This window comes from Anas acuta, chromosome Z (assembly GCF_963932015.1).
Source record: "Anas acuta chromosome Z, bAnaAcu1.1, whole genome shotgun sequence".
NCBI classification, from domain to species: domain Eukaryota; kingdom Metazoa; phylum Chordata; class Aves; order Anseriformes; family Anatidae; genus Anas; species Anas acuta.
This window is the reverse complement of record NC_089017.1, coordinates 46,729,914-46,874,092: the sequence shown is the minus strand read 5'-3', so window position 1 is coordinate 46,874,092 and position 144,179 is coordinate 46,729,914. Positions and strand designations below refer to the sequence as shown.

The window sequence follows — 144,179 nt, the reverse complement described above, 5'->3', positions numbered from 1 at the left end:
TGATACATCTAATGATGCAGCTGTGAGGTAGAGAAAAATAAGATTTCAGGCCCACTCTAGAAATCATCCCTGTTCAATAAGCTGTCCTGCACCTGGGGAGGAACAGCCCCAGGCATCAGGACATGATGGGGACAGCCCAACTGGAAAGCAGCTCTGCGGAAAAGAACCTGGCGGTCCTGGTGGACACCAAGTTGAACATGAGTCAGCAGCATGACACAAAGGTGGCCAACAGGATCCTGGGCTGCATTAAGCTGCTAGAGCACATGATGTGCTATGCAAAGGCTGAAACCTAAACAGGGATGAAAAAATGGAGCACCCAGGAGTCAAGTGACCAAATCTTCTAGATATAGTGGATGACCACAAATCACAGGCAAGGTCGGATTACAGCAGACAATGGGAATGTCCATTTCTGCGTGCAGCAAAGACTGCTATTTTAACCTGACTTCATTTTGATGCGTAGACTTGAGTTTGAGAGATTGTCTAAAAAAGGCAATTTAAATCTAGCAATCCATAGAATAGGAATAGTTCGAATTCCCTTGTTTTAGGAAATAGAGTACAGGTGTATGAGTTTTGAGGCACGCTGATCGCTAAGTAATGCCTGCCCTTTTTTACCTAAGGCTCCACCTTTACATTCCAAGTCAAGGCCTGCAGAATCACAGTAATTGAGAAATAAACATATCCCACATTTACCAATAACTTCATCAGTGGGAAACCAGGCCATGTTTCTGTGCTAGGTACACATACCTTCTCTTCAAAAATTAAATTGGCATAATTGCCATAAAAATGAATGCATCAAGTGAATCAGGTATGACAGCTCCAGCTCAGGTTATCCACAGTTTTTATAAGATCTAGGGAGTAAAAGGTTACTGATGTCACCCTCTGTGGAAATAAGGATTTGAACGTGCACTCACTTTGAAACCAACTTTCTTCATTACTTCTCTCTGTTATTGCCTAATGCTCTGTGGTGGATTCAGCTTTGACTGGAATTGACTAAGAACAACTGTACATCCAAGATCAATTATGACATGCTTGAAGGCAGGCATCAAGAACAGCAGACAAACATGCTAAGATCTCAAACTTTCGCAGCTGTTTCAGAATTAAAAATGTGGCAACTTCATTAATAGCTGGAATGTTTTCTGAAGAAAATTCAGAAAATATTTGTATTAATTTATGAGTATCATGTTGGAAAGGACAATTAATCCTGCCAAAATATACTCTGGCACATCTGGAAGCTGGGAAGCTAACCAGCAAGTGTCTAGAGTGATATTTTTTGAGGTAATGCTAACATTCCTTGGGCAAGAGAATCAGGTCAGGCTTCTGTTTTGTGTCAATATTGAGCTTTACACTCAAGCAACACAGCCGAATTCTAATCAGTCCATCTTTACATTTCTTATGTGCACAGCATGCTCAGTTTTTTGTTTTTATTTATTTAATTAGCCTACCAACAAGAAATCATGGAGTCATAGAATCACAGCATGTTTTGGGATGGAAGGGACTTCAAAGGCCATCTAATTACAACCCCCCTGCCATGGGCAGAGACCTCTCCCACCAGACCAGGTTGCCCAAAGCCCCATCCAGCCTGGCCTTGAGCACCTCCAGGGATGGGGCATCCACAGCTTCTCTGGGCAACCTGTGCCAGGGCCTCACCGCCCTCTGAGTGAAGAATTTCTTCCTTATATCTAATCCAAATCTACCCTCTTTTAGCCATTACCCTTTGTGCTATCAGTACACCCCCTGACAAAGCGTCCCTCCCCAGCTTTCCCATATGCCCCCTTCAGGCACTGGAAGGCCGCTGTAAGGTCTGCCTGAAGCCTTCTCTTTTCCAGGCTGAACAACCCCACCTCCCTCAGCCTGCCTTCATAGGAGAGCTGCTCCAGACCCTTCATCTCTGTGGCCTCCTCTGGAGTCATTTGAATGCATCCCTGTCGTTCTTTTCCTGGGGGGCCCCAGAGCTGAACGCAGAGTTCCAGGTGGGGTCTCATGAGAGCAGAGCAGAGGGGGACAATCACCTCCCCAGCCCTGCTGGCCACGCTGCTTTTGGTGCATCCAGGATACGGTTGGCTTTCTGGGCTGCCAGTGCACAGTGCTGGCTTGTGTTCAGCTTCTTGTCAACCACCACCCCCAGGTCCTTCTCCTCAGGGCTGTTCCCAATCCATTCTCGGCCCAGCCTCTATTTGTGCTTGGGATTGTCCTGACTGCGATGCAGGACCTTGCACTTAGTCTTAGTCTCATGAGCTTTGCACAGCCCCACCTCTCATGCCTCTCCAGGTCCCTCTGGATGGCATCCCTTCCCTCCAGTGTGTCATCCCTTCCTACACAGCTCGGTGTCATCAGCAAACGTGCTAAGGGTGCACTCAATCCCACCGTCCATGACATCTACAAAGATGTTAAACAGCACCGGTCCCAATACTGACCCTGAGGAACACCACTTGTTTCTGGTCTCCACCTGGACATTGAACCGTTGGCCACAACTCCTTGAGTGTGACCAGCCAGCCAATTCCTTACCCACCGAATGGTCCATCCATCAAATCCACTTCTCTCCAAGAGGATCTGCTCCATGATCTTGCCAGGAACAGAGGTGAGACTGACTCACCTGTAGTTTCCTGGGTCTTGCTTTTCTCCCCTTTTCAAAATGAGGGAAGACAGATCTGTCCTTTCAGTTTAAAATCAGAAAAAAACGCAGAACAAATATATAACTAGGTAACACACACAATCACACACCAAATATAACTAGCTTGCAAACTAATACCATTCTCTCACACTGCTAGAGTGTGAGTGCATCAGCATATTTGATCCAAGGATGAAAAGGATTATTTCAGAGGTGCTTATCCTCTGTTATCTTTAAATTATTTTGAAACATCTGGGACAGCTGGAAAATCAATGACCAATTTTAAGTTTTCTTATTTCTTACTCTTTTATTACACAGACCATGTTCCTTGATCTGATTTCTCTTTGGTTGGTGCCTCTGTCCTACACACGGGTGAGACAGAGAATTGCTACCTTGAATGCATAGGAATCTCAGGAATCTCTCCCTGGTTAGCAACAAGCTCAGAAATACTTTTTATTTCCTCTTATTTCCTGCTGGTACTGGAGGTAGAAAGTACACTAGAACTCCTTTCTCATGTAGCCGTGTCAGTTAACACGTTTCCCACCTAATGGCTGCAAGGGTGTCTTCTGGTGATTCACCTTCACACTAGCTAACTCTGCCTTGGAAAGAAATGCTTCAGGTGCAGCAAAGAGCTCCCAGAAGAGGATGCAGTATGTATTTGAGGATCTGAGTAAAGATTCAGGTAGCCATTGCCAGATCTGCCACATGATAGGACTGGTAGCATTGCTGGCGTTTTAGAAAACTTGGTTTTATTTACATGAGTGGCAGGCACAGCGGTAAACGTTGCTGCAGTGTAGGCACTGCCACATGCTGATGGCCCAAACTAAGATTTTCTTTCATGTCACTTTGTTGTGGTCATTGGTATTTTATTTCCCTCCCTCTCCTTGATCACACAAAAGATACTCTGAATAGTTTTTACTTTCTAGTAATGAACCTGATGCCACTCGGTGGCCATAAAACAGTACTGCAAGGAGTAGAAACGATCACTACTGAAGCCTGTAGGCAGAATATCGTTTCATCCTATAAAACCCTATCAGAAATTCCTTTATTGCTGCAGCTGCATGGACTCTTGCCACTATTCAGTGAGAGAAAAAATAACACTGAACTGATTTCTGCCACAGGTCAGTGAACATGGCTTACTAATCTGTTACGTTTTACCATCTATTAACCGTGGCAAAGCAATATCCTACTCTAGAAAATAACCTGTGATTTCCATGTCTGCACTTAAACAGAATAGGAAGTAAGAATTATAAATGCTAATAAGACTAATAAGATCACTTTGGCTGAATCATGAGCTTTTAATGTAGATAAAATGCAAAATGAAAATGTCCAGAAAGCAGAAACTAGGTATAATCATGTGGTATTAGCATTAATGAGAAAATGAGTCACTGGAAAAACAAAGAGGAGGAGGCATTGAGAGTAATGAAAACTTGTTCTGTGTATAAGGTACTCATAAGAACAAAAACAAAGAAATGGCTTACTTTTCACACAGCAGAACAGTCATTCTAGGGATAGTTTAGGTGTTTGCTCTCTCTTCCTGCATAAACATTTCCCTAAAATGGTCCAACTGTTATTCCAGTTATTTGCTGAACTTAGTTCTTAGTAGGGAAAGAACAGGTTTGAGAGCACCGGCTGAACATACGTGTTTTCAGATTGCTTAGCATGATTAATTTCATACAGTGTGTCAATTTTAGAGCCATTAACTGTTCTCTTTAGCAGCTTGTGGAAATCAAATACAAAGACAAAAACAGTGCTTACCTGTGGTAGGAAGAACGTTAAAAGAATCATAAGCCACTAAACTTAAGTTTCATTGCGAGGGGGAAAAAAAAAAAGTTAACTCACTTAAAAAAATTAGAAGGCCGAAAATCCTTGACATAGATCTGTGAAGAACAGTGTCATCTCAATGTAATTGCTTTCTATCACCAGTCAGCCAGTCTGGTGGACAAAGAAGATGCTGTGTATCTTGAAGGCAGAAGTTTTTGAAAACATTTCACTTGGGAAGCTCATGGACAGTTTTGTTGTTGTTGTTTTTATACTGTAGTGCAAAACTGGCTAGAAATCTACTTTTAGAAAATAAAACAGGTAACAACGGGTTTCACTGTCAAAATGGGTTTACGCGTGTATTAAAAGGGTTTCTGCTGAGGTGTGACTGGGATCTGGGATATGTGAATGCTCTTGGTAATTATTAGGCAGATGATGATAGATGACATCAACCTGAGAAGGAACATGGGCTGGAGGATGGGATTGTAGTTCTAAGTACTCTTGATGAACTGAAAAACAAATAAAATAAAAAAAGGGGGAAAGGCAAGGTGTCACACTTATACCTGTTAAGCACAGTGCCCTGTACCTGTGTGGATCTGTGGTAGGGAATAGGCAGTAGCGCAGAAAACGCTTGGGGGACTAAAACCAACCACAAATTGATCAGGGAGCAGAAATACCACCACGCTGTAAAACAGGCAAAGGAGAGACTTAATGGAGACGGCGAGCATTCAAGCTGGCAGCACATGGCTACAGAAGAGCAAGGGAATCAGCTGTATACCACACTGAAGGCTGACAGCACTTTAATATGCAATGAATGAGCGGGTTTTGGGGAAACATCTTCCAGCAGAAAGCGCTGAAAAAGTGCACCCGGCCAGCGGGGAGGGGACAGCGGGGGCAGCCCGGCACGGGGGCGGGCAGCTCGCCGGGCACCGCCGCTCCTCCCCTGCCGCACGGCGCCGGCCGAGGCCCAGGCTGTGCCGCGGGCGCCATGGAGCTGGGGCAGGTGCCGCTGGCCTTCTCCCACCTGCCCATGTTCCCCTTCTTCGACATGGCGCACTACGTGGCCTCCGTCATGGCGCTGAAGGAGCAGCGGGGTGAGCGGGGAAGGGTGCCGGGGACAGGCGGGGCCAGGCGAGGCGGAGCCGGAGCCGCTGCGCGAAATGGCGGGGGGCTGCCCGCGGGGAGCGGGGTGGGCTGCGGGGGGACTGAGACGCTCCAGGGCTCTGCCCCCCACCCCCTTTTTTTTTTCCCTCTCTCTTTTTTTTTTTTTTTTTCTTCTTTCGGCGTGGAAATACGGCCTGCGGTGCTGGGGAAGCCGCTGCCTCCAGCCGAGCTCCTCCTGCTTCCTCCTCACTAGGGGCACAGGGGAAGCCAGCCCAGGCGGCTGCTGGAGATCTTATCAGAGTTAGAAGGCTTAAAACGTCCCAGAAATAAAAGGGCTGAAACCTCTGAAACCGGGTTTCTGCGTGGAGGGAAGGAGTGCAGCTGGCAGGCTGGCACCTCGCTGCCAGGCTCCGTGCAAGGAGCTGCTTGCTCTGCTCGCCCCCTTATATCCCTCTGGTGTCCTGGTTAAGCAGAAAGGTGCTCAGGCAATTCTCTCTGGTAGGAGACCTGCCACAGGATTGTCATGGGCTGGGTGTGTTCTAGTTAATGACTTCACACTGTGCTCATATCTCATACAGTTAAGCTGGGAAAGCTTTTCACTGCCAATGTTTTGGGAGCGGTATGAGTGCACACAGTGACACTTCTCTGCTTCAGTCTCTCCTTACTGTGCCCCAGAAAATCTTTTCCACTGTGATTGCTAGCCCCAAACCTAGTTCTAGTTGTCATAAGCATAGAGACCTGCCTCATTTTGATGTTTAGAGTAGCTACTTGTGGAGTGACTTCGGACAGTTGTGGTAACCTTGCATCCCAGCTGGTGACTGTGTAGGGAACTAAGCTGGCTTTTGGGATTATAGAGCAGATTTGGGAGTTTCTGCTTGCTTCAGATTTTTAAGGCTCAGCACTCTGTTTGGTGAGAGCTTACTCTTTGGTCACTTCCTAAATGTGCCAAGGTGAATTTTTACTTCCTGCTGAGTAAGTGCACTTGGCAAATTGTAAAGGCCGATATAAAATGTTTATATATGCTGGCATCTTCAGCAGATCTTGTTACTACTACTAAAATTGCTTCTGGGTGCTGACATGAGACATTGTGTAATACAACTCTTCCATTTGAGAAGAGACTTTCTGTCCAAAGGTATTTGACATTATAATGCACCACCTTTAAACTTTATTCTGAAGTGGATGCAGATTTGGGGACTGGGGTGGGAGGAATTGATCTACTTTGCTGATGTGTAACATAGCACAGTTTTAGTGAGACAGCACTTTGGGACAGTGGAAGTGCCATCAGAGGTCTTGATTTCTTTATTTTGTTCTTTCTTTTTTTCCTTCTTATCTTAATAGGTGGAAAGTTCAGAACTTTTGAGTATTCTCTAATACTCACTGTTAATAACTTAATTCAGGTGACTGCATGCTCTTCTGTTTCTTGCTTGCAAGCGGTTTGAACTGAACATTAAATCATAATTGAAATAGCAGCCATTATGAAATAGGATGGCTAATATTATCATTGATCTTTTATTTTTTAGGTAGTACCATGTATTCTTGGAAATTTGAAGTGTAGCTTTCTTTCACAAGTGGATACTTGGGTAATTGTCTGAGCATGTAGGGAGCCTGTGGTCAAGTCAGAGCCACATTTGTTTTATCCCAAAGTACTATCTCATTAAAATGCCAACCCTTAAACTCAGAGTCAGTGTGGGCATTTGTATCATGGATGAGCACCTACCAACTGGGATTTTTCCCAGATCTTTTAATTAAATTTTTTTGCTGTCTTGTGGCTGCTGACAACTACCGTGGTGACAACCAACATGTTGCTTTTCACATGTTAAACTAGAAGTTCTTCATTAGTACATTTTGGCTTGCTTAAGAATTACTCATTTGTAGCTCCAGTTGGAGTTTTCTTTTGGGTCAATTTTCTTTTTGGGGACAGAGAGGCATCAAAAGGTGTTGAGGATTGAGGATCAGCATTGTTTGGAAGGAATGTGCTGGTTTTGGTCTTGGAAGTTTTCTGTGATGTGATCCAAGTTATCTGAAGAGAGCTACTGCTTTTTGGCATAAATTAGATCTTACCCTACTTACAGAAAGAGCTAGCCACCAAGGCTTTTATTATGATTATCTAGAAATAGTATTTAAAACTGCATTCAACAGTAGTCCTTGTATTTTGGAACTGCATGTGTGCTTTCTAATGTATGCATCAGGACTAGAGGCCTTTTGGCAGATGATATCCTCTGTGGTTGCATGATGCCTCATTATTTTTTTGTGATGCATCAGAGGACAAATATAAGTGACCTCTTGTTTAAAAATGTGACCTATTGAAAATTAAATTTGTTTTCTGAAAGGCTACATCTCATTTATAATTTAGGTAGCAGCACTAAAAAGATGTGCTTTAAATTAGTATCAGCATTTTTTGACCCTTTGCTTTCTATGTTGGCTATATTCCTTGTTAGAAAGCAGCTATGGAATTAGAAAATAATGGTGTATGAGCCAAGACAATTCTGTTGACCAACAAAAAAATCCTGAGGTCCTTTAATAGCTTACTGAAGAAATTTACAAGCTTTTGTGTAGAGGGCAATCTGGTAATAATAATAGTCGTTAGTGTGCGTGGCCTAAAAACTGGAAATTGCTGTTAGTCATGGGGCAAAGCAAGAGTGGAGAAGCAGTGGTTGCTGAAAGGGAGAGGAATAAAACTGAGAAGAGAACAGTCAGCTAACTGATTTTAAAACAGCTCTAATAGTTAATTGAATTGATTTAAAAAAAAAAAAAGAAGAAGTGACCAAATCAATAATCTGACCAAATGCCTGGTGAAGTGAATTAAGCTTTCTGCTAGCTAGCTCTTGGCAATGCTGCATTTGTAGGGAGGGAGAAGGGTAGTGCAGTCTTCTCATGGAGACCACCACTAACATGTTAAGATGATTACTTCTCTGCTAATGCAAGGTGAGAAGCTTCATGCTAAAGAAAGAGGTTGGTGCAGACCCACCTGCTGACGGATGTCAGAAGTGTAAGATTTAAGAGCGGTCTGGACGCTGACAATTCTTGCACGTGGAACCTCCTGTCACAATATGGTTACCAGTCTTGGTCCAAAATCAGATTACCATACGGACTACTTCCTATACTACATCAGGCTAAGAGTTAAAGATTGTGTATAACGCAGCGGCTGATGTATTAGCAATATTCGCCTCTTGTAGCAGCACATGATCACTTGTGATTTGTGATCTACAGTGGCTGCGGCCATTACCTGTTTTTTCTTGTTACCCCATAAAGTTTGGGATGTTTCTCCTCTAAATGGCCACTTTGTGCTGTATTACTGTAGCAACACTAAACTGGAACAATCTTGCCAATATTTCTATCTAAAGTGAATTATAGTGAGAGTGCTGTATTCTCTTTGAAATATTTGAGCATCTGATCAGATGCTCAAATATTTCAAATAAGAACCTTATTTTCCCACTAAAGTTCTTGAAAATCCAAAAGCCTATCTTCTGAATTGTTAATCAAATACCATATTTCTTTTTGGTGCAGACCATAGGTTTCATCCTTGATTTGGTAACCTTCAGCCTTTAAACTATGAAAAAAGTAACTATTTCATGCAAACGGAGCTCTGCATCTTTGTAAAGGGGGAGCTGTGGCAGTGATGGACTCCTGAAGTGGAAGGAAATAAAGTTGTCAAAACAACTATTTCAAGATATTTCTGTTTTGATAAAGAGTTGTTTCCCCTTAAAGCACGTTAAGGTTTCCCTTTCCTCCAGCATAATCTTCTGATACTGAGAATTCTTCTGGCATACTTGAATTGCAATTTTAGAAGGATGATTAATTTTAAAGATTCTAAAGATAACAAAATAAATGAAACTTTTAACAAGCTTTTAGTAGAATAATAGAATCATTTAGGTTGGAAAAGACCTCTAAGATCATCAAGTCCAACCGTTAACAGAGCGTTGCCAAGTCTACCACCAAACCACGTCCCTAAGCACCACATCTACATGCCTTTTGAATACCCCCAGGGACAGTGACTTAACCACCTCCCTGGGCAGCCTGTTCCAATGCTTCACAAACCTTTCAGTGAAGGAATTTTTCCTAATACCCAACGGAAACCTCTACTGGCAACTCCATTTCCTCGTGTCCTTCTGCTTGTTGCTTGGGAGAATAGACCAACCCCTGTCTCGCTACAGCCACCTCTGAGGTAGATATAGAGAGCAGTGAGGTCTCCCCTGAGCCTCCTCTTCTCCAGACTAAACACCCCCAGTTCCCTCAGCCTCTCCTCACAGGACTTGTGTCCCAGGCCCTTCACCAGCTTCATAGCCCTGCTCTGGACACGCTCCAGGGCCTCGATGTCCTTCTGGTAGTGAGGGGCCCAAAGCTGAACACAGTACTTGAGGTGTGGCCTCACCAGGGCCGAGTACAGAGGGACTGTCACTTCAGTAGTCCTGCCAGCCACACTACTTCCAATATAAGCTGGGATGCTTGTTGGTGCTTTTAATAATGAGAATCACAGAATGGGCAGGGTTGGAAGGGACCTCTGAAGATTTTCTAGTCCAACCCCCCTGCTGAACAGAATCACCTAGAGCACGTTGCACAGGATGGCATCCAGGCAGGTCTTGAATATCTCCAGAGAAGGAGACTCCACAACCTCTCTGGGCATCCTGTCCCAGTGCTCTGCCACCCTCACAGTAAAGAAGCGCCCTCTTGTAATCAGCCGGAACATTCTGTGTTTCAGTTTGTGCCCGCTGCCTCTTGTCCTGTCACTGGGCAGAACTTAAAAAAGACCGGATCTATACTTGACACCCTTGCCTCAGATATTTATTCACATTGACAAGCTCTCCCCTCAGTTTTCTCTTTTCCAGGCTAAACAGGCCCAGCACTCTCAGCCTGTCCTCATATGGCAAGTGCTTCAGTCCTCTAATCATGTTCATAGCCCATATTATAAGACTTTGAGTAACCTTTTTTATTTGTTCAGAACTGCGGGTGAAACATTTGCCTAATTGCATTGGGTAGTTGCCCAGAGAACACTGTTAGGAGGGTGTTGGGAAAAAAAAAAAAAACAAACACAAAAAACAGTGACCTTGTATTCATAAAGATTCAAAAGCAGAATTGGAAGCTGTAGAGTAACCTTCAAAAAGTAGCTGTTGTAATACCTGTCCTTTTTAGGACAGAAAGGCCAATTGTATGTACTTAGTGCAAATTAAAAAGCAACTTTGTATCTGCAACAAATTTTTAGCAATGAACCGTCTCAGCTGTGCTCTGAAAGTTTTTGCTTCCTGGTAGCCAGGTAGCTACACTGAACCAACCCACAAAAGATACTGAGAGAACACAGGGTCAGTCTTTCTCTTTTATTTAGGTAGAACATACTGAAGTCAGTGTCATCTGAAACTTGCATTTTAGGAGGCCTTTTCTCGTGAAGACCTACAGATTTTTGCAGGATTTTTCATGATCTAAAGAAACGATGTAAGATTGCATGACTTGAAAAATGATGACTTAAGACTTGACATGATTCTCCAATGTTTGTTTCTGTTTATGCCTCTTTTCTGTTTGTTTTAGGAGCTGTGGATGTTTCAGTCCGAAGTCCGTTTGCCTGCTGGTTTAGTGCTATGCTTTGTTGCTTTGGTGGTTCTGTTTTGTCTTCCTTGATGCTTGGGGAACCTCCAGTAGCATTTTTGGCAAAAGGCACGAATATTCTACTGGCATCTTCAGTCTGGTAAGCAGCCACGATTAAGTTAGACGAGTATTATTGGTTAGAGGAAGCTATACTTTGACTGTAAATAGTAAGACTATACCAGCAAGCTTCCGTGTAAATCAGAAGCTCAACTTAAAAATGTCATGGATTTAGAAGCTGTCACTCTGTCAGAGAAGTCACTGCAGCAAAAAAATTGTATGAACCCTTTCTGTAGGAGTGAAGTGCGCTCTTTTCATAAGAGCAACTTTTATGAGCTGTTAATAATGAAATACTCAGTCACTAGACTTTTCTTAGATTTTTATAGTATTCCTGGTCAAGCAGATGAAAATGTGTTCTGGAATAAAATGGACTTGAGTTATTGCTTTTCTGAATATAAAGAATTCATAAGTGCCATCTAGTTTTGCCAGTGACAGCTTTTGAACCTGGCTGAAGTAAAATTCCTACACTTTTCTGTGATTGGGAAACTAAGACATGGATCTTTTCATCTTTTGGTCTCTGCTCTCTGACATCTTTTTTTTTTTTTTTTTTTTTATCTTTTGCCCTTTCCCAAACTGCTTTCCCAAATGGATGGGGTGGTAGTGAAAGCCAGTAGAGAGCTGAATGGGAAGTCAGGTATGTGTGTGTGGCAGCAATTTGGCCTGTTTTGGAGTTCATAAGTAATACTTTCATACAAAGGTAGCCTTGCAGTGGAGTTCATTTATTCCAGAGAGTGATCATAGAGAAAAACCCTCTACTTTAACAAAATTTGGGATCAGCTGTGGATTTTTTGAATTTAAAAATCTAAATTCCTATATTAGAAGAGCATTAGCTGCTTGAAATCCTTCAGTACCTATTCCTTGTTGCCACTTAAGATTTATAATTGTGAATTCATTAAAATGAAAGTAAATATTTATATGTGTGTATCTATTTTAGCGTTCTGGTCTTCATGTTGCAATGGAAGATGGCAGACAAATTTAATTGAAGCAAATCAGTGAAATGAGTAATATACAGTTAAACATGCAGAACAACAAAGTTTATAGAATCTGCTTCTGGTTCATAGTAGTCTGGTGTGGGCAACATGACTGCTTATTTTAACAAATGATACTTGAGTTAGGAGTACAGGTAAACAGAACATGCTTTCATTTGAACTTAATACGGGCAAATCTGACCTGCTACGGTCAAATAAAATGAGGTTTTAAGAAGAACCTGTGAATGCTGTGAAACCCTTCAAGCCCTTAGTTGTACAAAGTTCTCGCTTCGTTAGTATAATGGCTTTAATTCTTGGTCTCAAATCAAATGAAACAAAATTCCCCAAGTTACACATAAAACTGGAAAATAAAAGGGGTTGTGCTGTGCTGGAGAGATGCTCCTAAATAGTCTGTAGGACAGCGACATCTACTGTTAGCAAGTGTTGCTAGCAGAAATTGTAGACAAAAACGGTATGGTAGCATAGCCGTGCTATTCCAGACAAATCCAGCTATGTGCGCTTCAATGTCCTAAACCCACATTTTACAATTGTAAGTTGATTCTGGTTAGTGTTCTCTGAGTACATAGCTTAAATGGCTGTTAGCAGTAGCCATTAAAGTACATGCTCTGTATACGTCCTTGAATTAATACCAGCTGAAGCTTCATTGCTACAAAGGCAGTTGGATTTACAATAGGAAAAAAGGGAAGGAATGTAAGCAATTCAAAAGTAATACTAAAACTGACTGTCGAAGCAGTACGTAGCTATTAATGTAAATTCCAATAACTTCCTTGTATGTGAGAAGTAGGCTATTGCATGCTTCAGTGTGGGAGGTCTTGAAGAAAAAAAAAGCTTTATAAGTTTGCCGTGGCAAGAAACTGTATACACTGCAGCAAAAGCAAATATACAATTAGGATAGGACTTCAGTTAAATTTTGCCTTCCTGTGGAGGAAGCATCCCGACATTCTGCTGTTAAGGATAAGCATTTTTTTCTGAGGAAAACAACAAAACTACAAACCAAACAAAAACACACCGAACAAACAAACAACAAAACACCCAAGTGCTCTCATGCTTTTTAATCTCTAACCAAGAAGCATGAGTCTTCCTGGTTATGGTGTCTGCCACTAGTTTTAATAAGGTAAACTAGATAAAGGGGTGCATCTATGCCTTGCTGCCTGAGGAAAAAGATACAGCCTTAGAAGTTTTTTGTAGATAGGATTGAGCTCAGAAGCCTAAACCAAGAGGCAAGTATTTTTTTTAGAAAAGACATTACCATCTTTTAGAGGCTTTTTCTGCCTTCACCACTTACTTATTGCTGTCTTATTCCTGTGCTAATACAGATGTTTTTTTGGATGTTTTTTGTCTGTTTAAGAACTGAAATTTGAGACTGAGGAGATAAAATAAAGCACTGCATAATCTATTCACTTAAGATTTACTGTCAGCTTAGGACCTCATTGTTAGCCATCTTTGTTTTGAGAACAAGTTGGAAAAAGATATTAAATATTGAGTACACCTTTGGGTTGCTTTTAACGCTTTGAAAAAATAAATGTGCTTGTAATTGGCAAGCTGGAAAAGCTCGAATCTGTGGTTACTAAGATGTGAAATGGGTTTGAAAATAGCTGTGTGTTTCATCTGACGTGATTCTAACAAGTGGAGGCATTCTTGCTGAACTTACATAATTCCATGTACCTATCAGTAGGAAAGGATACTGTCTGCAAGTAATTTAACCAATGTGATTTAATCCTGTAAAAAAAAAGTGTGACAATAATTCAATAAGTTGTATTATGTAAATATGATATATAAAATACAGAACAATAAAAGGAGTTACAGGAGTTGGACTTGATGATCCTTGTGGGTTCTTTCTAACCTGGGATATTGTGTGAAAATGTAAATCTTTTTGATGTACTTTAATAAATTCTTAGCTGGGACAGCATTGCAGCAAGTACACTGTTAAATATCATTTCATGATTTTGGTGCAACAGCTCAAACATACTCAAAAGCATTTCATTTATTTTCTCTATGTGCAGTATAAGGCATTGAGCTATCAGTAATATATTAAATATTGCTAGTCGTATTCCAGAAATATCTTTAAATGTATTAGAAAGTGAATTCCTTAGGAAAAGCTTTTGAAAGCTCGTAACACTTTTTCTCGTTGTGATTTTCAGGTATCTTGTGTTTTACTGCCCAGAAGACATATTCTGCCGGTGCTTTGCATTTCTCCCTCTTCGGCTTCTAGTTGCAGGAATGAAAGAAGTGACTAGGACTTGGAAAATAGTGGCTGGCGTTGCACATGCAGACAGTCATTTTGAAGACGCCTGGCTTGTCATGATAGCTGTGGGCTGGGCCAGAGGTAACATATATAACATCTTCTTCTGATGAATTATGAAGTTTTGGAGTGGTATTTAAATGGCTAGCCTTTCAGCATATCTGTAGCACCATTCCTTGCTGTGGTGCGTATGATGGTCCTAAGGTCCTAATACAGTCTGTTATCCCCTCAAGGGAGAAGTCAGTGCAGCAGTTTTTCTGCCTGGATTAAGGGTGACATTGCATGACTCCAAGGGAGGTTCATCTTGTCCCTTTGGAAGGTCTTCTGAGGATTTTTAGAATGGGCAACTGATGGCAATAAGGAAGTAAATCTCCCATGTAGCTCCAGTGCTGTCACTAAACTTTCCATCATATCTCTTCAGAACTGTTTTTCTTGCATGTGGCTGAAGAAGAGAGCTTGTATTCTTAGCTTTTTGGATTGCTAACAGGAGCTGATTTTAAACACAGGAATGACCCTTCTTGCCTGCCTGCTGTTTGGAATATGTCTCTGCAAGCTCCCTCCCTAGCAGCTGTGTTTACAGTCACGAAACCAGAACCATTTCAGGATGTAGTAAAGCAGCTCCTGATTCTATCCACTTGATGCTGTTGTGCTTTGGGAAATAACATGTTAACGTGAAGATATATTGCATTAGTTTTACAGGTTATGATGCAGATCAATCTTGTTGGCCAGAGTTTCTAACACTTGCTTATGTCTTGCCTTTTTTTAACATAAAAACATATCCACCCTTTTCCTGTGGAGAAACCTCCTACTTTATAGTGACACTCTCTGTACTTAGATGCTTACAAGAATAATGGAATGATACAAGCCTCTCTGGAGATTTTCTCTGTCAATTCAAACATTTGTTTGCAGTGATCAGTGTGTCATTTCAGATATTATCACATAAAGGTGAACCTGATGTTCTTTCTAAGTAGCTAAACCTCTGAGGTTTCTTATTGGTCACTCAAGTCATGTACATATGAAAGATTCAATTAATCTCTTTAAGTGTGAGCTTTGGGTGCCACATTTGGCAGCTGGTGTAATGAGTTTTGCTGGGAGCAGTAGTAGGCTGTGCAGCAGTGGTAGCATGCCAGCAGAGGCTTACTGTTAATCTCTGGATTTTCAGGAGCTGGTGGTGGCCTAATCTCCAACTTCGAGCAGTTGGTGAGAGGAGTGTGGAAACCTGAAACCAATGAACTACTGAAGATGTCCTAGTAAGTTTTTTATAATGAAGTTCAATCTGTTAACAGCTGTTTTACTAATTCCTTATGTCGTCACTCACGTGTAATGGCTCAGATTTAAAGATTGGAAATATTAATGAAAATTCAATTGTTTATAATAGATATTTGTCGTATGAAAGATTGGTTGTTGATCTTTGATAATTTTAGCAAATGTTTTGGTCATTTTAGGTTTGCAGCACAAGAATACCAAGTTGGAAGAAGTCAATAAAAATTATGGCTAGAAAATTGTTGGAATTTATTGGTAAACATTATTGAGTCAGTTTCTCTTGTAGGGACATGGTTTTCTATCCAAAATGAAAGGCCAGTGGTACTACAAGTATATGAGTAAGGACTGTGTTTTTAGTGCATGTTCTGAACATCATCAATATGGCTTCCTTTGAGTATTGTCACTCTTGCTTCCTCTGCAAGCACTGTTTTCCTCCAAAGACATTGATTATTTGAGAAGGTACAAACTGGTTGTTCAATATAGCAAAAAAAAGTAGCAACACATCTTTTCTATACTGCAAAACAAGAAAAGTGCCTTCTCTTGCAGAAGCAAAGAATGGAAAATTACATGGCTTCTAGATTAGACAGTAAAATGAATATTGAGGCAGGCTAGAAAGCCACAAGCTATTGTAAGTTAAGATAAGCTCATTTTAGTAATTTCCCCAAATGGCTTTGATCTTTCCCATGTAACTCTCAAGTCTTTAGAAACAATAATTAAAAAAAAAATCTTTTCTGCAGCTACTCTTAGGAATAGAGAATAACGGAAGAGAAAGCTGTAAGGGAATTACTTGTCCTCAGTCAGTGCCTAGGTGTCTGCAGTCTTTTTACCAGACTTCCAGAAGAAAGTAGTCACTGTTAGTAATAGCACTGTGTTTACAGGTGCAGCATTAGAACATTGATTACTGATTAGCATATATCCTGCTTTTCTGTGGTGGATGTGAGACTCAAAATAGCTCAAAAAGTACTGTTCTTTCTAAATTCTGTTCAATATGTAAAACTTAAATAGAAGTAAGTTATGAAATTTAAAGGATAAAACATTCTGCAATCAGATAAGATAGTTTTACGCAGAATTAGTTTTTTGTTTTGTTTTGTTTTTTGTTAAGCAGGAAGTAAATGCAGAAATCTGGGAGTTACTGAAAAGACTAAAGAATTTGTCTATGAATAGATGCTTTGTGGTAACAGGAATGTTGCCCTGCTATTCTAGATACAGCTTAAGTGCAGAATTCTTCTGCCAGTATTTTAGTGCTCTCTCTTCATATTCTTTTGTTTTCTGACTGCATACATGTCAAGTGATATACCACTGTGATGAAAGTACATTGAAACTGTAAATCTCCACATGTTGCAAGTCAACAGAGCTGTTTTGGTGAAACTTGGTAACATAACAAGATTGGTATGTCATACCAATACTTGACCTGGCTCACATCAAGCATCAGCAGACCACAACCCTAAAACTGGTGGAGTATCATAGTGGAATGAGACGTGGATGGAGTTGTTCTTTGACACCTGCAGCAGCTGCTTGGAATAACTAACACCTAGAGTATAGGAGAATGTATTTTTAAGCACTGCTAGAGTAGTGCAAGCTTTGTCATTTAACTCTTCACATTGGGAGAAGAGGAAGAGCAAGCTGATATGTAGAGACTGAATAGAGACATGGAAATGCATTTTGATTTGAAGAGGATTTGTCAAATATGAGTTTGCTGGGTGTATAAATCAGTGCTGAACTTAATGCTTGTCCACAGTGCTGTAAGCATAATAATACATAAAGTGAAGGTCTTAGTTTAATAATACCTAGGGTTTGGACCTCATAACTGCAAGTATACATGTGTTCTATTCAGAAGTAATTGCTTTGCATGCTAAGAACTTTTAGTGTTTGTTAGGTCGTGGTATCTTTCACTGTGGAGTAGGGAAGAGAAATTAACATTGTTTGTTTGATTTCCAGCCCAGTGAAGGTAACTTTGATAGGAGCAGTTCTCTTCACTCTTCAGCATAGCCAATACTTGCCAATAGAAAGACACAACCTCATGTTTTTGTACACCATCTTTCTTGTAGTTTCCAAGGTAAGAATTTGAAAGTGTTGCAAATAACAGAATAACAAAAAAATATGTTTTTTCAGCATTTCAGAGCAAAACGTGTCCTCAAACATAATACTGCAATTTATAATGCTTGCTTTTGGAAGGGGAGGACAGCTGCTACTGCCTTAAACCTGTGTTTAGTCTTTTACACATAGACAGAACAGACCTATGCTGATAGGTTCAGTGTATGGAGGGGGAAGGAATCAGGAATATGGCACCCAACAGTTGATATGGTAGGTTTTAATGTCCACAATCTCAGACAGCTCATGTATGTGGAGAAGAACTGTCCTGTTCTCTGCTTTTTGCTAGCTGCTTAATGCCCGCCTTGTACCTGTGCAGTCATCTGTGGATTTGCAAAACAAACCAAATAGGTTCTTGTCTATGTATAAGTTATGTATGTTTACATTGCTGTAAAATTAATGAAGTTAATATATTAAAGGTAAATAATGGTATTTTCTTACACAGCATCACTTAATTTCTGGCTTTGACCCCTTTAGTCATGTTTGTTTCCAGGATGATGCTTGTCTTGAGATTTATTAGCTAATAAGAAGAGTGTAAAAGAAGGCTAGAATTTTTTAAAACTTGAGAGCTGCTGTTGAGCAGAGTAGAAAATATCTTAAAGTGGTGGTTGCCAGTCTCATTTCTGTGAAGTTGCTCATGAGTTTAATTCTAGAAACTTTTCTTTAGGGAGCCAAGACTTTAAACTGATGTTTCACCTAAACAAATAAAAGTTTAAAAAAAAAACTTTAAAAAGTGTTTTACTTTTTTTTTTTTTTTTTTAAGAGTGTAGGTCAGGAAGAGAAGCATTCACTGATGATTTCAACCTAAAATGAGCATATTTCCCTTCATTCCGTGGACTCTTGTTGTGATGTAGCAAGTTTGGAATGCTGTACATTGGTTCAGTATAGAACTTGTGTTCAAACTGTTGTGAAGTCATTAACAGTTTTAATGCAACTTAACCATTCCTTGTTACTTGTAGGTAAAAATGATGTTGACAAGATCTGCAGCGTCTCCATTTGCACCCATTGAGTCTGCATTAGGCTATATATTCTTCGGCTTGCCAAAAACTCCACCCAAAATGAAGAGCGAAGGTGCTACATCTTCCAATGGCTCTTCAGTCTGTGACCAGTCTTCCTCTGAACAGTCCCATGATGGTGTTAAGAAGAGACAGGCAAAGAAAACAGAATAGGTGACTTAAAATCCTCGATAACCTGCAAAGATATTTCCATGTCAGATTAGGCTGATTGAGAATTTTTTTTAAAGAATATTTTATGAGGTGAGAGTAGGGCTGTGTAATATGGTGGTGTTACTTGCCTTCCGAATGCGTTTTGTTTGCTTCTGGAATGTGTTCAGATGTTTGAAAGAACATGTTGGATTTGTAAGTGTAAAAGTACAATTTTTTTATAGTGGTTGTAAGTTTACTCAATTTTAATTTTATTTATTAGTAATTTTAAATGCTTACATGCTAAAAAGAGTTTCAAAATGTGATAATCGGCTTTGCTATTTTTTCTGGTTTATCACTTGTTTCATTTTTTTTTCTTGATTCTTGTTTCATTTGTATAACATGAACTTGAACTGCCAAGTGTTCACAGTAAAATGTCTCAAGTAAGAAAGGCTTTAGTTAGTCATCACCTGATTAAGGCTTAATCACATTGCACAGTAAAACCATGAAAATGTACCAAACTAATGCCTTTAACTAGAAAAATAATGGAATTACTGTTGTAATTCACTTTGCACTGGTCTAGATTTTCTTCACTTAAGTAAATATTTTTTGCATTTTCCTATTTTTCAAAATAAGAGTGCTTTACTAGTATTTTTAAAAATCTTTACTGTTAGCAGATAGAAACACCAATATTTTTGTCGTTGGCTCACTTTGACACTTTATTTGCAAGCATTTGATATTTATATATTTTTATGTTACATATGTGATTTTTATGTGTTTTGTAATATCTTTGACTGGGATGAGACATCTTTGCCTGCACTTCTATCCAAGCATAATTTTTTTTTTCAAAGCCAAACTATCAAACATTTTCAAAAAGAATACTGGACAGCATATTTATCTTGTCTATCATCAGTTCTGCTCTGTTGTACACGCCGTTAATAAATACCAATACTAGTTTTTAGCAGTTACCTCTGGTGCTATTGGGGAAGAACAGTTAATACCAGAAGCACTGAAACTGTTTTATTAATGCTGAAATTTGCTGCTTCTTTTTTACATGTGATGTGAAGCAGTTGCAAGTCATACACAGCTCAGAACTAGGAACTTTAACATTTCTGAGATGTTATATTTTATAAGACTCTAATCTTTTCAGAGGAATCTTTTATTTGATGTGCCATTTTTTAGAATGCATTAAACTATTTTTACAGAATTAGATTCTTTGGAAAGTACTACTTTGAAGAGTATTCTTTAGCAAAAGGAGGTTGGTTAATCTTTGCACAGGGATGCCAAGGAGAATGTGGAGGCAAGTGTGATTTGAAAAGGCAAAGTTCTAATTCCAGGTACAGATCTAAATTCAGAAGAACTGTCACCAGTACTGTACTAAAAAAAAAAAAAAAAAAAAAGCATCCAAGAAATTTCTTTTGTGCCCGTTGAGCCACAATTCCTTGGTAGTGACCAAATCCCTTGAGTTCGGTGTGGGATTCAGCTGTATAGCAAATGTGTGCTACGTTGAAAATTAAGCTGAGTATTTACTTCAGCACAGAAGAATAACAAAAATGAACCTCCAGCTCTTTAAACAAAGTAGTAATTGTGTTCCTGCCATTTTATACGCAAACTCTGTGTGTGTCCAGTTGTATATAAATGCTTGGAGTCACACTTGCAGGGTGTCTCAGGGTTTTGTAGCTTGGATAAGCTTAAAGCTGTCAACTTTCTACTTAATGATAGATTTGTTTATTCAGCAACACCAGCAAAAATTGTATGTTTACTGTTTTTAAAATTTTGGGATGTTTTTTTAATCTAATTGGATTGTGGTATGGAATTGTGTTGCACAACTGTGAAATACTGACTGATGACTGACTACTCTTATCCCAAATAAATGTGAAAATACACATTGACTAATTCTTGAACTAGTTTACAGTTTGAAGGAGAATATATGGCTTTGTATTCACTCTGGACTTAAAAACCACAATATTAAAAAAAATATAAGTGTTTTTTTTTTTCTTCTTGACTGAACGTCTCAAAACAAATACAAAGCATATTGAAGTGTGTATTGTTAGGAGATAAAACATACACTATGCAGAAAGCAATCCTGTTGTAAGCATCATGAAAAAAAAAGTCATGTTTAAAGACCTCACAGGCTTCTTTAGGATAGCTGTTCAAAAGAACTCCACATTGAGTAGCTATATGCAAGTATTCTGTCAACTATTAAGCTTTATTATTTATTTACTTATTCAATACCTCCCTCCCCCCCAAAAAAAAGAAAAAAGAAAAAAAAAGCCAGTTGCTTATGTTTTAACCTGAATTCCACAGGAGGCTTTAATGCAGCGTACCCAGGATGCCTTTAATAAACACTTCACTATTTTCTAGCTTTCATGGTGGTAGTTCTTTATCTTATCTGTGAGACTGGTAAGAAATCAGTGTAAATGTTCTGTTTTGGGTGAAGCATGTCAGATTTAGCAGAGCTGTATATGTGAACTAGTTGGCTGTATCTAATTTTAGCATTAGCCTGGTAAAAATTGAAACTGCTCATGTAAATGCAAGCTTGAAAGAGTTCTGGGGTTGAAAAGGCCTACACCTGATTAATACAAAGGCTCTTTTTGATCTTCGTTTCTCTTAAATGTGCCCAGTTTCTGTAAGAAGAAACACCAAAAGATCGAGTTCATGAACAGAACCAAAGTTTCTTTAAATTATAAATGTATTCTTCCCTCTTCTGCATCTTTTTCATTTCATTTTAGTGGAAAGAGGTGCAGACAGGAGGGCCTCATACAGATAGTGCCTTCATTCTCACCTTAATTCTTCAGTGTACTATTAGGCAAGATACAGTTGTGAAGAATTATAATTCTTAGAAACTTGTGTTTTCTGTAAGTATCAGGATCTGCACAACATAAGGGCCGTGCTACATCTCAACATCTTCCAACAAGCTAGACAGTGAATGCAAGCTTTACGCTAGGAACAATCTTCATTTATAAGGTGAATCTTCATTTATAAGGGCTAAGCAGTGTTATAAAGCACAAGAATTGAGAAGCAGCATTTGACATTAAGATGACAATCAAAAATGTTATGTAAATAGTGCTTGACGTTTATTGTGAGAAAACTGCCCCATTAAGCAGTCAAAAGCCTTTTGTGAAATGTATGAAATTGTCCATCGAGGAACGGGTAACATTTGTTAATACTTATGGAGAATATTGTAATATTCTCAGGCAAGAACAGCCTATTGCACTCTGGTCTGCAAATGGGTTTTTATCTTTGAGCGATAAGTTAGGTATGATGATGAAAATACTATACCTAAGAAAAAAATGCTTCAACCAAGTCTAAAAGGCTAATAATATATGCTTATGCCCAACAACAACAGCAGCAGCAGAACAAATTAGTTTGTTAATGTTTCTTTGAGTTGGAGCATGCTGTCAAGGTGGTTAAGACAGCCTTGTCTGGCAACCAATAGTGCCAGTGACCTGTAGTTCTTGTGAATGAACCGTAAAGGATTGAAGCATGCATCTACTATGCATATTATATTCTCTATATACTATGGGTATTCCACTCAGTGGAATTTGAGTATGCCTTTAAGGCACCTGAAAAGGAAGTTGTACTAAGCAAGCTGAAGATGTGACTTCTTATGGTTCCTGTATAGTCATGGCAGAATATCAGAAAAATCCAACGTGGAAAAATGAATTTTGTATTGAATGGAGCACAGTCTCATGGCAACTCCCCTTTTACAGGTGGGACAAGTTCAAGCCTTGCATTAGAATTTGCTATCTTACCAATCACCCATCATGCACCAAAACTTGGTTCTGACTCTCCCATAGTGAGCTGTTGTGCAAATGATTTTTTTTTTTCTTGATGTTTGCATTCTGGGTTATATGTCTAGAGCTTAGAGCTTTACTTGATATTTCAAAGTTGAGTGAAAAAAATGTATGATGCCTAGTAAAGATTCCCATCTTTCTGAGCAGCTGCTCTTGTATTAGTTGAGACATGTTCTTTGGCTTCAATCCAATTATCCCATATATTTTTAGGTCCCTTTAATTCAGTATAGCAGCTGAAAATGAAGCGAGGTAACTCCACATGATATGTTTACCTCATAGCAAACCTCAGCAATGGTGAGTTTAGTCTTCAGAGCCTGGTAATTTAGACTTTGTGTTTCCTAAGATTTGCATTCCAGTAATTAGGGTATCCTCTCCTGTAGCTAGTACGCATGTGCTTTATCCTTATACTTCACCTTTTGGATTAAAAAGTTCAGGATCATTTGGATTCATATGGATCTATCTCTTCCAAGTGTAACTGAGATGTCTTGTAGCTGGCTTTAGTTTAGAGGAGTCTTGCCAAAAGAATAATTCCTTATAAATCAAATATATCGGTCACTTTTTCATTCCCTAATCTTCACCTAAAGCTTGTACTTCTTTCAGACTGAACCTTTATGTGATTAAGTTTGGCACGAAGCAGATCGGAACTGAGTTTGGAAGAAGCTGAAAGACAAAGGCTCTTTAAAAAAATGAGACATGTCAATGCTAACATCTCTTCTTAAGATGCAGAGGCCAAATGCTAAAGAGTTTACCAAGTGGCAACAAAATAATTTAAATGTTGAAAGCCCACACTTACGAAAAGAAAAGCAGGGAGATTTCAGAAAAGAAAACTGCACTGCTGCTGAGAGAAATTGCTGTATATCAACAAAGAAAACAAGTTTCCAAATTGTGTGTTGCTATATATGTGTTTTTGTCCTCAAATGCAAACTGAACTGAGCGCAAGGCTAATCAGCTTCAGAGGAAACTGGAGCATACTGAAAGCACACAAAGAGTCAAGAGGAAGAGGAATAAGTCCTGGAAATGCTAGGCAGCATACTATTACTACAGCATACAGAGGAAACTTAGGCTGCTGTCAAAAGTGAACCAGCAATATGGTTCTTAGCACTAGTACAACTTTGCTGCTGCTGACCTAAGAGGAGATGCGAAATTTCGGAGCCTGTAGCTGGTCTATATGGATATCTATGAAATCAGAGCGTCAATGCTGTAAGGAAAAGCAGTGATTAAGAAGGTCAAGCTGGGTAAGACCCCTGGGGATATGTTTGCATCAGGAACTACAAGAACACTATCAAGCATTTCATGTTACTAATGAGATGTGCTGCTATCTTTAAACAGTGCTGATTTATTTATTTATGTATTTATGTATTTATTTATTTATTTATTTTACCCTGTGGTGTAAAGAACCTGGCTGAAATGATGTAGAGGAGAGTGGGATTATGTCTGAGTAGTTCATTAACATCAGACAGACAGAGCGCATTGAACAAGATGCTCTTAATAAAAAGTGCCCTTGCTTCTTGGTATGCAGTCAAGTAGTCATGCCAGGCTGTACAGATTTTAACCACTTCTAGCGTGGGCAATATGGAGCTTCTCCGGGGGAATCACGCTGGTGAGGCTAACAGTTAATTTAATTATTTACTTATTTTTATGGTGAAAGGAAAGAGTAAGAAAATTTTTGAAAACTATGGAATGTCGTTTGCACAGAGTGATGCATAAAGCTGTTGGAGAAGAGAGAGAAGAACATGGGCTGTCATAAAAGTCTGTAAGACAGTAACTGAAACAGATGCACATGGAAGGATTTTCTCATAATACAGCAGTGAGACAAATGTAAGTAAAAGGGGTAGGCAATGGACTTGGAGCAAACACAAAAGCTACTACATTTTTTTCCTTTTTTCTTTTCCCCACAATCTATAATTAAGCTGTTGGTCGCATGGCCAGAGGTATTTGTGCATGCCAGAAATGGAAATCAATTAGGTATCAGTTCTGACTCAGGTAGGACTTATTGTGTATTGTCAGGGAGAGCATTATGGGTAAATTATACAGTGCCTGCCTGACCTATTCTCACATATTTCTCTTGGCATCTACTCTTGGCAGCCCCTATTAGCCAGGGAAGGGTGCTGACAATTTCCTGCTAGCAAAAATTATGCAGTTGAGGCTCCTCCATTTGGGAAATTACAGGGATCTGGATGTGCTGATCTGGAGCATAAAGGATTAGCTTCGCCCTAGAAAACCCACCTTACACGGTACCTACTTAACTACCCTACCAGGTAAACAAAAGTCTACTGGGCTAGAGAGACCTTTGGGCGGATCCTGTATTGTAGTAGTAATGTTTATGCTTGCTTCTGAAAAGCGGGCCCTTGCCATGTTATTGTTTCCTCTCTTATAAAATAAAAGTCTGTCTTTTGCCCCTGTACAGTCAGTCTGTTATTTGTAGAATGCTTTCAGGAGCCAAGATGAAAGCATATTCTAGACACATGAATTATTACTTTTAGTGTTGGACATCATTGTTCTGTTGAGGCTTTATTTATTTATTTATTTATTTATTTATTTATTTATTTATTTATTTATTTTCCGCAGCAGAAAATGGGTTTGACGGAAAGGAAATTTCTTTTTGCAAGCAAGCTATATTGTGGAAATTGTTTTTAACTCTGGGTAGCGTAAAAAGCCAATGAATATCTTTCTTGTAAAAGCTGGATTTTGTTAGGAAAACTGATTTTTCCCTTTGTTTTAATTAAAGATACTAACCTTTTTTTTTTTTTTTAATTGGAAAATTGATTTTTTTTAATGGATTTTTTTTTTTTTTAATGGAAAATTGTTCATTAAGGAACAGTGGTAAAAACCTTAAGCAAAATTACGATTTTCAGGGGGTTAAAAAGTAATTTCCTCAACTTCATTCTATCCATTTGCTTAGGTAATAGGAGAAAATTTTCTTTGAGGCTGTCATTTCTTGAAAACGCACACTTTCAGAATAACTGAAACTTTCAGCAAATATCTGCTCTGTGAATAATACACATGTGTCTTTTTTTTTTTTTTTTCAGCTCAAATATGTTTTTGAAAGAATCATCAAATTTCAACTGGAAATTTGCTGTAATACTGTATTTTGAAATATTAGGTAGTGGGAAGAAAGATTATCACCTGATCAGGTTGTGGTCACTTGGTAGTATTACTTGCCTTTATTGCAAGATAGTTTGGTCAGAATGGATGTTTTGTTATTTCTTGGCGAAAGATACATTTAAATATGCATTATTCTCATGTTGGAACATCTCAAAAATCTTTAGACAAAAAAAAAGGCCCAGTCTTATTTACAGTCCCATTCTTTTTCCCATAAAATGCTAAATTGATATTAAGAGTACCTGTTTAATCACAGTGTTATAAACAGAAAGAGGGTATTGATTTTTTTTTTTTTTAATCTTGTCCAAACTCACACAATTTTACTTCTCATTTTACAAGAACAGAGCATCTTCAGCAAGTGGGAAGAGCTTTTCCTCACCTGCCTTTTGCTTGATGGCATGGAAACATAAACACTGCTGAAAGACAAAGCAAAGTGGGAGTAGTACATGGATGCTGTTCTAAGCTTCCACGTCAGTAACAAAGCTTCAGTATCCAGAAGAAATGTATATAGTGAAAGAAGGGGAGTCTTCTTATTCTTCAGACCATGGGGCCCCTCTCAAGGGTATTACCTGAAAGGATAGAGGGTAGTGTGATCTAAAACCTGGGAGCTATCTTCCAAAGGAGTCAGAGCTGGGAGCCCTTCTGCCACGTTTACTAACCATGAAGGTTGGCCTTGATGTGAACAGTGGAAAGCAGTGGGTCACCCTCCATGGCCTTTGTGCATCTAATTAGAGTACCTGACCCCTTGTTACACTGTTTAGTGAATCTAAACTACAATAGTGCTACAGACCTCTCCTTTACTTATGCTGTTTTGCCTCATATTGCTACGATTGGTTTGTGGGTGTGCAGAAGTTTTGCTGCTTAGTGTGCTCTTTTTCACACAAAAGCATGCTCTTTCATACAGCCAATAAATGCAGCATGAAATGGATGGATCAGGTGACTCCAGTGTAACCCGTGAAATAGCCTGAATACTGTTGTTGAATTGTCTGGAGAACTTGACATGAACAGTTTTGCTCTAACAACCAAAGGTCTTTGCCAAAGGAATTAGATAAGCCATGAAAAAGGTTGGGTCAGAATCTCCTATGGTGTGCCTCTCACCAACTGTGATGGCATTCCTGTAGCAAAATAGATAAATAAATAGAATCACATCAAATAAAAAAGTCCTTGTTTGCCCTCAAAACATTTAATATGTGTTACAGCTAGTAAGATTAAAAAAAATGCAGATTCTGTTTCCAGCTCTGTGTGATTAGGCATTGGCAGCAAAGTGAAGGCTCTATCTATGCTCATTTATAGATTTAGCCTGAAAACACTTAACAGGGGATGCTTGGAAAGATGCTGAAAACATTTATTTTATTCCGTCTTGGGGGTGCAAACTCTTGGCCTGGAGATTCTGCACTGAACATACCTAGTGAGGGACTGGGCATCCTTGGTTCACCATCAGGTGAGAGGGGTGCTGGGTTCTGGGTTTTCATGGGCCTCTGCTTTTAGACCTAGTCTAGGAAAGAGAAAGAAGAAGGACAGTTCTTTGGAGCCTTTATATCCTCTTCTATACATGCATGTTTGGGCACATTTTAAAGACTTTATTTCCTCAGCCATGAAATCTTCTTTGAGTGGTTGCATTCTGTCTCGTAAGCGCTCTATTTAGGGCTTTTCCAACATGTATTTACAAGCCCATATGGGTATGCTGAGGATCCAGCTGGAGAATAGGCTTTGCTGTGGCAATTTCTGGCTCTGCTTTATTGTGAACATCTTGTTTCTCATAGGGATTTGGAGAGGGAAAGAGCACAGTGGAAAATGACATCCACAATTCCCAGTGGCAGTGACTGAAGCTGAATGCCTAAGTGTCCTTTAAGTCTTCCTCTTCCTATGGAGCAAGCATTCTTAAAATTTTCTCTGCTGGTAATTAAGCCATGACACTTCCATCAACACATACATGCTGCTCTCACTTTATGCTCCCTCTCTGTTCTTGCTATCATCACCTAACAGAGCCTTTAACCAAAAATAGATTAAATTAACCTGTTCTGTTTTATATTAGTGGCTTGCTTAGTTAAATGTGTTTCAACTGATGAACTGTAGCTTGTTAAGCCATGGCAACTCTTTGTTCATACTCTGACTGGTAGATTTTTAATTACCTGCTAAGTGAAACTCTTTTTCCACCTTTCCTTATTTTCCTTGATCCCCGTTGACATGCACAATACAAGGTAACAATACGGCAATTATTTTTAAAAATAATGAAATGACTTTCCCTGTGAGACAGTCAGTCTGAGGAGCTCTAGCAACATAGAGCAGTATGTAAGGATTAGTGGCATCCTGCAAAGTATGGGAGAAAGGTTCAGAAAGAAAGTGAAAATAAAGTCATGTGAACATGCAACATGCTTGATTTAAGAAGGGAGGAGTCCTCCTGCTGTCAGCTAAGACAGACATGAACCTGAAGATCAGTGTGTGGAGCACAATAGGTGCTATAAATTCTGTGTATAAATTTTGTGTTTCATGGCTCAGATACTAATAAAAGAAACCAAATAAGTTGATTACCCTGACAGTAAGAACATGGTGTTACACTAGCACAGATACTGCTCTAGGTCTTTATTTAGGACACCACGGACCAGAATGTGGAAAGTGTTATGCATGGAGTGACAGTCCAGCTGCAATGACAAATACTTGCCTTCCACGGCTCAGCCTCCACACCAAGCAGTCCCTCCCTCCCAAAGCTCAAGTTATGGTTGTCACACTACTGGTGCTGCTGAGAGGTGTGAGAGGTGGTGCAAATCACCTTTGAACTGTGTAAACCCTGTGTAGGAGACAGCCTGAAGAGCACCATTAAACTGCTCTCTTCATTTTGGGAGGTAATTTCCCTTATTATCTTTGTGGTTCCACTATTTCCAGTCCGTACCCCCATAAGGGAGGAAGAGACTGCAACTTGGTTAATTGTCTGAGCGGTACATTTTGCCTTGCAAGCTCTGCCTCACCATGCTCTCTATGCATACAGCCTTGATTATGTTTTTTAACTTTCATATTTGAAAATAAATTGGGGAAAAAAATAGCTGGATTGTTTCCAGACTCTCATTTTTTCTGCTTTGTTACTGTGTTTCCTGCCACCATCTGGGCTTTTTCTAGAGCGTATCTGAAAATACATGCATTAATGCTGGGATTTTCAACCTTCTCTGGAAAATGGGCAGTGGTATCAATAAAGCAATGTACTCTGGGCAACACTAAGGTATTCCTGTCAGCCTGAAAGCAGGAGCAGGCTGCTCAGTTTGGATTTTTAATTTATACAGCCAGAAGCAGTCCTGGAGGATCTTGCAGACAAGTAGTTATGCATGGAGTAAAGGAACCCTCTTGCGAAACAGCGAGAGGTATTCAATATTTAGTGCAGGGAGTCTGATGCATCGAACTCGGCTTTGCCCTAATACTTCTCATATGGAGCAGTTAGGCTGCTGAGGCGCGCTCATTAAAATTTACATATGTCACATCCTGGAATTGTAACAGGGCTTGTAGCTGTTCAGTTTTCCTTTCTGTCTCGCAACACATGCTTTCAGACTGTGCTTCTGCACAGCCTGAGAGACATCTGCTGGTGGAAGGTATTGTAGCATTTTGCACGAATACAGAATTTGAAACACAGGCAGTCTGGACAGTAATGACAGAGATGGCAGTAATATCACACATGTCAAGTAATTCAGCAAGCAAAAGGTTAAGAGAAGACTGGTAAGTACAGAGATCGTTAACTAGTCAATCTTAACCAGCTGTCTAATTCTGTAAATGCACTTTTTGCCTACACAACTGCTGCCCTGGCTTGAAAGCAGATGGATGCATGCAGTCTACAGCATGTTTAGGCTCACGCTTATGCAATTAAAAGCTACTCCTTGACCAAACTGAAAGGTCCATAGGATCTATCAAAAATCATAGAATTTATTGTTTCTTTTTGGTAGAACTACAGACTGATTTTTATTTCTTTTCCAAAAGGGGGAAAACAACAACAACAGCAGTATTTGCTTTAAAGAAGCTGTGTTAGTTCATATGGGCTGATGACCTAGTCCAAAAGCTGTCATGCCTCTTCTTTTCTTTTCCAAAACTAGGAAAATCCAATGACCAAACAGTCTGGTAGTCATGCCTGGCAAAACAAAAGCCTTGAGTTCTACCTCCTGCATTTAAGTGGCTTGTTACATCAGTACAAAATAGGCAAGGTGAAAACCATCAACAGTAATGTAGGCTTAGTGGCTGATTTGCATGTCTGTGTAACTGTTACTTCCAATGAAGAGGTTTGCATTCGAACTGAGAGTGGCATATAATTGAAATTGCATGTAAATTGCATGTAATCTAAATTGCTTACATATTATAATTCATCTCTCACATAGCATTCTTGATAGTTAAATATGGTCAACCTGTCTCCAACTGTACATGCTTGCAAAAGCTCTGTTTCTTTCACTGAAATTTGATGAAGGCTAGAAAGCTGCACGACCAAAACCTGCTGAACGACAGCCAGGGATCAGAAACGGTTCTCAAGGACAAGTGCCAGGTCTTTGGAATAAACCCCACAAGCACATTTTCAAAGCAAGTCTCCTCCTGACTATGGGTGGGTATCTGGATGTCAAAATGGACTTGTGAAAACCTGTCTCTAGTAGTCCTGGTGTATCCCTGAAGCTGGCACCATACAAGTAACAGTCACCGTCTCTGTGTCTTTCTGTATGCATATAAAATTTGCCATGGTTGGAGTCTGTCTTTTGGGGAGTTCCAGAGGTAATTGTCTAGAGTTGACTTACAGGGCTTCTGTCAAAAGGAATTAGCATTTCAGCAACTCCTTGGCCAATTCCATGACAGTACTAAAATAGCTGACTGTCTTACACATCAGCTGGCCTTACTTAGGAGGAACAACTCAAAGGTTTTTAGAAACAAAATAGTTATCATTCTTCCATTGCTTCCTGCCAGAAAGTTCCTCTGGCCCAAGAGGTTTCAAGGGAATGAGCGTCTTTATTTTTCTCTCCATCTGTCTCTATTTATAGCTTATGAGTATTGGAAAATATGTGACAAGGAACTGGGAGAGGAATGGATTTTTAGACTTAAAGCTCAAATATTTTCTAGGGAAGCCTGAGCTGTTCTTGATGAAAAGGATAGCCTGACGGCAAAGCCTCGAGAGGGAGGCTTGTGCTGTGCTCAAGGTACACATTTGAAAAAGGGAAAGTGATTACTTTCAGGAATAAATCTTCGGTGGAAGCAGAGGGTTCCCCATCACTTTAAGTGTTCATCTGGACTCCAGAAGCCTCCCTTGAAACTCCCTTTTAGCTATAATGAAATTCAGCAGCCTTTGTTTGCGGCCAGATTGAGTGCTCCTTCTCCTGTTGATTAGCACTGTTCATGCCAGTAGTTGCAGTGTGAGAAAATATTACTCAGCATCAGTAAGAAACACTCATTTTAAATAAACGCAGTTAAGCTGTGTTCCATCATTTCCTTCATTTTCCCATGATCATTTTGTGCACTGATGGCTGCATTTGGTTAGTAAGATGGCTGGATCTCCACACAGAGCAGGCTGGCAAAATTCACCCAAATTGTCTTCCTTGAAGGCAAGGCAATTTTCATGGACAGAGGATTGTTTTCTAAGGTTATTAGTTTGCAGATACCTAGCACTTGTCCTTCAAACTTTGAACTTTATCATGGTGAAGTCAGCAGCAGTGTCTTCACTGACTTCAGCAGAAGAGGACCTTGTGTCATTGCTGCTCAACTACGAGCCTTTGGATCTTTTCACCCTCTATGGGAAACAGGGATGCGTCAGATGTGATTATTCCATTGCTTGTTATTCAGGTTTTCTCTCATTTCCTCTTGCTTTGCTATTGCAGATGATATTTCACCTTCACTGTTTTATATTCCACCAGAATGTAATTTGAAATGCATTGGTCTTATTTACAATTTTTAACACTACTCATTCCTCCTCCTCATATTTTTCGTTTCCACAGTCTGGGCCTCTACATAAAACCATCTGTCTTGGAAGTGTAGATGTACTTCACCTGTGAGCTTATTGGAGGCAATGTCCAGTCACAACATTTCAGTGTTGCTCAGACTTTTACTTTGAACCATCCTGCCTCTCTGAAAGGAGAAAAAAAAAAAAGAGTAAATCAAGGTAAACAAACTTAAAATATGTCTGTATCACACAGCACATTTATAATTAAGCTGACAGGGCTCGTTGATACCAGAGAAGGTGGAGAATAGTGAAAATAACTTTCTACTGCTGTCATGTCACTTTGATTTGCATGTATTTGTGAATGCATGCACTGTAGGTACTGGTTATGCCTCCTTGTTAACTTTAATTACAAAAGGCTTTGGTTCTGTGTCATTCTGTTTGTAATAGTATCCTGCAAGAGTCGAGTGTGTATGTGTAATGTATCATACATATGTATGCAAAGAGTATTTGACTTAAAAATCAAAAAGTGATACCCTGTATTCTTTTCAATACTTACAATAGAGGACTGAATGCTGTTTTCAGCTGAGATCAGCTGGGTAGATGGTGTCAGTGACAGATAAATTTGGCCTAATGCCTGTATATTGTGATACTTGATATTTTTGGCAAACTACATAAACAAATATTGCGGTATTGTTCTTGGCAAACAACATGAATACCACTCTTCCTTTATTCTCTTTGTCTCCACAAACACTTTATGGCAAGTATTCATCACCAAATAAAATATGAGACCATATATACTGCAAAACCCATTAGGTCATGTATTTTGGCACTTTGTTAGGCTGCAAGGTCTGCCACAAACTTGGCTGAGCTGTGCACAGTACTGACGGTGTTTCCCATGCAATGTAAATGAGATGCTCTTTTCCCTTCGCACACGTAGGTCTGTATGTGACTTGGTGGGTGGTGGTATTGTGCAAGTACCTAGGACATGTGTGTAAAATTTACATGCTTAAAATATATATATATATTTTTCTGCACTGCCTTCCCTCACCAGCTGATGCTTTCTGTTTACCCCAGCAGACCTCTAACACCCACGTGTCTCCAGAACCTAAGGGCTGCTGCTCCTTGAGTTATGCTAGAAGTTAAGCGTAATGACGCTTCTTCTACCAACCCTCTTTCCTGCCCCATTGCTAATAATGGCTCCAATTAGCTTAAAGTACCATCAGTGCCACGAGTGCAGTCTCTTCTTGGAAGATCTCCCTGGGAAGTCTTAGGCTTTGGCTTCTCCATCAATATTTTATTCTGCCGATGATGGCTCTGGCATACATCCTTCAGTTATCAGGGCAGAAGACAAGTTTTTTTTTTTTGTGCATGCTGAAGCTCCTTTTCAAGCAATGCCTTGGGGATATGAGTAGGAAGTTGACTGCAGGTCTCTTTTGATCCTGAAACTCCCACTGACTGATTGATAAATAGGAGGCAGTCACCTTAATATCTCTGTGGATGTGACACTTGATTCTCAGAAATTACCATGTGCTAGAATTTCAGACGGGCTACTTGCACAGCATATCTCAGCCTTCACCTTCTAAGTATCCAACTTAAGAAACCCCTAATGACCTCCGTGATTATTATAGCCGTTACATGTACTTGGTTGTTTTCCAGTGTTTCTCACCAATAATTAGATGCCAAATTTACCTGAATCAGTGAAAGGACTCCATCTAGCAGCATGCACCCTGCATCAGTGGTGAAGCCCGTAAGTGACTCCAGGCAGCCTGATGGCCAGATCAATTCTGCAGCAGGTAACACAGCCCTGTGTGTGTGTGCGTGTGCTGACAGACCATGATACTGTTCAGAAGAATAAAAAAGTTACTGCCAGAAGTGCTTTGCTATGACAGCATAAGATGTGTTTACCTGCAGTAATAGGGACTCTGTTTGATAAGTGAGGGGGATTTTTCCAGCCCTATGTTTCAAAGACACCGCCGTGTGGATGCCACGAGTTCAAAAGGTACACATCTGCGTGGACCTGCTGCACTACTTGTATGTATTTATAGCATTGCTTCAGAGCAGCAGCAAGCCTCTGACAAACTCCTGTTGTTGTAGTGGGTGCTGGCTGTACTTGGCTACACGTTTTCACCAGAAATCTCGGAGGATGCAGAAGATGGAACTGGAGCGTCTTGCCCATGCTCCTGCCATCCCCAGGTAACCACCTGGAACTGAGCAGCGAGGGAACCCATCTGTTCCGCTGTGCCTGGAGGGGAGTCAGGTACAGGTGGGCTATCAGCGCCTTCGGTGCAGGTGGCAACGTGACAGAATTGTTTACACGAGCGTTTCTGCACCGGGGTGTATTATGACAAAGCACAGAGTTTTTTTTATAAAAAAAATAAAAAATAAAAATGAAACCAAGTGTTTAAGATCTCGAAAGATGGGTACCTTCAGAAGTTGTCCCAGTATTTCGTGGTGTTAAGGCTGTGCTCTAACACGGCAGCCGATTGTCAGCAGATGCAAGTGTTGTCCTGCTTTAAGCGAGATGGGGGAGCGCTCAATTTGCTATTTCTCCAGTGGTACTGGATTACAGCTGAGAAATTAGGTTTGTTTAACCCCCCTGTAACAATTGGCAATGGTGTTGGTGGGAAATAACCTACTTGGCTGAAGATCCCCATGCTGCTCTCTTGTCTACTTTGGCTTAGTTTTGCAGAATTATTTTGAATGAATTTTGCACGCTCTCCTCCCCCCCCAAAAAAAAGAGTCATTTTGGGTGGCAGATGACCGGCCACCGACAGCATAGATGACCTCAGGGCTTGTATTTGTTGTGAAGCTCGGAGCTGCTGCTCCTGGGAGGCAAACAAAGACCAAAAAGTACCCCCGAGGCCAACCCAACCGAGGTGCTGGGACCACAAGGGCTCCAAATCTCGGCCTCCCCATCTCTTTGGGATGGCCGCGCCGGCGGAGCCGGGGAAGGGGGGAGGAAAACCGAGGTGGCCGCAACCTCGCACGGGCCGGGCGAGACAAAGGGGGCCGGGGGAGGGGCTGCCCAAACTTGGCTGGGCCGGGGGCTGCGGGCTGAGGACAACTTCGGGGGGGCTCGGGGGGGCTTGGGGAGGGGGCTGGGGACGGCGGAGAGGGGGTGGAGCGGGAGGAGGAGGAGGAGGAGGGGGAGAAAGAGGAGGAGGAGGAGGAGGAGGGAGGGGGGCGCGGGAGGGAGGGGAGGGGAGGGGGCGGGCGCGGGGAGGCGCGCCCCCGTGCTGCGCGCCCCCGGCCGGGCGGCGCCACGTGGCCGCGCCGCCGCCTGGCGCGCGCCCGCCGGCAGGTGGCGCGCGCCCGCCACCGCCCCGCTCGGTGCCCGTCCCGGGGCTGTCCCGGTCCCGGTCCCGGTCCCGGTCCCGATGTTCTCCCCCCCCCCCCCCCCCCGAGGGCTGCTCGGTGCCGGCACCGCCCGGAGCCCCCTGTCCGCGCCCGGAGCCCCCCTGCCGGCAGCGAGGCGCTGCGGGGCCCCCGACACGTGTGCGGCGGGCGGACAACCTGAGCTTTGTTCTCCGCCGTGCATTGTTTCCAACTTGGGGCTGGTGTATGTTATTTTATTATTTATTTTTAATTTATTTTATTTATTTTATTTTATTTTATTTTTATTTTATTTTATTTTATTTTTTTTGCCGTTTCCTTGCACTTCGGTTGCTCCCCGCGGGACTGCAGACGCTGGTTGGTGTTCACCACGCTTCTTGCTCCTGCTGGCAGCGAGGGGCTGGTGGTTTTTCACCACGCTTTTCTGAACGCCGCCCGTGGCAGTGACCCCGTGCCACCGTTGCCCACTCGGTCGCCAGTGAGCATAAGCATACTTACAAATCGGGGGGGAAAAAAAAAAAAAAAAAAAAAAAAAGGAAAAGTTAATTCACGCAAACGCAATTTGCCTTTCCATGTACATCAGCATGTGCACGTACGTGCTGCGTGTCCTGGAGAAGGTTTCTGCAGGGCTTCACAAAGCTCTTCTCCTCCTAACAAATGTTCAAGTGAATGGCTAGCTTTGACCTACTGAGATTTCTCCTCCGCTCTCAATAGACGAGACCAAACAGCAGGCAGCCAATGGTCTTTATGCCTCTTTTGTTTGGGGCTGTAGCATTTTTATATGTATGAATTAGCAACGTGCGTGGGCTTCGGTTTTGCCGAATGAAGTTACATGGGTAATGCCACCTGTCACTCACAGGGTAACCTTTTTCCCAGGCATTGTCTAAGAAATGCATACAGGATGGTCGCGCCTGCAAGTCAGCCAGGTTTTGTTGTGTGTTAGCGACACACGACAGGGATAGCCCTTCTCCCAAAATGCTGATTTTGTAAATAGCTGAGGTCCCACATTGAAGACTTACTGAAGAAGATGCTCACTGTTAAGTCCATGGCAGTCTTTGCTTATTTTTGATGGCAAATTATTAATATAATATAGGCAAATACATCATTTCAGCAGCTCCTTGTTTTTTTGCCATTCTCCCTGGTCTTGTCCTTGTAAATTCAATTTCACAGGCACAATCTGTAACGCAGCAGGTGCCAAGTGTAGCCTTCTTGTTTCATAGGATCCAACTAACTGTCTATGTAGGATTCATTTAAAGAGTAGCACAGGCAGCAATGAAAAAAAGAAAAAAAAAAAAAAAACACACCCTGTTTCTGTTATACAAAAAAAAAAAAAAAGAAAAAAAAAGAAAAAGATGCCTCTCAATTGGTGTGCCTTTGTTTCTTTTCTCAGGGTTGTTAAAGACCACCTACCACCATGCTTCTGTGCACGTTGGTTCTAAAATCTTTACAAACTCAATGGAGAAAATAATTGTGTGACCAGTGAATGTGGCCTTGCTTCTGCACGTGAAGTTTTACAGGCCAGGCCCAGATACTTGATGGTGCTGAAATCGAAGGAGCTTAGATGCTCTTTCGAGGGCTTGGACTTCAGATCCTTGTTTTGAAGTTTGTTATTAAGACTCTAGAGCTTTGGCTATTAATTACTGTTTTGCAGCTTCTCTGTGACTTATGTTGAATGAATCGACCCATGTGCGTGTCCTGGTCCTGCTGTAGGGAGAGGAGCTAGCTAATGCATCGCCTCCACATTTTCTCCTAATTTTTTGAGCAGATGCAAGCTCGTCATTCTATCCTGAATTATCTCATGGCGTTTTCCCTGGGGAAAGCCTTTGTGTAGATGCACATCCATGATATGTCTGCATGACAGAAACTACCCCCACAGAAAATCGACTCTAATTGACACTGCAGTAGCGATCAAGAAGGGCTGGGTGATTGGTGGGGCTGAACCATGTTTTGCCGGTGGGACAGCTGTGCAGCTGGAGTTCACATCTGCAGAGCTCAGATGCAGAGATGTGCACATGAAATCAGCAGGAGGAGGGGTGAGCACAGCTGAGGGTGCCGACGCAATTAAGGCAGAAGAGAAGTGCACGTCCAAAGAGAGAGCTGTGCGTCCCACCAGCACCCTGCACTCTGAGCAGCAGGTAGGGGAGGACCTGCTCTGAGCAGGGACTTTGTGCCATGGTGGGAACCAACAGAGGACGCAAGGGCTGCTTTGAGTTTGGAGTCAAAACTTTGGGTTTCAGTGTGTCTGGCTGCCCCGATTCAGGTCCTGAAGCCAGACCTCTGGGCTGCAGTGTGCGATGAGGCATGGGCACCATAAGGAAGATTATGGTGCTGTGTGAGGAACACCCAGAAGGCAGCCAGCTGGAAACCTGCAAACGCAAGAGGCTGGTGCAGTCCCTCCTCTCTGGAGTGCTGGCGATGGACTCAGGGCTTTGGAGAGGCACCTTCACGTTCCTCTCCCAGGAAGAAATGGTTATGGTTATTTTGAAGTGATCAAGCAGAAAGCACCCTTTGGAAGTGAGCACAGCAGCAGCAGGAGAGTGAAACTGCTGTGCCACAGCTCGGAGCCTTTTATTCAGCGGGGCAATGGCTGGTGCATTCATCTCGTAGATGGACATAGGGAATGCAAAAGGCCCTCCTGCCCTGGCAGCTAGGATATGTGCCAGCACTGCGTGTGGGTGGATGTGCTAATAGAAGTCACTGGCTGGGTTCACCCACTTTTTAATTGAATAATAGCATGCGAGATAGAGGAGACACAGTGGGACATCCCAAAACACACGTTTCCTAGGTATGGGGGTTGTCAGAATGGCTTGTCTGATGCTTGCACAATGTGTGCCCTGCCACTTCCGAGGGGCAATCAGTGCCAGGAGCACTGATGGCTGAGGGAAAAGTATTTGTCTGCTGTGCTGGCAAAGGGGGCTGCCCGCCATGTCTGCTTCTGCTATTACTTCCTTTTTTTTTTTTTTGATAAATAAAATTAGTATTATAGAGAACATTCCTAAGTGCCATAGAGAGCTCTGAGGCTTTGCACTTTATGCTTTAGAGGCTGTAGCCGTAATGTTAGGAAAATAGTGTGTTAAAAGTCTTCCTCTGCCAGCCTTTTTCAGGAGTGTGCTAGGTTCAAGCAGCAGATATTGATGAGGATGGGCTACAAGTAAGTGATAAAGCATTAATTGCTTCTTAGGTGCCTGGTTATGTGTAAGACTTGACTATTTTAGCCTAAGTGGGAGGAGAATGGTTTTATGACCTTATAATTAGCATTTGTGTGAGATTAACAGCAAGACTTATTAAGTCATTTCTGATAACACAGTTTCCTTTTTTACATTGCTTAATTAAAAAAGAACACTTCAGCATGTTTTATAACACATCTTTAAATAAACAAACAGACAAACCTAAATTACAAGGGATGGTCCAGAGGTCTCTGCTACTGAGATTCATGGTGTCTGAAATGTATCTGGGAAATTAAAGGAAGCTGATGTTCCGGCAAAGAGTGGATTGGGCAAGGAGCACAGCAATGATATTTAGGAACATCTTGGGGTGATGATTAGGGTAGCTTGGGAGATGTGAGAAGGATAAATAAATGACCAAAATGGTAGTGCTAGACTAACACACTACACTATGTCCTTGCTGTCAGCTTTTCCAGTGGCAGTGGAGCATAACTCCATTCATATCTGCAGACAGTGAGTTCATGATGCATTTACCCCTTCATCTCCCTCACACATCTCTGTCTTCTCTTTTCTCTTCCAGTGGCTTCCCACTCCTCCTATGATGTGCTTGTAAACATTTTCCCAAAGACTGGGGTCTTGGTGAAGCCTAAAGGGAGTTACCTGCCCAGCTACCAATGCATTTCAATGTGCCTGACAATCTCACCCTCAGTTCTTCAGAGCAGCTGAGCTCCCTCTCCTCAGGGTGCTACTCTTGGGTTTTCAGTTTTGTGTCCAGCACCTTTCTCCCTCTGGCTTCGGTCACTGATTGCTACAGCAGTCCAACAGCTATGGCTGGTTGACAAAGCACACAGTACTGGCATTGTGCTTGCATCTAAAGTTCCCAACAGCAGGAGAGCTCAGACAGGGCCCTGTAAAACAACTGGAGGACCCCTTGCTTGTGTTGATCTTGAGATGCAGTTGGGAAGCTGGGAGCTGAAAGTGAGTTGCTTCTGTCACTGTCTGAACATTTCAGTGTCTGACAGAAGTTGGAAGCAGTCTTCTGCCTTCCTGGGTCTGACTCTGATGATCCCTGTGCATCCCAGCAAATAGGCATACTTGCGTTTCTGAGAAGAGAGGGTTAATTCTTGCTTGGGTTGTATCAAAAGAATCATGCTCAGAAGATCACAGAATCATAGAATGATGTGGGTCAGAAGGGACCTTAAAGATCATCTAATTCCCCCCCCCTGCCATGGGCAGGGACACCTCCCACCACCCCAGATTGCCCAAAGCCCCATCCAGCCTTGAGCACCTCCAGGGATGGGGCATCCACAGCTTCTCTGGGCAGCCTGTGCCAGGGCCTCACCACCCCCAGAGTGAAAAATTTCTTCCTTCTATCTAAATCTACCCTCTTTTAATTTAAAGTCATTGCTCCTTGTCCTATCTCTACACCCCCTGACAAAAAGTCCCTCCCCAGCTTTCCTGCAGACCCCCTTTAGACACTGGAAGGCCACTGTGAGGTCTGCACGGAGCCTTCTTTTCTCCAGGCTGAACAACCCCAATTCCTTCAGCCTGTCTTCATAGGAGAGGTGCTCCAGCCCTCTGATCATCCTCATGGCCCTCCTCTGAGCTTGTTTACATCCATGTTCTTGTGCTGGGGGCACCAGAGCTGAATGTATTGCTCCAGGTGGGGTCTCATGAGAGCAAAGGAGAGGGAGGCAATCACCTCATGTTGAACTTCTCATCAACCAACACCAAGATGGCTATCAACATTTGCTCAGGACAACAGATCTATATGATAATTAATAAACAATAAGAAACGTGTGACTCTGAAACGTACATACTTTGCCCAGAAACAGGACTTTCTTCCTGCCTTCTTGTTGTGGTCGAATGACCCCTTCCCCCCAACACACCAACACCCACTGGTCAGATTAAAAACTGGCATAAACCACTGCCATTCCACTGAAGTTGAAAAGAATGATGTTTGAACCATGCTCATCTACAGTCCGGATCCTTTATTTTCTATGCAGGTCTTTCAGGAGGGGCTGCAGTCCTTCTGAGGAAAATGAGCCCGTAACATGGGGGCCCGCATGGGGACCTACAGACTGTGAGTACTTCTCCTCCTCCTCGGTCATGTTTACTCTTTACTTACAGCCATCACTTTTGTGTGGCTTGAGACTGCCCAGATGTTTCTGGGCTCAGTTGCTGGAATTTTGATTCCAGCCAACATTCTGGTGTGCTGCAGAATCAGGCAGCCTGCATCCAAAATGTGGTGAGAAGCACCACCGTGACCTGTGAGGCTGGAGGCCTCACTGTGCTGTTGGAGGGAAATCTGGAAGGTACACTCTTGTTCTCTTGGAGAAAAAGGGCCCTCTCGTCTTCCTTGTCTTCTCTGGGGACGATGGGCTTTTGAAGCAGTGTGCTTATTAGTCTATTAGGTCTTCTGGTCTTTTTCCACTTAGGAAGATGAAAGAGAGTGCATCTTTGGTAGCCCACAATGTGGCTGAGCAGTAGATTGAAAACTCATCTCTTGTGCATGCTTTGTGGAGCTGTGCTGCTGTTGTGGGGATCAGGAATGCATAAGTGCTTCTGCTGTGTGTGCTTGTCCAAAAAGCAATCCTGAGCAACTGGGCTCTGTTTCTTCTGTCTACATGGGGTAGAAGATCTCCCAGCGCAGAAGGCATGCACAGCCATGGCTCAGGACCACTGGCTTTTGCATATGCCACTTGCAGTCTCTGCCACACCTTCTTCGGTGGACATTTTTGGAAGTACTACATAAGGTCTTTATCAACACTCTCATTTTAGAGAAGTAAATGAAGGCATTGGGTTTGCTCTGGGCAACGTGGGCCTGTTCTTCCTGGAGGCTGCAGGACTCCCTGATGCAGTCCACAAAGTCTCCTTTGACATTTAAAGCTTTAAATGGCTTGGGGTCTGGCTGCCATGGAGACATGATCTCAGCCATCTGACGCACAGTGTTTGAGCTCAGACAGGGACTCGAATCAATGGCTCCAGAAAGGAGTCAGCAGGGCATTATCAATGAAATGTTTTCAGCTGTAATGCCTCCTTGTTGGCCTACAGACCGTGCTTTCTTTGCAGCTACCTGAAAGGACTCTGGTTCTTGTAGGTTTTGTCTGGATAGGGTGTCACAGCATTTCTATTTTTGCAGTAGCCTGAACAGTGACTGGAGTTTCAGTAGGATGCATTATTTATACATGGGAACACCAATACAGATCAGATGGAGGGAGGTGTGAATGTTTTCAGAAGCTGCAGATGGGGATTTTCAAACTATTACGAACACTGGGGACTCCGTTTCTACTGAGGCTGCCGTGAGATGTGGGCACCAAAGTGTGTTCATTCTTTTGGGAAGGAGTCTCACTTGCAATCCTTAAATTACCCTTGAATCAAATTCTTCTCAGACTCTAGCAGCTGTATGGGCTGAAGACACTTCCTTTTGCACTGAATAATGAGTGAAACACTGCTGGTGGTGTGACCCAGCACACAGCATGCAAAGAGTGTGGGTGGTGGCATGCTACGGGAACAGCCAACGTGCCACACAGCTCCAAGTCAGCACTGCTGTCTTGCTGAAGTCTCCAGATTTCAGGACCATCTCTCAAGTCTAAAATTTCATCATGACATTTAAAATTTTTCACTCTGCTCAGAGACAAAGAGAGATCCTAACAGGTGAAACACGTTATGCTCCCAAGCATCTCCCAGCACTTCCCAGTGCTAAGTTACAGCTACATCAGCTTTTTTGTTGTTGAGACAGGTAAGATGGAAATCGTGTTTCTATTTATTTATTTATTTATTTGACATGTGTATGCTGAGATGACATAGCTGTCTGGACTCTCGAAGTTCACTCTTATCTTAGTGGTACTCATGAGAGGTGTGTATGGGTTTTGGAAGCATTTGGGAAAAGCTGTTTGATGTAGTCCTTCATAATGGTAGTCACAACAGAAATCTTAAAACAAAGGACTCTGTGTGTTTTACCAAGAGAAACCACAGTAACAGGTTTCAGTGTAAATGAGAGTTGTATTGCCTTCCATCAGAGATGACTTGAAAATAAAGTACTTTGATGGTAATACTGCAGATGTCTGCAGGAAACCCAGCACAGCCTTGAACACTGTAGTTAGATAGCTGTGCAAAAAAGTACATGAAGGGAAGAGCTAATGTGCAATACTTCTATTTAAGATAGAGGGAGGAAATAGAAATTGTGATAGCATGCTATTTCAAGTAATAATAGAAAGTACTTGATGTTTACATGGTGAATGGATCAATACTAATTCTGTAGTCAGGGCACATACAGTAGTTTGGATTATACAAGTGATAGATGCACTTGGTATAGCTGAAATTTCCACCCTGCAACATTTATTTCTCACTGCGTGTTAGATGGAATTTTCCACCCAACTATCTGAAAGGATTTGCATAAGAATGGTGATAGAGCAGTATTCTTTAATGATGTGCTTTTCTTTGTTAAACTTCAAAAATGTCTACGATGCATGATGAGGTTCGGATGAATTGCCAAGCTAATGCTTTTATATTTTCTTTAAAGAGCTTATCTTCACTGTGTTGTGGGAGTTACTTTATATTGTTGTCATAAAGGCAGTAGCAGTAAAGCCGACTTTGTAGCAACCCTGGTAGGTGCCCCCTCCTCCTCTACCTCAGGTCTTTGGTACTGCTGAAGGAGACAGATTGCAACACCCATTACCAAGCACCTGTTTGTCCTACTGTTAGCTCATTTGTACTGCTTCTGTGGTGCTGTACATGGAGTTACTCCTGGTTGCACTGTGTCATTTTACTTTTAAAACAATGACCCTCCTTGTATTCAACCTAGATCAGCCCAGGTTTCTGTACTGTTTGTGGAAACTGGGTCAAAACCAGACTCTTTCCAGAGTGACGTCTTGATTTAAAAAAAAACCCTCAGGATTAAACCAGATGTCCAAATCTTCTGCCAGTGGAGACTTTGTACAAAATGATAGAGACTTATTTTTGTTCCTTAGCCCCTTCCAACAAAAGTATATTTTTTAAAAGCTGCTTGAAATGTGGTGAATTTTAGGAATGCAACCTGATGAGAAGCAGTATTTCCTTTCTTGGCTATTGGTCCAGTGAATCGTCTTCTAACCTGCTCTGTAGTGATGCTATTCAGAAACCTCCAACAGCAGGAAAAATAAGGAAAAAAAATGCTGCAAGGGCTTGTCATCAAATCCACTTGCATGTAGGGTGCAATGATTCCACTTTTATGAGAGGTATTAATTAGACAGAGTGGGGCTAATTCAACTCTGAGTCAAGACTTCTATTGGACAGTGTCAGTGTAACTGAGGCTCAAGATTTGGTTGGGTGTGTTTCTTCATCATCATTATTATTATTATCTTTACTGATAATAGCATTAATGTAAAGAAATTTTAACTGATTTTTTTTTTTTTTCTTCCCCTAATGACCTGAGCCTCTGTTCTGATATTGGACCTCACTGATACATTTGAAATTCATTTGCATTTTCACTTGTTTTTCTGAAAGGATAATAGGTGCCCTCCCTGTCTCCAGCCTGAAATGCTCCAGTTACAGCTGATAGCACTGTCCCTTGCCTTCCTGCCTAGCACTTCTGGAAAGAGCCCACCCCTGTTTCATCAGTACTCTCCCAGTATGCAGTGGCATGTGCTTTTAGGTGCCTCAAAGCCTTCTTTGCCCCATGATGAACCAGCTCTGACTGCACAGACCCCCCTTGCGGGGCAACTGCTGGCAAGTGCTATGAAACATTTCATAGTGGTGGCACAAGATGCTTAGACTTGGCATCCATTGCATGGATTTGAGAAGGGAGGATGTCCCAGCTATGGAGCCTCTTGTTAACAGGACTGGAATAAAGCTGGCCTAATGGGGCTGCTAGACACTTAGGAGGATACTGGCACAGTTACTGTACTGTTGATGCTAAAGATGAATGTAAAAAGGAAGTCAAAGACACACATTTTTATGCGTATATGCTATTTTATGTGTTTTTTGTTTTGTTTTGTTTTAAGCCAAAAGCATGCCAAGCTGGTTCCTGCAAAGCTCTCCTCTCCATCCTCTCCACATGCCAAAAATGCCTGTGTGGCTGGCTTCATTCATCACTGTCCGTGGCATGCATGCCCTCCCCACAGCCTTGCTCTGTATGTCAGATGAGGTGTGCAGCACTGGGGTAGTTGTGTCGTGGAGCAGGGCTTCACAGGGGTCTGTGTCTCATCAGATGTCACAGATAGTAGCAGGCTGGAGGCCCTAGTTCTGCCTGCTAGAATGGCAGCATGCTTAAAACCTACCTAACTCCAAATGGCAGCAAGAGTGAGGGTACAAGACGGAGTTGTGTGCACGCTTCTTGCTGTGTTTTACACTCTACTCTTAGTTGCTATTCTGCTACAGCCCTGTCTGACACCTCAGCATGCCAGCTGCACTCATTTTGCACAACAACCAAATCCCCAATTAGTGCAATTGATGCTATTTTGCCATTTACACCTGTTTTCTGGTGAGGAACTTCTCCCAGTGCATGTCTGGTGACTCTGTGGAGACTGGAGTGCCCTGATCACCAGAATTTTTGTTTTATACAAACGTTCTGGTCGTCACTGCAGGTGAGCAAATACCTCTTCTGCAGAGTGTGAGAGGGCAGTAGGTCCCAGGCTGAAAGGTGGTAACTTCAGGTTTAATCAAAGTCATAGGGAACAGGATTTTGACTGTGTAAGTCAATGGAGCATTGGCTATGGCAACTTCAGCTTGGTTATTCTTTGCTGTCTAGGTTTTATGTCCACTCTACATATGATTGTAACTTGGTTTTTGTCTTTAATTAACCTGTGTGGTGGGACTGAGAAGTAACTGCTGTCTTTATATTGGCAGAAGATGTGGTATTTGTAAAGCTATTACAGTGAAGATAAAGCTTTATAACAGTGCAGGAAATAAAGCCCACAAAATTATTTGAGAAGCCACAGTATCCAGGATAAATGTTACAGGAAGCATTAACCTTCCATAAAAATTCCTTTGCCAGTGAGGAATTTAATACGCAGCCTTTGTGAGGGAAGATATTATACCTCAATCATGTTCTGAAATGCTTTATTTAAGAATTAGACATGAGGAAAACCTCAGTTGTCTGCGGTTTAGGATATTTGCATTTAGATATTTAAAACTTTTTTTTTTTCTCATTGATGCCTAGTAACTCATAGATATGTCAATAAATATTGTGTGTAGTTGATATGTTCTGTATTTTATACACACATATGAATTTTTTAAACCTTCTTTCTGCGTGTACAGCAATCTCCCATGTATTTTGTTCTCTAATAGGCACCTGGAAGAGGGTATGATCATGGCTGAATTGTACAAGCCTGCTTCTAACTACATTAAAACACATTGCAGTAATTTGGAACCATGACTCTTTTTAAGCTGAAAAGAAGGAGAAAACAAACAAACAAACAAAAAACCACCAAAAAGCCCACCCTCTTTTTTTTTTTTCTTTTTTTTTCTTCCTCCTGATAAGAGATTTTAGCTGGGCATTACTGCCTGCTGGTTTGCTGAAGAAGCAGAGATGCTGCCTCTGCCTTCCCCTCACCCCATCTTGACACTTTCCAGCAGCCTGTTCAGCTGGGGCTTGGTGCTGGCACCACGGAGGCTGGCAGCTCATCTCCAGGATGGGGACTTGCTGACAGTGAGACGAAAGCAGTGAGACTGTGGCCCCCAACCTGCCTCACCAGACAACCAGTGAATAGTACAGCTTCTTCAGCAGCTGCACTGTGGTCTGGGCTGGAACCAATATTTAAGGTGTGAAGCTTTCCTGTCTCAAGTCTAACTGCCAGAGTGGTACAGTTTTAGACTCCAGTTACTTGTGTCTGGTCAAAACAAAATTGGCATGGGTTTTATTTCTTTCTTTTGGGTGGGTGGACTGTGGTATATGACTCAATGGCTTCTCTCTTCCTGTATTGGGCTTGGCTTAAAGCTGCAACAGTGTCTTGTGGAGCTCTCATAAGAGCCAAATGTGTTTTGGATTAAGGCAGTATGAAGAAAGAATTTTACTGCAAATGTTCCTTTTTTTTTTTTTTTTTTTTTTTCTTAAGTATAGAACAACTTGCTTTGTTAAACTTGCAATTTCTTGAATGTTATTTAGCTTTCCTTCATGCATAAGATTGGTCAGAGGGTATTGGCTCATGATTCCTGGCCCAGGTTTCATTCATTAATGGCTGCTGGAGAGTGTAGCTGGACAGATAGTTTCCCATAATGACACCAACTGGTGAGATACCTGTGTGGGAGATTCTGGTCTGCTTCTCCCAGAACACATTTCTACTGTGCACCAATTCTACCCTCGTACTTTTCTCAAAACAAACAAATGTACAATTATTTTTTTTTTTAATGGGCAAAAAAAAATCCTCTTGATTTCTGACCCACATTTCAGCAGAGGTTTTATCCTCAGCCACACTTTCTTCAGGTTTTTGTGACTTTCTATAGGAAGACAGGGAAGATGATTCTTTGGTTAGTAAATACTAAGAGCTGTCTGTCCTTGGTGTGTACTTAGAACAAACTGCAGATAAATGCTTGCAAATAATGATCTGGCCTAAGTATTGCATAAAGCTTTCCAAAAATAGTTGTCTATAAGTAAAAATAATCCTGAGGTTGTGTATTAATAGAAGATGCTTCAGGTCTTCTCCTTGCTTCTTGCAGGATAGAAGAACAAAAAATGAGAGGTCTAAAATATTTTCTGAAGAGACTACTGATGTGCGGGGATCTTGGTCTAAAAATACTTTAAGTCTTTTAAAAGGACCTACTTTTTGAAAGAATGCTGAGTACCTGTCTTCTGAAAACTGACTGCTTTTCTGATGGTTTAAGTTTGACAGAAGTTGATGTAGTCTTTTTAATGATCTTGGCCAGTTTCTGCATTACTGTTATCTCACAAGCTGTGCACCATAAAATGCCCCATCTAGCTGTTTTTTTTTTCCAATTCATTTTAATGTTTTTAAAGTGAAGGGAGTTAGCAGTAGATGAGTTATTAACATGAAGGACTGAATGCATATGGAGCTTGCAAAGTATTTCCTCCCCATGAGATTTCTGTGGAAATAATAATTGCTGCTTCATGTATTTATCATTTGGTACGGACTGCTTTTCTTGCTCGAACACCTAGAGGGTCTGATTGAAATTTCACTCTATTGTGCTAGGTGCTGTGCAGATGGAGACTACTGGACATCCTTTGTACCTTACAGTTTGTATTCAACAGCGACAGGACAGAAGAAGGACAGGAAACCAGCAGAGGTTTGCCTTACTCTGTTGTTTTGTGGTTTTGTTTTTTGTTTGTTTGTTTGTTTTGCTTTGTTTTTCTTTCTTTTTTTTTTCCTTTTTTTCCCCCACACTATTCTTTATTATTTTGCTATCTTCCAGAAGTACCTTAAGTGCTGTGATCAGTACTCTTTGTGTGCAGTTACCTAGCTTTCTTTTCAAAGAGAAAAATTCACATGTTGCTGGTGTAGGGTTTTAAACACGATCCCATATTGATCCCTGCACTGTGTGCACGTGGCAGTGTTGGCAAGGTCAGAGGGCAGTTTTGGGCACAGGGAGGCTGAGGGCTGAGGCAGGATTTTGCCAATCTACATGTTTGCTCTGAAGGTGGTTTTGGTGTGTGGGCAGGGAGTATCCCTGCATGTGTGGATGGCTCACCTGAGAAATAAAGTGTTGGAGAGCCAGGCACCTGGTTCCCTAGGTACCCTAGGTACCTGGGGCTGTGGAGACCAAGGGTATAGTCTACAGACTCTGCTCATAATCTTGACTCCACTCTGTGAAAAGTTTTACCAGTGAAAATAGGGGAGTGTAGGAATACTGCGTCGGTGGGAGGCTACGTGGCAGAGGAGCACAGCTCCACTAAATGCCGTGCACCTCCTCACAACAAGATTTTGTGCCAGGTATGCTGGGTTGCCAGGATCCAGCAGTTGCCATGGATAGATAGGGTGTCATTTTCAAGCCAGACTGTTTTCTCTCAGTTTGGTGGCCCTCCTGGACTCACAGCTGTTACTCACAAAATGACTGTGCTGTCTTTATGTCATACCAGCCACGTGCAGTGTGTTAGGAAGTTTCCCTCCTTTTTTCTAGGTTGTAGGTGCATTTTTTCTACTGCTGTCTTAAAATAGGCAGTCAATCTCTTCTGTGCTCAGATATAGGGCCAGGACCCCCAGCTGCCTGTGGACCACGGCTGGCATCTGGAGGCACCCATGCCGTTTAAGCATGTTCTCTTCCAGTGCTCTGCCTTTGCATGTGTTTTTCATTTAGTGTTTACCTTTCCAGGCATGTAACAAGTAGGCATTGCAAAGCCTTTTAGACACACTCTCTACTTCAGATAGTCCAAGAGGTCATGTACAGATTGAGACTGAACAGTGAAACATCTGCATATGCTTAACCTTGCTTCACTTTGGCATTGCTCTGAGTGTTCTTTGGGCTTTGATCAGACCTTTTTAATCAGCTCAGGATCTTTCCTCTTCCTCAATATTCTTGCTCAGGCATGATTCTACCGGGGTGAAGTCTCCTCACATTCCTGAAGTCAGCTTTTCTTCTGTCTTTTCACTCTTAAACTCAAATGGCCAGTGAGAACCACCTTGTTTTTATAGCTATAGGTCCTCTTTGTCAAGGAGACTCTCGGTTAGTTAACAATACAGTCTGTGTAGCCTCAGGAGGTGATCTATTTGTTAGACTTGAAAAACTGGTTCACAATAGCCATCTCTTTGTACAAGAGACTCTGAATAGCATGGGTAATTACCTCTTTAAGAGAGAGCAAATAACTTCCATCTTCATAACAGAGTTTTTGCAGTATGCAAAATCCCTGCATGGTACTTAGATTCCCAGATCATGGCACCTCAGGCTTTTGAGTTTCCAGACGTTGCCCTGCTGACTGTTTCTCAGCATCTTTATCCCATGAACTATGGACTTTTCTGTCTTCTGGGTGTTGAAGCACAGCACAAGCTTCAGGCTCCTGAGAAGTTTCTAAATTGAGCATTAGATATTTTTATCAAAGACTAGAGTCAAACTTAAATCTGCCTGTAGTTGACTGGAGCCTCTCAGGAATGAAATTTACCAAGATACCTTTATATGCATATATCCCTTACTATAGTGTCATAACTAGAAGCTGCTATACTTCATTTTATTTGGTAGCACTTTCTAGTGAATTATTTTCTTCCTCAGTAATTTCTCCGTTTAAGAACCCTCCTGAGAAATCTTTACTGTATTAACTTCAGCTTTGCTACATCTTTATCTTTAAATAGCTCCTTTAAATTTACTTAGGCAAATCTGGGGTTTTGTCTGTCTTCAATGGTATTAAAATAGTATCTGAAGGGGGTGTCACCTGTGTAAGAAGACACACCACTAGACGATACTGTAAATGAGAGACAGATGGATTGCTGCTCAGAGACAACAAGATTATGGGTAGAAACCTGTTTACCTTTTGCAATACAGCCGCCAAGCTGAACAAGTCATCGGAACAGAACTGAGCTGAATAATGCATGCTTCTACCAGTCTCTAATTCTCTCGGCTGCAAAAGAGTTTTTTCACACCCAAACTCTTCAGCATTCTAGCAGTTACCTAGCCAGATTCGAATGCTGGAAAACACCTTTGGTTTGAGTTTTGCTTTGACATTTTGTAAGTGCAGATATGTTGGTGGCTAGCTAACAGAAGGGCTCCAGTCATTTTGCAGAGGCTTCCCTTTTCATAAAGCACCTGGACATACCTGGAGTGGATGGTCTTTCTCTGGGATGTCAGAATGGTTCCTTCCAGTACTATTTGCAAGTCATAGGTAGGAACCTGGAGGACTTGCTAACCACATAAAGGAAATAAACTTGCATGAAATTCAGTATCTAAACCTGACACAGCTACTCGGTTGCATTGAGGTACCACAGCAAAAACCAGCAAAAGCAACACCTGGTAGGGTTGCTAAAGTGGAAGCTAAACAGCTATTATAATTTGTTTTTCTTTTTCCAGAGCTGATTTTTGGGCTCAAGAACATTTTGTTCTGAAGGCTCATGCACAATTTTTTCGTTTTCTTCAGGTGATGAAAATAGAAGATCACTGTCATATAGGCTGTTTTGGGGGCTGGATTTTCTCAGTCATGTACTCAGTGACAGTCTTTGTGGATGAGGCTCGATCTGCGTTTTTCTCATTTTAACATAAAAGACAAGGGAGCAAGCTATGTCTCAACTGGAGAATTTTCTGGGCTTATCCTTTGGATGTTGAGTGGACCTCTGATCTCAGTGGTGCTAATCTTGGCATAGATAATAGCTTGTGGTAAGGTTATAAAGAAAAATCTTCCAGTAGCTTAGCAGACTAACAGATTCTCATGTGACTGTTAAGCTACAGTCCAGGACAGTCTGTATCCTCACTGTATGCATCTGTCTTTCTCGGCAGGAGCTACCATTGCAGTGGTCCCCAGCAGATGGGTCCTCACATGGAGAACCTCATGGAGAAGCAGCACTGTGGGTTGCAAACCTCTCCCAAGTTACGGTCTTCTCTTATATGAACTGAGGGAAAGACAAAAGTGAAGTCTGTGACTTGACAGCAAAACAGAATGGTGCTTTACACCTCTTGAAAGAAGGGAGATCACTGCTTGGCCTCAATTACAGATGGCTTATGTATGTTGATCCTGGACCACAGGAGAGAGAAAAGCCTTTTTGGTTTTTGGAAATGGAAAAATGGAAAGGTTTGGCCTTTCCATTTTTATGACCAATTTCAATATGCTCAGTGTTAATCAGATAAAACAAATTAGTTACATCGGGTTTCATGCTGTTTTCTGGAGAAATAGCATTTATCAGGCCAACAAACAAGACACTGAATGTTCCTATCATAGTAGAGAAAGTTCTGCTTAGTATCACACTTCAGTTTTGGAGCTGAAACAAAACCAAACAAAATCTCCAAATGTTGTGATGGGTTAAGATGAAATGCTAACATACTACTGGTATCTCAGAAAAACTAATAAGGCAAAGCCTGTGTCCTTTGCTGAAGGTATAGGCTCTAACCCCATCATTCGGTAGCTGGGAGCATTTATAGATAACAATGGGATCTAACAACTCATGTAAGACTTGCTGATGTAGTGATGAAGAGGACTGGTTCTAGTGTTCTTCAAGGCAAGGAGGGAAGCAGAAAATGGGAGTAACAGGTTGGTCAAGTAGTTCTCCTTTTAATGAGTCATTCTGCAAAGTGTTAACCAAGGAACCCTTCTTACATCTGGTGCAATAAGTATGTCTTGAGTGGTTAGACAAGCAGAAACTTGTCTAGGCACGATGTGTGTCCTTCCTTCTTCTCTGAGGGCAATGTGGTGTTGCTATAGGTCATCCTAGTTTTCCTCCCTGCCCTCGTGGCTGAAGACCAGTTGTTGGGCTAATTCCCTCTGGAAGCAGCGATATGACATGGAACAGCAGCATACACCTCCTAGCACCACGTTTTGTCTCTTCCAGGATGCAATGTTCTCACCCTTTGAGAGAGAGAACATTACAGTCCTCATTGATTCTGTACATGGGGGAGATGTGTTGGCTCCTTACTGCAGTCACAGGAGTAACACCAGACCCGTGGCATGGAAGCTCTCCATCTGGAGAGAAAGGCCGGGTGTAGCCTCACTTGCCCCTGCCTGGTGGGGCAGAGGGCATTGGAGGTCCAAACCAGGGCTGCAACTCCAACATCAGGACAGGCTGCATCTGCAGACCCACTGCATACCCACTGCCAGTTGTGGGATCGTCCAGGGACAGGTTTTGTTGGAGAGCACATCTCCATCTGACATCAGTGGGGTCTCTCTCTCAAAGCGAACATTAGGCTGCTATCAAAGTGCCGTTTGTGAGCAAGATTCATGAACTAATTAGTCACTATGCCCATTAATCAGAAAGACTAGAAATAATTCAGCAGAATTCATGCTGTCAGCAAGGATGAGAAGAGCCCTCTCTATGACAGCTTACCTTGCATTTTGATCATTAGGCGATTCGGAGTTTAGCCCATCCGTCTTGTTTATCTGCCCTCAGGGGAAAATAATCCCTGCATCCTAGCCATCTCGACAAGTTTGAAATTCAAACATATTTTCAGTTCTGTCAGTAAAATATCAAATGGGCACATTCGGGTGAGTATTGACACACAATGGTGCTGGTGCCTTTTTTTTTTTTCTTCAAATGTATTGTAAACAAATCCTTCCTTTCTCTGCTGCTGCACTGCATGTAGTAGCTCAGCACCATCTTAGGAAAAGTGGAAGGCGGAGGGAATGCACGGGTCATTAAAAAATAGTTGATTTCTAATTATTCCTGGCAGCCTTCCTAAGACCAGCCAAAGGCACTCCCCAGTGTAACTCCACCTTCTTGTGTCTTGGGTGAGATTTATTTACATGTGCTTGAATAAGAGATATATCTTAAAATAATCAAGCCAGTGTTTATTTTGGCTTTCCTGGCATCTTTTTTCCCCATGTCAGAAATCCATCCAGAACTTGTGCAGTAAAATATTTCTTTAACAGATGCATACCACACTGTTGGTATGAAGTAGGTTGGTCACTCTAGAAAGCATACACTAACAAGGCAGTAACAGATGGTCTTAGATCTTGGTACAGAGTTGTTGTGGCTGCTGTTTTTTCGTTAAGCATTAATTGCTGGAGGTGGAAATCATGCAGCTCAGTGTGCCAAAGCCCAGAGATGGGTCTTACTGTGTGACTGGGATGCAGAGAGAAGAGAGAAGTCTGGTTGGAAACCTGGGATGTGGTGTATTCGTGCCCTTTACAGCAAAGACTGCCTGTCATCACCATCTTAGCAGTCTCTCTCAGATGCAAAGGGATTTCAACACGTAGCAGGGAAGGCTCACCAGACTTCTAGGAACTGGAAGAAATTTGGGAGGTAAAATGAGTTGTCCCTCTAAAGAAAGTCTGTCTGAGAGGAGCTGGTGGCCTGCTTGAGGTAATATGAATGTGCTGTTGTAACTGATGAGCCCTGATGTAATGGGAATGTGGACCATGCCAGGAGTATGTTCAGTTGTGCTGTGCTGTGTACAGCTATTTTGTGTTTGTAATTCTACCATGTGAAGCACTGGTCCCAAAGATACTGGTAGCATGTTCTTATTATCCTGTGGAATGTTTATGGAAAAATGTTCCTTATTTTGCCCATAGAAAGAGCTTTTCTTCCATGTTATTTCCAAGAAGAAAAAAATAAAAATAAAAAAAACACTTGACATACCAAAGAAAGCTACCATACCTAAATCTTAGTGGAACTACTGTCACTCTTTAAAAAAAGGAATCTATACCACTAACCCTGTGCCCCAGCTACCATTTATTGGTGGGATTATCATTTTTTCTCAATGTCATTTTTGTTTCTGCACTTTTTTTTTTTTTTAAATGCTGTTCTTATTGTCTTATATGCTTCCCTCATCTATTCTTCTTTTGTTGGAAGATGCTCCTCCTGAGGTTAAGCCTACCTATGTAATTTAACCTGGTGCTTCTTTATGGAGAATGCAGATTAAGGGAGGCATTTGTCTGTTGCATATACATGTCTAGTACAGATCTTCATGTCTGTGTTGCTGCCCAATTTTTACAATAGCTCAGTTGAGCTTTTGGGCTTTCTACCCTAAAAAAAAAAAACACAACACAACAAAACAAAACAACAAAAAAAACCCTTCAGGCTGAGGCAGGATCCTCTTTACCTGTAACTCTGTGATTTTTCAGATACAATCATCTGATTCCAGGCAGTACATATAAACATAGTCAGCGTGATATATCTAATGAGGTCCAGATCACTTGTTAAAGTGATCCATAGCAGAGCTTAGAAATCCAGACTTGGTATCCTGGCTCTGTTCCTGTTTCTGCTGTTACATACGGCCTTCATCAGCTGCCTGTGCAGTATCACTTCTGGAGAACTTATCGTAACATCATTACATTTTTCATCTGTCTTGAAGTCTTGATAGGTTCATCCAGTTTCATTTTGGGATGGCGGAAGAAGAACAAATCAAAAACTTCTGACAAATATCAAAATGTCCTCATGTTGTCAGAATGAAATGTATCGGTGCTTCAAAAGGCAGGATAAAAATTTTATGTTTTGACTTTTTAATTTCATATTATGTATTATAATGTAACATAAAAAACTAGGTCAAAATTAATTTCATACTAGCACAAGCTAGTGGAGTTTTACCTGTAGGCTGTAATTTTTTTCAAAGTGAAAGATTTCATATATGTGTAAGAATATACTGCTCTCTCTTTTTGTGATTCCTCTTATCAGTCTCATTATGCCTTTGTGTGATCCTTCTTTGTGTTATACCTTACATATTGTTAGCATTTATTTCTTGTAATGCACAGGTTCTGAAAATTAGAAGTTTCCAAAGCATTTTTCATTTTCAGGATTACTTCTTCTCCCCCTTTTTAAAATCTCCCCAGGAATTACAGGTCAGGTAAAACTTGGAAAATTCTCTTGTTCTGAAGCTTTAAATAGTGCTGTTTGATTAGTTTGGGGCTGTCAAGAGCACAAACTGTCCAAACCAACGTGGTGGCTGAGCCTTCCTGATGATATTGTAAATATGCATCAGTTCCCAGAGGTGCATAGCTCAGACTTCTTCACTGATGAATAGGAAAACCCTGCTGCTGCTTCTGTTACAGTAAATTAGCAGGAGAAAGAAAGATGGTGAGGTAAAAGGAGACAGAGAAAATGACTTGTGAGACTGATGATGATATGGAAGAAGGAGAAAATGGTAAGAATTGGTCTGAATAAAACAAACTTTTTTTTTATGTTACTTGGAGCTGTGGTTTTTCTGTATGTGTGTTGGTGTTGTTTTTTTTGTTTGTTTGCTTGTTTTTTGTTTTTTGTTTATTTGGCTGCAAATTTTTTTATACGGTGGATGGATGGTTTTTTTGAATTTACTATTTGTTTGAAGTAACTTACGGTATTGCTCTTATTCCATTACCAGTCAGTCCTTCCAGCTAGGTGCAATAGTCAGTTGTTAGTGCACATTTTGACCATCAATTACCCATTAGTGCTTTCTCACACAGTGCACAGAAGGCATACACCAATGGCTAATGCACATTCTGTTGGTTGCACTTTGGTGTCTTTCATCTTTTCCCATGGAAGCAGTCATCATCAACCTGCCTGAGGTGTAAGTGTGCACCGAAGTCAGTGGAAGAAGGCTGATGCACGCTGCTGGTTTCCTCTTCCACAGATGTTCTGGATGCCTGGGTGTCAGACTTAGAGCTGCTGTCTACCTCAGTCTGAATCTGCTTGAAAGGTCCAAATTTCCTTTGTCTACTTACCCTACGAACTAGTCTTTTTCAAGGATTGCCCTTAAGAACAGTGACCTCATGGAACCTGAAAATATTATTATAGCATAATGAAGATGAGACAGAAGGTTCTGGTGGAGTAACATATGTTTCCCCTTAGAAAAATGGCTGTCCATTTCCCAAAGAAAAGAAAGGCATTAATATATTAAATTTTTAATGGAAGCTGTTTTTGTTGTTGTTGTTGTTTCTATTTATCTATTATTATTCAGTTTAAAATGTAAAGATTTTTATCATACCATGGAAATCTTTTAAAGATGACCACAATATTCAAGTGGCACATGCTAGTTGGTCCAACAACTATTTTGACTTTTCAGGCAAAAAGAATGATGACCTTCATCTCATCCATGGAAATTTTTAGAGCAATCCCCTTGCTTTTCTTGCTGCAAAACATACCAAACATTATTTAAAGCTGTTAAGGAGATGAACAGTGCATCGGGACCATATTGCTCTCCTATCATCTGGCATAATGGCTTTCTTTTTGCCATTTAAGATTAAAACACATATGGAACTTGCTTTAATTTGACACTTTTATTTTCTGAATTGCTGAGTTCCAGCTTCAGCTGGGATGTCACATTAATTCTGTTTAAAACTTGGGGAGCAAGCAGGTTGATTTGAGTTAACTGTGTACTGTATAATGATTCTGAGCTTAAGCAGTGTTATCGCCAGCAAATGTCTTTGCTACAATAGTCATCTGTGTGGAGCCCTGGAGCAATTCTTGGCTTTTTTACTCATATCACTTCACTATCAAAGCTGAAATGATTAATATTCACAGGAAAAAAATATATATTTTCCCACAGCAAATCTTCCTTTCTATTTCTATTTGGTAGAACCAAGCCTTCTGCATACATTATATGGATCAGCTAGAACCAGTCTGGGGAGTGAGGACGTGTATCTGTAAAGTGCTACAAACACAGCACTGTGGTAATCCGAAAGGAATTGTAAACATGCCCACATTCCAAGCACACTTACCTTTTATTTTCTGAGGACAAAGTCCTGAGCAGCTTTTTGTCCTGATTCTCCTGTTAGCTATGGTAATATAAAATCAAGAGTGGTACACGTGAACAGACTGGGTTTCTGTCGTGTGAAAGTGGGGCAAGTGAAAATTGAACAGCCTCCCTTTGTCACTGTGGGAGCAATGTTGCTCTGCATGGTACCTTTTGACACACAGCAGCTGCCATGCTGCAGCCACGCTGAGCAGCATCCATGGGTTTGGCCATGCGTGTGGTGGGGCCCAGTTTCATGCAGAACCAGCCGAGTCCACATGTAAGGACCCTGTTTTTCAAGGTCAGATGCTGATTGAATTGCTCCCAGCTGCTACCTAGTCCTGAAAGTGCTCAGCACTTCTAAAATAAGACCGGACTAAAATGAGTTCCCAGTTTTGCATCTAGAGGTCTGAGATAACCGCTATTTAAAAACAGAGACACAAAGAAGACAAAACTTGGCTCAGGTGCACAAGCTGATTTCCAAAGGCTTGTTTCAAGACAGGCTTATGCTGGTTTCAAAGCCTGCTGTAATTGCTAAATATCTTTGTGCTGATCAGGTGGACTTTAGATGACATCCCAGAAGTCAGTGCTTCGTGGGAGGAGAGCATCTGGCTGAGGATTCATTTGAATCTTCTATTGTGGAAAAGTGAAGTGGTCATCAGAGCACACTTCACCCTACAAAGGCAAATAACCTCTTTGCTTCTGAGAGCCCATTGTTTTCCACCCATTTCAGCCTAGAGGTTGTATGTGAATATATGTCATATTTTATATATACACTGCCACTTTATTTATATATCTATATAGAAGTATATTTTTGCTGATTTTTTTTTCCTGGATTTTTCAGTTAATTATTAACTGTTGGATGGTTAATCTTAATTCTAAAGTTTCTTTAGTATGTTTTAAGATGACTCGGCAGACAGAGTTTAAAAGGTTCAGATGCTGTAGTCAGCTGAGGGATATCTCTGTATGAGGGGCTGCATGAGATGCTGAGAGCATTGTTTCTCATGCAGGGGGGTTCAGGCTTTTGCAATCCTGCTGAGTGGGTGCACAATGAAGGCAATTTGTGCACGTTGCATCCCTCCTGCTTGGAGTAGCCCCTTGCTGACACTTCCGTGCACCCTGAAATGTGAGTCTGTGCAAGAAGGAGGCACCTTTAGAGGGACTGGAGTATCCAGATTTACCAGGATCCTTACAGCAGATTTATAGGAGCCATAAGTGTGGGGAGCTGGTACCATGGGCTCTCATGCCAAAGAAAGAAAAATCCTCAGCTTTACAGGTACGACTGTGAAATGCTAACTACAAAATTGTTGGTTAGATTTTCAGCACAATTTTTTTTTTTATTATTTATTTCCTTTTTCTGGATTTCTTTTCCTTTTGTGGAACCTTGTTTTCAGGTGAGGACAGCAGAAGAGGCCTCCTGATGTGTCTTCCCATCAAACAAGGGCTTGTTTTTGGATAAGAACAGTTTCCAAGGCCAAACATTTTCTGTTCAAACACCGCTGTGCGAGTACTAAGACCTCTCCACCTATACCTTCAGCTTGGGATGTGACCCTAACTGATTTAATTGAGACCACTAAAAATAAAGGACCGCATCCACTGATGCTAGTAATTTTTTGTAGCAGCAGTATAAAGAGAAGCTGCAAGATTTTGACCCTCTCTGTCAGTGAGCCAGCAGATAACCCAAGCAGTTAATGCAGACAGCTATAAATCAATAAAAGCTGTGATCAATAAAAAGAGCATTCTGTGTGGGATGGAACACATTTGCCAGAGATATGGAAAAACAATGCCAAGGATGCCTTCCAAGTCTTCACTATGTCCGGTGGAAAAGGCAGGCTGAGCACTGGGATGTGTCACTCCCAGGGATAAAAGACAAAGTGGGGAGCACTGCTTTGCACATCCTCTGAAGTTCTGTGTTGCATTCAGATCCCTCTCTTTGGTGCAGAGCAGCAATGTGAGAGCCTTTGGAGGGAAAACTCCGTGCAAGTCAAAATCATTCAGGAGCGTTTCGTTCCAGAAAGGACTAGCATGGTTGCACAGAAAACAGTATCAGGCAAACATGGGTTATGTCCCACTGAAACCATTAGACCTGTATGTGGAGCAAGAAGGCTCTGGTTTGGCCCTTGGTGCTGTAAAGTGTGAAATCGCTCTCTGCTGATGGTGGTGGGGCTGTAAACGTGAGCCCAAAGCTAGCTGGTGTGTTTAAAGGTCATCAGACCACCCTGCGTTGTGCAGAAAGTACATTTCCATGGAGAGGTGAGGATGGGACCTGTAGTTGTGTTGAAATTACTGCAAATGGATGTGTGGCCTTTCCTGTGTTGTGTTTCTCTGGCATTCCTGTGAGAAAGCAAGGAGATGCGAAAGCTGAAGGACTGATTCTCATCTCTGCTGAGGAACTTTCCTTTGGCTTTGGCAGCATAATTGCTATTTTTTTACTCCCCAAAGACATTTTTTACTTTGAAAAGGTGGTGGAAAAATGAGCTTTTACATCAGAAACTGTTTGGGTTTATAACCTTTCTTTTGTCGTTTGTGCTGTAGCATAAAAGCATAGGAACTCTAATGGACTTTCGAAGAAAGTAATTACCTGGTGTACATCCTTAAAGCTTTTATTGATATTTAAAAGTGTAGCTAAAGAAAATACAGTGACAAAGTATTAATCTATTACATTTTTGCATCAATACAAAACAGCAGTTAATGCCACTCTTAGAAAAACTTCATAACTATTATTTCCTAAACCCACAATAGGGAGGGAGAAAAAATGGAGGGAGAAGTTGTCCTGATATAGCTAGAGCTGCTGTTTAACCATTCATCTCTCTTGATAATGGTGCTTGATCAAGAACATTCTATTTTCATTCATTATTACAATATTTTACTCCCCCTCATTTTAACTTAACAATTCAGTTTTTTAAGTCCAGAGAATAGCAGCTGTGCTTCCAGTGTAATTTCTGCACAGAAATAAAATCTAGCAGGCTGGTGTGGTTACAAACGGTGTGACTTAGAGCAATGCTTCCCCATTTTGTCAGTGGGGCTGGCTGCTGCTGTTCTTTCTTCCTTCTCGTACTTTCCCCCTAATTGAGGCCTCCATGCTCTCCCACCTCTCTCTCGGCTGCTGCCTCTTCCCGTAATACAACTCATCCACCCTAATGCATTTGCTCTTGTTGAAGTATATCCAGGAATAGCTTCCAGATGCTGTCATAGATGTCCATTTCATTATTTCTGCTGAAGGGATTTCACTTAAACGTGGCTGCACCAAGAACAGCAGGAGTCTATGCCTGGTCTACATCTGCTCATCTAGTTCATCCCTACAATCTCCTTGGCCAGCAGCATAGTTCAAAAAATCCAGTTGTTTTTTTTTTTTTCCACGTTCATGATGAATTTTTGGAAGTGGATATGTTCCCAGACACCCAAACTTCAGAGTTCTCAGGAAGGTTAGTTTCTAAAAGTGGTACAACCATTCCAATAAAAAGATCTCAAAGAAAACACTGAACTCGCTTTTCACATCAGAGCTCCAAAGGTTCCTAAGAGGTGGATGTTTATGCATCCAGAAGTCTTTCTAATAGGGGTGTGAGTAGGATAGGAGAGAGTCTTCAGGTCATAAGGACCAAGCATGATTAGATGTCTAGTCCAAAAAGGTACTTAGGAATATAATTTTATTTTTCTGTGGACCTAAATCTCACTGCATTACCTGTGTCAGACTCCTTCACTCCTTGTCACCATTGCAGTCTAAATATAAGGGCACCTAAGGCAGTGGGGCGCAAGGGAGGGAGGATGGAGAAACGTGCCAGATAGGTCTTGTAGGTCAAAAGCCAGGAAAAATGGGAGGATGTTTGCAAGGTGAGGGAACCAGGAAAAATGGAAGGTGAGTGAAAGACACTTTAAATCATGGGGACCTGAAGAGAGAGGGTTGTGAGGAGCATGGAAGATAGAGAGATGTGTTGGCTTTGGTGGAAGAGAAGGGCTAAGGAAGAGAAAGAGCCTCCTGAATGGTCCCACTCAGAGAGCCGATGGGGATAGATTGGTCCCACAGGACCGCTGAGCCCTGCTGCAATTTGAGCTCAGGTTGGAGCTGGGGCTGACAGGACTTGTTTTCTGTGAGTTATGCTGGCAACAAGAAAGTCTGATCAGTCACAGCCAGAGCAATGGAGCAAAAAAAATGGCCAAAAAATGGAGCCATTTGGCTTGACTTTCATGAGTGTGAGAGGGAAACTGCAGCAATGGCCTCTGTAATTAAGAAGTCCTTCTCCCTGGCTTGTGCAGCAGAGCTCAGCTAAGAGAGGAGATGATCCCCACGTGTTATGAGTGGCATTCCACACTGGATGTTGTGGCCACCCCCTTACAGTGTAGCAGCCCTGGCAGCATTACTGTAAAAGTGCAGTCAAGACGTACCCCAGCGGCAGTGCTACCCAGCCTGAGCAGCCGCATGGCTGTCTCTCCCCAAATACCATCGGGGCTGGAAGGCTGAGTGTTCATTCACCAGCCTCCTGAAGACCTGACTGCCCTGCTGCCAAGCAGAGCTGTGTTTTATGGCTCTGCTCGTTAGCACAGAATCATTGAAAACTCTGATACAGGTAGTGGGGGGCCCTAAACTGCAGCAATAGTCCTGACATCACCCACCCCCATTTTCTTCTCGCTCCTCTCACCTTGCTGTTCCATGGCACCCACTTTGGCATCTCCTTGTCTGGTATGTCTGATAAAGACTGATATGGACCCAAGTCCAAAAAGACCTGGTCTTTCTCATTCAAATGCTTCAGGTAGATGCCCCAGCATTTACCTGAAGATTCTTTCTTCCACAGATGATTTGTTTTTCCTTCCAATGAATGGATGTTTTCTTACTCTTCTGCACCCCAGGTATTTTTGTTTTTCAGCAAGGCGTGTTTAGTTTTAATGGGTAATTGTACCTCTAGATAATTCAAGGACCTCTGGTTCTGGTTTTGAGTTTGGTGGAACACATGGTCTCAGTGGGGTGGGGTGCTCTAGAGTATGCTATGGCTATACTGTGTGATAAAGTTGTGGTAGTATCGAGTTGCTCCCTTTTAGTTTACACTCCTCTAGTTATACCATGAGAAAAGGTGAGTAGAAGTTCCTGTTTTCTTTCTTCTACACTATTAGTTAATGTATACACACAGATTATAAACACAGCTTTATTGTGTCTGCCTTTAGTTGGGTCATTTCTGTGGCTTGCTCTTGTATTCTTGGCAATCTCCTCTCATAAGCAGCTTGTGCTCTGTGCTCAGTGCCAGTCCCTTTGTGGTCTAGAAGGACACCATGAGAAGGGAGTCTGGGAGAGGACATGGGTTTGGCATTGGGATATACATCTAATTTCCCTGTGGGAACATGTCAGCAAGCTTTTTGGTGCCACATGTTCTTCACAGGCTGGGAGCTACTGTGGGCAGCTCGGTGTCGCTGGGGTTGAAGTGTTCTTTTAAAGGCAGCTTTCGGTATGCCTCTCGCTCCTCATCGGCTGTGGCATCCTCTGCTGAAAGCCCCCGAGGCTCTGCTGAGCTTGATGGACAATTCCTTTTCTTTCTTCCCCTTTGTGCTCTCTCACAAAGAGAAACTGCTTCTCTTCCAGGAAGAGGGAGCTGGGCAGGAAGGGAGGGAGGGAGGGACAGCAAGGAGGGGTTTTTCTTGTCCTGGGAAACCCACACCTCCACGCTTCCAGACCCGTCCTGCTGCCGGGCTGGGCTGCTGTTGGTATGGCAACGCATCCCTGCACTAACCAAGCCGTGACAGGTGAGGGAAAATAATTGTTCATCTCCATTTATCTAATGGCAAATAGAGTCCCAGAGGTTAAGTTTTCCTCAAGGAATTTAGAGATGAATGTGTCCTGATAGTATTTTCGTTAAGTAATCCAAAACACCTTGATGCCACAGAAACCAAGGTGCAACCAGATCTGAATCTTTTGGTGGCTTTACGTTGTTTTTTTTTTTTCCAAACATATCTCACAAAATTAAACCTGGGCTTTTAAGAATCTTTTGGCATTGCTCTTGCTCTGCAGTCCTTAAAGGGACTGTCCCGAATGAACCGATCAAGGTCACAGAGGTTGTCAGTGCAGAGCAGGGGTTGAGCCACATCTCTGGAATGTGAGTTGAGCATCTTCTGATGCTGTCCTCTACAGCACTTGTTTTTCTAACAAAAGAAAACATGGTTTCTCAGACTGAGCTTCTCCTTGTTCTTGGGTGGACAGTTTGGCTGCTTTGAAATATCAGAAGCAACAGAAAGAAAAAAAAAATCTGCAAGTAAATGAAAATTGCCTAAATTTGCAATACTGCCTGTGGAAATGTAGAAGCCAATGGAGATCATCATGCCTGTCCTGAGTGTTGTTGGTCTCCACTCCCAATGGTTTAGCTATGTTTGTGTGCTTTGAAAAAGAATTCCATATGCAGGAGCCTGTTGCCTTGACCTGAACTTAGCAGAGGGGCATCTTGAGGCATTGTCACATCTTGGGAATGTGGCCTAGCTTTGCATCATTTATAGAGTATGCATTATTCTGGGCTAATGTGAAAGTAAGCCTTTGATCTCATTCCATTGCACCAAGCGAAATAGGTGTAACTGTTGAATTCCTTCCTCTTTTATCATTTCTCAGTCAATAATACTACAGCTTACCATTCCTCCATCCCCCTCCTCCTTTATGCAGCTTCTGGGGCAGTGTTGCTTTCCTTCTAGTTTTCAATCCTGCTGCATTCCCCACGCTTTCAAGACAGGTTTTTTACAGGAAAAAGGAAAATACATTTCATAATGCAAACATGCCCTGCTCAGCACTTTCAGTTATCTTATTTATACGCTGCAGTACAGCTTTCTATGACCCAGTGATTATCATTTCCCAGAGCCATCATCATTTTAAAGCTACCTCTGAATTGTGCTCCAGCAGATGGTACAACCCTACGAGTACTGCAAGGGAGGGGATGGGGCAAGCTGCACACACAGACACAAACTGGGCTGTTGCCCCAACAGCCAAAAAATCTCTAACGTGCGTTGTTTTATCAAAGTGTTCAATTTCAGTGTCTGCTGTTGAGTACTGTCAGGCTGTTAACCACCAGGGAAATCAAGGTGGTTGTTTTTTGTGTTTTTGGGCCTGTCTACCCGACTGAATTTGTTTATTTATTTATTTATTTATTTATTTTTGCTGCATAACAACTGAGCTGATTAATTCCAAGATAGAATACCAAATAAGTAAGAGTCATTCATTATATGCAGTATTCTAATAGATTTCAGTGTGATCTAAACTTGGATTGAATACTAACCCATTGATTGCTATTCAGTTGTTTAAGCAGCTGTGCTCCTAAGCTGAGCAATTGCACTGTGTCATCCTTTCCTTTCTTCCTTCGATTTCTACCTCCCTTTCTCCACTCTTGAAATGGCTAACCCCTCATCTATACATTTTCCTTCAGTGGATTGTGTCCTTTGTGACTGACTACCAAGTATACAATGGAAATGGTAGACAGCCAGCTAAAGTCATGAAAGATATGTTATCCTCATGTAATCGGGTGAAATTCCCATGGGTATTTCACCAAGCAGAGGAGGTTGTTATCATTCTTGTTGAGATGATAATAAAGAGGCGTGATTTACTGCTTCAGTTGTTTCAAAGGTGTCATTTGAACCTAGGGAAGTGTGGTGCTGTTACACAGACCTGGACAAAGCCTAACAAAACAGTCAGTGAACATCTGTATCTGTAGGCAAGAGCATTAAAAAAGGAAAAAAAAAAAAAGAAAAAAGAAAAAAGGGTTGATTATTTTCAAAAATGTTGCACTTTTCTTTGACTCAAAGTGAAGATGTGGTGCTTACCCACTGTGCAAATTAGGTTCTTTTTATTCTTGATTCAGCAGTATACATAAGCATGTATACATATATACATATGTATATATACTTGTTAATTTAATATGTATGTGCATCTTTATACATGTTAATTATACATTTAAGCACTTTTACACATATCTAAACTCTTTATCTTCAGTAGTGAATGAATTACGTTTGCTTTTAAAGTTAAATACTACTCAAGGTATTTTGTGGAAAGAGTGGTTACTTTAGGTATCTAAACCTGGTATAGAGGTCTGTCTTCAGGCTATAGGTTTACACCTTATGGCTTTTGCCACAGGTGATCATCTACCACGAGACTGATTTTCTGTAGAATATGGGGAAAACCCTGCAACATTCACTTGTTGCTGCTTACGCCTGCAGCCTTTTAATAACTCTTCAGGTCCACCTCGTTCGATGCACCTTGTAGGAAAAGCTATTACAGGTGGCCATCTGAAGTCGGGAGCTATATCTGATGTATTAATATGAGAAGAATCCTCATTAAGAAAAAAAGAAAAAAAAGAATAAAAAAAAAGACTTAGTAGCAGGCCTTTTATTACACTTTGTGACTCAGATTGTATTGAGTTTGTTATGAATTCTGCTGACACTTCTTCAAGGAGTCAAAGTGGGTCTGTATTGTGGTCGTAGAAAAAATTCCAGATCTCTTTCATATCTACTACTTGGATGCCAAAAATGGTTAGTGCCAATGGCCATTCTTGCTTTAACATGTTGCAGAGAGGAAATAGCTGCAGGGAGAATTAGAGGAGAAGGGAAAATAGGCAGCTGGCTTATGGGTTAACTGTGAGATTCCTGCTAGCAAAGAATTTCTTTCTTCTTTCAGTATTGAAGCTCATGGATGATAAAGCTGAAGTTCTACATCATAAATTCCCATTTGGACATTCAGTTTTGAGAACCTACATCCAGCATCCTTATCATTTTGAAGTTAAAGTCACAATCAGTAATGAAATCTGCTTGCTTTTCACACACTGAAATTAGCTTTGATTCTTTGCCTGAAACATATGTTTAAAAGGCAACATGCACATACTGTGCACTGACCCTATCAAAGCAATAAATACCATTGAAGTCATTTTCCAAAGCTGCCTACAGCATTAGTTTATTTTTAATATGGTCCCTCTGAAGGAGTGGTGTAGGAAATACCTATGGGAGCTATTTCAATTGTCTGTCTGGGGTGAAGTCCCCACCTTGCCCTGCTGAAGAAGAAAGTAAGAGGGGATACTAATTTCCCTTTGTTGTTATGAATGATAATGTTTAATTCATCGGATTTAGTTCCTTTCTGAGGAAAATGATATTCCATTTGGGTGAGAAAAATGTTTCTTTGATACTTCACATGATTTGAAGCTTGTGATTATGGAGAGGGGATATCGCCGTAACTGAGGATGGGGTTTAGTCTATGACAGTTTTTTGATTCTGTATGATAGCTATTTTAGTCTTTTGGCTTTGTGCTGTTTGTTCTGCAGTGTTACTTGGAGAATCCTCTGACTCCGGAGGTTCCCTTCATAGAACAAGGAGTATATGGACACAGACCTATCCTCACAGGTATCCTACTCCTTGTCGAACAAGGAAGACATGGACATGGACCAAATGACCTTTGGTAAACCAAACCCACTTGCATGGTGAAGGCTGTGCTCTTGTTTGTACGTGAGTACCCACAATACTTAGAGATTAGGTTATTGTGCCAGGGTCACGGAGGAGTTTGGAAGCAGAGACAATAAATGGATAAGACCCCGGGTCAGTTTGACACTGCAATACCACCTTTCTTCTCATTTTAGCACCTTAAAATTACTAACCCTTTCTCGTGTTTTGCCATACCAGAGTCACTGCAAGCTCAAACAAAGCATTTACTGAAGTGCATGAATTTTCTCTGCCTTGAATTTCAAGTGACATGAACGCAGTTTAGATTTTACAAATCTGAAAGATCAGTCCTCTGGCAAAGGGAATACATTTTTGTCACTCATGGTCACAATTAGAATGACAACAAGGCCAGACTCCTCCATCACTCCTCTTTAACACTGTCAGCACCAGCTTTACCAGATTTATCCTGTCTGAAGCATGAATGGACCTATTCATTTCTCACTTTGTTTGACCCAGGACTAAGAACTGTTTAATAGCATATAGGCTGATTTTTCCTGTAAAGAAATGATCATGTTGAAAACTGGACTAAAAAATGTGCTCTCTTAGCCATGAAAGGTTAATTTTCTGTTTGTTTGGACACATTTGTAGAGTAGCTGTGTTATGCACTGTGCTTCTAAATATCGTTTCATGCCATATAATGAGTTTGAAATCTGTCATCTTCCAGGGCTTGTATTTGTGTGGGGAAGAGAGAGAAGCATGCAGGAGAAGTATATAGTTTTAGGAATACACTTTGATTCAATTTCTTGCATTTTATTATGGCCAAGACAGAAAATACTCAGATCTCATGCTGAAGACACGTTTTCAGAACGCAGTGGTTTTATTTTAAATGGGTCCCCAGAGAAGATGATCTCAGGCAGGAAAATACATGCAGTCTTTCCAAAGAGATAAGAATAATCATTGTATTTCTACTGTGCGTTTCTGTAATGCTGTAAATATTATATAAATCATAAGACAGAGATCGTATTCAGTTGCTGACTGTGAAAGTCTGGCCACCAGTATGGTGAAGCAGCAGTCTGTCACATGAATTTGGCTGCAAGTTAACCAAAAACCATCTCATTTTCTTAGCTGTAAGTGAAGCACATGCTCATGGGTATCAGGAGTCTTGTAAGCTTAAGTGAATCTTGCCTTGTAAGTGGTTTTCAGGAAACTATAAAAGGCAGATAAAATCCATCTAAAGGATAAACCTGAAACTAGGCAGCGAGCTCCCTGTTCACATAGCAGACCCTTACCCACCTGAGGCTGATGTGACCATTGTGAGAGCAGTGAAATTGTGGAGATTGTTGTGGAGGTCATTCAGACGCCTCGCGGTAGCAGGGACCAGCTCATCAGTTTGATTCAGTACATAATTATGGTTAGATCCTGAGCTCCCTGTTTATGAAGAGCTTTGCTAACAAAGCTGATGGAATTGGCTGTGCAGTGTGACCCTGCTAGCCTGTGGAGGAAGGTCATCATCACCTTGTCCTTAATGTACCAATGTCCATAGAGATTCCTCTCTTTCAGCAGCTCCTCTGTAGAGCAGCTGTATTGTTCCACCTCAAGGCAGGCATAGCTAGCAAAGGTAGGTTTTGATCTATAATCATCTTTTAGCCTGAGCTGTCCCAGTCCTCAGGTTCACATGAATATTTTTGGAATTTTTAGAAGCTGCCAGAAGTACCTTAGCCATAAATTATCCATGTGGATGCGGAAGAAGTTCTGGGCATCGGTAGGCAATCATCAATCACAACATAACAAAACTGGACCATAGTTTCACATTTCTTCGTATGAGTTCGTTAAGTCATCATGTGGGAGCTGTACAATGGCAGAGCAGCTCTTCACACCCTGCTTCTGGTCCTGTGGTGGTGCAGTGCTCACTGTGTTTGATACGCCAACAGGTTCATGAACAATCCTGCACTGACAGAATCAGTTCTTGTTGCGGCAGGAGGACTTTTTCCTTTTGACATTTAAAGAAAGCTGTAACTAGAAAATGGATTATTTTATGGAGCTGCTGGATATTTCCTCAGAGAAGTTTGTTTATTTGTTTGTTTTTGTTTTGTTTTGTTTTGTTTTTTAAAAGAAATTATCATTTTAAAAAATGTGTTTTCAAAAACTGCTGGTGTGGGAGGTTTCCATTCTTCAGGAATTCTCTGTACTTTCTAATTGGAAAGTAACTGAGAACTAGGTTGATGTTCTGTCCTGAAAGCCAGGGTTATGGTAAAGTAAGATTATTTTTTTATTCAAATTAAAAATTAAATGCAAATATTAAAAAACTAATCAAATTGTATGGAAAATGTAGAAGAAAATGTAGTCAGTTTCAAAGCAAGCAAAATAAAAGTAATTTTGTATTTATTTTTTTTAAAGGAAAACTGTTCCTGTTAACAAATTTTTAAGATTAGGTAGATGATACGAGTCTTTGTTTTGTTTTTGCAGCTGGATTTTTAATCAGCTCTTTCAGAGGTACACTTTCTTTGTTTTTTTGTTTTTTCTTTCTTTTTTTTTTTTTAATGACAGACTAGAGGGTTTAATAGTCTGTTGCAAATTATCTTGATTGCACAGTTTGTGATACTATTTGATTTATTGTTAAGTAGTAGTTACCAGGTTAAGTTTGGTGTTTTCTTTCTTCCTGCAGATTTTATTCTGCATAATACCCTTAATCAGAAAGCTGCTTCTTGTGCCAGGACAGATCCCTTACTGAATGTGGATAGTGTATCACAGCCAACTCCCACAGAAATTGCAAAAGCCCAGGAAGTTGTCCAGTTCTTCCCAAACTTGACATAATGCTCCTTCCCATTCCTCCTTCCATCATCCCCCTGCACTACACAAAAGCTTTTGGAGACATTCTGTGCTGTCATTTAGGTATGTATAGTCTGTAAAAACTCTGTCATCTGCTGCCATTTGAGGATGATTCCTGTGGAAACCCATGACAAAGACTCATGGGCTCTCTCCTGGCTTATCAAACTGAACTGCAGTTCTGAATCCCCTTCTTACTGTATTGCTTACGGACTGCAATAAATACAGGTTAGCAGAAACCTATGTCCTAAGCAGAAGAGGAGAGGAACCATATCCCAACAAAATGAATAAATTGAAATACATGATAGAAAAAGGAAAGGAAGAAAATCTAAAGAAATCATGCCTAGACTGTCTGGTTTCTTCTTTGTCAGGATTAAAAGAGTGCTATCTTTAGGAACACACTTGTGATAATGAAGATTGGGCATTTAGCAGCCTAAATAAAATCAGGTTCCTATTCCCACAGATGCATTTTTTGTCTAGTGTCTGAGGCTTAGAAAAGGAGTGTTGCAGATTTTCTTCTCCCATTCATAGCAAGCATCTAATGCCGATCTTTCTGAAAATAATCAAAAGAAGAAACAGAAAAAATGAATCTCTTGTCGATTTGACCCACCACATTATTTTTTGTGTTATTGATATATCTGTAATTTTCATCTGCCCTTTCTTCTGCATGTATATTTATATATGTGTATTTTTTTCCACAAACCTGCAGTGCAGTGCAAAGCTAGATTTAAATATTTTCAGACTGACTGTACCCATCATTTGCATTCCACTGACTCATTCAGAGCAAAGACATCTGAGCAGAAATACAGCAGATAAAAGAGAAACCATTAATCCAGGGAAGATTACTGGCACAGAATCTTTATCCTGTATCCTCCCTGAAATGAGACAAAGATCTTACTATGTACATCCCTCTGGCTTAGCTTCAGAAAGTAAGCAATACAGTAGTGTAGACATGGTACTTTTTAAAGGCACATTACATTGGACTGAAACTTCAGCCTTCTGATAGAGCTTATTCCTGCTGAGGTGTGGTTCAGTGGTTGCTTTCTCAGAAGGTTCTTCAGCACCGCACAACTGCTGTGTGGTTCTTGTTCTGCACATGGTGGACAAGACAACATGTCCTATATCCTTGCATAAGTCTAATATAGATAGCATATGTCTGCTGGAGAATGGAGACTGTTCTGTATACACATATTTTACAGGGTTCTCACTCCTGCTGACACTTCATCTTGTCATGAGCTGTAAATGCCAGTTAGCTTGTAATGAGTCTAATAAGGATAAAGCTTTCAAGATACAGGTGCTTCAGTTCTGGAAGGGGTGGGCTGAGGATGTTGAGCAGGCTTGCCCTTTTCAAGAGACACTCATTCTAGGTGACTCGGTGTATTAGATTTCAGAACGTGGCAGGCTTTTATTTCCTTTTGCTGTGAATGTGGCAGGCTGCAGTTGCTTTTCCGTTTGCTGGTTGTTTGTCGCTTTTCCTCTCCTTCTGTCTCTGTCTTTGTGATATTGATCTTCGGTTAAAAGATCTGAGGTAGTTAGAGCTTGGGAAGCATCCCTTTCTTCTCTGGCAGTATGTGGAAAACCCACTTGCTACACAATTATGGCTGTAGCTCCACTGCTAGTGGTCATTGCCCAGCTCCTTCAGGACTATTTCCATGCCTTAATTATGACAGAACCTACAACAGTCAGTTAGGGATTCCACTCGAAGCAGCCAAGAGAGTTAGGTACCCTTCTGGAGATAGCTCCATGTATTCATGACCTTATCTTGCTATAGTTTGCATTCTGCTATGAAATTAAATTGGAGGAAATGATTCAGTTTTGAATCATTCTATTTAAACTGGCAGAAGCCAAAAACCCTCTTGTGAGCTACAACAATGTCGACCATTATTCAAATGGGAAATGTAAATACTTAACCATGCCTGATAAATTGGACCAGAAGTGCCAACTCTGCTGAAGTTTAGATTCTCAGCTTTCATTCCCAATGATTTTGTTCCTCCAGAGCCTCTTGTTCAGGTGAGAAGTGTTTTCCTTTTGTTGTCTCTGTGCAGGGTGAATGTATATTAGGACCTCTGGAAAATGGCTATGTGCAACAGGAACCAAGAGCTGGAGGAAGCTGGTTTCTAAACAATCCAGCATCCTCTTCCAGTTAAGAGCAGGTGAACATTCAAGTACATGGAAAAAACCTTGCTGTTATGGAAAGTTAAGCTTACCAAGAGTAAACCATGATCTTTTTGTGTATTTAAACTGACAAAAAGTGAGGTCAGAAGCAAATCTTGTTTCTTCCATAATCCAGAGCCTAAGACCTACAACGGCTTTTTTTCTCTCATAATGTAACATTATCCATTAAGGGTGATTTGATTTCAGGTGTAAACCTAGAGACCTTGGTAACATCTTTCTCAGTATGAACCTCCTATTTATGGAATAGTCTTTGCCTGTTTTTAACTGTACTTTTTTTCTCCTGTACGTATCAATTATCTCTCCTGCTCCTTTTTAGACTTTGTCACCTTGCCAAATATTGAAATAGGAAGGTTTATTTATTGCAAAGGATATGGAAAAAAAAAAAAATAATGAAAGAAAGAAAGGATATGTCTTTCAGTGTGCTCTCTTGCTCTTTATTGTTCCTTAGATCTGAAAGGCAAAACTGCAGTTCTTGTTATCATGCGAGTTCTTCACACTTCCTGCTGGAAGTGGCCCTTTTCTGTCTCTGCTCTGGGCATTGCTGGGAGGGCCTGTGCCTTGCATGCTCCTTTTGAACCACAGCTGTTTGTTTTGCATTGTGCCACATTTGTTTAGAATTTGACCAAATGACATTATGGATGAGCGATGGGAGGAACAGCTTGCAAGGGAACTTCAAGTAATCTTAGATCAGCTAGTTGTCAGCTGCATTGTGTTACTATGCAGCATGCCTATTCCTCTTTTGATGTCTTTGCAGATGTTTTAAGCTTCACATAAAAAAATGAAAGTATTTATACAGACACATTACCTCACCTGAGATGGAGTCATTGTGCTGTACATTCTACATACAGTAAAAAATGCTTCTCTGTTCCTCCTACGAACTTAGCATCTAAATGATCAAGACAGATAAAGCTTTGGAAGTGAAAGAGAGGTCCAAGGTCACCTCTGCAGGAAAGCAACAGAACACATCTCCTGTTCTGCAGTCAGGTGACAGTCTGTCCTGTCTCTTTTATAGCAGCTTTGATAAGATGACATTTCTCAAATCCCAGAAACAGACACTGCCCATTTCCATACTTGCAGGAAGGGTGGCTTCAAGTGAGGAAGCTTGATTACAAAGTCTGCTGAGTATGTGAAGTAACAGAAGAAATATTGCACTTGCATTATCTAAGGGATGGATGGTACGATCTTTGTTGCAGTCTTTGCAATTGTTTAAAAACTGGTGCAAGAGAATATGTGTGGAATGAGACTATTTATTTATGGACCAGGAGGTTTATTTTATTTTATTTTATTTTATTTTATTTTATTTTATTTTATTTTATTTTATTTTATTTTATTTTATTTTATTTTATTTTATTTTATTTTATTTTATTTTGTGTGGGGTTGTGTGTCTGTGTGTGTACACATGACTATGAAATGCCTTATTTCTAGAAAGACTCACACGCATAGATTCAGACCAATTGGCACATCTTTGCACAATGCAGGATTGGGGATGTTACTTGCAACAGAAAATGAAGTTTTCAAAGCCCTGCAGAAATCATCTTCTGGAGTTCCTATATCTCATTGAGGGTTCCCAGAACAGTTTTACAAAGCCTAGTAACCCTCTCAGCCCCGGTCATGACGATGGATAAGGCTGAGGAAAGAGCTGCAACTTGGCAGCTTGTACAGAAAGAGGAGCAGAGATCCTTCCTGCCTCATGGTATAGAGATCACATCAATGCCAGGAGCAGCACTTGAGAATAAATGGAAGAATAACAGATCCCTGCATGTTGCCATGGAGCTCTTCAGTCTGGGCTGCAGGCATGCTGTAAAATATGGTCCTTCTCTTTGTCCCTGTTTTAGGCAGTCCTAGTTAGTCTTGACTGCATTACGGTGCTCAGCAATCAGTTTTATCCCCATAAACAACCATGTTAGTGACAGCAGAGCCATCTCTAGGGCTTGCATTCCCTGACCCCTTGTTTGCACACTGGCTTCCAGACCACACTCTGGTCTTTTCTGGCTTCATCCTCTCACTCCTTCACCATGACACAGCTTAACACAGAGAGAACATATAAATATATATATATATATATATGTATATACACACCGTAGATAATATATATATGTATTATATTTGTGTATGTATGTGTGTATATATACATACATACATACACATATATAATATTATATATATATATATAAATTATATATATATATATATATATATATATAAAATTTGTTGATTTGCCAATTATACTTCCCCAGCTTTCCCTCTCATGGTGTCTGTAACTTGACATTATGAACCTTCTTATTAAATCAACCACTTCCTGAACATTAGCCAGTGGAGCGGAGGAAGAACCAAGCATGTTTTCAAGGAAAGCTAATACTGATAAGGCGTTGGCCACTGGCTGTCCTGTTATTGTTAGAATTCACATTCTCTCCCTCAAGTACAGAGCACCTTCTGATGGAGCGCTTCTTATATTGAAAAATGACAAGCATTAAGAAACCCATGCCACTTCATTGCTAAAATATTTACTAGAGCATGCTTGTTTCCTCCCGCTGAAAGTGCAGTGTATTTATAGGGGCATCCTGTAATAGACCGTCATGCTTTGAGCAGTATTTTTGAAGAATAAGGCAATACTATGTATGAAGGGGTGGGGCAGGGCTCTTCTGTTGTCCCCTCCTGTTAGCAGGTGTTGGAAGCCTGCAGGGAGCTGCAGGAGCTGATTGACTGGAGCAGATTTGCTGTGGTATGTGGAGTGTGTTAAGTCCCTGCAGGGGATGGGAAAGGCTCACTGAGCTGAGGAATTTGGGGTCTAGGGTCTCTGCAGGAAATTGCTAGGAAGGACCAACTTTAGGTGAAAGGGGACGTTTAGGTATTTTTTTGTTATCATTAAAATGCCAAATCCCAGGAATCCATTGGCATGTAAGTACTACAGGTCAGATCTTCTGCTGATGTGCAGTGGCAGGTTCATAATATACTCTCTGTAGCAGCTGGGAATCTGAGACTGTTGGGTAAAGGAAGATTGCTTCCCAGCTTCATGGCTGTGACTGTTAGAAATAAGGTCCCTTAGCTCCTGTCCAGAAAGCAAGAATAATGGAAAATGGAGGTCACAGAAATGACAAGAAGAACTCTTGAAATCCAGTGTTGTCAGCACAAATGCAGCAATTGATTGAAAAGTGTCTGCTAACCAGGCAGCAAAGAGCCCAATTAGAACTGAAATAGCATGAGGGTCTATTTCAGAGTTTTATGATACCAGCTCACACCACTCGACTAATTCAAAGTTCTGATGATTTTTCTTTCTGGGCTGGAATCAGCTGGGGATCACAAGCAGTCTTGGACTGACAGAAACGGTGTACCCACTGCAGGGCTTCTCAGAACTTCAGCTTTTAAGAGGTACTGTCATAAACACACTCTAAAGTGGAAAGACAGTCCTCTGATCTACCTGGGGGATGAACAAGGACCACCACAGAGTGTGACTGAGGACAGCTCGAGCTTTACTCCATACTGTGAGGTCTTCTTGGACTTGCTATTTCTCCTGAATCAGAAATACATGCTAGAATTGGCTCAGCTGAAAAAGCATGTCTGGACTCAATTTGGACAATGTTTTAGGAAAACATGGTTAAGGCTGGATACAGAAGAACCTGTTATGGCCTCCCAGATATCTGGGAAATCTGTAACAGACTGATAATATTGAAAACTTGGGCTCTGACTGGGGAAATTAAAGCCTTTTAGACAGTCAGGGATATTTTCTTGCTGTCCTGATCTCTGCTGAAGAATGCTGTCATATGGAAGAAACACAGCAGGAATGAGTAGACTGCATGGTGTGGTAGAATGGTAACACTTAGGGACTTGGACTGCAAAGCAGGATGAGCAGACACGGGGCATGGTGTGACTTACCAGCCCTGTGGTTCTGAGTATGGGTGAACGGTGTCTAGAGAGAAGAGGTCTTTGCAGATACTCTTGTGTTCCGTGTGTACTAAGATTAGCTATTTGATGAACAGCTAATAGACCCCAGGAATGAGTGAATTCAGTGTGTTAAGCTCCATGGCTACAGGCACCATTGATCACGCTGCACAGCAGTTGTTTCATCTTTCAGACGGATCTAGTCTTGAGTCAAAACTTGCATCAAACTGTTCAGCAAGGGGCATGCCAATCTCTTAATCAATACAAGCAGTGGTGCAATGTTGAACATCCAGTTACTTGAAGAATTCCTTTATCATGTAAGAATGCATAAAAGAGGTTCTTGATTACTTGTGTCATTGCAGAAGCTGGGATGGTTGCTACAGAAATCACAGTGTTAACCCTGGATAAGTTTCAAGTTGAGAATTTTTGAGGAATCTTGTCAATGTTTGCATTTGCAGAATGGTTGCCTAGATAGTGCTGAGTGCAAAATAAAGAAATGGAATGTGTGCCCATGGCATTAGCAATCTCAGTTGGCTTTATGGGGAAATACCAGCACAGAGTGCCCCAGATAAGGGGATGATGAACAGAGCTACCTCTTCATGTTCTTCTGTTATGCCCTCAATCCCATTCTGAGCTGCTTTTTCTCTGTTAAAAGATAAAACTATGCACCACTTTTCCCATTGTGAATGGCTGTTGCATTTTAACAAAACACCTCCAGCCTTCTCCTCATTAAGTTGAATGTGGCGTTTTTCTGAACATCACTCCAAGTTCACTCCAGAGATGTCTGCCTGTCCTAGTCAGATGAAGGAATAAGAGAACTGTTCAGTTTGCAGAAGGGTGGCAGGAAGTAGAGATTGGTTTGGGCACTGCTTACTCATGCTAAGTAGCTCTGCACATTGCAACAGGAGAAGCCCTATGGAACTCAGAGGAACTGCTGGTGAATGGAGGCATTGCTTACTGTGAGCAGAGGTGGCTGACTGTGTCCCTCAAATTTTGAGTGTTTTGGTGCTTAAGACTCAATATAAATGCAAACTATTATCACTGTTTTGCTGTTGTTGCAGACATCTTCACTTGGCAACAGCAGTTATTTCTAACTAGTTAACACGTTTGGAGGTCCCTTAAGGTGCAATGCAGCACTGTTGTAAGTGAACTCTATATATCTATATATTTGAAACTAACCAACACAACTTAAGAATTAAATTTCTTGTCCAGAAATCATTGCTACAGTGGAATAGAGTTGTGGTAAAAGCAGTTCAGGCTTTAGAAAAGGTCGCATAAAATGTTCTTCAATGCTGCATGATAGGTAGACAATACCATCTTACAATACCCAGTTCTCGAGTGGGTACTTTAGAAGCTTGCATTGCCTGGCTTATTCTACATCACGAAAAAAAAAAAAAAAAAGGAGATCCAGTCATTTTATTCTGGAAAGCATTCTTCCCATCTCTTTGGCTGTCATATGTATTTAACTGTAGTGCCCTCAAGGACAATGTGGTGGATCAGCATGCTAAGGGCTACGGTCTACAGCCTGTAGTTTTTCATTTCACATTGCTTAAGAATGGTCCTCTTTGTTTCCATTTTGAGCCACGGCTGAATTCTTACATGTTGTCTGATCTTCAGGCTCAAATACCCAAGAGAATAGGCAGCTGTGAATCAACCCTCTGTGTGCTTTCTAGCAGGTAGTATAGCACAGAAGGCAGTATACTTCTCATTTCTTTAAATTGATAGGGATTTGAAGGAAAAGACTTTAATAAAACAGTCACATGAATGATTATTTTCTTCCTGCTGATGATTCTGAACTGCATGCAGAAATATAAGAACCTTTTAACAGAGCCCTATGGGTTTAAACCCAGTCCTTTAGATTTATAATTAAAGCTCATTGTCTTTATGCTATCCTACACCTTATGAGAAGGATCACCTTTCTAATTACATGGTACCAGGAGGTCTGTCACATGCTTTCACTTAGTGTTAAGGTACACAGTTGTGCTATTTTTTCTTCTCCTTTTCCTTCTTCAGTAGATTCTACATTATGTTTTGGAAATTTGACATCATGATATTATTTTTTTTTTCAGGCCAGATGTTTTGTCCTGCTACGTTAAGTCATCTTGACATACTGCCATGAAATGGAAACAACTGCTAGTTTTAACATTGCTCCATATCTTTATTAAAAGGTACGTCTCATGCATCTTAATTCCCCATATACATGCTATCTTCCTCTCACCCCCCTCTCTCCCATTATACTTCTTTCTTTTCCTCTGTAAAGAAGAAGGCATATTAAAATTTCCTTGCTGTTCTGCCTGACCGGTTAATAAGGTTCTAGATAGCATAATGAATATGCAGTGCTATTGATCCCGTGTATGTGTGTGTGCGTGTGTGTGTCTGTGTGTGCATGTCTTTAATCACAGCTGGAATGCAAAATCAGGCTCCACCTTTCAACTCTATCTCCATCATGCTGAGAGAGTGAGAGAGAGCGAGACTGAGACTGCTAGACAGCTCGAAAGAGATTGCAGCTCAGATGTCCTGGAAAACAGCAAATCCCTCAGACCTGGCAGATTCCGTTACCATGAGAACTGCAGATATTTCCATTGTGATGGCTTGCTCTAGCAGCCATCTGTTACACCCATTTGATTAGGAAGTACAGTTCAGCTTGTATGGGATTTTCGCTGCACCTTATCCCATGGCAGTGTACAGAAACTCTCTCTCTTTTTATATGCTAAACTCAATGTTTTTAAAGTGCTGTAATTTACTGAGGCTGAAGGCATTTAACGAAATGCTAGGAGGAGGTCACTGAGGGACAGTATCTCTGAGAAGAAAGAAGCACATGAGATACATGAAGGGGATTAGTGTCCAGTATATAAATAAGATCAACCCAGAAATTAACTGTATTTAGCAATTCCTCATCCTTGCCAGGGAGAGGAGCTTGATATACAGACCTCGTGAAGCCATGATAAAATTAATAATTGTCTCCTGCTATTTAATCCTGCTCCATATATATTTATTGCATACATGCAATAAATGCATGCAGCAAATATATTTCAGGTCCTCTTGAAAAAGGGGATGGTGATGACTCTCCCCAGACACTTAACGTGGTGCAGTGACTGCACTGTATAATGATTAGATTAGCTCTAAAAATTTAATGGTGCTGTTTGACTTTTCCTAGACACAGAACAACCTTAAACTTTCTTGAAGGTTTGCTGTAATTTACTGATTAAACCAATTGTTTGGACTAGTTGTGTCCCTTGGTGTAAATTTGTGGTGAAGGAAACGGTAATGGCACATCAAACGGGTATAAAAACAAAGGAGTCCCCTTCAATTAAAACTCTCCAGACATTCTTCCTAAGTGGCTGGCATTCCAGATTCAGAGTAATGTTATGCGTGGGGTAGTTGCCTGGAGTATCTTAAAATGACTGAAGGTCTTGTAAACTCAGTGAAGCTAATTAAATGCTCACACACTGAAATGAATTTCTGATTGCTGCTCAGGAGGCATTGAGGTCAGCTCCTCTTTTCATTGCCCACACTTTATGGCCAATGCCAGATACTAAATAAATCAGATCCTCAGAATCAGGGGCTCCGTGTTTTTTGTTCTTCTTATATATTCTCCCACCCGGCTGAACATAATTCCTTATCCGTCTTCATCTCGGCATGAAAAGTTTTCTCTTCTATTGTTTTTCCTCACATAGCACCAGATTACCATGGAGAAGACTATGATATCATAAGAAATGAATGAGCATGTTTCTCACCATGGGTGAAATATACATTCCAGACCTAATAAAGTCAGAAATCATGTAATGGGCCTGGTAAAATGAGCTGCTTAGTTCGTGTAAATATAAATGGTTCTTTAGGGCTCTACTTCAACTAAGTAAGTTCTTAAGCACTTTGCTGAGTATGGAGAGGTATAAGAACATGTTTAAGAGCTTTTTTTCTTTTTTTTTTCTTTTTCTTTTTTTCTTTTTCTGAATAGGGCCAGTTTTTAAAGTGGTTTGCTGAGTCAGGGCCTCAAAATATAAAAATGGAAAGTCAAATTTCCATTCCCTCTTACAATAAAAGATTTTGTTGTTGTTGTTGATCATCTTTACAGCAAAGGAGAACTTTCACTTCCTGCAGCTTTCCATCTTGCATAATCCTGGAGGCTGAACCACAGAGAAGAGAGTCCTTTTTTTTCTCTCCCTCTTTTTTTTTTTTTCTCCAGACAGGGCACTTGTTTTATGAATGTGGTATCTGCCTTTGACAGGCAGCAGATGTATGGAAGCCCTGAAATCTGAAACAATAAATACCATTCAGAGTCTCACCACTGAACCTTCTTATAGTACTGCCTTTGTTAAATGAAACATTTACAGGAATACCATCCCCCCCTTCCCACCCACCTTCAAGGCTAGGATCTGAACCATGTTTTTAAAGTAAAGGTTAAGTACCTGAGGCATGAACAGTTGACATACAAAAGAAACTAAAGTAAATTTATCATTCGTTTGCCAGCTACGAGGTGTGTCGAGGGCTTTTTCTTTCTCTTTGTAACGCATGAGAAAACAAACCTGGGAAGTGTATGCAAGGAATATTTCTTTTCTACACTGGAATGTTAACATTTGCACCTTCTGACTTAATACTGTATATTTCTTTAGAGTCATCAATCTCATGAGAGTCATCTTGCCATCTGTACCAGCATTGCTCCAGGCTTCCATATGAAAGTCCAATCTGGCGGTATAAATACTGGATAATGAAGAGTAGGTGCTAAAGTTTCTGACTGGAAGAAGAGTCTGTGTCTATGAAGGATCTAAATTTATATATTAAACAAACAAACAGAATCTATGTTAACGTGGAAGTTCAACCAGAAATAACATGAATGTTCGTCCTCGCGCCCTCTCCCACTCTCCATGTCCGTTTCTAAATTTTTTTCTTCAGCTTCTCTATTTAATAGAGTTCACCCAAGATCCAGGAGAAAAATGTTCTCTGTCCCTCCAGTTATTCTCTGGAGATAACAAATAGGGGCAAGATGTTGACTTGCTGTAATGCAGGGTTCTTTTTTCCCTCCCTCTCCTTTTGCTCCCGGAAAGCTATAACTACATAGATTAGCAAAACTTCTGCAAGAATGGATGTAAAACAGATTTATCTCAGTGTCAGCTTTATCTGATCCATTCGGTCTTGCAGAGTTTGGATGGTTTCCTTTGTTACAATAACCAGCTTTCAAACATCTATATCCTTAGGGTATTAAATGTCAGCCTCTAGTGTACCGTTCAAGGATAAAAGATTGACAATACTGAAGTACTTTTTTTTTTTCTTCTTCTTCTTTTTTTTTTTTTTTTTTCTTCTTCTCCAACATTGGCAGAGTCTTTACTCTGCACACCACTGCTGACCCCAGATATGACCCACAGGAACTACTGGCGAAAGGAGCAAAAAGGTATTTCAGCTTATAGGCATTAGAAACTCTCTTCATTAATAGCCTTTTTGCAGACTTTTCAGATAGATTTCCTGTCATTGTGATGAGGATATATTTGTAACTGTGTCCCTTAAGTAAATGGCCAGTGGATAATTAATTGAACTAACTAGGACTTTCCGTACTGTATTTCCTATATATTTTTTTTTTCTTTTAGGGGAAAAGAATTATCTTCCTGATGGTCTTGCGTCCTCTGTGCTGGATCTGCAGCTGTTTTCCACCTGTAAACTTGCCACTTGTTGGTCAAGCTTTTCGGCACTTATTCAAATAAAATTCTTAGGCACTCAGTTGAGATTGGTAATTTTTTTGTTTTGGTTGGCATAAGAACTGAAGAAAACATGCCCAGATCAGGGACCAGCCAACATCCTCTTTAACTGCAGCCAGCAGAACCGATGTGCTTTGGATACAGCTAACAAATATTGGAGGCCTGAGAGGATACCGTTCGTTTTTCCTTCTCTGACCTGCTAGTACTGCTTCACTCCCCTGCTCTGTGCAAGCAGGTAGGAACTCTGAGCTTCTCTTTACACAGCCCAGGAAGATGCAATGTCCTTTTCTATCTGAAGCTGCTGAATCTGCCATATACCAGGTTCACCACATTACTAACACAGCGTTGAGCCTGATCCTGCTAGAAGAAGCATTTCTGTAGACAGTATTTGGGCCACATCAGGACTACAGTGTTGGCAATGAATAAGGTAGAGAAAAAAATGGCGCTTTTGTATCCTGATGTGTATCCTCTGTCCAATACTGATAAGCATATTACTGATAATATGGCCATAATTCTGGTTATAGTACAGTTCTCCTTGGCACTCCCATTGTTCATACTCCAGTCTCCCAAATAAGTGAGGTTGAATTAGGCTTATTACTGTTTTTCACTCTTAGATTACCCTCTTAGTGTACTGGACTCCAGCCCCTTTAATTAAAAGCTTGTGAACATGCATCCCATAAATAATTTCTCACCTTCACAGCTGTGTTTTTTTTTTTTTTTTGTATTTTTTTTTTCTTTTTAAATGGAGCTAATTGATGTTTTTGAGAAAACATTTTCCTACTCTTTTCCTACTGTTATGATTCTCTTCAATTTTTCAGTTCTGGAAACACTACCATGACTTATTCATTTTGCAATCATAGAGACATTTCCTAAAATGTATAGAAACAGTTTCTCAGTGAACATGTACAATTTTTCATCTCTCATTAAAGACCATAAATTTTTATCCCAGCTACTCATCAGATAGTATTGATAATTACTTTTGTTAACCAACTCTCAAAAAACTTAACAAAAGTGTGAAAGAACAAAAAAAAAATAAATCTTATTTTAACATTATGAATTCATGTGTGAAAGAAATACTTTTTCAAGAGTAGCAATGACTGTTGGCCATAATTTTCTCATCAAACTAGTATCCATGAAACAGCTAAGGAAGGAATATTGAGTTGCTGGCTGAATTCTTCTGAGATTTTGTTCTGACAATTATTTGCATGTATATTTAAATTTCTTTGTCTCTGTATGGAGTTCAGTGTGTCCACACGTCACTTGCTTTGAGGAATATATGTGCTTTACTTCATCTTTCATTACTTTCTGTCAGAAAGGATATGCCAAAACAAAGGTCTCATTTCAGGCAGCTTGGTCTGATAGATGTTTTTGTTTGTCCTCACACTGATGGACATAAAGCATGGACAACGTGATCCTTGTCTTTCTTATGGCATTGTAAATCAGGATGAGCTTTGCTGAAATCGGTGGTTAGTCCACTCTTTAAAACAGACTTAGGAGAATCAAGAATGCTTCTTTCTGTTTGGCACTTACAGTCTCCTCTAGACCAAGCCAACAAAATTTTAAAAAGCACCAAAAAAAGAAGTCCTGTAGATGTCTAAATAGTTGCCTATGAATTTCAATTGTGGAAAATGTTGATCCAGTGTAATAACTGCTCTAGTCAAGATCTTTAAACATGAATTGTCCTTACTTACACGGCAGCACGACAACATGGAACATTCCTCCTTGCCTCCCATCCATTCCAGCTGTTGTTGCCCTGATACTTTGCAGTTCATAGACCTGTAGGTGTTGCTGGTGCAGCCCAAGAGTGCAGTCCCGTACATGTATACAAATTCCTGATTTGCCAGTGACTATTATTTTAAACATTTCTTCCAAAGCAAATACAAAAGGGGCTTTGGTATGTAATGTGTGTTTAAGCCTGTCTCTCCCTTTAAGTCTTGAGATCAGTTATTTATAGGAAGCAGACATCTAGGCAATCTTACCCTTTTCTTCTGTGCATTGAAGGCAGTGAAGGTTGCAATATTAATTGCTGCATCAGCCACTTTAAGATTTAATGTTTTTCCCCATTCTATAGGCAATGTATCTCTTGCATGATTTCCCACAAAGTCTTCACTTTCACAGTCATCTGAATGATAAGCAACAATAATGTCTTTGGAAGTGATCCATAAATCATATTCAAATCCACGCATCCAAATGATCCTATTTTTAATCTCTAAACTACTGTAGTGTGTGCTTGCTAGTGCAGTTCTATTGGAAGCATTATGTTCCCCACCTACGTATTTCCTTCAAATCAGTGCTATTGCACCCCAAAATAAATAAATAAATCCAACCTGAAGCTTGACTAATAACAAACAGAAAAACTACGTGCAATGAAGAGCTCCTCAAATGATATAAAGTACTTATATGCACTGGAGAAAACACAATGTTTTATCAGGATCTATGGAAGGAAGTTGAATGGTTTGGTGTTTAGGTCACAGAAAGTATCTGAATTGTCTTCACTGCTTTCCGTCAGAATTTTTGAATGACCTTGGACCTGTTACCCTCAGATAAAATATGCTTGTGATTATATAGCTGAGATATAAATATGTATTAATTAAGGAACCCAGATTATCAATGTGAATATGCCACCTCTATGTCCACTTCATTCTCTGTTTAAGACTGAAAATGGCAGACAAGTCAAAAAATTTTAACATAGCTAACTGTAGACAGTGCTTAGATACAACCTAGGGTTTAACAGCATGTAGTAACCACTCTATACAGGGGCAGAGAGAGTTGGTTTATCTATTAGTTTTCAGGTGGAATTATCAAGGGGTGAACAAAGTGATTAATAATATATATATATATTTGCTTCTGTGATCCTTCTTTTGCCACCAAAGTCAAAGTCATTAGCTGGTGACTTCAGCAAAAAGAGTGGTATGACTTTTCTCATCAAGGATTTAGAATGTCACTGATGAAGAAATTTGCATTAAAAGCTGGACCTTTGAGAAAGTCCAGCTCTTTAGGAAACCTGATTGCGTTGATGGTCAATTAATATTGTTCCTCTGCAGGGTTCCTATTTGGTGTCCCTTTCTCAATGCATGGGTCTGCTTTGCTGCTTATAAGGAATCAAGCCCTCTTCAACAGAAGAGCGAGTTCAGTGTGATGTCTGGTTTCTGAGAGATGTCTGGAAACTCTTGCAGACAAGAAGTTGCAGCTTTGGCTATCATTCAGAGTCTGGAGTAGTTTCCATCTTAACAACTTGGAAATGAGTTGATGTGATCTGGTTTCATTCAGTGTAAGCTAGATTACAGGTCCATTGACTGATGAAGTTTTGGGGGAAGTGGAAAGCCCCTACCCCTTGCAAGCAGGAGGAAAGGATATGTTGCATTTGTGTAGACTGTGCATAACTAACTTGCTCTTAGATTGTGGACATGAGAGAATTGAGCTTTGGACGCATGTCATGCCATAAACAGGGAAAAACAGGGTGAATTGAAACATCTGCAAAAGCTGGTCCTCTTTGGGCAGCCCTGCCAACATACAATTTAAGGGCAAAGAGGAGCTGCTTTAATGTCCTGCTTCCCCACAGCACAGCTCCTTGGAAAGCACAGCCCATGACTCTTCCTGAGCACCCAGCTTGCTGCTGTTTCTCTGAATGAATGTCTGTACCCACTGGGCTGTGTGGCAGGAGAAAAAGGATATTATTCCATATCCACATCCATTTGCTGGCTGCTCATAAAAGATATGCTAGTATAAAAACCTAACCTGGTCTTGTTCTGTATCAAAGGGTATAAATAATTCCAAAATTTCAAAATCCAGAAGACTTGACTTGTGCCTAGCCATGCCCTTGCAGTTAGATACCAAAGGAGGTAGGAAAAAAGATCCATCTTCCATTATCCCTGCCTTCTAATGTGCAGGTTAAAGCAGCATCCACCTTTTGCCCACATTTTGTATGTTGCCAGCAGCTCTGGGGGAGTATGGGAGATAGGTGTCTCTGACTCTGCTGCTTCTACATATGCCCATCACGTGGCCAGAAGTAGCAGGTGCACATCCCCTCCGCTGCCAGGACACCTCATTATGCAGATATCCCCCGAGGCAGGCAGGCTCCATAGTGCTACCCAAGCTGGAATGCTGCCTAATAACCACGATCCTGACCTGAATGCTAATGGACCTGTGACTTCAAAATGTTCTGTGCCCACTTCATATGTTACTCTTGAGATTACTGAAGAGAAGATTTTTATTCCAGTGGCTGGAAGGAGTCATGAGAGTATTTTTAGCTACAAGTGGGATTCTCAGAACATCTGACTTGGGGTTTTCAACTAAGTCATAGTTCTGGATGACAAGAAAATATGTAATATTGGAAAGGATGTTGGCATTATGTGGTATGCTAGGTTTCTGTACACTTTCTCTGCTCTGGTGCTGGAATTCCAGGCAAGCATGAGCTTCCACATTAAGCATTTACCTAAACTGTATGTGCAAACTGTACTGAAAAGATCTAGTAAAATCTCAGTGAAGAAACTTAAACTTTGCATCCACACTAATGGGGGGATGGGGGCTATTCTCTTCAAGACAGTTCTGTCTGTTCAAGACATTGTCTGACGGAGTGTTGACAGTATTGTAGGGTTTAATTGTTTAAATGTTCTGTTGAAAGCAAATCAATACAAAGGTTTTTAACGTGCAAGTGCAAGCAACTGTGGACTCAACCCAGATGCAATTTGGTGGATGTATACATATCATGAATAGGTGTCTCAGTGAGAATAAAAAGTTTTATTTTTTATCTACCAATATATCTGCAGACATACTATTTACGTCTGTAGAAGAAGTGACAATAGAGTTCAAAGTACAGATGGAGACTCAGATCTTTTTAGGATAAAGCTTTTTACAGGCTTAGAAAATCTCAACTCTGGTAAGACCGCTGATGTGGATTTTCTGTTTACATGCAAAGGGAAGTGTTTCAGTGTTTCTCATCTATGTGGATGCAGACAAAAACTCTCTTATGGCTCTTTGTTTTTGACTCAGCATTGGCAGCTCTCCTTTTCATTAGATGACACTGTAAAGATGTGAGAATTCCCATGGAAATGACATGTATCCTACACAGAGCTTCCATCCTGCAAGTGAATCTGCTGTAGTTCCCTTCCACAACATTTAAGAGTGGCAACATTTTCTTTCAGCCTTAGTCCTTTAGGATAAATAAAAGTAACACTAACTATTGCAGAAAAACACATTCACCTCCAAATTATATATTTTTTTCAGTTTAAAAGTATGTAATTTCACAAGGAACACTCTGGGACTTACCCTGCTGTGAAACCATTGCTCTATTTCTCTCAGCAGTGGTAAGGTGCCCACGACTCTTAAACTGCTGAATAGCCCCTGTGAAAGTCAAGACACCAATATTGCAGATGACAGCTGATGTTGGGATATTGGCACATGGCTCGGAGTGCTGTAACAGCTTGAGATTTTGCTCCAGAGTTCCCAGTGCTTGCATAGTTCACATGTGTCAGGCTCCTGGTTAATCATAGCTCACTCTATGGTGAATATATTCTATTGACTTGACCAGTTTCAAACAATTAATTTAAAAGAGATGACAGTGCCTGTCTTTTGCCATCTTTCCCACCCTAAAATAACAAAGTAAATACCAATGGTTTGGACCCAACTTCTACTGTAAGAGTTAGGCAACAAAGCAGAGAAAAAAGGAGTGAGAGGAGTTAGAGATGAATACGTGTTTAACTGCAACAATAACAAGCATTTTCATGAACAAAAAAGAGAGAAGCAGAATAGGAAGGACGTACAGGATAATTCAGAGGAATATGCAGTGAAAAATGAAGTCTAATAAATTGAAAGACCATCTCTTTTGGAGTTGAAGGTTTGAAAAGCAAACAACAATTTTTGTGGAATTTATAAGCAGGATATTCTGCCAGTCAAATGCAGAATAGTTGGAAGAAGGAAGATATTGAGTCAAAGTGAAAGGGCTCTGCTGGTTGTCCTGGAAAAAGTAAAGGAGTGAGAGAAAAAGAAAGAAATTGGTTAAACAGTTCTGGTGGGTTCTGGTGGCTTCTTCTCCTTTTTTTTTTTTTTTTTTTTTTTTTTTTTCCCCCCCAGGAATGTTATTAGAAAGTTGAGGAAAAGGTACAAATTGCCAGGAAACAGACAGGCTGGTGGAAGAATAGTGCAAACAACACCATAAAATTGGCTGTCTGCAGAAGACATTTTCATGTATTAATTACAGGTGTGCAACTGAGCTGATGCTAAGCTATGAGTAGGAATTAACAATGCAAAAGAGCATTTTTGTTGCCTACCCCCTCCCTCTTATTCCCTCCTCCCTTTCCTTCAGCTTCAGACTAGCTTTGTCTGAACTATACATTGCTGATTTTGACAGTCTTCCTCTTACTTTGGCTCCAGCTGCTACCTCCACCCCCAGCCTGGCTCAGCCACCTTGTTATTAATCACATTTGTCTGAGTGCTTGGAGATACCCAAGCAAGTCTAGGCTTCAGCAATTTGAAATCTAAGAGCTCTTCTTATTTTGGAGCAATGCCAGCTGCTCTTCTCTGACCACCAGTCCAGATGGAGATCATCCAGCTCATCCAGAAGGAAGTCAGTGCAAGCACAATGCTGCCACTTTATGATGACAGACACCTTTCTGCTGAGGGGGTCTGATTGCATGAACAGTGCGACAGAGTGCAGTAAAGTTCTCTAGTAAAATGTAATTTTTAAAGCATAGATGGAAGTGTGAACAGGAACCTTTGATTAGAGCTTGCCTATAATGGCTAATTAATCAAATTGCTTGGGGAGAATGTTTATATGTGTGTGAGAACATACATGTGTGTGTATTCTGTTTTTGTTGTTGTTGTGTGTTTTATCTCTCCCCCCCCCCCCCAAAGGAAATCACATTTTTCTTTCAAAAGCAGTCCTTTTTATTTTTATTCCCCCTTTAGTGAATTACATTCCTTCTAGAACTGAAATATATCTATATGATGAGGAAAAGCAGGAGAATTCTTAAAATCTCCTTCGAAATTTTCCATGAAGACCACCATGTTTCACTCATCATCTCTGAAATATATCATCAAACACAGCCAAGTTTCCTACCCCCTTAGGAAGGCAGTGGCATTGTCATGTCCTTACTCCACTCACCCTTTATTTTTCACCATCTTTCAGCTATGTATAGTAAGTTAGGTTCCCTTACCTTTTACTCATACATCATACCTTCCAACATACTTATCTTTAACGCTGTTCTTTGTATTCACTCTATTTTATTGCCATCCTCTTTATATTGAGTTGCCCAAAACTGATCACAGTTTTCCAAGAGGGGCCTCACCAGGGCTGTGTGCAGAGGAATTATTACCTCTGTAGTCCTGCAAGTAATTCTGCTCCACATCCCAGTATGGTATTTGCCTCTTTGTGCTACAGTCTCTCACTGTGAGCTCATATTTAATCTGTCATCCACTATCACTCCCTAAATAAGTCCTGCAGCACTTCCCCTTTAGTAATAAAAACACAGAAAAAATGCTTGAAGAAAGAGTGAGTTATCCCCTTGGGTGGCTCTTTTGAGAAAACCTGGGTTTACATACAGCTGCAAAGACACTGAAACACAACCTCATGCATTGCTTCCACATATCTGGATTTTGCAGCTCTAATGCCAAGAGTCAAAACAGATATGGCATTTCCTATTTGTACATATTTTCTGAACATTTGCTGGTTGCAGTCCTGGACTACCCAGAGCATTGATACAGTGGAGGAATGCCACATCTACTTTTAGAGTTCATATCTACTAGATATAGAGCTCAGAAATCCTGCTGTGTTTTAAGTAGTTTGGAGGTATGTGCTGTGAATGTTGCTTCAGTTACTTGATATTTTATGGAAATTGAGTGAATGCTACTGTATATGGACAAAAGTGGGACAGGGCTTGAGTCACAATTTTTACCATCTCTAGGTTTGGAGTGTTCTTCACTCTCCAGACTGGATTCCTTTCCAGCACTTCAGAGTGAGCATTTTCTCAGAACTGCCTGTCTTTCTTTTCTACTGCTGAATTTATTTAGAAGAACTTTGTTGATATTTGAAGTTGAAAAGCCTGCACAGTGTTTAATCTTCTCCTTCTTTTTGGCCAATGAGTTGTCCTTCCAGAATAAAAATCCTCTCCTTTTTAGTCCATCTGATTATTCAACCCAATTAATCACTGTGAAAAACACCACAGAGGATTTGTAAACATTGTGTAGGGAAATTTGATGAGCACATATTTACCTTCAGAGGGCTACAGGAATTACGATGTGTCAAATAGTAGTGTATTGCATATGTGGATAGTCTTGTTATTTTAGTGCTTAGCCATTTCTTTACTGTGAATCAACCTAACACTGTTAAACCAACAATACAGATTTCTCCTTCTTCCCTTATTTCTAAGATCTGCTTGACGGTTTCTCTCTTGCTCTCCCTGAAGGATACCAAGAATAACAAACTGCAGATGAGCAGCTCTTGGAAATGCCCAAACAGCCAAGTAAAAGAACTGAATGGTGCAGGAAGAAAGACCCTATAAATATTGCAGAACACCAGCATTGCTAACGTGCTCCCTCACTCCCAATTGCAGCATTAGAGTGTATGTTCATAAGGCACACCACCCTGAAATTGATGGGAACCTCCCTGTGGACCGCATGGTTTGTGTACTAAGCCTCCGGGTTCTTGCAGTGAACTCTTGCTGCTACAAAGAGCTCTTAAAATTACATTTAAATTGGAAATAGAAATCTCCTCAGCCCTGACATTGGAGCAGAGTTGTTATTTCCCATGCCTGTCTTCTCTCACTCAGGAAGCTGCTGCAACATGAAACCTTCTGATTGTTCCTCCTTCAAATGCCTCTCTCAGCTGCCTGAACTCCACTATTTCCTTGTGAAAGGAGGGAAAATATGGGAATTTAGGCAAGCAGAACGGTCCTTATGCTCAGCCTGAAGAAGAAAGGTCAAGAGGGGTCTGATTTTCCCAGCCACCGAAATGTGTTTACCTTCTCCTTTTTTTTTTTTTTTTCTTTTTTTTGCACAAGAACCTGTAAAATACAATCCCCAATTCAGTAAACTGCTAAAGCAAAACCAAAGACTGAAGAGTGTCTTCAGGTGTGCTTTAGGGCTCATAAGAAGATATATTTCAGCAATTCATTGTTGTAGAGCCAGGTAATGGAGAGAAAACATCTATAGGCAGCTGTGTACAGCTCTGGAGATGCAGTTTGTCTGTAGAACAGAAACATTAGATGCTAGATCTGCTCAGCTTAACAGGATGGTAAACAAGAAGGAACATAAGTGTTGGGTTATAAATATACTATACTATATAAATACAATAAAATATACTAGGGTGGGTTTGAAGAGTTGAGGGAGATTTTTTTCAGTAAAGAACAGAGTCTTTGATAAGAAGAAATGATTACAAGATTTTTGTAGAGACACTTTTTTTTTATTTCTTTTTTATTATTATTATTATTTTTCTGGAAATTCAGTGAAGATCCTTAATGACCTCAAGAAGGAGGCTCTGAAGCAGCCTCCCAACAAGAAAAACTGTGCAGAGCTTAGCTAGAGTTCTGTCTATTTGCAAGTGGTATTATATGATCTGATTGCATGTAGTCACTCACAAGTGCTCCAGATGTGTCCCTCTGGAGATCTGTAATTCATCTGCTTGTCTTAGGAAGTGAAGTTTTTTTGTCTAGACTGAAAGGTATACTGAAGAAATGTGAATCAGAATACATGGGTGAGTTGTGAACATTGTCCATTTGTGTTAATTCACTAGATGTGCAGTGATATGTATGGCTGTTTAAAACACCAAGTAATTAATCTCCCAAGCATTTAATAAGGTGTTCACAAAAAGGCAGTGTGGTCACAGTTGCAGTCATGGTCATATTACTTAAACAAGAACCTTGTTTGGATTATGCTTGGAAGAGGAAAGAGTGCTGGCATCTCTGTCTGACTTTAAATGGGAAATCTTGAGAGGTCCATTATAAAGGCAACAAGTCTGGGCAAAATGGGTGCTTGGCTTCAACTTGTAATCTCAAATTCAAGTTAACAGTTTTCCTATGTGAATCAAAACATCAGGATGATTCCTAACTTTAAGCCTTAAAAGGAGAGTGGTGATGTGGAGAACTTATATTGTCATAAAGCACATAGCAGGAGTGAGTTTTGTGTGTGTGCTACTTCTTGAGTTGGTTGTCATCTAAAAACAAAATCCAACAAGTGAACTTTAGTGACCAAATAAATAAATAAATAAATAAAATGCAAGGAAGGAATGACTGTCTTCATTAAGTGAATTCCAAACCAAGCTCTATCCTTCTTCTAAATCTAAGGTCTTTCCACTCTTTGCCTGAATTTGGTAGTGTGGATTTCTTTAGTGAGAATGACCTTCCTCTTGGAAACTCATCACAAACGTTTGGAAGGAGAACCTTTCTTGGTCATGTCCCATGCAGTGCAGATGATTTGGAGCAATATGGAGTTGCTTTGATTTTCCCTTTATCAGGCAGCATACCAGGACTCAAAAATAGAGCATCTCTATTGTCTGGTGCTCTACTGCAGGCATCCAGTGATGTCTGCCAAAGGCTGCATTCCCTTGCAGAGGTCTGCAGCTGAGTAGGACTGACTAGAGGATGAGGTGATATGTGCCTGCTCTCAGGATCACACACTGATCCTCCTTGCACTTCAAATACAGCTACTGTCAGGAACTGGACAATGTGAAAAGCTCCCACTTCTTTTGGTTCAGTCTCTGGTCACTTCTCTCACCACCATTCCTTTCCTAGTTTGGAGACGGATTGGAGCATTTCCTTCTTTTGTTTATTTCACAGGGGAACAAATGGTTCATTTCCCTCTGTCCCAGCTGCTCTGAAAGGTTTTCTAGCTTCTCCAGAATATATTATGCAATGCTGCAGAGCAAGTCCTTTTTTCTTTTTGACGCCGTGCCTTTACCATGTATTGTAATCTGTCTGCTCTGATTAGGTTCATCCTATAGAATCACTGCCAAATTCTGTTTTATGCAGCAATGTTTAGTCTTCAGCCTGGGAGCTATGTACAGTCCTTTTAAGATGTTCATACATCAATATCAGTCCTGACTAATCCTGAGAAGCTTTGGATGGCAGGAAGAAGGAAAGCTTGAAGTTAGCTGTGCAAGTTATGGGACAAACTCTGTGCTCTACTCTGGCCAAACCTCTACTGCCATCAATGAAAACTGGTTTTGAGACCAAGGTAGCAACTTTTGTTTCTGGTGTAGTGGTACCACTGTCTCAGCAAGGACTGTGTTCCACTTCTGTTAAAGAGTTTCACTCCGAGCTTGATTTTAGTACGGACCCAACAAAACCCCACTTTTCCACTGAACACATTGCTTAGGCAAAAGTAGGTTTAACCCATTTAACACTTCTATTTGAGAAAACCAACACTCCCATGTTTTCTCACATTTTCCTTAAATATGGGTGGATTTCATACCATTATTACTGCTGACCTTAGCAATGCCAGCAGCTTGTTGTTCTCTAATTACCACTTATATGGCATAGGCATGTGGAATCCAGGCAGGCTGGTGCAGCCCTCTACACACACACACACATGCACACTGAGAGAGACCCCAGAGCAACCCATGAAAAAAATAAGATCCTGACGACCTTTACAAAACTGTGGTTTGTATGTTTACCAAGGCTTGCTTAAAACATCAGACTGTGGAGAAACTGCAAACATTTTGATGTAAGAAGCCGCCCCAGTTTTGTGGCGGGGTATAATTGCTGGGGCTTTGCTGCTTGTGATGCCTTGCAATAAGAAAAGATGGGTAATCCTGCTGCCAAAGGCGTAGGGAATTAAGAAGCCACGGTTGCATGGGAGTTGTGCTGGCTGAGAAGGCCACTTAGCAAATTCCTTACTTGAGCATTCAAGGGCACTCTCTCGCAACTCGATCCTCACTTTTCCAAGCACATGGAGGAGAAGAATGTTTCACTGTCCAGAAAGCACCCGGGCCTTGAGATAAATGAGAATTGAAACAAACGTTTCCATTCATATCAGGGGCCCCTCCTCACTAGCGTCCTCACTGATCTGTAAAAACCTTCTTTGTAAGTGGTTTCTAAAGCATAATCTGTGCTTTTAATACTGTTTGATTGAATAATTCCAATGTAAGGTTTGTTTTTTAAAGGTTTTGAGAAGTGTTGTAAGTAGCAAAAGTTTTTAATAGAAACCTGAAGCCACTGACTGGGGAAAATTTCCTCACGACCATTCCTGTTGTGGAGAAAACTGGAGGAAAATCAAGCCCAAAGCACCGAGGGTCATGTGAATAGCTAGAGTGGAATTCAGGGGCTTCGTTTCAGTAATTGCAGTGAAATTGCTCCCAGCAGAGGCAAGGAGAAGAGAAATTTTAAAGGTCCAAGCAGACAATAACAGAGCTCTACCTGCCTTCCTAAAGCATCGAATGAGTCCTGAGCATGGAATTAACTTACAGAAGGAGGACTTTCCCTTTCAGAACAAATGTATCCTTTTCTTTCACCACCCACAATTCCACATCAGATACTGAGTGTGCTTTATAGGGAACAGGATTTATTTTACCCCCGAGAAAGACAACAGGCCCAAAATAGTAAATGAAATACAACTTGAGTGTGTGTTGAGTAGGAGAAGGGCTTGTTCGTCCGTCCCTTCCTTCCTTCCTTCCTTCCTTCCTTCCTTCCTTCCTTCCTTCCCTCCTTCCTTCCTTCCTTCCTTCCTTCCTTCCTTCCTTCCTTCCTTCCTTCCTTCCTTCCTTCCTTCCTTCCTTCCTTCCTTCCTTCCTTCCTTCCTTCCTTCCTTCCTTCCTTCCTTCCTTCCTTCCTTCCTTCCTTCCTTCCTCCCTCCCTCCCTCCCTCCCTCCCTCCCTCCCTCCCTCCCTCCCTCCCTCCCTCCCTCCCTCTTTCTCCCTCCCTCTCTCATTTTCCTTTTAAAGAGAGCTGAATCCTGTTTAGTGAAAAGTCACATTCACTCTTTGGTGAAGTTGCAGACCAAGGTTATGTTGCAGCTACAAAGAATTTGGAAAACAACATGTAGGCTTGAAAAATGAACCATTCCTTCACATATATAACTTAGCATATCATCCTCGATCATAATTATAGACAGATTTGGATTGAAGCGATTATTGAATGCATTGTCCTTAAAGATAATCAGGGACATGACCAGTAGTGACACTGTGATGGAAAGGACTAAACAGTGCAGTTCATCATCTCAGCCCTTGAAATGGCTGAGATATGCAAAAGTGCACATTTTATCCAAGGGGTATAAATAGTACAAAGGGAGGAAGAAAAAAAAAAAAGAAACAAGAAGAGGAATCAGGTGGCTTTGCAGACTGCTGTGTTTGAGGAACAATTTGACAGAGACAGAGCAAGATGATGATAACTTGGAAAAAGTATAATTTGTCATGATTACCTCCTTTTTTTTTTTTCTTTTTTTTCTTTTTTTCTTTTTTTTCCTCTTCCTCCCAAAGCAGTACAGCTTGCAGTTTGCACCCATTGCAATTTATACCTGGGCAAAAAGATGGCTTGGGTAAAAGATAGTTTACTTGGGAACATACTTGTGTAAAAGATAGCTTAGTAAGTAAAGTATAATTTAATCCCTTCACTTATCTGGGCCTGCACCTAAGTATTTTAGATGTCTTGAAACCTCAGTTAATGAAGCCCCTTGCAAAAGTCCATTTAATGCCTTGTGGGTGGGATTCATTTCTTGAAGGACACCAAATAGCAGAGAGGGAAGATTTCTGAGTGCAGTATGATTCAGATAATGCTATACTTCCTCAACCTGAGGCAAATGCCTTGTATACATGTTTCTTCTGCACTTTCATTAGTCAGCCCTGTCCACCTCTATAATTTTTCTACAGACAAAAACCATATATTCTATAAGTAATGTGAACAGCTGATTATGTTGCTCTTGGCTACCGATGCTTTCACTTTGCAGGCTATTCCATCCAAAGGTAATGGCACTGATGCGGTTGTCACTGTGTATAAAGATGCATCTGTGAAAGAGGTCAGAGAAAATGGGGAGTTTATAATCCTGGGATCCTGGGCAGTTTAACTATCAGCTGCAGGATATGGCAATTGCCTGTTATTCTGCATTACTGTACAAAAGGGAAGAAAAACTCACAGGATATGGATGATTAAAATGAACATGTTTTTCCTCTTTGAATTTAATTTGTTACTTACATATCACTGCTACTGAAAGTACCTAAATTTATTTTGAACATATAAGACATCATTTATCTTCAGTAATTTGCCAAACAAGTAGCACATACTTCAGACCCTGTAGTTTATCAACAAAGCTCAGCTATACATTTAACTGTCTATTTAACAACTCCACCTAAATCTATCTAAGGAATCCTTTGGCATCCAGAATTTGTAGGGAAGGGATCTCCTGAGCTCTTCTGGCTCCAGTCAGGAAAACTACTTCCTATAGTTTAACTTAAATTTCAATAAGAAGGCATGACTTTTAAAATATTGTTTCCTTCTTTCCCCATGCCTACACAAAGCACTGAGCCTTCTATGCCTAACAGGCCTCTTTGCAATGCCTCTATGAAAAGCCCAGTCAGAAAAAAAGTGGGAAAATTTCAAATCTTGTCTCCTGACACTGTGCAGCAACGTGTGTTTTGCTTGAGCACTGGGTCTTTGCTTAAGAGCTCTTTGTGGACATCCTCAGTGAGTCTCCTTAGCACAGATGTGGGCTGCTGAAGCATCTCCAAAGGGCTGGCTCAGTGTTGGACCAGTGCCCTCATCTAATTTAGAGCTGCCTGGAGGCTGTGAAGCAGCTTTCTCTGTGCCTTTTTCCTTCCCACATATTTGTCTTGCACTCCAAGGTTTTGCTCCACAGAGGTATTTGAGCTCCTCACTTCTTGATATCAGTGTGAGCTATGTGTCTACACAGGAAATAGATAGCAAACATCTGTTGCAGATCCAGGCCTGAGATTTTGAATCTCTCATTTACCATGTGTCAATGATGACAGAATTGAAAAGGGCACTACTATAAAGCAAATGTTTTGGTGGCCTGAAGTTGCTGAGATTTTGCTGTGCTCTGGGAGTTTAAAAATTGCACAAAGGAAGGTCCTGTTATACTGAGTGAATTACGTTGGTCTCAGTCCTCCCTATGGGGGTCTGGCTGCAGTCTGGCTGAATTGCAGTGGGGAGATCGACTTCCCAAGGCTTGCACTTACACAACGAGCTCCCCCAGTGCTGGATCCTGAATCATCTGCTGCTAATGGTGGAGACAATGTGCAGGGGAGAAGTCCTCCTTATGGCAAGCCACTGATTTGGGGGAATGTGCTTTTTATTGTTTGCATGTTCACATCTTTTCTTTCTCTTTTGCTTATTGCCCATCTGTTTCTTTTCTTCCCCTTTAGTATCTGTTCAGTCTCCTTTTCCCTTTGTTCCTTCCTTGTTGAGAAAAAAAGAAAGCAATGAACTTCTTCCCTCATTTATTTATGAATTCATTCTCGTATCATCCAGTTAAACATCCAGTTAAACAAAGTACACTCAGGAGGGGTTATTGAAAGTAACCTCTCCATGTTAGGCCTCTGGTTCATGTTTGAAATTAGTTCCAGAACAACAGAGGGAAGCTTTTGGCCTTGAACTGTGACATTCGCTGTGTTGAAAGAGACTTTTTATTTGTGCAGTCCTTTTAACCTTCTGCTAGCTCATGGTCTGGCTCCCCACCTAATCCGGACACTCTTGCTTAGACAGGGTTAGAGAGATGCTGGAGTAATGTCCCACCAGGCCCTACCTCTCACATGGGTGAAAAGGCAAGGGACAGAGCCTTTTTTTTTTTTTTTTTTTTCTCTGATGATCCCACCTGTAGCCCCTTTTGTGCTTGTGAGCCCCACTTCTGTAACAGACTTTCCCTTGCACTCATGATCTCCCTTGGAAATAAGACCTCCTTGTCTCTATGACCCCTAGTTCATGCACTGCATTAAGCAATTGAAAAACAGACCTTTTGCTTCTGTTGGTATGCCTTTTTTTTGTGTCCTCTGAGGGTTTTGGCTGAGAGCAGAAGCATCAAGATTTTTCAGAGCAGGTGGATATTGCAGAGGTACATTGACAATCTCACATTGGGCTTGTGCTTAACGGTGCCTTTTCTGCACTAGGAAATCCTCACTGATTCTAAAAGCTTTTGGTGTTGGTATTTCCAAGAAAGGGTGAGGTGCCAAGGCATAGCCATACAGTGCCTTTTAACTTAATTGCAGTAGAAAATTGCTTTAAGAAAAGAGTGTCAAAGTTCTGACAACAGATGTGTGTGTTTGTGTGTTGGGGCCACATCATTCCAAAAAGTTTGCAACTCTTAAAAAGTGGCAAACTCTTAAACTCTTTTGAGTTTTTCCATGGTTCAGTCTTGAGAGTAACAGCCATAACAAGAATCTTATCATTACTTTTTCTCCAGAGACATATGTCACCGATTGTTAAAAGAGATTAAGTTTGTACATGGCCACTTGAGTAAAATCCCAACAGCTTTTTTGGCTCAAGGAGGTAAAACAGGCAAACACGAGATCTGTAGCCAGGCAAGAAAAGCTATTCTTTAAATTACAAACAACCTTAGTGTTAGATATGACAACTGGGATGGAGGAAGTGTAAAGCCATACTATTGCCTGCAGCCCTAGTTTACGATTTAGGCTTATCCATGCTTGGAAAAACATGTCCCACCGTTCAAGTGAGTTGCCGAATAGTATGGCCTCTGTAGCTGGTGATGCCCCAAATACTGTTTGGAGAAGGCTGAACCTGGAATATATGTGTCAACCACCCGCTCTGGAGCTAACCTGACCTCTTTACCTGTTTGTATGAAAGCTGGTCTAAATGCTAATTGAGGTTAGTGTCTTCTACTAAACTCATTGTAATAGGTGCTCCAGTAACACATTAATAAAGGCTCCATTTTGAAAAGCTGATGATCTAAAACCACAAGTAATAGAATGGGTGGGAGAGGAAAAAGTACCAACATTGCTTGGAAGCTGTCAGTGGAAAGAGCTTCAGAGTTAAATGTTATTATACAAGCTTATTTCAACTGGATGGAACCTCTGTCCTGTCAAGTTGTGTATGATCTATCCAGACAAAGGAGGTTCTTCCCACTCATCTTCTGTAGCCCAGCCTTGGATAGGATCTCTTCACCCTTTCAGCAGGTCCTGGAGGAATGCAACTCATGCTAAATGTGCAAATAGAAGGAGGAAGGAGGAATTACCATCTAATGTGGAATGCTGCCTGGCATGCTGACTCCTGTGCATGCACATACACATACAGGAGGGAAAAATTTTTCAGCCTTTCACACTAACTCACTTACAAAGGGAGTGAGTGAATTCTGTGTGTGAACAGTGAAGATTTGGAGAAGAATCCAACTGCAGATTGTGTTTCATATTTGTGTTTGATGCTCAGGTTTCCAAATTTCATCTGCAAGTTAGGCAGGAGTCCATGTCTGTTGTTCTTCTGTTTAGGGGGAGAAGGAGACCATAAATGACAGAAGAAAAACACTTGCAAGAAACAGTAGTAATTAAAATCAAGGATTTAAGCATTACTACCCCTCCCCCCAGTCACATTTGTCTGGGGAGAAGATAAATAACTTCAACTGCAGCCTCCATGCTTGTTCATGATCTGAAATATTTAAACCAGGTCCCGGAAGTCCATGCACATTTTTAATCAAAACCTGCTCTTTTTGGCTCCTTTTTTCTTCATAAACGTCCTGACTTGATAGAACACCAAAACCTCATTATAGTGATCTGTACAATACAAAAGATAGAAAATGAGCAATGCTATTTAAACTGTTGCAACTATACACATACTGTGTTAGACAATTCACTCCCAGGTTCAAGGTTACACATGGCATCATAAGGAGTTCACCTCCTCCCTCTCTTCCAGTGCTAAACAGGGTTGGATTCTTGCCAGCACAAAAGAATCTGCAGTCAGCTCCTTCAAGAATGAAAAATAAAGTGCCTTTTTTTTTTTTTTTTTTTTTCCCCTGCAGGAAAAAAAAATGAAGAAAAGCAGACAGCTGCTAACTAGTTGTCTAGCTGTCTATTTGTGGACATTTTCTTTCATCTTGTCATACCTTTTGTGCTGTTTGAAATGTTTGGAGCTTAGACTTGAAGAACACTCAGTGGATTCCAGACTTGTATTAAAAGAAAGAAAAAGAAAGGCAGAAAAGTTCTGACAACAGATGTGTGTGTTTGTGTGTTGGGGCCACATCATTCCAAGCATCAGCTAGAGCATTGATTTTATTTTTGTCTGACTGAAGGAAATTTTTCAGACAAGAAAATATACAGTAATAATGCAATTTGTAAGAAAAGCACATATATCTAGAATACAAGTAATAGGGATATGTTGTGAAACCTCTGCAGAACAAGCAGAGGCCATTTGGTCAATCACATCTGCTTTTGCTGTTCCCTCTTCTGTTTTCACAGAATGGGTCAAGTCAATCTCTTGCTAGACAGTTTTCCTTCTCTTTGCCATCTAAGCTGTTAGAAGAAGCAAGGAAAAAGTCTAATTAATGTCAGAGATCTTTGATGAGCTTTACATCAGGCTGTGGTGTGTGGAATGTGCTACCTCTGCTTATTTTGTCTCTTTTGGTATGCAGACTGTGGGCACAGGAGGGGACTGGCTTTCAGATATACCTCTGGAGCTTTTCACTTCCCAAGCTTACCTCTTCCTCCAGCATAAAGGAGGAAGCAAAAACAGCTGACTAGTGAGAAAAAGCCAAGAAGAAGCCATTGAAATGGTGACCGTGTGGTGAGGAACCCTTCTCAGCTGCTTCAGCTGCCCTTCCTGGCACCCCACAGCAAACAGCTGTTTCAGACCTCCTTTTTCCTCAGGACGAGAAAGGATTTGTGGCCATCAGCAAGTCCAGGGCAGCAGCCTTCCAGGAGGGTAGCCTGCACGGAGGGACCTGAGAATCTCTAAATAGTTCCTGCTGGTTTCTGTGGAATTTGAGTTAGAGGGAGGAAAAAAATCTCCTCCCCACCCCCTCCTTGCTAAGAGGCTGCTGTACCTGAAAAGCTCTGCATGATGTGTTGCTGCCTGTGCATCCTGTGACCCATCTGGCCATGTTTCTTCCCAGTAGGGCAGGTTGGAGAGGTGGCATCATCACCACCAGCCACAACCTTGTTGCTTCTCTGCCAATGATCTCAGTTCTTGGAGGTAGGGTGAACTTGGTGGTCTGCCACTTCTTGGATTGAGATTATCTCAGATAATGTTCCAGTCTGCTCAGGGTTTTGCCCTACTCCACCTACAATCTTTTCTGCCTCTTGAATTCTCCAAAATACCAAAGCTGTGAGGACAGCAAACTATATTATGCTGTTTTCCAGCACCTGAAAATCTTGTCGGCTTGGTATCTAAGGTAATTCTTCTTTGTCCTGCAACAGAGATGGCTAGCTGCCAGAGCAAAGATATGAGACCTTCATTTAAAATGACTTCTGCCCCACTGACTGCTCTCTTTCTCTTATTCAGCACAAAAAAGTAACTTCTTGAAGTGATCCTGTGTGCTCTTTTCTGCCTTTCAGCTTTGCCTCTCTTCCTGCTGTGCCCACTGGGGCCCATGGGGTGATGGGCTGAGCTCCTCTTGTTAGCACTGGGACCCCATCACCTGCACCAGAGGATGTCCACACCAGCAGCAGGAGCTTTAGCAACTAAAGGTGCACAAGGGGAGTCATAGCCTCAAGCCCTGGGTGAGAGAGAAGAGCTTTAAACAAGGGGATGGCTTTTCCTCCTGACAGCAGATGCCTTTTTGGAAACTCCTTGATTAGACCCTGAAAGATCAAGAGGTTGAAGAGAGGTGGGAGATTTACATATAAAAAGAGACTCTACTTTTGGGATCAATTAGACTATTCAGGGTTCATGCTATACCCCCTTTTTTCCCAGACTTTATAGAGCCCTTGCTAGGATTAAGCCCCCATCGAGTAGATTATCTTTACATAGAGGCTGGATCTAGTGTTACAGGCTCCTTATTATCTCTTCTTTGAGACTGTGCAGGCTATCCCCTTGAAGTTCTTAACCCTTAAAGCACTTTATCTAGTATTTATTGTTTCTTCTCCCCAGGCATCTGAGATGGCAGCACTGGTATATAGACCGCACCTGTCCTCGTTCTCCATGAGAGCACCATCTCTCCCCCCTCCTTCTTCTGCACACAAGAGACCCACTGAATCACAGCAGCATCAGGCCCTCTGTTTCCTAATCCTTTTCATCTCCAAGAAGTGTGCACCGTTCCTGCCTGACTCGGGTGGCCTGAAAAGTTCTTCTCAAATGCAAACATATTCCAGCTGCTGGGAGTCTGATGCATTCATTTTAAAAGGGACTTAAGAAAAGCTATCAGTGGATTGGCATGATGAAAAGGTCAGGACTGATGGTCTGAGAAAGGGGGAGATAAGAGGAACACAGGATAGAGGGCTACAAAATAATGAGTGGCTTAAAGAGGATTCCTGCAGAAATGTTTCGTATTGAGTACAAACAGGATGTTTGAAAGGAAAGGCTGTAGTTCCTGGATGTAATATTGCACTTCCCCCTAAAGTGACAGGTTAAGAGTCTGGATGGACCATGGATCTGTTTTCTCTGTGCTTGTGCTCTGAAGGTGGTTGGGCCCAGGAGAACTCCAGGAGGCCCCTCACTGACGGGCACTATTGAGTCATCCCTCATAAAAATACTCTTCCCGCACCATCTTCAGTGTCCTGATATGACCACTGCTGCTGGACACTTATTAGTACCAGCATTTGAAAAGAGGATGAGATTTACTGAGCAGGATTATCTATTATCTGCTAACCCACTATACATCATATTGCTAAGCTACTGTACATCATATCTGAGAAGCTGTGGCAGTCTGGTCAAGTTCCCACTGACTGGAGGAGGGGAAACATAGCCCCCATTTTTAACAAGGGAAAAAGGGGGAACTAGGGAACTACAGGCCAGTCAGTCTCACCTCTGTGCTTGGCAAAATGCTGGAGCAGATTCTCCATGAAACTATGCTAAGGCACAAGGAAAATAAGGAGGTGACTGTTGACAGCCAACATAGCTTCACTATGTTGTCAGGCAGGTTGTGCCTGACAAATCTGGTGGCTTTCTACGATGGGGCTACAGCATTGGTGGACAGGGGAATAACAACTGACATCATCTACCTGGATGTGTGCAAAGCATTTGTTGCTGTCCCCCATGATGTCCTTGTCTCTAAATTGGAGAGATGTGGATTGCACAGATGGACCACTTGGTGGGTAAGGAATTGGCTGGACAGTCACGCTCAAAGAGTTGCAGCCAACAGCTCAGTGTCCAGGTGGAGACCAGAAACAAGTGGTGTTCATCAGGGGTCAGCACTGAGACCGGTGCTATTTAATATCTTCATCAGTGACATGGGCAGTGGGATTGAGAGCACCCTCAGCAGGTTTGCTGATGGCACTGAGCTGTGTGGTGTGGCTGACATGTTGGAGGGAAGGGATGCCAACATGCAACGAGAAGCTCACCATAAGCCAGCACGGTGTGCTTGCAGCCCAGAAAGCCAACCGTATCCTGGCTGCACCAAAAGCAGCGTGGCCAGCAGGGCTGGGGAGGTGATTGTCCCCCTCCGCTCTGCTCTCCTGAGACCCCACCTGGAGCACTGCGTTCAGCTCTGGGGCCCCCAGCACAAGAAGGACATGGATGTATTAGAACATGTCCAGAGGAGGGCCATAAGGATGATCAGCTGGATCTGCTGGAGCAGCTCTCCTATGGAGACTGGCTGAGGGAGTTGGGGTTGTTCAGCCTGCAGAAGAGAAGGCTCCAGATAGACCTTATAGGGACCTAAAGGGGGTCTACAGGAAAGTAAGAGAGGGACATTGTCAGGGAGTGTGGTGATAGGACAAGGAGCAATGGTTTTAAACTACAAGAAGGCAGATTTATATTAGGTATAAGGAGGAACTTTCTTACTCAGAGGGTGGTGAGGCACTGGCATAGGTTGCCCAGAGAAACTGTGGATGCCCCATCCCTGGAAATGTTCAAGGCCAGGCTGGATGGGGTTTTGGTCAACCTGGTCTGGTGGGAGGTTTCCCTGCCCATGGTAGGGGGTTGGAATTAGATGGCCTTTAAGCTTCCTTCCAACCCAAACCACTCTATGATTCTATGATCTAGATTGTGGTGACCTTTCTTTCTCATGGTTCCCATTACTGAACAGAGAAATATTTTTTCTTGACAGCCTCCTGTTTACCAAAAGGGTAAACCTTTCTGAATTGCTTTATTTATTTATTTATTTATATTTAACAAACTCTCTTATCATTTTAATAACTTCTGACTGTGGACATTGGAGTCTGCTCGAGTGCTGCCATTCTGACTTCTGTCTCTTTCAGCACAAGAAAATACTTAGAAATATCATCTTGTAGTGATCCCCAAATTGTCTTGTGCTCTCAGCTTGTAAAACAGATTTTAAATGACTGAGGCCAATCTTCTATCTAAGCTATCTTCTTCCATCTTCTATCTTCCATCCTGGTCTTCTCACCTGGCAAGATCCACAACTGGTGTTACTTCACTCATGTTCACAATTCCAGTTTACCTGTGCCAGTCACTTGCCATGTTCTTGCTCCCTAACTGGACACAGTGGAATTGAAATAAATGTAGCTGAAATTGATTTTCGTGGCTCACCCTCATCTGAGAAGGATGAGATGGCCTTTCCTTTTACCAATAAACTACTTGCATGTCTTCTAGCAGGCCAATGAAGCATATACTTTCTTTCCTCATGACAGATACTGTCCTTATGAAGTTGTGCTAGCCCCTGTGTGAACAGCAAGAGTCACAGCCCTTCCTTCCTTGACAGGGACCACTTAGGTGAAAAATGCAGAACTGAGCAGACTAGGACTAAATCTGCTGGAAATATGAAGAGGAGAATGATCTTTGGCTGTGCATCAAAGAACATTAAGGCATTCTGAAGCAGATTCCTCTTGCTCTCTGGGTTTAATTCGGAGGGGCTTTTCTAGCCACGGAATCAAGCTCTTTACTGTGTGATTTCCTTCCTGCAGGAGCCGGGAAGTCTCAGGTTCTGCACAGACAACAAAAAGCTATAAACTAGTCCAGGGCGTGTAAGAGTTTCTGTGGAGATGACAGCAGGCCTCATTGCTGCTCCGAATGTGCAATGTTGTTGGACCTGAGAGGCATCATTCCTGGTGAATTCCAACAAGTGAGACTTGATCTCCTTTTCTAGATATTCACATTGCCTGTTCTTAATCAACTCATGCTTTTCTAAATATTTTTCCTCTTGATCTCCTAAAATAGTTTCCCAGGCTGTCTCTACTGCTGACATTAACATGTTCCAGTCTGTGTTCCTTTTTTATTATGTCTCTTTGTCTTTTTTTTTTCCCTCCAAAGAACACATAAATTCCTTATATAATTCACTTTTGAGTCCATAAGCCATTTCTCCTAAACACAGCCTTCATGTGGAAATATCCAAGGATGCTTCTACAACTTTCAATTTTTCTTCTTTTCTTTTCTTTTCTTTTCTTTTCTTTTCTTTTCTTTTCTTTTCTTTTCTTTTCTTTTCTTTTCTTTTCTTTTCTTTTCTTTTCTTTTCTTTTCTTTTCTTTTCTTTTCTTTTCTTTTCTTTTCTTTTCTTTTCTTTTCTTTTCTTTTCTTTTCTTTTCTTTTCCTTTCTTTTCTTTTCTTTTCTTTTCTTTTTTTCTTTTTCTTTCTTTCTTTTCTTTTCTTTTCTTTTCTTTTCTTTTCTTTTCTTTTCTTTTCTTTTCTTTTCTTTTCTTTTCTTTTCTTTTCTTTTCTTTTCTTTTCTTTTCTTTTCTTTTCTTTTCTTTTCTTTTCTTTTCTTTTCTTTTCTTTTCTTTTCTTTTCTTCTCTTCTCTTCTCTTCTCTTCTCTTCTCTTCTCTTCTCTTCTCTTCTCTTCTCTTCTCTTCTCTTCTCTTCTCTTCTCTTCTCTTCTCTTCTCTTCTCTTCTCTTCTCTTCTCTTCTCTTCCCTTCCCTTCCCTTCCCTTCCCTTCCCTTCCCTTCCCTTCCCTTCCCTTCCCTTCCCTTCCCTTCCCTTCCCTTCCCTTCCCTTCCCTTCCCTTCCCTTCCCTTCCCTTCCCTTCCCTTCCCTTCCCTTCCCTTCCCTTCCCTTCCCTTCCCTTCCCTTCCCTTCCCTTCCCTTCCCTTCCCTTCCCTTCCCTTCCCTTCCCTTCCCTTCCCTTCCCTTCCCTTCCCTTCCCTTCCCTTCCCTTCCCTTCCCTTCCCTTCCCTTCCCTTCCCTTCCCTTCCCTTCCCTTCCCTTCCCTTCCCTTCCCTTCCCTTCCCTTCCCTTCCCTTCCCTTCCCTTCCCTTCCCTTCCCTTCCCTTCCCTTCCCTTCCCTTCCCTTCCCTTCCCTTCCCTTCCCTTCCCTTCCCTTCCCTTCCCTTCCCTTCCCTTCCCTTCCCTTCCCTTCCCTTCCCTTCCCTTCCCTTCCCTTCCCTTCCCTTCCCTTCCCTTCCCTTCCCTTCCCTTCCCTTCCCTTCCCTTCCCTTCCCTTCCCTTCCCTTCCCTTCCCTTCCCTTCCCTTCCCTTCCCTTCCCTTCCCTTCCCTTCCCTTCCCTTCCCTTCCCTTCCCTTCCCTTCCCTTCCCTTCCCTTCCCTTCCCTTCCCTTCCCTTCCCTTCCCTTCCCTTCCCTTCCCTTCCCTTCCCTTCCCTTCCCTTCCCTTCCCTTCCCTTCCCTTCCCTTCCCTTCCCTTCCCTTTTTCTCTTCTTTCCTTTTCTTTCTTTTTTTTTTTTTTTTAATTTTCTTTCCTTTTCTTTTTCCAGAAGTATTATATCACCAGTACCAGTATTTTCTTTTTTTCCAGAAGTGTTATATCACCCACATCTGTGGCCCTTATTCGTTGCTAACAGTGCAGTATTCCCTCTGCATGCTGAGACTTTACCTCATCTTTTGGTGATCTCAACAATCACCAGTTTAGTTGAAATGCAGTGTGGCTTCGTTAGTATGAACTTGGTAAATCATACTTACTCACAAAATGAACAACATTTACAAATAACTATATGATCAATTTTGTGCTGTTCTGTTGTAAAACACTCATTCTGTATCAATGATCAAATTATTTATTGTGGTTATTCCTTTCTTACACATACTTATTTGTTCATATTTCATTTACCTGCTAAGAGCTGCAATTGTTAGTTTTAATTACAATTTATTAGATATTTCTTCCTTTCAAATGTCACTTTGTTTGCCCCATATTGAGTGCTTATTATATCTAACTCTTCCATTTCTAGATCTGTTTACACCTATAAATATGCCTAGTTTATCATTTGATATTGTCCCCTATTCCTTTGCCAAAACACTGCTGGCTCCCTTTTATCTTATGTTTTAAACTAGTAAGTATGAGTGTTCATGAAAGATGAGGTATATAACAAACTTGTCTCTAGTTGTGCAATCAAGTGTAAGTGTGGCTGCCTTTAAACAGAATGTGTCAATTCTGTGATCTCTGCGATTTCCTTTAATAGGGCTGTTGTAACTTGTCTCCTGCTACACTGAAATACACATTAGGTATATTCTTAGTAATAAGACCACTGCTCATGAATATACAGGAGTAGCTCTGTAGCACAGGTGGGGAATGACAGCCCTGGTGCTCTGTAGGCAGGATTAAATCGATAGGTTTTCCTGGACAAGCAGCTTTAACTGCAGTGGAAAGCACTAACTATTCCCAAATACACCATGTTCTGCTTATAATGCAATGGTTTGTGTCAGCCCACACTGCCGCCCTGGTGGGATGTCTGGCTGAACTATTAATTAGGATAAAGTAGCCAGTGCATTTGAGAGAATGTCTTTTCTTGCCTTCTGGCTCCTCCCTTACTTGCCCGCTAGTGTTCCTCAGTGTTTTTTGCATCCTGACACCCTGCTTCAGTTCAGCTGTCATTGGACATGTGCACACGCACATACTTACCACCTCCCACCTCCACATAGGAGCCTCGGTATAAAATACCCTTCGTGGGGACTGGTGCTTGTGGAAGTGGTGATGCTGGTTAAACACCCTGTGTGACACTTGTGTCGTTTTGCAGGGGAAGGTGTGCACACATAGCACACCAGCAGCCTCACTGATGGGGCACTATGTCCTTCAACAGGTTTAGAAGCAACTCTGTCCCTTGCTCCATGCAAATGCATGCCCATGAGATCCTGCTTTTAGAGCTTGACTGAGAATGTGACATTGGTACTATTTCCTTCTGTCTGATTGTTCTTTTTGAGCATGCAAATACACACATCAGGCTGGGAGACAGTGTTGATCATGCACACACATTGAGCCTGAATTACGTTCACAGAAATGAATGGGCGAGGTTCTGATGGCTGCAGCAAGGAGTTAGATCAGGCTGGAGGAGCGTGCGTGCTACACCAACTCCACAAGGTACATTTGAAGTGTTTGCTAAAGTACTGAAATGTTATCATCTTATGAAAAGTTTTAATCTCTTTTTCATTTTGCCTCATAATCTTTTCTTCTGGGCTAGTCAGTAGAAAAAATAGCAACATGCAGACACAGCAGGTATTTTCTGATACACACACATTGGATTGCATTCGTGAATGTGGTTGTTTGTATTTTGTTTACAGAGCCTGTTCACTCTCTGCCTCATGTTAGTCATATTTTTTCATATGTCTAAGATGTGGTTCCTCACTCAATGAAGCTGACTCTAATAAGATCATCTCAAAATGACGTGTTATGCTTGATTCCAGAGGAGCCATGCAAGGAGTTGAAGAATATATCCCTACTCCATAGTTACATAGCAGCACTGCATATTCTAAGAAGATAATGGGTGAATGGTTGTGGAATGGAATGAGTAGAAAGGGGATCAAGCAGATCAACCCCGCATAAAATAAGGCGTAAGCTCTGCCTGAAGAAGTTGTTTTAGGGTCTCCAGCTGGTTCCACCCTCAGGACAAAGGATGTAAAGGTAAGGCTAGGCAGCTGACTCTAATAACTAAGATTCTCTCTCTTCTTTCATTCCAGGAGGAGGGAGAATGATCCTCTGGTGAGGGCTGACTCTACTGAGGGTTTCCAGTAGCGATCACCAGTAGTGATATCAGGTAATACTGGCAACTGCTGGACAAGCTGCCTTCCTTCTTGCTCATTTCAGTTGTGCAAAGGTTAATACTAGGGTCTGAAGATATGACCTCATAATAAATAAAAGTAAGGGATGATAATATTTTATTTAACTTACTTCAGGACACATATTCTATCCCTTCACCCCTAAGAAAACTGTTTGAAAGCTGTTTTTCATCTGTTCCTTTGTGATGAAATGAAAAAGTTATCTGTTAAGAGCATATCTGGAGAGAGGCAATCCCACCCTAAAATTTACTGGATTAGTGGCAGATCCAAAGCCCACTGAAAACAGGCTCCTGGTGAGTCTAGTGGGATTTCAGTTCAAGGTCAGAATGTTTGATGCTCTGAATAATGTCTGTGATTATTTGTGTACCTCTCTCCCCTCATCATAATCTCTGCCTCTTGCTCTTGAGTCAGGAGCAGCAAGACAGTGATTTGAAGGACTTACCTATCAAGATAGTAGCCTTGCTGTAAAGTTGTATGTCTTGCTGTCTGCAGTACTTGAATCAGCCTTGAGTGACCGTATAGAGTAAATGTACTGTACAGTCCCATAAGATTTCTTTTGTTGTTGTTGTTGTTCAGGGTTTACTACAGACCTTTGAACAATTTTTGTTCCTCCCTGTAACCCTGTGTTTTTACTGAAATGTGGAAACAGTACAACTGGTGTCCTTTCTCCCTTCTGTCTGTGATTTCTTTGCCAGTATCTTGATCTGTAGTTTGCAGCAATGTAAAACAGACATAAAGACAGCCCTGCTCCAACTGATGGTAGCTTTCGCTTATTTTGTTTGGGTGTAAACCTCTTAAACAAAATAGAAATAAAGGAGATTCAGAACTAATTCCACACTATTGATAAATTCACCATTTGATGCTCTTTTGGAAGAATCCATCTTACACATTTTGCATCTAGTTTTGAATGCTTGCATTGTACCATATTTAATTCAGAAATTATTTTCTGTGGTCATGAATTTCTCCCTGGAGTGTCTTTCCAGGTAATCAAATGTTAGTGCCTTTGTGCACTTCAGAGATGCAAGTCTTCCTTTTATTAAGTGCTTTGCATTCCTAACGCGATGTTCATCCTCACTGACTGGGTGCCTGCCTCCTACTGAGACTAGTGACTGAGAACTGGAAAGTGTTTGGTTAAAATAGTAGAAGATATCGGAATCGTTCTCCTTACCATGAGCCAGATATAATCCTGATTATCCTTAGAGGAAAGTGCATTGACTGTGATAACAAAAAGATTTATAAAAAATCACTGCAATCCAACTAACAATTACTGTAAATAGTTAACTTTTTTTTTTTTTTTTTTTTTTTTTTTTTTGGTCTGAATCTCATGGGTCTGAATCCAGCAACCCCAGTGAATCCCCAGTAGGAGTCTCTGCAAGGTCTGTAAAGAGACTGCTGTGACGAGGTTCACAACAAAGACAATGTTTCAGAGATGTACAGTAACATTTTCCATTATATACAAAGTAGAGTATGATTGTGTGTGTTTGGATTAATCCCAGCACTTTTCAAGTTTCATGTATTTCGCCTCTTCCACTAGGGACACATAATGAATCAGAGAGCATGAATGGCGAAAATGCAGAGAAATGCCATCTGTCTCTTGCGCAGAATCTCTCCTATCCTGGAGTCATCGGTTATTCTGGTGTGGAAACAGAACTGGTGGGGAGTGTTTTGGAGGACAAACGACTTTCCTGTGGGCCTCTTTCCCTCTTCCTCTTTGAAAGAAGTCCAGTAATTTCAGGGTGGTTAGAAACATACTCCTAAAAACATTTAACTATGGTAGCTGAGTACCTATAAACCTAAGAGTACTAGGCTCTGCCTCTTTGCTTAACAAACGGGTGACCATAGAGGCCACCCATTCTGCAGCAGTTTTTTTTTCATGAGACTAAGGAAGGAACAAAAGGAATGATGGCAATTTGTTTCTTATCAGAGGAAGTCTACTTCAAGAATGACTCACAGGAGTAATTATCTGTCAAATTGTCTCTATGTGTAGGAAGAGTCCGCATTTCCTTTCCTCAGTCTCAATTCATTGTGGTTAGTTACCAAGCTTGTCATTACTTCAAGAGGATTTCTTTGTTATTTGGTGGGTTCTTGGTGCTTAGGAACGGATGTGATTCTTGGAATGAGTTTTAAAGTCCCAGTGCTTTGCAAGGTTCAATATCTTACAAAAAAGTACAGGAGCAGTGTAGCCGAACTAGATCAGAGTAATGATTATTCTCGTTCTGATTTTGACACAGTCCAACTGCAAATTAATACATGGAGAGTGAAATATCCAAAATGCAGTTAAGCAATTGTATCAAACTGTGACACAAGACAGAACATATTCTTCCTAATCCATGTGAGCTGTCCATATACACAATAAATACTGAGGTCTGCCTACCAGTCTTGTAAAGCTATTTTGAGAACTGGTTGAAAAAAAGCAGAAGGAAAAAAGTGATGATTTTTATTTTATTTTATTTTTTTCACTTCTCACATTATTGAAAAAAAAAAAAAAAAGAAGAAGTATTTGACAAAAGTTTCCTTAAAGCATGGATTTTTCAACAAAGTTCACTCTGCTCTTTGTTGTTAACATAGCCAAGAACATTGTTTACAGCCATCAAGGCATTAGTGTTGCAGGAAACCTACAAATGATGTGCAGGTGGCCTCCACAAGCAGTGTCCACCCGTTCATTAAAAACATCAGTTTTCTTTCTCCTTAACTTCTTGGCTTGAAGTTTTGTGTCTATCTTACATCAAACAACAGGGCAGAAAGGAGGACCTGAATATTATCCAGCTCACTTCCATCTTTTTATCTGATTCTTCTATGAAGAACCCTTGCCTGGGTGATCTGTCATTCGTAACCAACCACTTGTATCTTGCTTTTTTTGTTTCTTTGAAGAGAAGTCATCAAAGGGGAGTGAGGGTTAAAATGTGTTGTGGAATGCTATCACAGATTGCAAGGCCAATGCTGTCTGGCTTCCTGCACGACAGAAACAAGAGAGTGGCCTCCAGGAACTTGTGCACCAAGCCTGCATTTATCTTCACTCTGTGGTAGGGAATTACGATAGCTAGTGGCAGCAATCAAAGGTGAATAGAATCACCTTTTTTCCATTGCTTTCCAGGATGGAATCCAGAATTGTTTCCCTCTGCCACAGGAGAGCTTTCTACCAGGCAGCATGTGTTTAAGTAAATAGAAAGAGATTTACCCTCTGTAGGTCGTGTGGAGTGATTCAAACTTGAGATTGGTCCAAGGCATGGCATGAAAGGAGGTTACATACACTGTGCATTAAGACACAGGAGGGAATGTGGCCATCCAAACAGCAGTAAACTGGCCTTAGTGTGTCAGGAACCCCACAGCCATGGAAATAACTACGAGTAGCCAAACCCTTGCACCTTTATTTACCAACCCTGAAGTGCAAGTCATGCAAAGTCTATTTAACAGGCTTTCTCCGATCAGATTTGGTTCGATTGAGCTTGAGTCAGAGAGTCAGAAATAGTTTCAGATTATCCAGGGAAAATACAGAGAGGGAGAAAATAGATGAGACTCTCTTCAAATAAAAGTAATATTATTTTTTGTTAAAATGCATTGTATTTTTACAATGTCTGAAGATGATTGTCAGGCACTAATCTCATCTTCAGATGTTTAGTTTTGAGGTGAACAGGTGATGTCTACTTATGTGATGAAGAAATCATGTAAGATATTTTCCCTCTTTTTCTCCCAGGATTAACTTTGCTAGGTGCAAACATGGGGGACTTTACACTTAGACCAAATGTGGATTTTGAGGTTTATATTTACGAATAACTTATTTTACCTAGAAATTCCCTCAAAGGTGTAATGGCACGGAGAGGTGTTTTAAAAAAGAAGACTATAAACATAAAAGACTAATCTTATGTTGGCAATGCTCAAATGATGTGTTGTAGGTACCAGTTTTGCATCAGAAGAAGAGGAACTGTTTAGGACAGAAAGCTAAGAAAGAAAACCTACATCCAAATGAAACTCTGGGGAGGTCATTAGCAAGGCAGGATACAACTACCTGAGCTGGAGTTGGAGCAGGACATAGGCATTGCTGATGCTACACGTGTGAAAAATGCAATGGGATCCAAAGGCATATATAAATAAGTAAATATATCAAAGGGGATGTACATACTGTTCATCTGTACTTGTGTGTATACTTACCATCTCAGTGTGAACAATGAACTTGGCTGAGAAACTGAAGGAAGGCTGAAAGGAAGGGAAAGACATCACAATTCTAATTGTTTTCTAATTTTGTTTCCCTTTGCTAGTTGTATCTCATAACAAGAGTATTTATGTGTCAGGAATGCATTTAAAATGTACACAAACATGGCCTGCCCTTTGCATGTCCTCAGAACAGCTGAGTGCACAACTGCAAGCTTGCATTTTGCAGACAGTTTGGCACTTTCAGATCTCCTTTGTTTCAAATCCTGTCCCACTGCAGTTCAGACAGCATTTTTAAGAGTCCCTTCAGCATCTTCTTTTTTATGATGACACTCCAGGAAATCAGCACTACCCGGACTCCACTGGATAGAATAATCTAGTTCTTATTTAACATACACAAAGTAATAGGTAGGTCAGATCTTCTGCTGATGTTTCTCCAGCAGCTGAGTTACAGCAGCTAGGGTCTTACCAGAAGTAATCCCATTGTGCTAAAGCAGTGCTGCTTTACATCAGCTGGGGTCCTGACCACCTGCCTCCAATACTCTGGCTGTACCCTTAAAAATAACCCAAATAAACAGAGAGTCTGCTTGATGCCCTTTGGGCTTTTTCAGATAGTTCATAAATTTATTTTACTGGCTGCCCAACACAGATCACCTGCTATGTTGAAAGAACAAAGAAATGGCCTTGAAGACTGCTAAAAAACATGAAGGAAGAGTGGGAGAAAAGCCTGGCACCTGACTGACATCTTTGGTGAGGGCCAACTTTGCCGCATAAACAGAGGAAGTAGCCACTCTTGCTAACTTCTCATTTTGATAAAGGTCATGTCACCACCTGGCCTGCCAAACTTGCATTCCTCCTGACCAAAGAAAGATGTGTTCCTTGCCAGCATCAGAGGAACTGAAGGGAGGAGTGAGTTTGGTTTTCCAGCCAGCCACTAAATTCTTCAGGCCAGATTTTATGATTTGACTCTCTGGAATAAAGTCAGAGTTTTTCTATTGTTCATATGATGTTTCTATATGAAATGAATGACCCCGATCTTCAGTTCTCTTTTACTGAGGCAGTCTTTCTCTCAGAGGTGAATAGCAAACAAGAAGTTCCTTTGGGTGCATACAGCCACTATACCTTCATATTCAGGATTCCAGACCATGGCTAAGGGATACGTTGGAAAATATACCTTGAAATAGACCTTGGAAACAGAAGTAATTTAGGTTTTGGTTGTTCTCACCAAGTGAAATGAAGAGAAGGAAGAAAAGATAGAAAAAATCTGCCAGATTGGAGGTTTCAATATAGCAGTTGAATTAACATTGATTGAAATTCTGTTGAATTAAGAGGAGAGATACATTCTACATCAGCAGGGGGAAGACCTGTATCAGTCTCACTCCAGGCCAGATTAAAGAGAAGAGCTGTCTTAGAGAGAACCAAGGACATATATAAGATCTTGGCTTTCAGTTTGACAGGGAAACGGCAGAAACATAGCAAACTAAATATGAAGAAATGAATCCCTGGATATCCTATCCCATCTGAATCTTTTTATTGCTACCAGTGAAGACAACCTTTTACCTCTCCAGTATGCAGCTGCATACCCAATGTACCTCATGGCACCTTTTAGAGGGAACACTACCACAACAGGAAAACTTCAGCCTAACTCGCAGAAAGGGAACTTGGCTTTAAACTGTGCCTTGGGCAAACATGAATGAGATGGACATTTCCTTCCTTAGGCCACCTTACTCTACATTAATGAAGAAGGGGTTGATCAGCATGTACTGAAGATGAATTGTTTTGGTAGTTCTTGATCAATGTAAGAACAGTACAATTTCACCTCTGGAACCAAATCAAAAACAGCAACATGCTGATGTCGAAATCCTCTCTGCCAGTCGCATGGGGCACATCTGCTGCTGGTGTGTATTTTTAGGTCTTCTGCTGTCATTATCTTTCAGAGAATACACTAGGAGTTGCAGAGAAGAAGGTGAGGTGCTCATAAACAAGGACCAGAAGGTCTCTTGCTATGAACTACAAGTCCCATTGTTTCAGAAAGCATTGAGCCCACTCTGATCACAGAAAGCAGATATAGAGAATGATTTTACAGTCTGTGAATTGCCTATGCTTATATCAGAGTAATTAATGGAAACCTCTTTTTGCAGCTAATTTCTGTTTTTATAGCAGAACATATTTTTGTTAAATTGTGCTTTTTTGTGTGTTGCAATAAGCATGATTTCTCTGCTTCTAGAGTGCATGAATCATTATATTTATCAGTAATATGTGCTGAAGTTGAACACAATTTCTTTATTTTCCTCAGTTCTCAGTTCTGCTGGAGCTGTGCTTGGCCTCAGCTGCAGCTCAGCTTCCAACCCTCACTCCTCGTAAATGGAAAGGAACCTTAGATACGGATCCAGATATGAATGTGTTCCTCTACACTTGCCCATCCCAGTTTCCCTCATGAAAAAGCATCTTCAGAGCTTACTGTTGGTTGATGTCTGTGATTTTTGGCTGCAATTAACATTTTTTTATTCCTTTCTGGAATAAGCGTCTGACAGTTAAGAAAAATGAGGCCTCTCTCTACAGTATGCTTTAGACAGTTTTCTTCTGGGCTTTCTTATTTGTCTTTCCTAGTCTGGATGGATCATTGTGGGAATGAGAGAAGAGTTTAACACCATTGAGGCTGGTCTCTCCCTGCCAAGTTTCCTTGGAAAAACTCTTGTTACTGTCAGTCGCTCTGGTGGTATCATGTCAGTGACTGGAAAGACTAGAGGTCTGGCAGTTGTGTGCTACTTCACTGTGTACTAACTCTTGATGAATCTCTGTATCTCCATTGGCATTTACCCTATTATCCTGCTCATTTTCTGCCTTGTTCTCTTTTAATGGGATATTGGCCCAAGGTCTCTTGTCTTATATTCCTGTCTGAACAATAATTGCAGGCTGACCCCAGTGTAGAAGCAGCAACTGACCTGTAGTAATTGACAGCTGGAGAAATGGGGGGATGGGAGTCTCATAGAGTTCAGCAAAAGCAAATGCCACACCCTGTGTCAGGGTGGGCACTGCCATTAGGCAGAAAGTCCCATGAGCAAGGAGGGCTTGTGGTTAGGCTCTTCTTGTTGGTGCACAATGGCAGGAAGTGGGGACACCTGCTGCAACATGGCACAGAAGGCACATGTAACCCCTGGGACCTGTCCTAGCTCAGGAACCAGTTGCCCAGAGAGATTCCTCTTCCTGGGAAATAGTCTGCTCCTGCCAGCAGTTGCTTTGAGTGGGATGGCTCTCAGACTACCCGAAGTCCACTCTGACCCGATACATGACTACTGGCTAAAGCACTGACAGACCTGGTGTTATCAGTGGTTATTTCTGCAATTTTTATGACTTTTCTAATTTATTTATTGAAATTAAGTATCTTGAAATACTTTTCAGTCAGAATCTATTAGCTTAGTGATAGTTGACTATAATAGCAGTGGGAGAATAACATTTTTCAAGGAATCGCCTCTTTAATTACAGATGGTATGCTTGCATGCTCATGAAATGTGCTTGCTCAAAGTTCCTTCATTTGATCATCAGGTGCCAACCTGCTCTTGTGCTTCCTGGGGTCTTCTCCAAGGCTCCCCCTGTACTGACAAGCAATAACTGCCACAAAGCTCACCGAGGGGTCAGAGTTGAGATAATTTAGTGGACTATGAATAGACTGAAAGATGGATTCTTGATTGTGAGAAAGGCCATTCCAGTGTCCAAGGAGCATCCTTTGTGTTAATCGACAGTTAAGGAAAACGAATGGTGTCTTCACACCCTTCTTGCTGCAGATTTCTTTCAACTAAGCCATTTTATTCCTGTTTCTGAGGGACGGAGAGGAGATGCTGTATCTTTTGTTTCAAGGCCTTAGGGTTAGAACTTCATCTTTGGCTGTCTTTAGGTTGCTACATCAAAGTAGGCAGTAAGAAATTAAAACCACCAGTATAACATAATAAAAAAGAACAAGTCATTTAGAAAAAAAAAAAAAAATGAAGAAGAAAAAAAAAATCAATATTTTGTCTTTTAGGTCCCCAGTGAGAAATACTTGTGTAGAAAAGACAGAGGTGAAAACATGAACAATGGGCTTCTCCTGCCCTAATCGCAAATACAGCAAGTATGTCAAGTGTGCATTTGAGAGATAGAGGGAAGGACTACTTTATAAACATGAACAGAGCTCAGAGAAGGACAATAGCTGAGGGTCATTCTGTAGCTATACCTACTTTGAAGAAACCTTATCTGACGAAGAAATACAGCATAGCTCATATCTGTAATTCTTGATCAATATATTCTTGTTTTATCTTTTGCTGGATGGCCTTGCTGCATTGTATATGTAACTTGACTGTATAAGTGGCTTCCATGTTTTGGAAATGCTTCCAGGTTTGGGAAAATAGATGGATATCTGAATTTCACTCAGAAGAAGTGAGAAGTACCCGCTGAAATTCTGAGCTTCTGCAATTAGACCTGTCTTGGCCCTGCCCTAAAACAAGCTATGGTGATGTGAGAGAGTGCTGAAGTCTAACTGGGGTGCTTGTGAATTGGTCTCCAGAAGTAGAGTATAGGGCACTTTTTGAAATTTCACAGGTTAGGATTTAGGTATGTCTTTCCTCCTGAGCATAATCTAGAACTGGATATAGCCACTCTTTCTTACTGACATTATGTAGTGAAGAATAACTACTTTGCCGGTCAAAGTAAATTAAAACTACAATATTAGAAATATTTCCTTAAAGCATAACAATTGTGTAGCACATGCTGGGCAGAAAGTCGTTTAATTCACAGGAAAAAGGTGCACGGGTTAAAGAATATTCAGATAAGTTAGCTACATTCAAGTCAGCAGGGCCTGATGAAATTCACCCTGGAGTACTTCAGGAACTATCTGAAGTGATCTCTGAACTATTAGCAATTATCTCCGAGAGCTCATGCAGGATGGGTGAGGTCCCAGAGGATGGGAGAAAAGCAAACACACTACCTATCTTTAAATAGGGGAAACAGGAAGACCCAGGGAATTATAGGCCAGTCAGCTTGACTTTGATACCGAGAAAAATGCAGGAGCAAATTATTGAACAATCAATTTGTAAACACCTAGAGGAAAATAAGGTGATAAGAAACAGCCAGCATGGGTTTGTCAAGAACAAATCACATCAAAGCAATCTAATTTCCTTCTTTGACAGTGTAACTGGCCCAGTGGATAATGGGGAAGCAGCAGATGTGATAGATCTTGACTTCAGTGAGGGTTTTGACACACATCCACCTGACATTTTCATAAGTAAATCAGAGGAATATGGTTTAGATGAAGTTATTATGTGATGGGTGCAAAACTGTTTGAAAAATTGGACTTATTGGTAAAGCAGTTATCAATGGTTTGTTGTCAAACTGGGAAAACATATCACATAAGATAACATAGAGATCTGTCTTAAGTTCAGCATTATTCAATATTTTCATCTTTGATGATGGAATATGTAGAAAACTTTTTAAAATTGCAAATGATACTGAACTAGGAGGGGCTACAAACATTTTAGAAAATGAGATTTGAATACAAGATGAGCTCAATAAATGGAAGAAAGGATCAAAATTGATAAGATGAAATTCAATAAGGACAAGTGCAAAGTATTACTTCTTAGGAAGGAAAAATCAAATGCACAAATATTAAATGGAAAACAACTAGTTTAGAAACAGTTTTCAGAAAAGGGGCTTAGCACATAACACAAACAAAATGGAATTCCAAAAAGTGAAGTTGTGTGAAGAGTAAATTACATATTGGGATGAATTAATAGTAATATTGTGAATAGCTGGGAAGTAAGTATTTTGTTCTTCTCTGGACAGTGAGGCCTGACCTACAAATAATGTGTCTATGTCCAGTGGTGATGGTACTTTTTAAAGTATAGACCATTTGGAAATCTTTCTCATTTTAAAAAGAGAAAGAGAAATGTTTAGAAATCATCTTCTGTAAGGAAAAACTCGAGTAGCTGACTTTTGTCTGGAAAAGGAAATGGGCATAATGTAGATTAAGTATGCACAAATGTTATTAAAAATGTTATAAAGAAAAGGACACCTACCTGTTCTCCCTGTCTAAAATTGTTGTGAAAAGAAATGGGTGGACTAAGTTGAAGCAAGAACTACTCCAATTATTCAAACAGATTCTCTGGCTATGGGGCTGGAACAGCACTGGAACAAGGTTTCTAAGGATATTCTGGAATCCTTGTTTCAAATCCTTAAAATGGGTCAGACAGACATCTGTCAGTGATGTGGAACAGATGTCCTCTTGAGATCACTTCTACTTTCACATTTCTACAGTAATTCATACACCTCAGTCAAGAGAAAAACTCAACTAAATAAGAACTAAATAAGCAAGAATTGCATGCATATATATACAGATATACATTTCTCCCAAAATCCCTATACTACCTCTGAAAAAGCCTTTTCCTATATAAAAATTCCTGTGCACTTATTAAACTAATCTTGTTTCCTCTATTCCCTTCCACCTGTATATCCTCTGAAACAGGGAGAAGAGTCACTCATCATCCCATACCTATATGAATGATTATGGAGATAGACAAGGCTGCCTTCTGTTCAAACAGCTAATCCAGAATATTGGTTTCTGTGAGTCGACCCTATGATTGTGCAGAAGCAAGCCCCCAAAGCCATAAAAAAACTTGTGGAAAGTATCTGCTGTAAGCTGCTGTAAGAAGTGCTTTGTTCTTTTTCTCTTCATATTTTTGATGAAGCTACACAGTCTGAAAATGACACTTTATAAATATGCCTGTTTCCTTTTAATGATAAACATGGGACAAACTAGATGGTACTTTCACGAGGTTTTATTGGCATGATTTTGAACTGGTTTGTTATTTATGGGAGCATCTTAGATAAACTGCAGCAAACTCTCAGCATCTTCTTGTTATGTTTACCGTGTGAGCCACATGCATCTCAAAACATAGCCTTGAAATATATAGTGAGAAGTGGGAGCTTCTTTTAAGGCTGTAATGCCAGAAATCTTAGTCATTGAGTGTTGATTTGTGTGAAGATTATGATAGGAAAAAACACTGTTTTCAAAGACTGATCAATGCTATCTACATGAAATTTAACTGCAGCATTTGCACACTGCATTGCAGTGCAATGCTACCTCAAAATGACACTCAAAGAGCAGTATCTCTTATGTATGTGCTTGCCTTTGCAATGATACCCATGTAAAACAAACTCAGGATGCACTTTCTTAAAGGCTATGAGGCTGTGTTTGCAAGTAAGTAATTGTTCATCTCGCTATGTAACTGGTATTATTCCTTTTGCATCACTATGAAACCCCTTCTGGTATAGACACCAAAGCAGTTAAATTTTGCATGTGTGGTGGTTGCTTGAGTTGTATTTGGTCCCAGGTTTGGAACTTAGATTTCCCCTCAAATATTTGGATCTAGAAATAGAAATTTACTTATTTGGAGAAGGGACATATCCCAGGTACACAAACTGTTAGATAACCACCTTTGTATAGTGTCCAGTCTCAATTCTTTGTGAGCTGGTTAGTCCAGGTTCTAATATAAGTGTTTTTTTTTTTTGTGCATTCAAACCAATCAAGCTAGTTCTGCTTGAGTCAGGTTCATGCATGGTGTTAAGGCTATATTAATGTGGTGTTGTACTTATGGACATTTATATGCCAAGATTAATAGTATTACTGACTTTCCTCTCCCCTATTTTGCTCTGGACTTGTTCGCTCATGCTTGTCTTTAGCATACATGCTTTCTCTTTACCTGAGTATTACAGGTATTCTAGTAACTGAGAGTTTGTCAAAACTGAACACCTCAGGCTCTATTAAATTGTCAGCAAGATTTTATGCATGAGTTAAGTTCCACTTAAAGACTATTTTGAGACTTTACTGATGCTATGTAGAAAAATAAATTTTCAATTAGCGACCCCTTCATGTAGTATACTTGAGCTGGTAGGAAGGTACACCATTGCTCATGTTTATAATGAGGCCTGCAGTACATAACTTTTAAGAGGGAATTTTGGAGTAGGAGGTTTTGGGAGGTCATTGGCAATACTGTCATTAAGTTGCCAGAGAGGAGGTAGGACCATATTTAGAGCCACTTTCAGTCCCCTTTTCTGTAATCTAATAGGCTTCATACTTTCATTAGCTCCCACAAATGAAAGATTTGTGGTAGTATGGAACCAAGAATGTTCTCCTTATCATTTGCAAAAGATATTATTAAAGATAGAGTAAAATAAGACTTCCTGGATCTAAATATAGGCTGGACTAAATTGGCAGATTTCAGTAAGCATGTCTGCTTAGTAATAGAGACAATACTGAGTGAAATTTGCAGAAGAAAAAAAAATAAAATAAAGTAAAATCTTGTCTGAAATGCAGCCAAGAATGAATACACTTTAGCCTTCTTGAGACAAGGTTCTCCCTGCTTTCCATCTCAACCAACTAGAGAGATCATCTTGGAAGACATACTCCCATATCTGAAACACATCTACAGTCTGTTTCACGCTAAAAATAACCGTAGAAGTTGTGCCATTGCAGAAAGAAACAAAACAAAACAAAAACAAGCAAAACTCCAAAACTATCTCAGTTCCCGAGATTCCTGTATTTTAAAGAATGTAACCTAAATTCACAGAATAATTTAGGTAGGAAGGGATAACCTCCAGGAAATCATCTGCCCTGTTGTTCCTCACAGAGCTTATCCAGCACAAAGAACTCTCATTATATACATCATATTGCAGATATACTATTTTCTAGGGTTGGTGTCAACTAAGATCAAATATCTCTTCTCGTTTTCAGCACAGGCCAGAAGAAGTTAAATCCATTTCTGATCTCTTAGATGATCTCACTGAGGCTGATTTTTCACCTGAGTTTCTTATCTACTTCCCCTCAACCTCAAGCCTTCAGTCTGAATTCTGTGTTATGCCAAAAGGGATAGGAGAACCCGGATCCACACAGCCACCCTGCAGCTAGGACATGGCGTGGCTCTCCCATGGCTGCTGCTTCTCCCAGCTCCTTCCCAAAGCCCTGAAAGGACAGATGCTCTCCTTTGCAGATTCTGGGGTTTCCACAGTGGCCACAATTACTGCAGCACAATCAACATGGATACACTCATCCAGATGTTGAAAGGCAACATCTTTAGTAAGGCAATACCAGAGTGTGAATGTTGCTATTCTTTAATAAGGCAATACCAGAGTGCATATGGCAGCCCAATCTGTGGGCTTGCTTGGCAGTAAGGCCTGACTCAAGTACATGTATGTCCACTGAACTGACATCAGTAAGAACAAACATTCTGTGTTGAGATGTACAGCCTACCTATGATATATATGTTTTCATGGTGATATATTTCAATGGGAATTTCATCATGACCAGCTAGTTTTGTTTGAAATAGTTTATATTAAAAGTATAAATTTATTATATTTATATTAATGCAGCTGACTTTATAGTATACCACTAAATACTGAGAACCATAAAATAACTACATGATGTGGGGTTATCAGTTTTGTGGGCTGATGCTCACACCTCAGGCAAGTCTCTTAATTTGCCTGGTGCCTCATTCTCTTTCTGTAAAATGATGTTTAGCTCTCCCTGCTCACATCCCACTGGGATGTCACAAGGATGCAGTCTTCTGGCACTGAGATGAAATGTGTACATATCTCATAGCAAGGTCTGTATTAACACTTCAGGTAGCACTTCTATTTTGGGGCCAGCAGACTGACAGCTCTGTGCTATGTGATACCTCTGTCCTCTGTTTCTTTGTTTTGGTATGTGCAGGATCCTACTTGTGCTGCATTCACATGCACTGGAGAAGTGATAGAAGTCACAGAATGCTCCTTCTCCTGCTGGTTGACACCTGTGGAGGGGGAGAGGCTTGCTGTGGTTCGACTGTGTTGCAATTCACAAGGTCAAGAGCTCCACTGATGTACATGAATAGATACAGAATCACAGAATCGTCTAGGTTGGAAGAGACCTCCAAGATCATTGAGTCCAACCTCTGACCTAACACTAACCAGTCCTCCACTAAACCATATCCCCAAGCTCTACATCTAAACGTCTTTTAAAGACCTCCAGGGATGGTGACTCCACCACTTCCCTGCGCAGCCCATTCCAATGTCTAACAACCCTCCCAGTAAAGAAGTTCTTCCTAAGATCCAGCCTAAACCTCCCCTGGCACAACTTTAGCCCATTCCCCTCATCCTGTCACCAGGCACATGAGAGAATAGACCAACCCCCACCTTGCTACAGCCTCCTTTAAGGTACCTGTAGAGAGCGATAAGGTCGCCCCTGAGCCTCCTTTTCTCCAGGCTGAACAAGCCCAGCTCCCTCAGCTGCTCCTCGTAAGATTTGTTCTCCAGACTCCTCACCAGCTTTGTCACCCTTCTCTAGACTCTCTCAAGCACCTCCATGTCCTTCTTGTAGTGAGGGGCCCAAAACTGAACGCAGTACTCAAGGTGCGGCCTCACCAGAGCATAGTACAGGGGGACAATCACTTCCCTAGACCTGCTGGCCACACTGCTTCTTATGCAAGCCAGGATGCTGTTGGCCTTCTTGGCCACCTGAGCACACTGCTGGCTCATATTCAGCCGACTATCAACCAATACTCCCAGGTCCTTCTTTGACAGGCAGCTTTCCAACCACTCATCTCCCAAATGATACGATTATGTTGGCAATGTTGCCAAACTCCATGTTGGAAAGGCTCAATTTTTGGAAGGTAAAACACAGGGTACTTGTGTAGAACTGCAGGACTACAAGAAGGCAGGCTTGATATGACCTCTGTGCTGCACACTTCTTATTCAACATCAAACCAAACCTCCACCAAAACAAAAAGATTTAACCACTTTTCCTGTTAAACTTTCTCATTACACGTATCTAGGGCATGCTAGACCTTTTCCTTTCTTTCTCAATTGTTGTGCTTGTCAGCTCTAAGAAAGAAGGTCAGTATGGGCTCATTGGTTCTTTTTTTCTTTCTGGTCAGTAATGTAGGAAGCTATCCTTGCCAGTCTCCCTGTCTGTCCAAGTACCCATGTCCCTCTACAGGAACAGGTGATTAATGGCATATGTGTGTTTGAGTGTGTGCACAGACATGCAGATGCCCATGCAGAGAACTCTTGGTAAGTACCTCTTTCTAAGCGTAGAGTTTTTCCATACATATTGTATTATCTGTGACATAGCTCTTTCCTTATGTATTATATCACTTTTTCTGTCTCAACACTCATCTGTATGAATATTTTCTTTATATTCAAGGATTTCTCAGTTTCTTCACAGTACCTTGTTTTTGTTTTTGTTTTTGTTTTTTCCTGAGGCTGATCTTCAATTAATAAAGGATGTGAGCATATAAATATAAAGTATCTGTTGTGTGTTTTCCTTGCAATAAATCTGATCATTATTTATCCCTAAGGTATGCTGAATTTGATCAAATCACTACATCACTAGAATCTTGAATGTTACTCATTTGTGTGCTAATTATTCTTAATCTGGGTCCTTTTAAAAAGGTCGTCAATTAGACTTTATTGAATTGTCAGCACTCATAGCAGCAAAGGGAATCTGGTAGCGGGTGTAACCATGTCACAGATGGCTAAATACCCTATATTCTGAAGGGAAAAATGAATTAAATATAGATTCAAGTTACAGAATGTGTGTGGGAGACAGGTTTTTTGCAGAGGAAACCTCTGTTTAGAATTGACTGAAGGTGACTCTGAAGACCTCTTATATATCACCATCTGGGAAGAGCTATGAACATGCAGCCCTTTCTAATCTAGTTTTCAAGGTTCTCAATGATATAGGTATCTGGATGGTGTAGATATTCTGCCTCCCTGAGAACATCTCAATGCAACCTTACTTGTGTGTGTTTTCCTTTGCCAAAGATTCAGAACCACGGCTTTCTAGATTAAATGTAGTGTTGAAATGCTTTGATGCTTTCACCCTCTTTACTGTTTATGGATGTTAAAAAGCAGTGATAATGACAGTGGCCTCCCACTTTCTCCTACCTCTGCATAAGAGTGGTTCTTTATACTTTGGATCAAGACAAGTGCAGGGATGTCATTAGCTTGCAGAGATAGATTCCTTAGGTAGGAATGTTTCTCAAATGCTTGATGCTGATCTTGCAGAAAGCTGTAAGACCAATGACAGGACTAATAGGAATAGGGTAAGGAATGGGTGTGTCTGGGTGTGAACACACTAGAAGGAAAGACTAGCAGGAGGAGGTATACAACAGTGGCACATGTTGATGACACCTCTGGCACCTGGATTAACATTTCATTAGATCTTAACACACATCTGCCTTCCATTTTGGAGGACACCTAGACCAGGAAACAAAAGTGATGGTATAAAATCTGACAACTGACAGGCAGGAAAGAAGGGTGAGAAACTGCTTAATGTCAATTTCTCTGAGGTACCAAGAGACACATCCAACCACAGAACAGGACAAGCAGCCTGAGAAGACCCCAGGAGGCATCAAGAGGTGTCAGTAGCTAGAGTAACTTGGCCTTTGTGTCATTCCAAGGAGTCTGAAGAGACCACATGGGTAGATGTGTCTTGGTGTTTGCAGCTGGATGGGACACTTGGAGGCACTCTCCTAGGAAGTGTGTCACTATTGGACACACATGTTGTAGTGTAGGTTTTGTTTTGTGTTTTTTTTGTTTGTTTGTTTGGTTGGTTGTTGGTTGAATTATTTTCACCTCCCGTAGGATCTTGCACTGAAATTTCCTGCAGTATTTTGGACTGGATATTGTGCAGTGGCCAAGAAGGTAAAAGCCTGCAGCTTGCATTATTTGATATAATTTTTAAAAACATTTTAAAAATGTTTATAAACATTTTTAATCCTTAACCTTATCTTGGACAGGAATTTTATGGGTATATTGAGAACCTGGAGTAAGTGAATAAGCACCTTATAAACTAATCTTTCCATGAATTTTCTGAGCAGAACTGTTGGCAGTGACCCCTAGCCATAAGGAAGAGTATGCTGGTAATTATGTGTTTTTCAACGAATTTTTGGTAAATTGGTCTAAGACAGATTTTGAATGAAGAACACTTCATCCAAAACACATCTTGCAATCAATACTTTGTTTCCACATAACACATTCCTGAAATGGTATTTAGCTATTCATGAGCACAAGAACAGTCAAATTTAGATGTAAACAAGTGAGTTCCTTGTGCTGTTTGGACCTCATTTATTACTGGATATATACTCACAACTGAACATTTAGGTTACACATGTGTGATGAGTATCCTGCTATGTAACAGAAATTGATGTCCCTTTAATTTTTAATAGTACATATTAGAGAAAAATCACAGAAATAAGATGTAGTCATTATCCTGATCAGAAAAACAGGACAAAATTACCAGTCTGAGATGTGTGTACATTACAGCACTCATTAATGTGTGCAATTTACTTAGTCATAAGATAAGGATTCTTTAGGTCATTTTTTCTTTACAGCAAGAGAAGGCAAAGCTAGTTTAAAAAGGATGGTAGCTATTCTGAAGTATATTTAAAGCTTTGCAAGCCGAGAAAATTGAATAAATGGGAGGGGCCAGTGTTACTGTCTTTTTCTATTGTATTAATTATTATTATTATTATTATTATTATTATTATTATTATTATTATTATTATTATTACTACTTTGTTTTTCCTTCTGATTTAAATAAAATCTCTATCCAAGATTGGATAGAGAGAGTCAGAGGCAATCTTGAGAAAAGATATAGCCAAATACAAAAAGTAAGCAAGCAGAGAACAGTACACAGGACTTCTAATGACTTTCAGTTAGCAGGAAGAAGAAGCAGCAGTGAGGTTGACACCTCATTCAGATGAAACTTCAGTGGTCTCTCTGTCAATTATGTTATTGTCCATTTATCCTTTTGGTAAAACTAGGTGGAACTGAAGTCAGTGCTGTTTAGTATGGCAATGTAAAGGAAGGTTCTTAGAAGTGAAGAACCTCTTCTCTTCTCTCTTCTCTTCTCTTCTCTTTCTCTTCTCTTCTCTTCTCTTCTCTTCTCTTCTCTTCTCTTCTCTTCTCTTCTCTTCTTCTCTTCTCTTCTCTTCTCTTCTCTTCTCTTCTCTTCTCTTCTCTTCTCTTCTCTTCTCTTCTCTCTCTTCTCTTCTCTCTTCTCTTCTCTTCTCTTCTCTTCTCTTCTCTTCTCTTCTCTTCTCTTCTCTTCTTTCCTTTCTCTTCTCTTCTCTTCTCTTCTTCTTCTCTTCTCTTCTCTTCTCTTCTCTTCTCTTCTCTTCTCTTCTCCTTCTCTTCTCTTCTCTTCTCTTCTCTTCTCTTCTCTTCTCTTCTCTTCTCTTCTCTTCTCTTCTCTTCTCTTCTCTCTCTCCTCCTCCTCCTCCCTTTCCCTTTCCCTTTCCCTTTCCTTTCCCTTTCCCTTTCCTTTCCCTTTCCCTTTCCCTTTCCCTTTTCCCTTTCCCTTTCCCTTTCCCTTTCCCTTTCCCTTTCCCTTTCCCTTTCCCTTTCCCTTTCCCTTTCCTTTCCCTTTCCCTTTCCCTTTCCCTTTCCTTTTCTTCTTCATGGAATTAGTCTTCACTATTGTTCACTTTCTTCCTATACAGTCAACACAGTGTCATTGATGAGCATGTCTCAGACATGCTCTCTTTCGGACATTACTTTTCTCATTTCTTTTGGTCCCTCTAGTTGCTTTCAGCAATTGATGTCAGTGATACTGATTTTTTTTTACTGGGTCTAAAAGTACCATACTTCAGCTGCTGTTAAACTTTTACTCTCCAAAAGTTAGTATAACCTTCTTTCCAGAATTTTTAATTACTGGCTAGTTAATTACAGTCATTTTAACATACACTGAGAAGAGGAACAAGTCCAGTAGCTCAGACACAACCAGTTTCAGTGTTCTCTTTTTCTCTTGCTTAAAAAGTACAAGTCAAATTGACCCATGTAGGTGGGTCAACTGTAGGATTTCAGTAACATTTGTACACAAGTTATATTTTTTGAATAACTTTGATTTCTCTGCTGTTTCTCTCACAGTATTTTACTCTCATTTAATTTTACCTAGAAAATCTCCCATCCCATTAAAGTTACTTCAAGAAGAGGTAGGGAGAAGGATTAGTTGCAGGGCTAGTACTTTATTTTTACAGTGAAGAACTGACCGGAGAGGGAAGGGACACTTGACCATGTAGGTTAGCCTCCAGTATTTTAGTCTGATTCATGCATCTATGCATTTATGCATTCTTCCTTTCTTCCCTGTAAAACACCTATGCCTTTTATAGTAATTTATACCATTGATTTCTTTCTTAGTATGGTTTGACCTAACAATTTCATGTGTTTGTGTCCTTGAACATGTATCTGACACTCTAACTACTTAGTAGTTAGCAGCCATCTAGCAGAGTCAAATCCATCAGGCAATGACTATGAAACACTCCAACATGTAACAAAACATGTCTTTAAGCAGAAGCTTTCAGTCCCTAAGACTGGGAGATACCTAACAAGCCAGGTGATTCTCCACTGATCATCTTGCGCAATATGTGTACAGTGCCTGTGAAGAGCTTCAGTGGTGGTTGTCACGTAGACTATGTGGTGCTGACAGATGAGTGTCAGAGTGGTTAGACACCACATAATCTCTGAAGATTTTGATTCCAGCTCTGCTTGCTAAGCTGTACACGACCATGTTGCATAGCCCACTTATTCTGTAAACATGTTTGTCTGGCTATTCTATTGAATCATAACCTCTTTGGTACAGCACTATCTAATATTACAAGTCTAGTACAGTAGTTCTTGTTCTCGCTTAAGTTCTGTAAACACCTGTACCCAAATATGTAATGAACCTGATTTGCTAACCGTCATATGGAATATCACAGTTATTTTCTGGTGCGTTAGGATGGCCTGCAGTATCTTAGTATATGAACCACTGGAGAAGGCTGACTATTTTTTCATGTTGACTACTGTGGAGATATGCTGCTGGAATTTCCTGTTTACTTTTAAGGTTGGGCTGGATTCTGATTCCTTTCACTCTACTCCTGGGCTGAATAGTACCTTGTTCCACAAATGGTCCCATTGGTTCAATGGGGTCATTCATGGATGGGAAGGTACCATGCAAACATGAATAAAAGCCTTGGAATCTGGTCCTTAAATCATATTTGCTAGTTGGGGTTGTAATAAATGCTCAGTCTTCAAAATAGGATTATAATCAAAGTTTACAATTTATTAAAGGAATAGAGGTAAGCAAACAGCGCTGGGTGCGCCGGGAGTCTCTGCTCCACCAAGACGCACACCAGTTACATCAGCAGCTGATTTTTATGCTCCTAGGCTAATACATATTCATTACTACTTCTAAAAAAAATAGGGTTATTATAATTAGTTTCCGGAATCCAAACCCTCCTACTGGAGCATGCGTATCAGTCTCTGGTGGTCCCTCTGGGGGTCTCTGGGGGTCTCTCGTGCTGAAGGCTCATAGTCTTCCTCCCTCTTGTCCTTCTCCTTTGTCCAGCTTGGCTGTATGTCAGAGACTTGTGCAACATCCCCTGCAAGCTTTGCTTTTAGTTGTTTTTCAGCTCTCCCGTCTCCTTAATCTCCTGGCCAGATAGTAGAGACTTGCATAGTGTCCCATGCAATAGTCACAATAGTTAGCAGTTATTCTGAACCCCCCCCAGGATATCAGAGACTCCAAGGAAAAGTCTACAAATACATTTCCCTTCAAGCTCTCTATTGACACAAATTGCTAAAACATCCTTTGCAAGATACAAGAATTATATACATTAACCACTCTGTTTTTCTTAGACTTGTGGTTATACAAGGGTATGTAAAACAGAAGGTCACATTCATCATACCATGTGGCCCTAGCATTGTTCCATACTGACACAAATCAGATGAACATATCTCACAGGGTCTATGCGTTGTACTTGAGTGTGTCTTTTTTTAAGCTTTTTTTACAAGAGACTGTAGTTTACACTCTTAGACTTCGGTGAAACCGTTCATATTGGAACTACTGTTAGGTCACAAAGCTTCATAAGTTCTTCATTGCTGTTTGTTTCATGCACTGATTAGAATTAATTCTCTTTCAGATTCACTGGCATATGCTTCTAAGCTTATATTCTCATTTAATGTATCCCAGGTTGTATTGTGTCTCATCAGATGTGACAGATTGGGGTGATTCTGTCAATAATTCATATTTGATATAGCGTAGAACAAAGTTAAGAGGGAATTATAAGCAATATAAATCCCTGTCCCTTTCAAAAATAGACCAAGTTGGATTAAAATTGACCACCTTTGACCAGGACACTTAGCATTCAAAAACTAAGCCTACAAGCATAGGGAGTGACAGATGCTTGTTTGGATGTAATATGGGAAGTCTGGGATAGAGGGTACCGATTGACATCTTCAAAAGAAGTCCTCTGGGCCTCACTTTTCAGAGGTGAGGAAGCAGCACAGCTCTCATTAAATTCCACTGGAGTCCCAGGTGCTCAATACCTCTGAATTTCAAGCAATTAAGTAGGGCATGCAAACTGGGAGCCTGCAAGCTGACAACAGTTGGGGCTGCTCCACTTGAAGGTGCTGCCAAAGCAGGGTTGTGAGAAACTAGAGGCTGAAAGGAAAATAGAGTAATCAGTTCTATGTGTGCCAGAAACGCTGCAAGTGTCTTTGACTTCTTTGATAGACTCAGATGCTTTGATTAGTGTAAAGAAATAGCCATGAAGGTTTCTGAAAGCAGTCCTAAATGGATGGAAGAAGATGCTTCTGCTAAGTCTGGGACAGGAAGTTTCCCTGCTATATGCCAAGAGTTTGTTCCATGATCCTTGATGGAAAGCAGGGACTCCTGTTAAGCTTTTAGTGAAGCAACTTTTAGTGAAGCAGGCTTTTAGTGAAGCAACTGTTTTTCACAGCAAGGACAGCTGCAATTTCACATGAGTGTCATTTGTGCAGACTGACCTCCCATGCTTTGCCAGTCATCTTGTTCCTGCTACAAATGGCCTTTATTCCAAAGGCATTTGCTAAAGCTACTATCTCATTGGTTTGGTCCATGACTGATATGGAAAGGATATCCTTGGATATTCCAAAGAAATAGAAATGTCTTGTGACCCCCTAGAGAGCTGAGAAAATATGATTTTGCTGCAACAGAAGTAGTAGCAAAAGTTCCTTCACATCCCACGAGATCAATGTCTGCCTATGAGGAGCTGTCTGATACTGCAAGTTTTTTCTTTGCACAGTCTCCTGTGGGATTCTTCTGCTCTGCCTGCAATGTTCTGCAATGTGGTGCTCATCTTTTGCAGTTTACTAGTTTAGCCTGAGAATCTTTTGTAATTTCTTGTGGAATTGTTTGTTTAGGAAGTTACATTATCACAAAAATCACCTAGAAAAAAAAAAAAAATCTCAGCCAGACTCAGTAGGACTGGCCCCTCCTATCCAGCCAAGGCATTCCGCCCTGGATCACCATCCCCTTGCTGAGACCTCTCAGGGCCTGATTTATGTGCTGACAAAAGCAACCACGTGTAAGGAAGCAGTCTGTCTTCCCAAGTCTTTCTGGAGGTTGAAGACTTCTGCTACACAGATGCTGCTCAAGAAAACATTGTGTAATTCAACTGCAAGAGTCTCAGAGGATTGGGAAAGCAAAATCTGGCTAGGACAATCAAGTGTGATATTGTGTGGCCACGAAAAGGAAGCTCAATGCTTTCATGCCTTTGTGTCTTGTTAATAAGATATGGCAGTACATGGGAGAGCACTATGTCAAGACTAAGGTAACAGTCCCTTCCTTCAATTAAAAAAAAAAAAAGGACTGATTCAAAACAAAGCCCTCATCAGCTGTTAAAGACAAATTACTTTGCTCTTTATGCTATATGACCCTGCTTGATGTGTCTCTAAGGTTGTGATGAAGTTATACACTGCAATGAAACTGGTGTTGATTTATCCTAAAGGTGCTAAATGCACAAAGATAGCATGTTAACAACTGATAATGGTAAATGATGCTTAGGGTGGGTGGGGACACCACGTGTGGGGAAGGTGCTGCACACAGGTCTAAGACTGCTGGAGTCTCTTGCTCATGTTGGAGAATGAGCAGAAAAGAAAAGAACAAAATAACTCAAGTGTAGCCTGTTTTATTCAAAAACTCTTGTCTGCTTCAGAAGATACTCTCCAGACTCAGAACTGCATCTTGGTGCTGGATCTGTAAATTCCTTGTGGTTGACTTTTTTAACAACTGGCTGTTCAATGGGCCTGATTATTCTTTTTCTTTTGCAGAGATTCAGTTTGACAGTCACTTGAATAAATTTTATGGTGTTACCTTTGTATAAAACTCAGTGATATATATATATATATATATATGTATATATGTTTCTATGGGGTATAGATTCTGTAGCTGCACAAAAGTAAGTATTGGGTCTTTGGTTTCTGTTTTGAAGTTGTCTTATGGAAGTGACTCTCCATTGATATCCGAGCTGCTTTGACTAAGTGAGAAGCTAGGTGAAGTTATGGAGAGAAAAAAGAAGTTTTTCTTGTGCTTTTGTTTTATGGAGAGGGAAAAAACAAAACAAAACAAAACAAAAAAAAAAACACTTGGATGCAGGCTGTAGTCACCAGGTGACAGAAATGCCTGAGAGGAGGCATTTATGGCTTTCATGAAAACATTCACCTCTTTCTCCAGTATAGAAGAGAAATAATCTGAGACACAGGAAGTTACCATGGAACAGAATTATCATCCACTGATGAGCTTTGTTGCCTCATAATGTGTCAGCCTACAAAAAGTCACAGCAAATCATTGAAATACCTTCTGTGGTGACACACCAACATCATTGCACTGTCTTGTGACTTACACAAAACGTGCAATAATAAGCATCTCTCCTGTCTGTCATTTTCAGTTTCACCATGTTTTCCCCAAAAAGGAGGTTAACTTTGCAGAAGAGAATGAAAAGTTGCAAACAAGAACAAAAAATATTTTCCCAGGGTAGAATATGCTGTTATATAACAAACCAGAAAGATTACTGTGTGCTGGAAGGGAAAAAACGTACTTGAAGAGCAAGATGAAAACAAAACTCAAAGAAGTGAGTTTTGAATGCATCCTTAATGCAAACTGTGAAAAATGAAGTTAGAGATGATAAACGATACACCAGTCATGGCACTCTGCTTACAGGCTGCAATTCTAAATGTCAAGTGCTGTAGGTCCTTCTTGTTCCTCCAGTCCACAAGAGATACTTGTTTCTCTCCACTCTCTGACCATGGATGTTAGTCTGTAGCTTATATCCAAAAGAAACAGTTCTGGTTTCCATTTTAATAGTTTTACTTATTTTGTGGTTTCATACCAACAGGCTCTTCCTCTTTGCAATCTGGAAATCCAGAAATCTCAGCCTAATCTTTCTGCTTCTGATGTCTTCCAAGTTTTGATGAGGTTGTTTTATCTCTTACTGTTATTAGAGAGCAGGCCAATGCTGCTCCACTTTTTCTGTAGGTTTTTACTGCTCTGTGGATGTCAGGAATATCCTTTTATCTTCTCTTTTGAATCCCCTGTTAATCATATCATGATGCACCTTTTTCAAATCTATAGTTTTATTGAATGGGGTTTTTAATCTTTGCAGAACTCCTAACCAGTCCACATCCATAAAGAAATGAAAAAAACACTGGTATTCACATCACCTGATGTGGTTGGTTTTTTGGGCTCTGCAAAGATTAAAAACACAGTAAGACTTGAGAGCATCCTAGAGGAAATATAGAGGTTGCTATTAATGTGTTCTTCTTTTGAACAGAACTGATCTAAGGGTTTGGAAATAGAGGAAAAGTGACTGTTTAAAGCAATAGACAAGGTTGAGGTTTTAGATACATACTGCAGAATATTATGGTAAGAAGAAACTGAAAATGATGAGAGGCCATCCTGAAATTACTCCTAGGTTCATTCTCATTTCCATATGCTCAGACAGGCAACATCCTGCCGTAGTATGAGCTGGTGTCGGCGGTGGAATGACTCCTCTTGTGGTCGTGGAGAATGCACCATAGCAGCTAGGTGGATATCAGGGGGTTTTAAGTGATGTTTTATGGCAGGCATAGTTCCTTATGTCTCTTCTCTGGAGTGGCAGCTCTGCATGGAGGTAACTGATGCAACTGCTGGCTGAGTGCAGCTGTCAGGGAAGGCTGCCGGCAGGGTGGGGACTGTGCCTCCCAGCCTCTTTGGCACAGCCTTTTGGTCTGGGTTTCTGACCTCCAGGCCAGGGCTAGGCTTCCTCTTTCCTGTGTCTGCTTCACCTGATCTTTGCCAGCCATGGGTGTTTCATGGAAAATGTGGTCAACGGTACTATATCCCTGTTATGACATGAAGGAATCCAATCCATCTGCAGAAGACATCACTACTGCATTTGAGAGGCTCCACAGAAAACTAGCAGAGAGGAGGGAGAGGGGGAAAGAGGGACAGAGAAGGGATCAGGGAAAGACAGGCGAACACAGAAGAGAGTGCAAAGGGAACAGGACAGGAAGAGGATGAGATCTTTAGAAAAGGAAAGGGAGGGATGAAAACACAGCAGGGACAAAGAGCATTCCTGTCGGGAATCCTGGGGACTCTTTTCAGGTCTGGGCATAGATTTGTCATGCAGCCTTTGGGAAGTCATGTCACGTTTCTGCCTGCAATGTGTCCTTAGGAGCCTGGAATGTGAGCTGAGCTGCTTATTATTGGACTCCTTATTTACAAAGCAAGGAGGGCCTGTTTTGATCTTTTATTCTGACTCCTTTTGCAACACATGAGGTTGAACTTCCTAAAATTAATTCCTGCTTAAGCTGCAGCATATCTTCTAGGAAATAAATAAAAAAAAAAAACTGGTATTTGCGGGTGAAATTCACTGCAAATCTTTAAAATCAAATTTGGTTTGTTTGTCTACCCATTAACTGTCCTGCCTTCTTTCTAGTCTAAATTGCTTTACCTTTGACTTCAGCAGATGTTAAACCTTGGTGCATCTTTGTCTACAGACTGAGAAAAGAAAAGAAGGAAAAAAAAAAAAAAAGAAAAGGAAAAAAGCCCTCCTCGACCATCAAATTTTTATTCCTCATAGGTGGCTGCAACCTCTAATTAAGTCAGCCCCACAACGCGCGTTTCGCAGAGAAAGGCCTGATTTATTTCAGCTATCAATCAGGCGCGTTCCCCGGCGCTCCGATTGTTCTCACGGTGCTTCTTCCCTCCGTCGCCCCCCGCTCGCCCACCGCCCGCTCCCCCAGCGCCGGGGCTCGGGGGGCGCCCGCGGTGCTCGCTCCGGCGGCGGCGGCGGCGGCGGGGGGCGTGCCGGGGAGGCGGCGGCGAGCGAGAGGGGGGGACACACGGGGACAAAAGTCGCGCACCTCGCTCAGCACAAAGAGCTGCTTGTGGGCAGAGCGCAGGAAATCCTTTGTGACCCGCTCCCCTCGCCTCTGCCGGGCGGCGGCAGGGATGCTCCGCTCTGCTCCGCTCCGCTCCGCTCCGCTCCGTCCCCGCCGTGCACCGGGGGCAGGGCGAGGGGCTGGGGGCAGCCCCGGCACCGTCCCGCAGGACGGCGGGGCAGGAATATTTGTTCTGGATGGTTTCCGGAAGCCGTTTGCTGTCCTGAGGGTGGGAGCGCTGTCTTTATAGCAGCGTCTGGCTGCTTTTGTTTGGCCCTGGGCATTTGAGCAGGACTCTGCAGCTGTTTCCCACCCACTTTTTTATCTGTCATCTTCCTACGGATGTCAGCTGATGCTGGAACAAATATGCGAAGATTTGTTTGGTTCTTTCCGTTTTTACAAATAACGTTTCTGAAGTCTGAAGTGGAGACAAAGAAATAAGAAGAAAAGGCTAGCAGCTATTAAGCAGCAGAAATTACAAGGAGTTTGGAACCAAACCCCTGGGTCAGAAGAATCCCAGGCTGCAGGGGAATTGGGGCTGGAGCTGCATCCAAATCCACATGCTGCGGTTTACTCCCAATGGCACGATGGGCCAAGACAGGGCTCTTGTTCAGGGCAAAAGTGAACATGAGCTGAATTTGGGTCTAGATACAAATTTTGCAGTTCAGGCCCACTGACAACTGGCAGTGACAAAATGCATTTATAAAGGAACAAATTAAGTGGGTAAAACTTAATAGCAATGAAAAAAACAATACAAGGCTGCAGAAGGAAAATGTAATTCCATCCTAACGTGCAGGTCCAATCTGCAATTGTTGACTGACAGGAGTGATTTTACTCACATGCCTCAGTTGTTATAAACACCCTGAACCCTATTTTCCTCATGCTGTTTTCACAGTGGAGCTATTCCTAATTTACACAACTTGTAGTGGCCAGAGAATAGGTCCACTGACATTATCAGTGGCTGATCCATGTCTAATAAAAAAAGACTTACTAAAATAAAAAAAATGGTTTATATACTTATTTTGACAGAGGCATACATAAAAATATATCTCACAGTCCAAGTAAATACGAAAATGCTGCCAATCTGCCTATATAAATCTCAATGATCTCATATATTTTCAACATTTAATTAAAAAAAGAGAAGCATTCACACTCCATATTAGGAAGGGTGGGAAAAGGTTAGATTATTTTAACATTTTCAGAATAACCAATGATGCAGAAGTATCTGTTCAAAAAAGCCAAAATATTAATGTCTGTGATGCATTCAGAGGAAACAGAATTGATATTTTAGGTTAATTACCATTCCATACCAGAACAATAAGCTATTTCTTTCTCTGCCTTATATTACCATTTTGGTCTCACTGGCTGTTTTGTTGAATGAAAAGAAAAAAAAGTCATTAAAAAACAATGTCCGGTATTCAATTAAAAGATAAATAATATAGTCTGTGAAAAAGTAGTCATTGATCTACATTAGAAACAGAAAAAAATATTCATTGCAAAAAGGAACTTGCTACTCTTCTATTCACAACTGACTTGTGAGCTGATCAACGCTTCTGAGAACGTATTTTACCCTCATGTTTGCCAGCAAGTTTATATGAACAATTTTCCAAGACAGCTTTTTCTTTATCTGTTTCTTGTATGTGGTTATGTGCCTGGTCTTTTAATTCAGGAGGTTTTATTTTCATTCCATGATTTGAATTTGAATCTTTCTTGCACTATAAAACACCAGTTGTGACGTAAAGAAGGTTCAGTCATTGTTTTCAGTGATGGGATGCCATTTCCAAAGCCTCTGTGTTGTGAAGATCTGACAGTTTTACCACTTAAAACCCTTTCTACATGCTTATTTTTTTTTCTTCTTTTTTTTTTCTTTTTTTTTTTTTTTCACAGCATTTTATGACACACTTGCAATGGCAGATGCTCAGATTTAATTATTAACTCATACTCCAGATACTTCTATTTTCTTACTTGATAATTTTAAAGACTTGTTGAGTTGTGTGAGGAATCTTAGCACTTGTTATAAGCTCATTCCATTTAATATCTAGTATTTTTCTAGTCACATGCTTTTGAAGGCGTTTAGACAGCTGCCTATACCTCTGATGGATTTCCAGATTTCACATCCATATGCTAAGGTAGAAATAACATTATTATTTTTTTATTTTTTGTTTTGTTTTGTTTTGTTTTTCTTCTTCAAGTTTTAGGCTGTTCATGATCATATTTTGAGTAAGACACGAGCTGCAGCTGTTCCTTTGTTAATTCATGATGCTACTTGCTTTTTGAGCAAGTATCTTTGCTATCCTCCTCATTGGTATCAAAGAAAGGAAACCATTTCTTTGCCCCTTAAGATGAAGGCTTACCTGGAAGTAGATGGAGTTCCAAGTAGGTAAGTTTATTTCCTGTCTCTTTATTTAACCCATGCATTTCTTGTGATACTAGATGGTCTTTCTGTCATTTTTAGGTTCACTATGTTGTGACTTTGGAATCTTTATTGTAAAATCAGTGTCATCAGGTTGAACAAAGTGATGTTTATGTTTCAACCACTTATGTTTTTTTTCTCCTAGTGAAATACCTGACTTATATATTTTAGTCAGCAACCAGGAGAGTGACAAATAGTGACTAATATGATTCATTTTAGATCCTACTTCAAATACCAGTAGAAATGAATAGAGAACAGGATGTGTTAATTTTCCATGAAATGGATTTTTGTGTTAAAAGAAAAATTGCCCATGTTCAAGTGGTCGTATGGATAGTAAGGGGCATAGTAAAACTGACGAAAATATACAAAGAGTTCAAATGGCCATGGCAGGGAGCTGCTATGGATCCAGTCTCAACACATTCTGCTGGTGAGTGTATCATCAGGAGCAACAGCCATAACTCATCTTTGCTTGTGGTGAGCAGGGTATTGGAAACACTGGCTTTGTACAAAGTGGGGCCCAGTACAGTGCCAGACACCTTGTACTTTTCAATCCTTGTACACTTTGTGCATCCTCTACTGTTCATTAGACATTAGTGCAAACAAAATTCTTACTGTGATAAAAGTATTTTTTTAAAAACAAACAAACAAACAAACAAAAAAAGCACACAACTGATAGGGACTGTTGTAGCATTTGACCATTTAAAAGTCTATAATGCTGTCAAGACTGCAGAAGTGTTTCTGTGGAAAACCAGGGTGTTAGACCTCTACAGCTGCACTGACTCATGATGCAAAGCAAGGTGGATGCTCTGATAATTAGCAGTCTCATAGTTTTGTGGAAATCAGCAGATTTATTGTGGTGTATTTTTAAAAGAACTGTGCTGGAGTCAGTGAAGATGAACCAAATTACAACACACAATGGTCTGAAATTACAGTAGTTGAACAGGTAATTTATCAGATTCTAGGTGCTTTGATTATGGAAAGTCAACAACGCTAAAATTTCAGCTTTTGGTACCACTTGAATCAAAAGTTCTAGTGATACTTTTGGAATTACTTATGTTGGCAGACTTTGTTCAGACATGATACCCTTCAAAGAATGAAAGCTGCATCGAGGTAACTGTGTTCTTCATGTCAAACTTCTGTCTAATGAAACTGTTTTTGCATCATAACACTGTAACATTTTACTAGTCAAAAAGAGATTCTTAGAACAACCATAATAATTTTATTCCTTGTTTAAATAACTAAACAAATAGCCATATTTTCTTATGATGAAAGCATCTTAACTCATTTAATTCTAGATATCTAAATCTGCGCTAATCATCTAGGTTGCTTTTTATAGGCAATGGAAAGGAATAAATCTTTCTAGGGCACAATCCAGTGACCTACTTTAGATGTCTATCTTAGGATGAGATGTTCTCTGTGTTAGAAATGCCTGTTAAGGGAGACCAGGCTAGTGCCTCTGGTAGTAATGTCTTTCTTTTAGATGTCTGCATCAGATATTGTCCAAGCTGGCTCTATTTTTCAAACATTGTGATAATTTTCCTTCTTTTTAGTGTGTGATATTGGTGGCAGGGGAATAGCTGGACCAGATGATCTTAGAGGTACATGTATTTTCCAACCTTAATGATTCTATGATTCTCAAAATCTTCACAGTAAAGGCTCACACACTTCTCCTCCTCCTCCTCCTCAGTCTTTCTGATTGTATAGATCTACAGCTGGTACAGCTTGATGCAGTTGTGAATCTGTAGCATACGCATAAATCCGTAGTGGTGTGATAGGCATGGGCACAGCGCCATTTCATAAGCCCATATGCAGCTTGGGCTCTGCTGAAACAGTCACTCTCTTGCATTTCCAGATTCTTTTTGGCTTCAATTGTCCCCTCAGAACATCTGACCCAGCAGACTAAGTGTACATCTCAAAATACCTGTGCATGACTGCACTTAAGACTGGAATGTATGGTCTTTACATGGGAAAACATTTTTGGAGTTCAGAGTCTGGATTTTGCCTTCTTAGCACAGAAGGCTGATAACAGCAGCCATTGGTATCTGTGGTTGCACTTCAGGGACATCCAGATGGAATGTTAACGCCTGCACTTTCTGAAGGATCTAGAAGAAAGCTTCTGTATTTGTCCAAATTCAGGGGAAAAAAAACCATGCAGGTTCTGAAGTCCTTTACTCTCCTGAAAAGTACTAATAAAAAGATATGCAAGCCAGTTGGTGCACTGCATGCAACAAGCCCAAGGGAGTGTGCTATGCTATATCATTAAAGTCACTGATTCTTAAAAGTCTGATTCAAGAGTTCCACCTTTCCGACACAATCAGCATTATGTAGACTTGCAAGCCTGCTGAGTCTTCAGCAGAGATTATGACTGATTAGTATCCTCTATTTCAAGAGTGAAGAACACGAGATAATTTTAAAAGTTCAATTTCCTCATAGAGGTCTTTGGTGAGCTTGAAGATGAAAAACTCACATAAAGTATACTGAGAACACTGTCATACAATTTAGCTTTGCAACCTGCTATTTGTTCTGTGCTTCAGGGAAGATGAAATGTGATTTCTTACTGCAGCTATGCAAAAATTGTGTCTGCTGTTGGGCAATGTGACCTGGTGCTATATTTTGGAAATTGATCTTCTCTGTGTCTTCTCTGTTGCCCATCTGAGCACCTTTTAAATTTAAGGAACTGGACACTACTTCAGTGCTATGAATTTCTGTGTTTCATTATAACTCTTATCACATTTTGAAAGTTCTGCAAATGCCTTGTAAACAACTTTTATTTGGTGGACCCAATCTGCTCTGACAACAAAGCATTTAAGTGGCCTTCAACAGAGTATACATGCTGTGATACTCACCTAGTTGTAGTTGCCTTTCTTCTTTTACATGGTGATCCATCCATTGTTGCTAGCATCCAGAAAACAGAGCTTAGCATCTAGATCTTTGGTCTGAGTCACAACTAAAGTATGTCCAAGTTTCTTCCTATCTCCTTCAGGTCTGACTTCCTCATCAGTCCTTTTTTTTTTTTTTTTTTTTTTTTTTTTACCTGCTGATGTCAGAAAACACATTTAAAGTTGCTGATTGGACATCAATTCATGAAATGTCTGTGCAGAATGATCACTCCCAAGATCACCATTCTTGCAATCAGCTTCTGTTGGCTCCAATGCTTCATCTGTTTTCCATACATCATTAGGAACACCTGGCAGACTGGCTGGTGAGTCAATGGACTGACAAGATCTGCTCTATCAGTAAGCACTGTATTTATCAAACTGCTCTCAATCTTTTTAAGTAAGGTTTCAGCATCCGTGTATATCTTCAAATCTTACGTCTTGCAGGTTTGCAAATACTTGGAGTATAATGATTCAGCTGTTATCTTCAGGTGCTGAATGCAGCCTTAGCAAGTTCAGCGACAATACTAAGCTGGGAGGTACTGTTGTTTCTCCAGAGGGACAAGAGGACTTGCAGAGGGATCTAGATAGGTTGGATGATCAGCACTGGCATTAAATTCAAAAAAGGTAAAGGCCTGGAGTGGAGTAACACCCAACAGATGTACAGACTGGGAGATTAATGGCTGGAGAGCTCAGCAGAAAGGGACGTGGGAGTGCTGGTGACAGCAGGCTCAGCATGAGCCAGCAGCATGCCCTGACAGCCAAGAGGGCAAACCACAATGTGGGGTGGATTAAACACAGCAGAGCCAGTCAGACAAAAGAGGTGATTTTCCCACTGTGTTTAGCATTGGTATAGCCTCACCTTGAATACAATGTGCAGTTCTGGGCTCTCCAATATAAAAATGATACTAAGATACTTGAATGCATCCAGAGGAGGGCAACACAGCTGATAAAAGGGCTGGAAGGCATGTCCTGTGAGCAGAGGCTGAGGACACCTGGGTTGTCTAGTCTGGGAGAAACAGGCCAAGAGGTGACCTCATGGTTTTCTACAACTTAATGAGGGGAAGTGGACAGGGAGGTACTGGTCTTTGATCCCTTGTCCCAGATGATAGACAGAGGGAATGGCACAAAACTGCACCAGGGGAGGGTTGTCAAACACTTGAACAGGCTTCCTAGTGAGGTGTTTGACAGGCCACACCTGTCCTCTGAATGCTTTTATTTGCTGATATATTATGGTTTTCCAATGCATTTAAAGATTCAAGAACATAGACTGCTTTCTAAGATTAGCATCAGCATTATACTCTAGAATACTCACCAGCATTGTGTAAATAAGAGAAATAAGAGCAGATGTGCAAACAGAACTGGTAGGTGTCACCTAACTTTCATTTCAGTGACCATCACAGATGCATGACCTGTCTGGCAAGATTATTGCATATAAAACACATTCTATGAAAAGGTACAAAAGAATCTTGCCAGTTCAAATTTTTCACTACAGCTTAATGCTTTTGTTACTGTCTTCTAACACAACAGGTTTGATTCAAAGAAAAATACCAGGGTAGTATAGGGCACTGAGTGGTGACCATACTACACTTCTGATACTCTAAGTAAGGATTTAAGCCTCTTTCCTGAACCATTATTTGACTACAGAAACTGTTATATCTAGTAGGCATAGTACAGCCCAGGGCTACCTCTCCAAATTTGACCGTGCTCACTGGCCCAAGTTCTACCTTCTGCCAAACTCCTCTCTCAGCATTATCAAATGTGAAGATTTGTATCGACAGAACAGAACATAAGGATGTCAATTTGGACCAACACAAACACAGGGTCATATTGACTGTTTTACCCAATGTATTCATCTGGCTTCTGACAAATCTTAGAATTCCTAATTTTTCCTGTTTGAATGTTGTGCCCAGGTTTGGACTGAACCAAGTGCTATAGATCCTTTGAAAACAACAACAATCTTCTTGACTCAGAGAGAATTCATGTCTTATGGGACATCTCTTTCAAAATATCCTACAGGGATATTAAACAAGAAGTTTCCTACAGACTTAAAAACTATATCCAGTCTTTAGATAATCATGCATCCATTTGAATGCATAGTTTGCAAGTAATTTATGACAGTTTAGGCTTGGAAAAAAAGCACAAATAATCTATATGTTGGAATAACATGTGCATAAGCCTTAATTAGAAGCTTCATCATCTCAGTGCTTGTTAGTAAGGTTGTAACTTCCTGGTTGCCTCCAAGTCTCTGTAAATGTTTTGTTTTTGTGCATATAACTGGATTGACCTCAGTAGATTTAACTTCATGTGACTAGATCTATTCATGGAAGATTAGATGACAAATCCTATTGGGTCAATCTAAACCAGATCTGATATAATCATCATTGTGAATGCATCTCTTGATTGACTGTAATGGAGATGACCGGAGTCCTGTTCCTTCAGAAGATGTGCATGACAAGCTCAAGAAGACTCAATTAGTTTTAATTGCATTTCACCAGTAAAAAATATCCTGGCTGATCAAAATCATGTATCTTTTGCACTTCTCTCTCCCTACACATATTTTTGAAATACTCACTCCTGTTTTTAGTGAACCTGGAGAAGAATATTGATTAAACTGTTAATACATGTAAGGAACTGATTGATCTTAATTCAACAAAAACATTTGTTAAGTTTAATCTGAAAAACGTATCTCTATTCTATTCTATTCTATTCTATTCTATTCTATTCTATTCTATTCTATTCTATTCTATTCTATTCTATTCTATTCTATTCTATTCTATTCCATTCCATTCCATTCCATTCCATTCCATTCCATTCCATTCCATTCCATTCCATTCCATTCCATTCCATTCCAGAGTGGTGATTGAGTAAATATGTATGTACCTCAAGTTTTCTATCTAGTTCAGTTTGCTATACAGAAATTATGATTTTCAGAAAGCACCAAGCAACTGCCTCTTCCCTATCAAGTCTATTTAAAATGCCTTAAATTTCATACCACAGTCTTTGAATCCTTGATGCTCAAGCCTGATTCACTTACCTGCCAATGAATGGCTCCTGCCATTGCCTCTTTCCTTATCACAATTTTTTGTGAAGAAATTGTCCATGGAGGTGAGAAGGCCAGCCTCTCTTCTCATTGCTTAACAGTGTGATACAATACTTATTTGTTTTCACTGAAAAGAGTCACACTGTCTTTAATAGGCACTGAGGTAAACTCCTGGGCCTCTTGTTGGTCTCTTGTTTGCAAGGAATACCTTTTGTAACCATAACTCTTCTGAGATGGGCACAGACACATCCACCAACTACTTTCACATGAACTGTGACCAGAAAATGCTCTCAGTCTGCACATCAGGACAAGAGTTAAATTGTGGGCCAAGAAGTGAAAAGCTCTCTATCCTCTCATCATCTCCTTATGTTGCTCCGTGATTATGGTGATGACCTGCATTCACTTTCAACTCAACCTGCAGATGTGTTCTGACACCCTTAAAAAAAAAAAAAAAAAGGAAAGAAGCTGCAGCTTTGCCAACATATTCTTTTTCTTTCTTTTCTCCAAGAAAATACAGTTTACATGTTTTATGAGATTAATGTCACTTTCTTCTGATTACAAGAATCTGATCAGCATATTAATAAGTTAAAAATAAAAACCCTCAAACTATGCAACAGCTGCTATTTTGCTGTTGAATCTATTCAGGGTATGTAATTTTTTATGAGATATTTATTGTAATAGAGAGAGGGATTTGTTTGAGAGTGTTTGTGTGAGTGTGTGTGTGTGCGTGCGTACATGTGTGTGACTTTGAGCTAGCATTAATACAACTAGTTGTGTCTCTTCTACATAATACATGAGGGCAGACAGAGGAGGATATCCATTGTGTTGCCTAGTGGAAAGCATGTACAGCAAATTGTAGCTATTCTGGTGGGACAGCGTGTGGGTGAAGGCAGTTTTGTCAGGAACTGGATGTGTCAGTGTGTGGCAGTAAGAAAGAGCGATAGACTCAAGTCCTGTTCTACACAACCTGCCATTATACTTACTGTTTTGGGGAGAAGTCCATATGTCTTGTTAGACTGCGTGCTAGCTTTGGGGTCTGGCAAAGATGTGACAAAAAACTATTTCACTAGAGTTGGGGAATCAGGTCAGCAGATCTCAAAAATATGGTGCTAATGTGCTAATCACTTTATTTGAAATGGGCTTATGTAGTTTGCCTATTTGTAACAGCAAGTTGATATGACAAGAAATCACTTTATATCTTGTATATCTAAAAATGTGCAAAAAGGTCTAGAGTTTTAAACATGATATTGTGCCTAAATGAAGGTAGATATGTGATGAGGTATTTTCTTGACCTGGTCTTCAGAGACCCTGATCTTGTGGATCAGGTGGTGGAAGAGTGTTGAAGATACTGAAGGCCTGCAGTTCCTGTCTGAGGCCAACAGGATTCTGCAGTGCTCAGCATCTCTAAAACTCATTGCACCTTTAGAAGATAACAGTTGTCTTACAACTGCAGTAGAGTGGTCTGTCCATGCATGTGCTCTTTACCAGATATGTTGTCAACTTGAATGGTTGCACCTTTTTTATTCTCTTTTTCTCCCCTGAAAACTGACAAGTAAAGTGGAGAAGCTGGAGAGTAGAAGACACATAAATTGAATTCCTATACATAGTTAAAATAGAAGACTATTTGATCATGACTGAAAGTGAATTCAACGCGTTGCTGTAGAAACCCTGGCAAATATATTAACCTCAGTGCCTAACCATTGCATTCTTTTAACAGCTTTATTTTTAATAGCTATTTATTTAAGAATATATCTCAGCTGTGCTACCATATACTTTTTGTACTTCTGCACAAAGAAAGGTATTATTTCTTCTAGGTAGACTGTATGAACAGCTCAGCTTACTGCTGCTAGTAACTTCGTTGCTTCATAAATGGCATAATCCCTGGATATATCTACTGCCTCTGCCATGTGATAAAAATACCCATTCCTGCATGACCAGGGCAAACATTCTTTTCTGCAGTATTCAAAACAAATTGAGACAGAGATCTGTGAGAATCTGAGATTTCAAGGAATCCTTCTCAGTAGGATCTCTGTCCTTGCAGAAGACCAAGGAATGTGGAAAACTGGGGAACTGCCAGAAAGTTCTGCTCTTTTGTTTTAGTCAGATATGCATACCTCCCTTTACCTTTCTCCTATCAGCAGCCACCCCCACCCACGAGTGTTGATGTTGGTTTGGTGCCCAGAATACATGATCCCACCACAGAATGTTATAAGACAATCTGGAATAAGTGTTTATGTCAGCTGTTGTTTAAAGAA

At 40.9% G+C, this 144,179-nt stretch overlaps 1 protein-coding gene and 1 long non-coding RNA gene across 3 annotated transcripts; both read left to right on the top strand.

Moving 5' to 3' along the window:
* The first annotated feature begins 5,274 nt into the window (after positions 1-5,274).
* On the top strand, positions 5,275-20,822 carry TMEM38B (transmembrane protein 38B). The gene is made up of 6 exons (XM_068666910.1): positions 5,275-5,463; positions 10,994-11,150; positions 14,238-14,422; positions 15,501-15,588; positions 17,540-17,657; positions 18,652-20,822. Exons 1-6 carry the CDS (start codon positions 5,358-5,360, stop codon positions 18,859-18,861), a joined length of 864 nt encoding a protein of 287 aa, XP_068523011.1. The 5' UTR covers positions 5,275-5,357; the 3' UTR covers positions 18,862-20,822.
* A 23,737-nt stretch (positions 20,823-44,559) lies between these two features.
* On the top strand, positions 44,560-81,268 carry LOC137848451 (uncharacterized). 2 transcript variants are annotated; one of them, XR_011091358.1, is made up of 6 exons: positions 44,560-44,686; positions 47,249-47,342; positions 76,661-76,759; positions 79,205-79,306; positions 79,909-79,980; positions 80,174-81,268. It is a non-coding gene; the product is annotated as an uncharacterized lncRNA (long non-coding RNA). The 2 variants fall into 2 exon arrangements; XR_011091359.1 differs by lacking the exons at positions 76,661-76,759; positions 79,205-79,306; positions 79,909-79,980; positions 80,174-81,268 and adding an exon at positions 50,472-50,725.
* The last annotated feature ends 62,911 nt before the right edge of the window (positions 81,269-144,179 follow it).

What these genes read in the sequence shown, in the direction of transcription:
- TMEM38B (XM_068666910.1), top strand. Translation starts at nt 5,358, where the DNA reads ATGGAGCTGGGGCAGGTGCCGCTGGCCTTCTCCCACCTGCCCATGTTC. An exon ending in AGCTGTGGGCTGGGCCAGAG is followed by an intron (nt 14,423 to 15,500) that starts GTAACATATATA and finishes CTGGATTTTCAG; the next exon opens with GAGCTGGTGGTGGCCTAATC. An exon ending in TCTTTCTTGTAGTTTCCAAG is followed by an intron (nt 17,658 to 18,651) that starts GTAAGAATTTGA and finishes TGTTACTTGTAG; the next exon opens with GTAAAAATGATGTTGACAAG.